The sequence below is a fragment of the Rhinopithecus roxellana genome, chromosome 5 (assembly GCF_007565055.1).
Source record: "Rhinopithecus roxellana isolate Shanxi Qingling chromosome 5, ASM756505v1, whole genome shotgun sequence".
NCBI lineage: Eukaryota > Metazoa > Chordata > Mammalia > Primates > Cercopithecidae > Rhinopithecus > Rhinopithecus roxellana.
The window spans coordinates 87,925,531-88,053,956 of record NC_044553.1 but is presented as its reverse complement, the minus strand read 5'-3'; the positions used below and the strand labels follow the sequence as shown (position 1 = coordinate 88,053,956).

Here is a 128,426-nt window from a genome sequence, read left to right as displayed (position 1 = left end):
TGATGGTAATTGATGTTGACACAAAATGACCCACAGTACCATTTGAGGTTGTAGTCAGTGTCCTGGCCACCACCTTCATGACTGCATCAGTTTCTAGGGATGCCATAACAAAGTACCAGAGACTGGGTGGCTTAAACAACAGGAATTTGGCCGGGTGTGGTGGCTCATGCCCATAATCCCAGCACTTTGGGAGGCCAAGGCGGGTGGATCATGAGGTCAGGAGTTCAAGACCAGCCTAGCCAATATGGTGAAACCCCATCTCTACTAAAAATACAAAAATTAGTTGGGCATGGTGGCTCATGCCTATAATCCCAGCTACTTGAGAGGATGAGACAGGAGAATTGTTTGAACCCGGAAGGCAGAGGTTGCAGTGAGCTGAAATCACACTATTGCACTCCAGCCTGGGCGATAGAGCAAGACTCCGTCTCAAAACACACACACACACACACAAAAACCCCAGGAATTTATTTCTCACAATTGTGGCAGTCAGAAGTCTGAGATGAAGGTGTCAACAGGGTTGGTTTCTTATAAGGTATCTCCTTGGTTGTAGATGGCTATCTTCATGTTCACATGGTCTTCCACTATGCTGATCAATGTCCTAATCTCTTCTTTTTCTTTTTGAGATGGAGTCTTGCTCTGTCACCCAGGCTGGAGTGCAGTGGCATGATCTCGGCTTACTACAACCTCCGCCTCCCGGTTTCACACCATTCTCCTGCCTCAGCCTCCCGAGTAACTGGGACTACAGGCGCCCGCAACCATGCCCAGCTAATTTTTTTTTTTGTATTTTTAGTAGAGACACAGTTTCTCCGTGTTAGCCAGGATGGTCTCGATCTCCTGACCTCGTGATCCTCCCATCTCAACCTCCCAAAGCCTTGGGATTACAGACGAGAGCCCCCGCACCCGGCCCTAATCTCTTTTTATAAGGACACCAGTCAAACTGGATTAGGGCCCAACATGACCGCATTTTTATCCTAATTACCCCTTTAAAGGCTCTATCTCCGAAAATATAGCCACATTCTGAGTTACTAAGGGTTAGGACTTCAACATATGAATTTCGGAGGGTGCTGGGGGAGATGCAACTCAGCCCATAGCAAGGACCAAACCAGGAGCCTCATCAGATCGGATTTCCTGTGCAAAGATAGTTTTTAGGAATTATCTCATTCTCTTAGAGTGGAAAATGAAAGTTGTGTCTTTTTGGAGACTCTCTGATAGGTGGTCTAGATGGTCAAAGCAGAAAATTTTGTGATGGGGAAGCCTCAGATTAGCAATCCTTCCCTTTATGAAACTAGAATTGAGAGACATGACTAGGAACCCCCAACTATTCGATATATGTCATATCAAACTTGTGTTGTCAAAGTTATGTTTTGGGGGACAAGATATCTACAGTTAGGAATCTATGCAGGAAAGAGTCATTGCATGTGTTAGTTAAGGCAATGCTAGTTGCTGTAACAGATGAATCCCTAAATCTCAGGGGTTCACACTATAAATATTTATTTCCCTCTCATGTAAAGTCTAATGAGCAGCAAGGAGTAGGGAGTAAGGGCAGCTTTGTTCCATAGTCATTTAGGCACCCAGGGTGGCAGAAACTCTGCTATTTTCAACAAGGGACTTCCATTGTAGGACTCCTTTTAAAAGCAAGATGTTGTTCTTTATAAGAACTGCCTTGCAGGAAGGATCAGAGAGAGTGCCTGCCAACCAAAGGCAAGGAGACGCCATACCCCAGGTCCCTCACATATCAGGATTTACAGGCTCTCCTTTTTTACCTAAGTATACACTTAAGACCCTCCTAAGACTGCCTTGTAGACAGCAGGGGAAGAAGGGCTCTGTTAACAGGAGAGGGGAGAGTTGACCCTGTAGTTCTAAGTTATCATACTTGAAAAAGATTATTTGAAAGTAGTAGTAATAATATACATTGAAAAGATGTCACCAAATCTGTCCAGAAAATTATTTTGAATCTACAAAGGGATACCATTTGTGCAGTGGAGTGAAACACTGAAAGAGACTTCTTTGTTAATTGAGGTTTTTAACTTCTAGAACATGTGGCATGATATTCTTTTGATTATGGAGGACTACCCCAGGCATTGACTTTCAGCTGGTGGAGAGGGGAAGCAAGGAAATAGAGGATCGCATGAAAGGTTTTAAAGGGTCAGGTCTAGATGTGGTAGATATCATGTCTTCCACTTTTTATTGGCCAGCACCCAGTCACAAGCCTCTACCTAAAAGCAAAGGAGACTGCTGAGCAGTCATTTCCCAGCTGCAACTCTCCCTGTGGAAGGGGAGCCAGTCTCTGGTGGACAGCTCATGTTCACCACATACAAAGACGCTTCAAGGTGGCTCCAACCCTAGCTGTGAGTCAGCATCACTTGTGGAGCTTTGACAAAATGCATGTGCCTGGACCCCAGCCCCACAGATTCTGATTTAGTTGGTTGGACTGGTGCCTGGGAGAATCTGGATTTTTGAAGGCTCCACCAGTTATCCCAGTGCACAGCCAGGCTTGAGAGTCACTGGTATGCCTTACAATGTACACCTCCGGCATTGCCTCTCAACAGTTTAAAAAACATTTTTCTTTCTTTGTTTTTTTTTTTTTTTTTTTTTTTTTTTTTGAGACGGAGTCTTGCCCTGTCGCCCAGGCTGGAGTGCAGTGGCCAGATCTCAGCTCACTGCAAGCTCCGCCTCCCGGGCTCACGCCATTCTCCTGCCTCAGCCTCCTGAGTAGCTGGGACTACAGGCGCCCGCCATCACACCCGGCTAGTTTTTTGTATTTTTTAGTAGAGACGGGGCTTTACCGTGTTAGCCAGGATGGTCTCGATCTCCTGACCTCGTGATCCGCCCGTCTCGGCCTCCCAAAGTGCTGGGATTACAGGTTTGAGCCACCGCGCCCGGCCTTTTTTTTTTTTTTTTTTGAGACAGAGTCTTGCTCTGTTACCAGGCTGGAGAGCAGTGGTGCGATTTCGACTCACTACAACCTCCACCTCCCAGGTTCAAGTGATTCTCCTGCCTCAGCCTCCAGAGTAGCTGGGACTACAGGTGCCTGCCACCATGCCCAGCTAATTTTTGTATTTTTAGTAGAGACGGGGTTTCACCATGTTAGCCAGGATGGTCTCGGTCTCTTGACCTCGTGATCCACCCGCCTCGGCCTCCCAAAGTGCTGGGATTACAGGCATGAGCCACCATGCCCGGCCAAATAAAAAATCATTTCTTAAGAGTTTTCAAGGTGAACAATGTTATTTAGTTGGCTTCCATTTTGTATCTGCTGGTGAAATATTCACCATGATAAACCCAAAACAGGACTGTGAATCAATATTTTTGCACAGGTTTTCAGTAATAGAGTATATGTAATGATTAATAATACATAATGTAATTTATTTCATATCAATATACAACACAATAAAATAATGCAGGCATGTAGCATTGATGATTTATTGACTTCTGAGAAGCTCACAGCTGTTCTTTGTGTCATAATATCATTGTACTGCATTTAGAAAGCTATTCTTTTTGTTTTTTATGATTGGAAGCTTTTTATATTTCCTTTTGTGTGATACAGAAAATTTTAAAAATACATTTCACAATTTCTAAATTTCAATATAATTATTAAAAATGATTACTTCAGACTAGTCTCTTACAAATGTTACTAAACACAAATATTATAAAGGCCATCTTCATTAAATAGATTAGAATGAATTATTTCTTCAGCTACATTCCCACTGTAAGAGAACACATTCTTGGGGAATATATTCTATGTATGTATTATGTCTTAGTTTATGTTTTTATCATTTATATATAGTTTTCATTTTAAATCTTATCTACTTAATAGATTTATTTATATTTACACATTTATTTTATACTCATTTATATTTACATGGTCTCTGTAGTTATTAGATAGTGAGCTCTTGAAGGATAAGGCTAGTATTATGTTCATTGTCATTATCATCTACAATTATGTTACACAAACAAGCACTCAAGTGTTCATTACAATGACTGGAAATCATTTGAACCATTTAACTTATTCAACGTCTATTATGTCAGGGAGTACAGCAATGAATAAAACAGACCAAAAAAAAAAAAAAATCCCTGCTCCATAAAGCTTATATTTTGGTGGAGGAAGACAGATAGTAAACAAATTAATACACAAAATATAAAGTCTCTGATCTGGCAATGAGAAAAATAAAGCAGTGGAGTGGGATTAAGCTATTACCAAAGGGGGTGGCACTTCCATTTTACATGGGGAGGTCAGGAAAGACCTCAAGAAAAGGGAAATTTGGGTTAGACTAAAGAATTTGGGCCAGGTGTTGTGGCTCATGCCTGTAATCCCAGCACTTTGGGAGGCTGATGTGGGAGGATTGCTTGATTCTAGGAATTTGAGACGAGCCTGGGGAACACAGGAAGAACCCATTGCTATACAAAGTTTTAGAAAAAAGAAATTATAGAAAAAGAAAAAGAAAAAAAGAATTTGAGCAAAAACTATAAGAAGCGAGGGCAAGCCATGTCTATGTCTGGGGCAGAACTCTGCAGGGGGAGGCAACACAAGCATCAGTGCTCCGAGGCTGCAGCAGGAGAGGTGTACACAGAACAGCAGGGAGGCCAGTGCTGAGGCAGGGAGCAAGCTGGAGAGTGCAAAGGGAAGGGGCAGGGAGGTGACTGGGGTCCTCCAGGCCACCCTGACTTTGAGATGAGAAGAGGGCTCTGAGTGAAGGGGTGGCTTTGCTTACATTTTTAAAAGTTCAGTCTGGCTTTTTCATTTTGTCTTAGACCTTTGAGGCTGCTAGAACAGAATCCCACACACTGGGTACCTTGTAAGCAACAGAAATAAAGTTCAACATCAAGGCACCTGCAGATTTGGTGTCTGGCGAGGGCCTGCTTTCTGGTTCATAGGTGATGCCTTCTCTATGTGTCCTTATATGGTAGAAGGAGTGAGGGAGCTCTTTGGGGTCTCTTTTATAAGGACATGAATCCCATTCATGACAACTTTGCCCTCATGACCCAAGCACCTACCAAAGGCTCCACCTTCAAACACCTTCACATTGGGGATTCGGTTTCAACATATGAATATTGGTAGCACCTACACATTCAGACTATAGCAAGTTTGCATTAGGGTACAGGGGGACAAGAGTGAAAACAGGGAGAACAGTTAAGAGATTAGTGTACGAATCCAAGTAACAGATGATGGTGGCTTGGACCAGCACACTGGCAGTGGCATTGGTAAGCAGTGATCAGATGCTAGATATATTTAGAACAGAACTTAAAAGTAGTAAGAAAAAGCGAGGCAGCAAGAATGATTCCAAGGTATTTGGAGTAACTGGAAGGATGGAGTTATAACAGAGGTGGGCAAGACTGAGTGCACTGGTTTGGAAGGGAAGACCAGCAGCTCTGTTGTGGGTATGTTAAGTTTGAGATGCCTATTGGAGATCTAAGCGGAAATGCAAATAGACATTAGACATGAACTCTGGAGTTCAGGAGAGATCCAGGTTGGAGATACAAATTAGGGAGTTTTCAACCTACGGGTGTTATTTAAAACACTGAGACTGCCTGAGCTGACAGGGAAGTGAGTGAAGACAGATAAGAGGTCTGAGGACTGAATCCTGGGGGTACCCCAAGCTAAGGTATCCAAGATATAAGCAATGCAAGGAAGGCGGAAAACTAGTGTGAGGCACCACAAGGACAATGGGTTTCAAGAAGGGAAATGATCAACTGTGCAAATATTGCTGGGAAGTCAAGAAGGAAGACTTGAGATCAGGACTGAGACCTGGCCCTTGGATTTGGCGATGTGGAGTTTACTGAAGAGTTAATACAAACCGATTGGAAAGGCAGATTAGAACGTGCTTGAGAGAGTTGGAAGAGAGGACCTGGAGACGTTAGTAGCAGCAGCTCTTTCAAGGGTCTCTGCCAATGAGTCATGGGAGGTAGCTGGAGAAGGAGTAGAATCAAGAGGGTTAGAAATGCACCCCCCGCCACCCTACCATGGCCAGGCGTGGTGGCTCACGCCTGTAATCCCAGCACTTTGGGAGGCCGAGGCGGGTGGATCACCAGGTCAGGAGATTGAGACCACCCTGGCTAACACAGTGAAACCCTGTCACTACTAAAAATACAAAAAAATTAGCCGGGCGTGGTGGTGGGCGCTTATAGTCCCAGCTACCCGGGAGGCTGAGGCAGGAGAATGGCATGAACCCGGGAGGCAGAGCTTGTCAGCGAGCCAAGATTGGGCCGCTGCACTCCAGCTTGGGCGACAAAGCCAGACTCCGTCTCAAAAAAAAAAAAAAAAATACCCCTATCCTCCACCCTGCCACGAATGAGAAAATGGCATGCTTGAGGGAGATCTGCATGACCAAGTAGAAGAAAAATTTGGTGTTTTAGGAAAGGCAAGGGAGAACTGCGATAGTCATGTCTTTGGGGGGTGGTGCGGGAAGGGAGGGAGATGACCTGGCCCTAGGTAGGATGCGGGGCGGTAATTCCATCCAGGGGAACAGAATGATGGTGCGCAGTAAACTTGGGGAGGAAGTTAATTACCTAGCGGGATAATAGATGAGTTCTTTCCATTTTCCAAATGTTCCAATATGTATGATTACACAGTTTCACAAGATATTAAAGGAAACAATTCATTCCGATATACGGCTTGTATGAGTGAAAACAGGCAGAAGAGTGAGAGCAGTTTTAAAACGTACTCCCTAAGGGCACTCTAGGGTCAGAAGCGACCTCTAGTGGTTCATTTAGACCATTACTTTTTTCTTTCTCTTGCTCTTAAAAGTATAAAATAGCACGGTCCACATTTACTATTATTTTTAAAGAAACGCGATCAGTTTAATTTAGAAAAGAGTATCAGGCATTTGAGTAAACCATCTGTAGTCCAAGCTGGAGTTGCTATTATCATGACTAAGAGTTTCCTCTCTAAATATATCATTCTCTATAGTACCATTAATATTTATGTTCATTCTACTTCTTGAATGAGTGGTTTTATTAAACCAAGAGGAGGGACAACTAGTGGGCTACTTGATCCAAGTCTTCTAGATGCCTACATGGAGTACAAACCCCACATATTTTTCATTACTGGTTTCACTTGATTTGGGGTTGTCACTGGGTTTCCTCTGCCTGGGATGTTCCCATCCTCTGGATTAATTAACTCACTTCCTCATGGGAGTCTTTTCAAGCCTTCCAGGCTACCTTAAGGTCCCCCTGTCATACAAGCTCACAACACTCCATACTTCTTTCTGCCTCATCCCATTTCTCCCAACTGTCATGAAAGAGTCAATTCTGTCATTATTGTTTAAAGTTTTTTCTGGTAAATCATAAGACCCATAATGGCAGAGACTGTGTCTGGCTTGCTCACTGCTGTCTCCTTAGCACTTAGCTCAGTGCCCAGCACTTACCCCAGTGCCCAGCACTTACCCTGTATTCAATAAACATTAATTGGATGAGAACACACTATCCTGCAGGAGACTCTTGCCCATGTTCCTATTCACATCTTTTGGATCCCACTGCAGAGGAGACTGAATTTCAGAAATGAATTTTTATTTCTAAAATACAATTTGCAATTGCTCTAGGTGCACCTGACAGATGCAACAATTTGTCACAAAACTGTCCCAGCTATTCTTTCAATAGCACAATCTTCAGGATTGAAGCGTTAAGTTTCCAGTTCTCCTGCAAAGAAACTCTTTGTGACAAAGGCTGAATCCTTAGATATGACTCTGACCTTATCAGACCATTTTTTTCCCAAAATATAACTAAGGGAAACACAATAAGATGCCAATAGACAGGGCAATGTAATGAGACCATTTCACATTGTGCAGCCATATCCATGGGTCCTAACCCATACAGTCCCCTTATTTCCAGATTTGGTAACATTCTGGTGCCTCTAGGTCTTAGTTCAGCAACAGTACCACTAAAATGGACACAGTGGTAGTGTTCATCTACCTGAGGTCTTTAAGCCAGCCCAGCTTCATCTTTGACATTTTTTCTGACTGCTTCTATTTACTACCAGAGACTGAGAACAGGGGAATGGATGGTTGTCAAATGTCACTCTGGTCTATAATCCCTGGATCCTAGACATGTGACATGGAATGGAGTGGGAACAGAGTGAAATGCTCTGAGCAGGAAGCTTGTCTCCAAGTGTACCCGGAATGTCTGTTATTAACATACCTCCTATAACCTCCTACATACAACTCCCCCAGTTTAATATCTTGGTATTATAATTTTTGGTGTAGTACTTTTGATGTATGCCCTAAAATAATACTCAGGAGGCTGAGGCAGGAGGGTCACTTGAGCCTATGGTTTTTGTTTTTGTTGTTTTGTTTTTTGAAACAGGGTCTCGCTCTGCCACTCAGGCTAGAGTGCAGTGGCACAATCATAGCTCACTGCAGCCTCGACTTCCTGGGCTCAAGGGATCCTCCCACCTTAGCCTGCTGAGTAGCTGGGACTACAGGCATGCGCCACCACCCCCAGCTAATTTTTTTGATATTTAATAGAGATGAGGTCTTGCTATATTGCCCAGGATGTTCTAACTCCTCAAGTGATCTTCCTGCCTCAGCCTCCCGAAGTGCTGGGATTACAGGCATGAGCCACCGTGCCCAGCACATGTCTTCTAAAAGTTGCTGTTTCTTCCTTTTCAGGAGTTCTTTCCCATACTGTTCTTCTGGATGACTCCTCCTTATCCTTCGGATCTCAAATGAAAGGTCACTTAGAGAGGCTTGGCCTGACCATACAATTCAATTAGTTTCCTACCCCTTTAGTCTCTTTCATAGACCCTGTTATTTTCCTTCATATCATTTATCACAAGTCTTCATACATTTATTGCGTTGGGATACATTCAATTCTGTCGATTTTCTTAGAATGTAAGGTTCCCAAGGGCAGGGACTTTGTTTTGTTCACTTTTGTATTCCTAGGACCTAGCACAATGCCTGACACATAGCAGGTGTTCCATAAATATCTGCGGAATGACTGACTGTTTCACTTATCCTTGTTCCTTCTACTGCATTTCAGTTCTTGCTACTGCAATGTAACCTCCAAGAGGTAGGAGAAAATCATAATGCCCCCTCCCTCCATCACTGAATTACTGAGACGGCGTCCTTGCACGTTTGAGCAGCTGCTGCCTTCTCCTGGGAGGCTGTCAAGTACCCCAAGGTGCACAATAATTCTATTAGTAATAGCGTGACTGAGGCAATCAGTAGAGCTGTCAGAAATGCTTTCAAACTTACATTCATTGGGTTCTTGGGCACCTGAAACTGCAAGCGACTGCATTACAATTAAGTGAGAATTAGCAGAATGTTAAAGTTCTTTTTAACAATTTGCATAACAAACCGAGGCGTCCCACGCCATCTCTCTGAAATGAAATTCGGATGTAGACACCCTTGCGCTTCAGGACTCTGCGCTCTTGCAGCAGCGCCTCTGCCCAACGGGGGGCGGCAGCATCTCAGTACTCACTGTAAAGACTTGTAGGTGGGAGGAGAGATTCGCGTTCAAAAAGCTTTTTGCCTCTATCCGCTCACCGTAGCGCTTAGCCCGCTCGAGTTTCAATGCGCGTTGTTGCTTAACGAAGCTGAGTCCTACACACTGTCCGCTGCTCTCCTTGATCATGGCTTCTCCGAGTTCTTTCACCTACTATTGCCCTCCATCTTCCTCCCCCGTCTGGTCAGAGCCGCTGTACAGTCTGAGGCCCGAGCACGCGCGAGAGCGGTTGCAGGACGACTCGGTGGAAACAGTCACGTCCATAGAACAGGTGAGGTGGCAGGACTGGGCGAGGCGCCCGCGCGGGGTGTTCTGGGAGCGGGAGTCCCGTTCGCAGGGCCGCCCGGGTGCGGAACTCACCGGGGAACTACGACTCCCACAGCGCACCGCGGCGCCTTCCCTCTGGGAAGCTCCGGGCGCCCCGGCTTGGGCTTCGTCGTGGAGCGTTTGCGCGGCCAGGTTGGGGAAGGGTCGTTTCAAGGTTGGGCTTGGAGGAGTGGGCGGTAGCCAGGTCCCTTCTGCCCTAAAGAACGAGGAGAATCGTGTTCTACGTCTGGAGAACAGAGGCAGCCCGGGCGGGTCGGATAGCCCACTCCGTTCTGCCAGTACTTCGGGAGGTTCTGGGGTGCACAGTGCGCTTTTCGCAACCTGCTCTCAGCTTCTGGAGGCGGAGAGGAGAGAAGGGCCAGGCTGCTGTCATGCCGTTTCACGATCTGTTTAATTTTTGACCTACAGTGCCAGGTTTGGGGGCCTGCCTCGTGGGTGGGCATTTTGGTAGTCATTCAGCCACTTGAGCACCAACTACGTGTCGGACACAATATTAAACGATGGAAGTACAAGGAAATGAAACAGCCTCTGTGGGGACAGGCAGGAAAACAGAGTTTGGAAAGTGCTCAACAGAAAGTATGGATTTTGGACTACTAATCATTCCCTAAGGCCTAGAAGTAGGATCGAACCTATCATTTTGAAAAGTGTTTGGGGAATGATTCATATGCCCAAAACCATAGTTTTGTTTTTCTGTTTATTCCCTGATTGGAATTGTTCCCAAGATTGTTATGTGGAACTGTTTATCCATCTGTCGGTATGGATAGGTGGTCAGGATGATTCTTAACACTAATAAATGAACATCCTGCTGCTTACTGAAATAAGATCTCTTAGTGAGGTCAGTCTCCAGGCTTCACCTTGGAGAGACCTGTTTTGTATTTCATACTTGAAGTTGGAAGCCTGTACTTTGGCAAAATTAGTAACAATAGTTGTTATATTGTACAGTTATGACTAGAATTATAAATTTATAACAGAAACAAGGGCTTGATACATGGTGATTCACAAAGTAGCAGGGAGAATATTTTAACTGGAGGTTTAAACTTATGGAATTTAGGGGAGTAAAGGAAATCCTCACCTCTTGAATCTAGCTAACTCTCCTGGTTGGTTTGCCTACCAGTGTGTCCCAGGGAAGGCTGACTGCAAAAGATTGTCAAGAAATTTCCCACTGATGAAAAACCTGGAGGATCTTTGCAGAATTCCTAAATGATGGATTGCTGAGTGATTCGGGTCAAGTGTTTTATTTAATATCTGACCATAGACTGTCAGATTGCCCTTTTTTTTTTTCGAGACGGGGTCTTGCCCTGTCACCAGGCTGGGATGTGGTGGCACGATCTCGGCTTACTGCAACCTCCGCCTCCCAGATTCAAGCGATTCCCCTGCCTCAGCCTCCAGAGTAGATGGGACTACAGGCGCCCACCAACACGCCCGGCTAATTTTTGTATTTTAGTAGAGACAGATTTCACTGTGTGGCCAGGCTGGTCTTGAACTCCTGACCTCAAGTGATCTGCCCTCCTTGGCCTCCCAGGGTGCTGGGATTACAGTCACCAGCCACTATGCGTGGTGTAAGCATCTTTCAAATCTAGACCGAACGGTATGGCAGACAGTAAAGAATCTTACATTTCTTTTTCGTGTTGTTATTCCAGCACACATTGTTAGTCTAGGATGAACAGTTTCAGGTAGTAGGAAGATAATGTTGTGTCTCATTTTTGTGGCAGCCTCACTGTTTTAATAATCATCTTAGTGACCATTTATTGAGTCTCAGCACAATGCTAAATGCTCTCCACACGTGGTATCATTCAATCCTTACACTTTTTATGGATGAGAAGACTGAAGTTTAGAGACCTACCACGTTGGTAGGTTAATGATGATACATTCATCAAAAGTAACAACCTTGTTAGGAGAAGTTATTTACAGAGGATATACTATTACTCTTTCAGTTTTGACTAAAGCTTCCATTTACTAATAGCTCAATTTTGTGCCATTGCCAGTAAAAACAAATTGATGACTGACACCTGTAATCCCAGCACGTTGGGAGTTCAAGGTGAGAAGATCACCTGAGCCCAGGAGACCAACTTGGGCAACATAACAAGACCCTGTCTCTACCAAAAAAGAAAATAATGTATATATAGCTGGGCGTGGTGGTATGCACCTGTAGTCCCAGCTACTTGGGAGGCTGAGGTGGGAGGATCATTTGAGCCCAGGAGTTCACAGATGAGCCATGATCGAGCCACTGTACTGGGCAGCACAGTAAAACCCTGTCTCTTGAAACAAAAAACAACTATACTGATTTTGGTACTGGCCTGGGCAACATAGCAAGACCCCGTGTCTATTTAAGACAAAAACTTCTTAAGTTAAAAAAAAAAAACAAGGCCGGGCGCGGTGGCTCAAGCCTGTAATCCCAGCACTTTGGGAGGCCGAGACGGGCGGATCACCAGGTCAGGAGATCGAGACCATCCTGGCTAACATGGTGAAACCCCGTCTCTACTAAAAAATACAAAAAACTAGCTGGGCGAGGTGGCGGGCGCCTGTAGTCCCAGCTTCTTGGGAGGCTGAGGCAGGAGAATGCCGTAAACACGGGAGGCGGAGCTTGCAGTGAGCTGAGATCCGGCCACTGCACTCCAGCCCGGGCGACAGAGCGAGACTCTGTCTCATAAAATAAAATAAATTAAAATAAAATAAGATAAGATAAAATAAAATAAAATAAAATAATGCTTGTTACCTGCTTCCTATCTGATTATCAGAAGACTCAGTTTATTTGTTAAGCAATAATTTGGTAATAGGAGTTAAACCTATAAATAGTGGAAGAAGTCCTTAGCTGTGAGTCCTCTGTTCCATTCGTTGATTTTCATTCATTCAGCAAATACTTGAGCGTCTTCTACAAGCCAGGTACTGTTCTAGACACTTGGCATAAGTCGTTGAACAAAAGAGGCCAAGTTGATGCCTTTATAAAACTGTTTCTAGGCCAATGAAGCAGTCAATTAAAAGAGATAATATCTATAGCTATCTCAATATAAAATGTTAATTAGAAGTGCTGTGGAGAGTAACACTTTGGGATAGAGGGGATGGGGTGTGTCAGGAATGGGTGGGGTGGGAGCAAGGGATGTCTTCATATAAGGTGGTAAGGGGAACCCTTTATGACAACACATGTGATCTGAGACCTGAAGTCTCAGATGAGGGAGGAAGCCATCATGGATCTGGTGCAAGAGTATTCTGGGCAGAGAAAGCAGCAAGCACAAAGGACCAAGGCAGCAGAATGCCTGGTGAGCACGGGGGCTTAGCAAACCAGAGAATAGGAGATGGGTCGGATCATGTAGGGCCTCACTGGCCTTTGGAAGTACTTTAAAATATCCTGACTGAGATGGGGAGCCACTTGGCTGTATACCTGCCATTTACTGCCCCAGATTCACTTGGCCTTTTTCCAGCCTGCTCTGTAGATGTGCCCCAGGAGGGGGCCCTGCACTGACAGGTTTCCTTGCTTTGTGACTGCAGGCCATGGGAAGTATTGCTGGGGGTGACTGAGAAGGAGAAGAATGAGACGGTTGTATTTCTTCCCTCCTGCAGGCTTGTGTGGGCTGGGGTTTCCTTAGTCTTAGGGTCACATTTCCTGTCACGTGCCTTCTCTGCAGAGCTCTTTGTCTCCTTCCCTCTCCATTCTTCACATCTTCAGGTCTATGAGGAGTTCAGGTACCCCTGATTTACCAGCTCCAGATACTGCATTTTCTCTTGTGGTTTCCCTACACCTGCCCACATCTTTGTAAATAGTTCCTTTATAAACTCTCCTCAAATCACCCACTTTGTGCCATCTGTTTCCTGCCAGGACTTAGACTGATCCATGATCAGAGGGTTTTCAGCAGGGGAGTGACACAATCTGACTAGCATTTTAACAGACTCATTTAGTACTGTCAAGAGTAGATGGTGGGGAGTGAGGGTGGATGCAGGGAAACCAGTTAGGAGGCTATTGCAATATCCTGGGAGACAGGTGACGGTGGCTTAGCTCACAGTGATGGTAGTGGAGGTAATGAGAAATGGTCAGCTCTGGATATTTTTATGAAGGTCTCTACCTTGCTAAGCTGTTTTGTTAATGCAGATGCTGGGAGGGCCTTTCGTGGCACTAGAGAACAAGACGTGGTTGTATTGTTAGTGCCTGCCTGCCTTATTGTGCCATCTGGAATCATCCCATTGCCAACACTCTGATTCAGGCCAGTAGGTTAATACTGATAGTCTCAGAGGTAGCAGCCTTGCCCAAAACAGGTGTTTACAAAAGATACTACTGTTTTTCTTTTAGTTTGTCTTTGAACAGAGGCAAAAGCATCCTCCACTTGAAATGGCATGGTGTCATTGAGCCTTTGGCATGGTTCATTGTCAGTCAAGTAACTTGAACTCTGAGGGGAATATTAGAGAATTATTAGTCCTGATCCCTGCCCTCAAAATTCTTTTATCTTAGATAAAAAAGAATATGCTGGAAGGCTGAGTGCGGTGGCTCACTCCTGTAATCCTAGCACTTTGGGAGGCTGAGGCGGGTGGATCACTGGAGGTCAGGAGTTTGAGACTAGGCTAGCCAACATGGTGAAACCCCATCTCTACTAAAAAAATACAAAAATTAGCTAGTTGTGGTGGTGCACACCTGTAATCCCAGCTACTCAGGACGCTGAGGCAGGTGAATCTCTTGAACCTGGGAGGCGGAAGTTGCAGTGAGCTGAGATTGCACCATTGCACTGAACCTGGGTGACAGAGCAAGACTCCATCTCAAACAAGAAAAAAAATAAGAAGAATATGCTATAGGTAGTCACAGAGTGCTAAATTATGACTGCTTTGCACGAGGATTTTAGGGAGTTGAAAAGCCATCTGTGTGGGCTGAGGTGGTCAGGATGACTTCATGGAGAACGTGGAACTGGGTAGGGCTGTAAAAATTAGAGTTTGGGGCAGCCATTCTAGGAGGGGGAGCTGTTTTGAGGGAAGGCTCAGGCTTGACTGGGGGCAGTAAGATGGCTTACCAGGAATGGTGGGTGCGGGTTGGATGTGGTAGGAAATGAGGTGAGATGGGCAGGTGGGCCCCCATCAGGGTGTTGAGAGGCAGGCGATGTCCTGGCTTCAGGTTTAGGCAGTGGGCCACCACATATCCTAAGGAGGGACCAGCAGAACAGAATCCTGACCTTCTGCTGTTGACTTGTTTCAGCTTATAGGATCCAAAATATTAGTAAACAGAGGTGGAACAAATCACTAAATATGATAAAACTTCCCCATTTTTTATGCCTCTGATAGAAGGAACCGGTCCTCTACTTGGTTAAGTGGTCAGTAGGCTAGCTTTCTGAATCCATTTTATTTTATTGAAATTCAGCATATACCATATTGCCCAAGTGTAAAGTAATCCTGCATATCAAAATTCCCCCATTAAAAAGTCCAAAAGGTTGTTTTTGGTTAAGTTTAAAATACATGTACCTTTAGGTATATAAGTGAAAAATACCTGCTTACATAATTTACATTTAAATGTGGGTCCATATACCTACTTAAAATCACCTACTTTGTAAAGTAACACTAATTTAGAAATGCTGGTTTTCCTCCTCCTTTTATTTATAAAATGTTTCTTTTCAGACTCTTCACATGCATCTTTGACTTCACTATTTTTAATCATCACTGGAGCCACTTTTTGAGTCAGCCAATATGGATTTCCGGACCACATGTTCAGTTCTTGAGATACATCCTTTTTGAATATGAATAAGGTGTTACCACTGAATAGTTTATTCCAAGTTACAAGTATCCACTTGCATAACATTAGACTTTTTTTTTTAAGACAGTGTCTCACTTTGTCGCCCAGACTGGAGTGCGGTGATGCAGTCACCATTCACTGCAGCCTTGACCTCACAGGCCTGCCTTGGCTTACCAAAGTGTTGGGATTACAGATGTGAGCCTAGAATTTTTTTTTTTTTTTTTTTACAGTATGTCCAGTTGGTATATATTTGTGGTCACTGCAACTTAACCACTTTATTACTTTTTCAAATGGTCTCCTTTTTTTAAAAGACAGGGTCTCACTCTTGCCCAGGCTGGAGTGCAGTGGCATGATCATAGCTCACTGCAGCAACTTTCCAGGCTCAAGTGATCCTCCCACCTCAGCCTCTTGAGTAGCTGGAACTACTGGCGCGCGCTACCACATTTGGCTACTTTTTGTATTGTTTTGTAGAGACAGGGTTTCGCTGTGTTGCCCAGGCTGGTCCTGAACTTAAGCTATCCGCCTGCCTTGGGCTCCCAAAGTGCTAGGATTACAGGCATGAGCCACCGCGCCGGCTAAAATGATCTTTAAAATGTTGGTTTACTGGCCAGGCATGGTGACTGATACCTGTAATCCTGGCACTTTGGAAGGCCAGGTGGGTGGTCAGCTTAAGCCTACAAATTCGAGACAGCCTGGGCAACAGTGTGAGACTCAGTGTCTCTAAAAAAAGTAAAAAATGAATAAACAAGATAAAAGGCTGGCCTTACAATGGCAGTTTGCACATGAAAGTGTGAGTTTATATCTCCAGGAATAATTACTAAATTTGTGTTTAATTTATCTCATTTCACTGATTACCATTAGCCAAAGCAGCCCAAACCGCACCTTAACTGAGGTTGTTTTAGGCTATTGTGTCATCCCCAGCTGGTACTTCGTATTCAAAATAAAGAAATTGAAAAACTTCCTACAGCAAGAAGTACTTTGTAAGTATTTGAATATAAAGTGACTTGTATTTTCTGAGGGATAGTTTTTTTTGAAAAGTCTTGCCTTATATTTCATATATTAATGATTCTTTTACTGCAGCTTCAATGACATGAATCGTAGGCAGCAAATCTACTTTCTGAAACAGTCTGTCTCTGGGAGAGGAGGGAGATTTAGGAAGCAGAGAAGTGATAGTGCCTGGTATGAAAGTTGGTACCTCCTGAGATTGGCTTTAGATAGAAGCTCTGAAAGAGAAAGTGCCAAATGCATTAGTTGTTGTTTACCACTTACTGAATGGAAACTATTCTCTGCTTTTATTGATTGAATTTCTTTCTTTTTTTTTTTTGAGACAGAGTTTCACTCTTGTTGCCCAGGCTGGAGTGCAGTGGCACGATCTCCACTCATCGTAACCTCTGCCCCCCGGGTTCAAGCGATTCTCCTGCCTCAGGCTCCCGAGTACCTGGGATTACAGGCATGTGCCACCACGCCCGGCTAATTTTTGTATTTTGGTAAAGATGGGGTTTCACCATGTTGGCCAGGCTGGTCTCAGACTCCTGACCTCAAATGATCCACCCGCTTCCACCTCTCAAAGTGCTGGGATTACAGGCGTTGAGCTACCATGCCTGGCCTATTGATTGAATTTCTGTTGATTAAATGAAAAACTCCATGAAATAGCTTTTTTTTTTTTTTTTGAGACAGAGTCTTGCTCTGTCGCCCGGGCTGGAGTGCAGTGGTGTGATCTCGGCTCACTGCAAGCTCCGTCTTCTGGGTTTACGCCATTCTTCTGCTTCAGCCTCCCGAGTAGCTGGGACTACAGGCACCTGCCACTACGCCCGACTAATTTTTTGTATTCTTTAGTAGAGACAGGGTTTCACTGTGTTAGCCAGGATGGTCTCGATCTCCTGACCTCGTAATCCTCCCGCCTCGGCCTCCTAAAGTGCTGGGATTATAGGCGTGAGCCACCGCACCTGTCCGTGAAATATCTTTTAAACAGATATTTTAAAAGATATCAAGAATGCAGCCTTTTGGTTAGCTCTTCATTTATTTGTTGCCATGGCACCTAAGTCTTGGGGACTCTAGTACAGTTACTTGATCCCTGGCCCCTAGAGTTTAACACAATCTCTCCATCATCAAACAATACAAACTAATATACATATAGTTATATATCACTTAATAACAGTAGAAATACATTGTCAGTAGGAAATTTCCTTGTCGTGTGAACATCATAGAGTGTACTTAACACATGTAGATGGCATAGCCTACTACACACCTAGGCTATAAGGTATAGCCTGTTGCTCCTGGGCTGCAAACCTATACAGCATGTTACTGTACTAAATACTGTAGGCAATTGGAACACAATGGTAAATATTTTTGTATCTAAACATATCTAAATATAGAAAAGGTAAACTAAAAATACGTTATAAAAGATAAAAATGGTAGACCTATCTAGGGAACTCAGCATGAATGGCGCTTGCGGGACTGGAAGTTGCTCTGGGTGAGAGAGTGAATGAGCGGTGAGTGGATATGAAGGCCCAGGATATGAGTGTACGCTACTGTAGACTTTATAAATACTGTACACTTACTGAACAGACATTATGAAAAATAAAAATAAACACGGTATGCTTCAGTTACACTAAATTTATTCATACACTTTTTTCTTGCAATAATAAACTTTGCGTACTGTAAGTTACTTTATAAACTTTAAATTTTTTTTTACAGCTTTTTGACTCTTTTGTGATAACAGTTTAAAACACAAGCACATTGTACTGCCGTACAAAAATATTTTCTGTATATTCTTATTCTGTAAGCTGTTTCCTCCTTTTAAATTTTTTCACTTTCTTTTTACCTTTTAAACTTTTTTGTTAAAAACTAAGACACAAACGCACACATTAGCCTGGACCTACACAGGGTCAGGATAGTCAGTGTCACTGCCTTCCATCTCCACATCTCATCCCACTGGAAGTCCTTCGGGGACAATAATAGGATGGAGCTGTCATCTCCTAGGATAACAGTGCCTTCTGCAGGAATTCCTCCTGAAGGACCTGCCTCAGGCTGTTTTATGGTTAATTTTTTTAATAAGTAGAGATACACTCTAAAATAATAAAGTATAGTATAGTAAATATACGAATTAGTAATGTAGTTTATTATCGTTATCAAGTGTTATGTACTGTACATAATTGTATGTGTTATACTTTTATAACACTGGCAGTGCAGTAGGTTTGTTTACACCAGCATTACCACAGGCATGTGAGTAGTGCTTTGTGCTACAATATTATGAAGGCTCTGTTACTAGGCCGTAGGGATTTTTCAGCTCCATCATAGTCTTACCGGACTACCATGGAATATTTGGTCCGCTGTTGACCAAAACATCCTTATGTGGCGTATGACTATATTAGTTTATGTCATATATATGTGTATAGTTTATAAATTGATACATACTTAGTTTATGTTATATATTTTAAAGATATATGTGTATATTATACATGTATATATTATATACATGTGTGCATATATGTGTATGTATGTATATGTATGTATGTATAAAGCCTGACCAACAAACTTGGAAACATTCTGTACATAGAAACACCTAGCCTGGGGCCATGTGCAGTGGCTCATATCTGTAATCCCTACACTTTGGGAGGCTGAGGCACGTGAATCACCTGAGGTCAGGAGTTCCGGTCCAACCTGGCCAACTTGGTGAAACCCTGTCTCTACTGAAAATACAAAAATTAGCCAGGCTTGGTGGCAGGTATCTGTAGTCCCAGATATTCAGGAGGCTGAGGCAGGAGAATCGCTTGAACCTGGGAGGTGGAGGTTGCAGTGAGCTGAGATGATGCCATTGCACTCCAGCTTGCGCAACAAAGCAAAAATCTGACTGAAAAAAAAGAAAAAAAGAAAAAAGAAAAGAAACAGCCAAGCCTAGGCTGGGCACATTGGCTCATGCCTGTAATCCCAGCACTTTGGGAGGCTTAGGCAGGAGAACTGCTTGAGGCCAGGAATTTGAGACCAGCCTGTGCAACAGGGTGAAGTCCATCTCTATTATAAGAAAGAAAGAGAGGAGAGAGAAAGTAAGAAAGAAAAGAAAAGAAACATCTAGCCTGTGCCCTATCAGAAGCAGGGGTAAACTCAATACTTGTGTTCCCTCTTTGCCGTATCCTGAGTGATCAGTTATCTCACGATTAGAGAAGGTGAGAGAGGTAATGGTAGGCTTAACATTTGTTAGGTTATACATGAAATACTGCGAGAGCTGGCCTTGGAACCTAACAGGTATAACGTGTTGATGGGAAGACGAATACAGTCTAAAAACCAATGAACTTTGAGAACACAGATTCTGCATGTGTTGTGACCTGCCTATCTATGTAGGTGTGGGGGATGAGGCATCACAAAACTAAGCACTCTGAAATCCTTTTCCTTTTTTTTTTCTTAAAGGAATTTATGGTTAACAAAAGTATAATAATGTAATTAACAGCCATTTTTCTGTAACTGAGAATTACCAGTTGCTAACATCTTTTTTGTTTAAAGGAAAGCAATTAGAAATATAGCCAAAGCCTCCTTTAACCCTGTCCCCAGTTCAGTGTGCCTCTTACCCTTTCCAGAAGCAGCCCTTATCGTGAGTTGTGTGTGCATCCTTCCACTTCACTTTTAATCCTTTTATGCATTCATAAACAACTGGATTTGTGCATGTTTTTAAAAATTCACATAAATTGTCACACTGTCATTTTGCCTTTTTTCATTTCACATTTAAAAAAAGTAGAAACGGAGTCTTGCTTGATTGGTTGGAGTCTTGTCAGATTTCTCTTACCGTCATAATTTTGCAAAGACAATCTCCCTTTAGGATTGTGAGAGGGTCCTGAATTCTGCTGAGATGTAGCTGTAAAGGATAACCAGCGATTATTCTGGAGGTCACAAGATTTAGAGCTTTCTCAATTACCCCTGTAGATAACATTCCAATTGCAGAACCTAAGATTGGCCGTTTGAGATGTCTTTTCAGATTTTTGCATTTCTGACTGGCTGACTCCACACAAACAGGTTCTGTGGCCCCACCCAGAGGCTGAGTCAGTGCAGGAGGACCATCTTCCTTCCACACCCCTATGATTTCATCCCCAACCAACCAACATTCCCATTCCCTAACTCCCTGCCCACCAAACTATCCTTGAAAAACCTCCAAACCTTCGGGAAAATTGATTTGAGTAATAACTCTGTCTTCAGCATGGTGTGGCCAGCTGCATGTCAGTTAAACTCTTTCTTTATTGCAAGGCTATGGTCTCAGTGAATTGGTTTTGTCTGTGCAGCAAGCAGGAAGAACCCATTGGGTGATTACAAAATGAGTAAATCTCAAAGAGGTGGCATAGACTTCAGGCTTAACTACCACGTTCAGCTGAAACAAAGAAGAATGTTGAGGAGGCCTGGAATGGGGAGGTGACCAGGAAAAGCACAATAAACAAGGATAAGATTTGTTATGCAGATTTAGGCAGGTGCCTTCTCCATTGGTAAGAGTTCCTAGTGGCTTAGAGTCATCCTTGTCTTCCTGGTACAGAAAGAGAGACAAATGGAGATTTCCTTTTATAGATGTAATTTTCCCTTACAAATGGGGGTAACCTGTACTCTGTTTTCAGAGCTTTTCCTTTGTCTGCTGTTTCTCAAAATAATCAGCTCAAAATAATCCTTATGCCAAAGAAGCCTATCATGGGAAGACATATTCTGGTCTCCTACAGTCATATTTTGAGGTGGCATATTCTGGTCTTCTGAACATTCAAAATGTTAGGTTATTTAGGTAAATTTTTGTTTGTTAAACATTTAAAAAGGTTTGTTATCTTTGTTTATCCTTTACTAGTTGAGAAGAAAAGTACGTTACTGTTTTTTTAATTAATTACGAATGAAGAAAGTACTATTTGAGGTAAAACTTTACGCATCAACCTCTGAGCTGAAATTTAGTGACCACTGCCACTGTTAAAAACCTTGTTTTGGCTGGGCGTGGTGGCTCAAGCCTGTAATCCCAGCACTTTGGGAGGCCGAGACGAGCGGATCACGAGGTCAGGAGATTGAGACCATCCTGGTTAACACGGTGAAACCCCGTCTCTACTAAAAAATACAAAAAACTAGCCGGGCGAGGTGGCAGGCGCCTGTAGTCCCAGCTATTCGGGAGGCTGAGGCAGGAGAATAGTGTAAACCCGGGAGGCGGAGCTTGCAGTGAGCTGAGATCCGGCCACTGCACTCCAGTCTGGGCCACAGAGCGAGATTCCTCAAAAAAAAAAAAAAAAAAAAATCCTTGTTTTATCAAACTTTCAACCTAAATTAACAGAGAGAGGCTCTCTAAAAGAACATGACACTTATTTGGGAATAGTGTATTGCAATGGGAATCTTTGTGCCACAGTAAACTATGTGCATATTCAAGGAGGTAAAGGAAGACAAAGGTTTTTCAAGGAATAAAGAGGATTATATAATTCTTTTAAGATGATTATTATTGGCTACAAGGATCAGTAACAAGTGTGACCAGTCTGAGATTGGACAGGCAATTAATTGCTGGACAGATGTCCTCGTGGAAATATTTTTTGTGTAAGGTTGTGATGACCTTTGTGCAGGGTTGTGGTTTTTGCAGAGCCATTTGGGATAGGTTTTGTTAATCAGGCGTTGATGCATGAGAACCCTCTCTTCATAGCTGTCCCCAGCTTTATTTGTCAGGATTTTAAAACACAAATGACTCCATTTTGATTCTGACAGTGTTCACAAACATTAGCTTTGCATCAGAATCCACTGGAGGACTTGTGAAAAGAAGTCCGGTGGACCCTGCCCGCTAAGTGAATCTATAGGTCTCTACTGAGAATACCTGAGAATTTACATTTCAAACAAGTTTAGCTTAGTTTCTGAAGAACCTGTTTCTTGAGTAAGAGGAATGGTTTCTGTGATTCATAGCAGCATTATTCCTAATAGCCAAAAAATGGAAACAGCCAAAATGTCCACCAACTGATAAACTGGTAAACGAAATGTGATATATCTACACAATGGAATATTATTTGGTGAAATAATGTGAATAAAAAGAAATGGAGTACTGGTACATGCTACAGCATAGATGAGCTTTGAAAACATGTTTGTGAAAGAAGCCAGCCACAAAGGACTACAGCTTTTATGATTCCATTTATATACAATTCCAGACAGGTAAATTTATAGAGATAGAAAGTAAACTAATGGGCCAGGCACGGTGGCTCATGCCTGTAATCCCAGTACTTTGGGAGGCAAAGGCGCACGGATCACTTGAGGTCAGGAGTTCAAGACCAACCTGGCCAATGTGGCGAAACCCTGTCTCTACTAAAAATACAAAAAATTGCGGGCATGGTCCTGGGTGCCTGTAATCCCAGCTACTTAGGAGGCTGAGGCAGGAGAATCATTTGAACCTGGGAGGCAGAGGTTGAAATGAGCCGAGATCACACCACTGCACTCCAGCCTGGGCAAGAGAGAGACTCCATCTCAAAAACAAAGAAAGTAAATTAGTGGTTAGCAGTGGGGAGGATGATAAATTGGATTTGATGCCTAAGAGGTGTGGGGTTACTTTTCGGGGAAGTGAAATGTTCTATAATTGATTGTGATGGATGCACAGATCTATGAATATGCTAGAAGTCATTGATTTGTGCAGTTTAAATGAGTGAGTTGAATGGTATATGAATTATATCTCAATAAAGCTGTTAAAAAATACACCAGTTCTTAGTTCTCCATGGGACCTGTTAAGAAAAAAAAGAGAAATATACTAGAATATTACCAGTTCTTAAGAGACAATTATTCATTGTTATGAACAGCTGACCTGTAATAAATACACAGATAGTCATCAGAATTCATAACTTGACTTTTCAGATATGAGTCAGTTACTAACTGCATTGGAAAATCACTTGTTCATTCTGAAGAAATGATTAGGAACTCCAAAGAAAAGGACACTATGTTGGGAAAATTTTAAGCATTTTCCACCTTGCGGTATGACATATTTCTGTTTTTGTCAGGTGTTTTAGCTTAGAAATAAACCTCCATTTTTCTTGCGTAGTACTTGGCTGCTTTCCCGCAAGAAAGCTGAAGATGGGACTTCTGATTAAGGAGTTCCTGGCTGGGAGCTTTCCTGCCTAGGCATCTAAGTGCCAGAATGCTAAGGGGAAGGTGGGTTCATGCATTAGCCTTTGAATATTATTAAGTCATATGGATTTTAATAGGCTTGTATTGGGATAAAGGAAGTGAATTTTCTTCCCACTTGATTTTGTGTCATTCAGAATTCATTAACTCACTTAGATGAAACAGTACAGTTGGTCCTCCATATCCGTGGGTTCTCCATCTGTGGATTCAGCCAACCACAGATCAAAAATATTTGGAAAAAAAATTGTGTCTGTACTGAATAAGTGCAGACTTATTTTCTCGTTATTATGTTAACCTAAAAGGAAGAAGCTGAGGCAAAGTTAATGTAAGTAGAGAGTTTATTTGGGCCAAGCTTGAAGATTGCAACCCAAGAGCATAGATTCAAGTTGCCCTGATTATATACTGTTAATTAGCAACAGTTACAAGTAGGTTTTTAAAGGACAAGAATAGCCAGGGCCAGGCCCTGTGGCTCATGCCTGTAATCCCAGCACTTTGGGAGGCGGAGACCAGTGGATCACGAGGTCAGGAGATCGAGACCATCCTGGCTAACATGGTGAAACCCCATCTCTACAAAAAATACAAAAAAAATTCGCCGGGCATGGCGGCATGCGCCTGTAGTCCCAGCTACTCTGGAGGCTGAGGCAGGAGAATCACTTGAACCCGAGAGGTGGAGGTTGCAGTGAGCTGAGATGGCACCACTGCACTCCAGCCTGGCAGAGCGAGACTCTGTCTCAAAAAAAAGAAAAAAAGAATAGTTACCCAAAAAGCTGACTGAAAGAAAAATAAAGGAAAAGAAGAGGCTATTCCTAAATTGTTTACCAAGACTTTACATTAAAATTACATAAGGTATACATTATTCTTTGTATCACAAATTCCAGGAACATGAAGATAATGGATGAGGCAGCTAGGGAGGAATGAAATGCCTTTAAACAACTGCCCCCGGACATGAGTGTTGGGAGCATAAATGAAGTCCTATACTCGGTCTCTCTGGGCCTGATAAATTTTGCATACCTCACATAACTCACACTGCTCTGAGCTATTCTTTTCTCAATTGCAGTTATGTTGTACTAGGAGGTATAAGTAATCTAGAGATGATTTAAAATACAGGCGTGTGCCATATAACAATCAACAGACTACATATACCACAGTGGTCTGGAAAGATGATAGTACTGTATTTTCACTCTACCTTTTTTGTTTAGATACTTTTAGATAGATGGATGCTTACTATTATGTTACATTTGCCTACAGTATTCAATGCAGTAATATGCTGTACAGGTCTGTGGCCCAGGAGCAGTAGGCCACACTATACAGCCTACGTGTGTGGTAGGCTGTACCACCCAGGTTGGTGTGAGTATACTCTGATGTTCACACCATGATGAAATCACCTAAGAAGGTGTCTCTCAGAATGTATCCCTGTAGTTAAACTACTCGTGATTATATGGGAGGGTTATATAGGTTTTGTGCAAATACTCCAGCATTTTACATCAAGGACTTGAGCATCCACAGATTTTGGTATCCTGGGAAATCCTGGAACCAATCCCCCATGGATATTGAGGGATGATGGTATATCACAGGCAAATCTTTATTTAATGATCTTAGCAATTTCTTGTATATTTGTCTATCCCATTCAGCTTATAGGCATGACTGAGAAATACAGTCTGTGTTTCATTTAGGCTGGTGCTTTATTTTAGCTGCGTGAGTGTCGGGAATGGAAAAAGAATTATGATGATTCTGGGACAACTTTCTTATTCCTCCCAAGTCAGATTCTCATGGTGACGTCAGTCTGTTTTTTTGAAGTATTGTAACCTTTTAAACAGATCATCCCTCCAATTCATGTTCAAAAGCAAATATCAAAGCATGTTCTAAAACCAGATGTAAATTAATTTTAGATTGGCTGCCATTTTAGATGATTCATATCACTGCTCCCCTCATCATCACAGATAATTCTTACATGCTTCTCAAAGGGACTAGGAGCTCTACCTCAATGGGTGTTTCAGAAACAAATGACTCATTTTTGAAGTTTCCCAGGGAGATTTTTATGTATCTTGAAATCTCAACAAAAACATGTCTCACTACAAAGATTAGGAATGCCAAGGAAGGTGAATCCCAATCCTGTTAACCAGACCCTCCCTCATTACTATACCTTGTATACAGGAGCTCTCCCATGAGACCACATTGTGACCACAACCGTTGCCTGAAGCACTCAGCAAGTCAGTACACCAAGGGGTTGACTGGGCGTGGTGGCTCATGCCTGTAATCCCAGCACTTTGGGAGGCCGAGGTGGGTGGATCACCTGAGGTCAGGAGTTCGAGAACAGCCTGGCCAACATGGTGAAAGCCTGCCTCTACTAAAAATACAAAAATTAGCTGGGCAGGGTGGTGGGCACCTGTTATTAGCTACTTGGGAGGCTGAGGCAGGACAATCTCTTGAAACCGAGAGGTGGAGGTTGCCGTGAGCCAAGATCGCGCCACTGTACTCCAGCCTGGGTGACAGAGACTCTGTCTCAAAAAAAAAAAAAAAAAAAGATGGGGGTTGCAGCAGAGGAGGAGGTTTAGTCCTAGGGTCACCTCATGAGGAGATGGGAAGAATCCTCAAACTCTCCTTTGAGTGATTTGGGGTTAGGGCTTTTAAGGGTTTTGGAGTGGGCTGAAGTGTGGAGTGTGGAGTTTGTTGATTGGTTGAAAAACGTAGGGTGAAGTCATTGGCAGGGAGATAAGGAAGCTGTATTCACAGGCAGATTCTGTTCCTCTGTGGGAGTTTTCAAACTGAAGTCTGAAAAACATCTTAGATGATCCTTAAACAAAAGTCTTATGATTCTAATGTCAGAGATCCTGGCTCTGTAGGAATGATGGGATACAAATGGTCAAACTTTTAGCAACCCGGAAGTGGGCTGAAGTGCAGCCTGATTCATGCTTAATTGTAACTGTATTTCTGTCCAGAACCCAGCCTGCAATTTTTGTCAACCATGTGGGTTGGTTTTAGCATTGTGGTGTGGTCTTCAGAAGAGAAAGATCTGATTTCTTTTGTGACCTGACTTTCTGAGATCCTTCATTTTATGGGACTGTGGAGTCCTGTGCATGACGTAGGACCAGAATTTGCTATTTGTTTTGGTGTTTCAACAATTGATGTTATAAATCTCCCAGATGATTTTAATATTTTAACTGTTCAGTTTTACAATAAGAAGCATGACTGTTGGCAGAAACTCATTATGTATTTGAGAGTGGCGAGTTAATGAACATCCAAACAACTTCGTAGAGCAGGAAGAATACATATTTGAAGTGGAAGGGAGAAAAAAAATCATTTTCCCTCTACCCTTCTAATTTCTGGGCTGGAACCTCTATAACAAAACAACAGGGTAACAAAAGAAAAACAAGCAGAAGTTTGTTAACATGTATACTTCATGTATACATAGGAGATACCCAGGGGAAAATGAGTAATTCTGAAAGAGGTGATCTAGAACTCCAGCTTATATAGCATTTTCAACTAAAAACAGAGAAGTTTGTGGGGGAAGCCAGTTACGGGGAGGTGAACAGGACAAGTATGGTAAGTAAGAGTAAGGTTTATTATGCAGATTTCAGTAGGTGCCTTCTCCATTGATAATAGTTTCCTCTGATTTAGTCATCCTTGTCTTTTGGTACAGAGAGGGAAACACTCTCACAAATGGAGATTTCCTTTATAGATGTCAATTTCCCTCATAGACTGGTATACTCTGTTTTCAGAGCTTCTCCTGTAGCTGCAGTTTCTCAAAATAATCCTTATGCCGTTTAGGCATATTTTGGGGTGGCATATGGTCTCTTACACAAGCAAGAGACATCTGTCTTCATCTGCTCCCAAAGTAACTAGTGCCAGGGAACCAAACACCAAAACTGCCATTAGTTTGGATATTGTGGATTCGGTTTCTGGAAAAGTCCATTGTGATGCCAACATGGTACAGGGGATTCCCTCTCGCCTTGTCCTAAGCCTGTCATCCTGCAGAACCCCTGTCTTAACAGTACTATGAAGTTCCAAACCATAACAACCAACCCTCACCAATAGGCATTTGTGGCAATAGGAAGAAAAAGCTGATGGAAGTCTCATCTGTATTTGTTTTCTCTCTCCTATCTCCTACATCCTTTCCAGGCAAAAGTAGAAGAAAAGATCCAAGAGGTCTTCAGTTCTTACAAGTTCAACCACCTTGTACCAAGGTAAGCTGTGGTTAGGAGTTTGAGGGGATCTGGGAAAGCACCATCCTGCGGAAGCCTTTCTTCTTTCCTCCTTAAGCGAATCTAACCACGGGGAGCATCTGCTGCACCAATGGTGTTTCTTGTCCTTGTGGCTACCTGGATATGCTATGACCCCCTCTCCTCCCTCTGGTAGAATACTGTTTAGAGCGATTCTCCACTCGAGCTGAGTTGCCAGGTGTTACATGGGGTCTGGATTCTGAGGTCTGAAGATGGAGAGAGGAATTCCAGATTTTTGTTTAGTGGTGGCCTGCTGCTCTGGTCTTCAGATGAGAACTCTCAGGTTTTTCTTTTTCTTTCTTTTTCTTTTTTTTTTTGAGACAGAGTTTCACTCTTGTTGCCCAGGCTGGGGTGCAGTGGCATGATCTCGGCTCCCTGGAACCTCCGCCTCCTAGATTCAAGAGATTCTCCTGCCTCAGCTTCTCAAGAAGCTGGGATTATAGGCGCCCACCACCACACTTGGCTAGTTTTTGTATTTTTAGTAGAGACAGGGTTTCACCGTGTTGGCCAGTCTGGTCTTAAACTCCTGACTTCAGGTGATATACCCGCCTCAGCCTCCCAAAGTGCTGAGATTACAGGCCACCATGCCTGGCCCAGATTTTTCTTTTTCATATTGCGCTTTGAAACACATTTAGAGTTCAGGGAGATGGCAAGAGATGGATTTCTTTGATGTAGATTATTATTTGACTGGAAAAACGTGGGAAGTTTGAGTTTCTCCATGTCTGCTCCCTGTTAGTAATTGTGTAGCATATCCCAAGGATGAAATTTGAAACAAGACATAGAATGTCTTTTGTTTTCCTTGGAGCTTAGCAAGTTGAAGTCTTCTGAGTCCTGTGAGGTCAGGTATTTTGAAAAGGGAATTATAGGAAGAAATTTATTATTTAATTTGAACCTTTATTTTCTCTTCCAGTGTTTTGTAATATGTCACACTAGAATTTCATAAGGTTATTTCATTCTCGTATTAGTACTTCTCATGCAGTCACAGATTCTTTCTTTAAAACCATTATTTGTTACATTTCCAGCCATCAGAATTGATCAGTAGACTAAAACTGTGTGGTCACCATTTTATCTTAATGATGGAACTTACTTCCTTTCTTCCTTCCTTCCTTTCTCTCTCTCTCTCTTTCTTTCTTTCTTTTCTTTCTTTCTTTTCTTTCTTTCTCTCTCTCTCTTCTCTTTCTTACTCTCTTTCTCTCTTTCTTTCTCACTTTCTTTCCTTTCTGTCTGTCTTGTCATGTCATGTCCTGTCCTGTTCTGTCCTGTGCTGTCCTGCCCTGCCTTGCCCTGTCTTGCTCTGTTGCCCAGGCTGGAGTGCAGTGCCCTGATCATAGCCCACAACAGCCTTGAACTCCTGCGAATCCTTTCAGTGCAGCCTCCCCAGTAGTTGGGACTATAGGACTGCATCACCATGCCTAGCTTATTTTTGTTTTTATTTTTTGTAGAGATGGGAGTCTCACTGTGTTGCTCAGGCTTGTCTTGAACTCCTGGCCTCAAGCAGCCCTTCCAAAGTACTGAGATTACAGCTGTGAGCCACAGCAACTGGCCAAGAGAACACTTTTCCTTGACGTCTCTGAACAAAGTGTGGTTAGGCCACTGGCTGATTCACACTGGTTGGGAAGTCAGTCGCAGGTCTGAAGTTCAGCCTTTCCTCCTTCCTCATGTCTCTTGACTTCTTTTTTTTTTTTTTTTTTGAGACGGAGTCTTGCTCTGTCACCCGGGCTGGAGTGCAGTGGCCGGATCTCAGCTCACTGCAAGCTCCGCCTCCCGGGTTTATGCCATTCTCCTGCCTCAGCCTCCGGAGTAGCTGGGACTACAGGCGCCCGCCACCTCGCCCGGCTAGGTTTTTGTATTTTTAGTAGAGACGAGGTTTCACCGTGTTAGCCAGGATGGTCTCGATCTCCTGACCTCGTGATCCGCCCATCTCGGCCTCCCAAAGTGCTGGGATTACAGGCTTGAGCCACCGCGCCCGGCCTTGACTTCTTGAGATCTCCTAACAGACTCAATCCTAGCAAGTCAGTGTCTAGGTACTTCCGCTTACTAGAACGTTATAAATGGGTCCAATTTTGTTACCTTTGTGTCTTTTTTTTTTTTTTTTTTTTGGCCACCGTTTCCTTAAGAAACTTTTTCTGATTAGCCATGGCAGAAAACAGTTGGAAAAGGCAAGTGTTCATAGGGAAAGGCAGGTGGGAGGGTTAACTTCATCTTCGTTCCCTGGGGAAGGAAAGGAGGACAAATAATCAGCTTAGTAGTATAGTCTTTCCCTTAACTGCTAAACCAAATCTCTGCATTAGCCCAATGCTCTGACCTCAATAAAATGAATTATTCCTCTTGTCATGAGACATAGTTAGAGATTAGCAAATAACACTGTTTACTTAAACAGCTTGGGAGAACGAGCTCTCTTAAATATAACGGTATCCTTGGTAGTTCGCTGCCCCTAGGCACAAGCTGGTTCAAGCTTAGCTTCCCCAGAGGGGACAAGACTTCATCATGGTGAGGGTGTGGGTGATTGCTTTCAGAGGGCTTTGTTGTTGTAGTTGAAGCGATGACTCACCCGATTGGACTGAATTACTGTCTACTGCCTGGGCTCTGGGAACCTGTTTCCCACGCGAACCTTTGATGATTTGACATTCCCTTTTCACTTACCATCAGGATAGAGCCCTTGGTCTCTTTCATTCGTTTTTGAAAATTTGTTTTTCCTTAGCTCATGAGCTGAAGAAAGACTTTTATTCACACTGAGATACGAGAGGAAATGCGAGGTTATAGTCCGGGAGAAAGCAGTTGTTTTTTGGGAGTGATGGTAGATGATATTAAAGGAGTGAAATCCCCTGATTTGTAGATAGTAGGTCAGGTATGGGTGGGGAAAAAAAATGTGTTCCTCCTGGGCTTGGATCCTTGTGGAAATAGAATATATCAGGGCTCCGGGTTAGTTTCAGGAATTTCACAATTACCCATTTTATCATTGTTGCCTATGAAATTGAGTGTTTTAAAGGATGCTAATTCATATTGGAGATACTATACATTTTGACTGAATGGCTGAGTATATAAATCAACATATCAATATAAGGCTGAAGCCAAACATCACCATCATAGAATGAGCGAGGATATAAGAATAAATTAGAAAATTTATCAGAATTTTAAATCATTATCACAGTCTCAATATTTAACATCTTAATAGTCAGAATTTTAAAGTCTGACACTGTAATGCAGGAGGTAACCTTCACTGTTAGCTAAAGTGCATGGTCAGCTGTTAGCAGTAAATCTAGATGGCAGGGCTTGTTTGTGTGTCTGAGGTCATGATGCTGATCAAGTGGGACAGACTCACACACACGCCCAGGACCACAGACCACACACAGGTCCAGGGATGCCTGTGATGATGCTGAAGTCGGCATTTGCCTTTTCAGCGTTCCAGGGCCAAAGTTGAATAGCAGACTGGGCTGAAAGTCAAGGCTGTAGCTGAATGTCAGTACATTCTACAATTAATCCCCTTCCCAGAAATTATTTTCTTCTCTAAAGTTGTGACTGTCTACCTGGAGTAAGGTAGTCAGTCCCAAGGAACTTTTTGACCATGCTTTTCATGGTTTTGTTTATTCATGTCCTGCTTTCCCATGAAAATTCATTTTTTCTTCCCTGTGGGTATTGTCATGGTTTCACACCCTTTTGAATGTACCCTTTTGCATGTATCACCTTGACTTTAATAAGAAACCTGAAATGCATAAACTACACAGATACCTCTCTCACATGTAATTTTAAATTTGTTTTCTCCTGGGCACAGGAGCCTGGTGCTCCTCAGAAGTGAGAAATATTGATAATGTCCCTGTGCTAATAGAGCCCTGGAGGTTAAGTGCTGACAATGGCTCTGAAGCCAGAATACTCTGAGTTAAAGTTCTCAAGGCAGGTCTCTCACAGGCACCTGCTTAGCTCCCGGGTTTTCTGCCATTCCTGTATGTGATAGAATTTTAGAATTTCCCAGATCCTGAGCAGGTAGAGGATGTATTCTCCTCTTACTATTGTTCTTTCCAAGGTCTTACAAATAAATTCACCTTTCCTCAGTTGCTTTATTACTTACATGCCAGGTGCTTATTTTTTGACTAGAGAGGCCCCTGGCTTTAGTGATTCTAGAAAGTCCCCAGGAACCAACAATGGACTGAATCTCCTGTCCTCTCATCTGTCACAATCAAATAATGCATGTTTCCCAGGATGGCCCAGGTTTGTGGGGAGGAAGTGGCTTTGCTGTCATTCCATTCTGCTGCCTTTATGTGATCCTTTCAGCATCAGTATCTAGAGAGTCTCCAAAGGACAGGACACTCTGCTGGGCTCAGGGAAGCCAGCATGAGCAAGGCCTGCCCCTGCTGGGCTCTTGGTCTAGTGGGGGAGGTGGATATTAAACAAATGAACACAAATACACAGTTACCAATGGGGTAGTTTGAGAGAGAGAATCACTGGGAGAATCTAATTTGGATTGGGAAGTTGGGGAAGGCTTCTTAGAGAAAGTGACATTTAAGCTGAATCTGTAGGTGGAATGGGGTGGCTAACTTAAAGGATGGGGAGAGTGTTCCAGGCAGAGGGAACAGCATGTGGTAAAGCCAGGAACGGAGCTCAAAGAAGGCAGCATGACCAGAGCTCAGGGGTGGAGATGAGGTTGGAGAGTAGTGTGGGTGGAGGCACATTGCGAAGAGTCTGGAAGCCTGGTGGGCTCACCCCTCATAAGAAGTACTATTTAAATCATTACCCAGTACACACAGATGTGCAAGTTCCTTTTCAGACAGTGGAAACCTGACTTCCTGTAGCCTTAATAGATTTACCCACTTGCTCTCCTGTCACCCTCTGCACAATGACACGGGGGCCCTCCTCATCTACTTGAGCTGACACCCTGCATCCAACCCTGCACCCCCTCAAGTCCTGCATGAAGCCTGTCTTATTCTGCTCCATGTAATTGAATGGTTTTGGGGCTGAATTGTTCAGGTAAAAATAGGAAGAGCTCTATTTTTTCTTAACTTCCTACACAGAAAAGATTTTTGGATAGAGGTGAGTTGAGAATTAAGGACCAGAGAGGGTATTAGCTTGAGCTGCCATAACACAGTATCACAGATGGGGCACAGTAAACCAGAGAGATTTATTTTCTCACAGTTCTGGAGGCCAGAAGTGTAAGACCAAGGTGTCAGCAGGCTTGGTTTCTCCTGAGGCTGCTGACTGGCTTCACCAACATGTTACACTTCTTAATTTCACTGGCCCTTCGCTAACTGCCTTATAATCCTTTTATTCGTCTCATGTAGATTCCCTAACATACCCACCACTGTGGCCATTCCACAGCTCTCCCACCATCTTGACTCCTAGTTCCTGAGAAAATCAAGGTTGACCCATCTGAATTTCCTGTTTCCTCCTTCCCACATCAGAGTCCTGTATTTCGCTAGCTTCGAACCCATCGTTTCTTGCTCCAAGAATGTAGAATCCTTCCTTCTTCCAGGCTCACCTCTCCTACTATACTCTCATCCCAGCCCTTCTCCGTCCTCTTTACAGACCTTCCCTGATGGATTTCCTCTGGGCTTTTGCATTTTTAGTGTGGAATTTCTCTGCTTACTGCCTTGTACTTTTGATCCAGCTGAACTAAACTAACTTAAATGTGTCATGATGTTTTCTTCATTTTGCCTGTTTAACTCATGTCTTTCCAGCCTTAGCCTCAATGCTGTTCCCTTTGGAAAGAGTTTTCTGACTCTCCATCTCTTCTCGTAGCTGATCACAGCGTTTATTGGACAGGGCTCTGCTCGTCATTTTCACATCTGTGTCCACCTCTGGACGGTCGCTCTAGGGGACAGAGCAGCCTCTACCCCAGTGCTGGACACCCTGCCCACACAGATGAGTGCTCCCTGCATCCTAAGTGGACTGTCCTGAAAGAGAAACTGAGTCTAGCCTTCTCTTGTTTACAATTTGCCTTCACCTCTGCTCCGAACGCTCTTGGAGGTCTCCAGCCCTTCTATGGTTTGTCTTTTCCCTCAGTCTGGCTGCAGCGTCTGCCACTGTTAAACACCTTCCTGAAATTCTGTCCTCCCTGATGGCCTGTGACATGACACTTCCTTTGCTCTTCCCCAGCATATGTAAACTCTGCTGTTTCTCTCCTTCACTGGCTCTTCATTCTCCTCTAAACCCTTAGAGATGGGTCTTCCCACAGTTTTGTTTTCAAACTTTTATCTCTGCCCTCTCATCTTCTGTGGCTTCACCTGTCACTTCCATGCAGATAAATGCTTCCCAGTGTGTGTGTGTAACCTGGATCCCTCTCCTGAGCCCCACGTGTGTGTCCAGCAGCCTGATTGACATCCTCACCTGAATGCACTTCCAGCATCCTAAAACCCACACATCCGAAAGTCAGCTGACCATGGGTCACACGCTAGTTTGGGCCCTAAGTAGCCCCAACTGTGTCAGCTCCTCAGCGCTTCTAACCCTGTCTCCCCACCCCATCTGTCTGCCCACTGCAGTGTTTTCAGTTACTTCAGTTTTTAAACACATACTCAGTACCTACTGTTTTTCTAAAGCGCAGTTCTGATCACTTCTTTTCTCATCTCAAATACCTTCAGGACTTCCCTTTGCCTAGTAAATTGAGTAGAAATGCCTCAGTCAGCATCCCAGATTCTTGTTTAAGAAAAAAGAAGGGTCCCAGCTGCTTTTCTCCCATTCCTCTTTCATCCCTGGATTGAGGCCAGAGTCTCCCACCTGTCACTCCTCTTGTGCGCTTTATACCTGTGCTGCATAATAGTCATTAGCTACCTGCAGCTATTTAAAGTTGAATTAAAATGTTCTCCTTCTGCCAGGGCCGCTCATCGCACATTCCTCCTTTTTCACACAAACTTTCCTGATCATTCCTTTCTTCATGAGATGTCCCCTCTCTTTTGAGCCTCAGTAGTATTTTATGTTGTTTCCATACAAAACCTACCCATTCTTTCCTTGTATCCATTGATATACTTACCTCGTTTCTGAATTGGAAGTTTTTGAGGTAAAGACTACATGAAGGGTCGGGTGCGGTGGCTCACGCCTGTAATCCCAGCACTTTGGGAGACCGAGACAGGTGGATCACCTGAGGTCAGGAATTCGAGACCAGCCTGGCCAACATGGCAAAATCCTGTCTCTACTAAAAATTCAAACATTAGCTGGGCATGGTGGCATATGCCTATAGTCCCAGCTACTCAGGAGGCTGGGGCAGGAGAATCGCTTGAACTTGGGAGGTGGAGGTTGCAGTGAGCTGAAATCACACCACTGCACTCCAGCCTGGGTGACAGAGCAAGACTCCGTCTCAGGAAAAAAAAAAAAAAAAGACTACATGAAGGCTCTTATTCTGAGCCAAGTACAGTGGGAGTTTGATAACAATTGTGGAATTGACTACCTAGCAAAGGGAATGGTTCTGTTTCCTTTGTTTCTGTAATCCGCAAGTGCAGGGAACATCTTGACAATCTGTGCTTTTTCCTTCCTTCTCTAGTCACACAGGCTCCTTCTGCCAGACCAAGAAAGAAGTGCAGCCTCCATGCTTTGCCTGGCCTGTGCAGGTGGCCATGGGCAGCACATTCCATCTTAAAGCCAGTATTGTTGACTTCAGAGCCAGGGACAGCGACTGGCTGCAGAACACTGTCCTCTGGCCAGGGCTGTGGGTCACAGGTGGGAGGTGGAATTTCAGGGAGGGAATAATAGATGGATAACTGAGAGGCAGGCAGGGTACAAACTATAGACCTTAAAGAAGTCATTCCAGAAGGGGTGACTGAAATGACAGCGGCTGAGGCAGGGAAGTGGCGAGACTCAGATTTAAATTGCTTACAGGATGGGGAGCCACAAAGATATCTGTTCTTAGATGCTGGAGGAAGTTTCTGGGTGGACTGTCAGCCATGCCTGGCTGCGTGTGCGCATTGTGGCTTTTCTGTTAGCCCAAAGTCACTGCCTTTAGGAGACCAAAATCTCACTCAAAATGTCAGCTGGCATGGTTTTCAGATGCTTTAGAGACATTCAGACAAGAGCTTCTTTTCTCTGGTTTAGGTGCTCTTTGGAACCAGAGAAGTTGCTGGTTATCTAATCAGTGACTGCAGAGGGACGTCCTGAAGCTGAGCGTGTACCTGTGTGTGTATGTGCATACACGTGCGTGTGGTGGAAGCATAAGCTATTAGAATGGGCTTATAAGCTGTTTGTCTTTCCAGGCTTATTTTGCAGAGGGAGAAGCACTTCCATTATCTGAAAAGAGGCCTTCGACAACTGACAGACGCCTATGAGGTAAACACATTACCCAGGAACTCTTGCTGTCAAATTGTCCGCCAAGTCTTCCTCCTTTTTCTATTTAAACATAAAAGACTGTTGGGGCTGACTTGTTGCAGAGTCACTCTTTGTTCTCTGTGGCTCTGGCAGGAGGTAGAGTGCTATCACAGAGCTGGGACTCCAGTCCTGAAAGGGCAGAACCCAGTTTCTTCCAGAGTGAGTGGAGCACCCTAGATAGGGTGGAGCTTTCTTCTGTTACTAGATGATGAGTGAGGGGTTTGCGTGCTTTATCTAGACCCCCTTGACAGCTGGCTAAAAGCCAGTTACCTGTTCACCCTTAACCCTTTGCCCTATAAGCTGATCTAATTTCTTGCTCATTTATTGAGGAGTATTGTCCAAACCTGTTAAGTCTGTATCATGATGGTTACAAATTTTCCAACTTCACCACTTCTTATAGTACATTACTTTTCATATCTTCATTAAAGAGACAAAAACCCTTTCTTATAATAAGATCTAATTTCTATACTGACTAGAGAACCAGTATAGAGAGTGGCCCTTGCAATTTAACACTTACTATTTAAGAGTAGATCTTAAACATTTCCCAGAGCAACCTCAGGGCTGGGTGGTGGTGGAGAGGGACAGATGTTGGATGGATTGAGTGGCAGGCAAAGGGTGAGTGTGAACAGGAAGGCTCCAGTCTTTCTGCCCTGCTTAACCCAGAGCAGCGTCTCTGTTTTTAATCTGCTTTTTATTTGGGTTCCACATTTGATTATTTGTGGCAATGATTTGCCAACTCAAATGCCTGTGGGGCCCAGGCAGGCAGCATAAATCAGTGAAGTGGGCTGCATGGAGACTGAGGCTAACTGGAGGCCCCGTGCCTTTACTCCATTCCTGCCCATTGCTGCCATCCAGGAATGCAGAACCAAGGTTGCCTGATCATCTTTTTTTCCCCCCTAAATGAAGCTGGAAATCCACGTTTTCGTGTGACTCTCCTGACAAATGTTGCAGCTACTTCCAATAAATTTGGCCTGTGGGCTATCAGTTTTCAATCCTTTTTTTTTTTTTGAGACGGAGTCTCACTCTGTCCCCCAGGCTGGAGTGCAGTGGCCGGATCTCAGCTCACTGCAAGCTCTGCCTCCCCGGGTTCACGCCATTCTCCTGCCTCAGCCTCCTGAGTAGCTGGGACTACAGGCACCCGCCACCGCGCCCGGCTAATTTTTGTATTTTTTTAGTAGAGACGGGGTTTCACCGTGTTAGCCAGGATGGTCTCGATCTCCTGACCTCGTGATCTGCCCGTCTCGGCCTCCCAAAGTGCTGGGATTACAGGCTTGAGCCACCGCGCCCGGCCCAGTTTTCAATCCTTAACTCAAGTCCTCAGTAGTTATGATACAGTTGGTTCCAATATCAGCTAACAATTTATTGAACAGTGTGCTGAAAGCTTACCATGCATTCTCTCATTATTTATTTATGAGATGGAATCTTGCTGTATTTCCCAGGCTGGAGTGCAGTGGCATGATCTTGGCCCACTGCAACCTCCGCCTCAGGTTCAAACACTTCTCCTGCCTCAGCCTCCTGAGTGACCAGGATTACAGGTGTGCACCATCACACCTAGCTAATTTTTGTATTTTTAGTAGAGATGGGGTTTCACCGTGTTGGCCAGGCTGGTCTCGAACTCCTGACTTCAAGTGATCCACCTGCCTCAGCCTCCCGAGGCTCTGAGGTTACAGGCGTGAGCTACTGCGCCCGGCTGCATTCTCTTATTTAAATCTTATGACTGTGTGAGGTAGATCAATCTTTTGTTTTTTGCAGATAATGAAATGGGCATAGCAAAATTAAGTCATTTGCTCAATGGCACATAGCTAGTAAGGTGAAGAGCTGGGATTCAAACTTAGGCTGCATCCCTGGCAGTGTCTTCAGTAGCCCAACAGCCTGCCTTCCAGGTGGCGGATTAGCCACAGCTTGGGATATCAGCACAGTTTTGAAGAGGGCAGCTTGGGCCAATGGAAAGAACACTAGATTGAGTCTAAAAACCTAGGTTCTTGTCTCAGCTCTGACATTTCCTATTTTTATAATCTGAAAAAGGTTAATCTCTGGACCTCATTTATATATTTTAATTTATAAAACTGGGGCAGTACTCCTGTCTACCCTGCCTAGCCTTGAATGCTCAATCATCATTTGTGGTTTAATTATGATTAAGAGCTGTCTGCATGTCACCTTTGGAAGCCTTTCCTAGCTCCCCAGGCAGAATTAGTCTCTTCCATGCGCTCCCTCAAAACTCTATTTTTGCCCATTGTAGCATTTCTCCAGGTATATGTACACGTGTTGGTTCCAGAAAGACATGAGGTCTGTCCGGTGCTCTCTTCCCCTACAGGTAACCACAGGCATTCTATATCCCAAGCATCTCAAGAACAGAAACCAGGTCGGGCATGGTGGCTCATGCCTGTAATCTCAGCACTTTGGGAGGCTCAGGCAGTTGAATTGCTTCAGCCCAGGAGTTCAAGACCAGCCTGGGCAACATAGTGGGACCCTGTCTCTGTAAAAACTTAAAAAATTAGCCAGGCATGGTGGTGTGCGCCCCTAGTCCCAGGTACTTAGGAGGCTGAGGCAGGAGGATTGCTTGAGCCCGGGAGGTTGAGGCTGCAGTGAGCTGAGATCATACCATTGCACTCTAGCCTGGGTGACAGAGCGAGACCCTGTCTCAAAAAAATAAAGAGTAGAAGCCAAATTTTATTATCATGCCCCCAGTGTCTAATACAGTGCTTGGCACAAGTAGGTACTATCAAATATTTGTTGAATCAGTGGTTGAATTAAGCCAGAAAATCTCTTCAGAGAGTCTATATCTCCTTGGTTCTACACTGAGAAAATAGCAGCCCCTAACCTGCTGGCCTGTAGGAAGTCCTCTGCTCAGCCTTCCTTAGATGCTTGCCAGGGAGGGATCCACTGGGTTTAGGGTCACCTTTTCTTTTTAATCCTGTTGTCTCTTTTTTCTTTTCTTTTCTTCCTTTTTTTTTTTTTTTGAGACGGAGTCTCACTCTGTCGCCCAGGCTGGAGTGCAGTGGTGCGATCTTGGCTCACTGCAACCTCTGCCTCCTGGGTTCAAGTGATTCTCTTGCCTCAGCCTCCCAAGTAGCTGGGATTACAGGTGCACATCACCATGCCCGGCTAATTTTTGTATTTTTAATAGAGACAGGGTTTTGCCATGTTGGCCAGGCTGGTCTTGAACTCCTGACCTTAAATGATCCACCCACCTTGGCCTCCCAAAGTGCTGGAATTGCAGGCATGAACCACCGCGCCTGGCCCTGTTGTCTTTTTTTTTTTTTTTTTTTTTTCAACAGATGGTCATTTCAGCTCCTGGCTAAGACCACAAAGCAAAGTGTCCTTTATTCATTGATTGTTGTTTGAGCAAGGGTGCCCTCCTCCCCCTTGCCAGGCTGCTGGGAGTGAGACAGATACGGCCTTGGCAGCAGTGTCTTGGAGTGATTGTGAATACGGGATGTTTTCTCTCCTGTCTCTCTCCCAGTGTCTGGATGCCAGCCGCCCATGGCTCTGCTATTGGATCCTGCACAGCTTGGAACTGCTAGATGAACCCATCCCCCAGATAGTGGCTACAGAGTGAGTCTGGCTTTGGGAAATCTGGGGTGTTCATTGAAATTGTATTTTGAGTTTGGGGTTTTGTTTTGTTTCTGTTTTATTTGTTTGGAATGGAAAAAAACAGAGTGCCACAAAGAAATCCTTGCCCTTCGCATGACCTCCGGCAACTTCCTGAAACTCCTCCACTTTAGAAACCTAATGTAAGCTGGTGGGTAGAACAAGACTTTGAACTTCCAAGAGAAGGATTCTGGTTTCTTCTGTGGTCTTTTCTTTTGACTCTTGACTCTGGTCTTTGAGAAAAGTCTTAATCATCAACTCTGAGAGACATGATTTTGCCAGAAAGTACAGTATGCATTTGAACAGTTTCTGTGGGGAAGCATGTGCCAGTCCAGTGAACAAAAATGCCTTTGCCTTTCCTACGCACCTCTGTAGAAGTACCTCCCTGCTCCCGGTACTTGGAGGGACTGTGCAGCTCTTGATAGGACTAGATGTGTTACTGGCGTTGCATACAAATGCCGTGACTCTCAGTTTTCCTACACCTGATTGATGATTAGAGATCCAAGCAACTGAGCTTCTTCCCAAGATCCTTGTACAGATGGCATTCTTGATCTGGCACCTTATTCCAGACACTCATCACCATTTATATATTAAAGAAGAAAAGACTGATCATGACTCCAGTGCTAGGGATACCTGGAATAAGAAAGGGCAGCCAGGAATTGGATCTAAGATCCGCTGAGAGGCAGCATGAGCTCTAGGCAGCATCTTGAATTTCTCAGCTTCCTCTGGTGCTCCTGAGGGCGAGGCATCTGGGATGAGAGACTTTGAGCCAGGTTCATTTCTCCACAGCACAAGGAGGCAGCTGTGCTGGGACACACAGAGGCTAGCCGGGGCCCCTCTCTGGTCACAGAGCCCCTGCCTTGGTCACATTGTCAGGTCAGAAGAACAGAACTGGACATTGTCTCATTCATTCTGTCTTAACAATAACCTCTCATTCTTGCCTTCCTGGGCAGGGTGTCTTGTGATGAATGTGGATGGGGAAGATAATAAAGAATTAGGCCATTAACCCTTGTGGTACGTAGGATGCTTTCTGAGGGAGAGGCAAGTGCATTGTTTTGATCATCAGGATGCCACTGCAAGCCTGGCTGCTTCCAGCACTGGAAGGAGAGTTGGACACAGTTTCTGCAGTAACAGGAATTTAATTGTCAAAGAAAGGCTTGTGTGGTGTTTTTTTTTTTTTTTTTTTTTTTTGAGACAGAGTTTCACTCTGTCACCCAGGCTGGGGTGCAGTGGCACAATCTCAGCTCACTGCAGCCTCCACTTCCCAGGTTCAAGTGATTCTCCTGCCTCAGCCTCCTGAGTAGCTGGGATTACAGGCACCCACCACCATGCCCGGCTAATTTTTGTATTTTTAGTAGAGGCAGGCTTTCACCATATTGACCAGGCTGGTCTTGAACTACTGACCTCAGGTGATCCACCCGCCTCGGCCTCCCAAAGTGCTGGGATAACAGGCGTGAACCACAACATCCAGCCCTGTGTATTTTAGAAATACCAGCTTGGGGGCCTGGGGATAGTTTGGGAAGTTTTCCCTTCACTCCTACACAATCAGGATATTTGGAAAGTTTTCCCTTCACTCCTACACAATGGGAAAGTCAGGGTGTGAGAGAAGAAAGAAAAAATGGATTTCTGTGAGCCATGGTCCGAGCACTAGATGGAGGAGGCCGCAGACCCATGAGAAACTGGAAGAGAGAGTCACAGGGGGTGCCTGAGGTGGAAGCACTCGAGCCAGAATTGACTGAGTTTTTTTCTAGGCTGTGTGCTTGATGTTTTGTAGTGAAGGCTTTTCTGAGGAAGTGTCAGCGCCGCTTTTGGGACAATGTCACATAGGATGAGAGGAGCCCTTAAAGGGCCTTTCATTGGAAGCAATCTAAATTTAAAAATCAACAGTAGAGAATGTTTAAAAAAAATTTTTTAAATGTAAAGCTGGGCGTGGTGGCTCAGGCCTGTAATCCCAAGCACTTTGGGAGGTTGAGGTGGGTGGCTCACTTGAGGTCAGGAGTTTGAGACCAGCCTGGCCAACATGGTGAAACTCTATCTCTACTAAAATACAAAAGTTAACCGGGCATGGTGGTACACCCAGCTACTTGGGAGGCCGAGGCAGGAGAATCGCTGGAACCCATGAGGTGGAGGTTGCAGTGAGCCGAGATTGCGTCACTGCACTCCAGTCTGGGTGACAGAGTGACACTTCATCTCAAAAAAATAAATAAATGAAATACATAAATTTAAAAAATAAAACGTAAGTCATTTATGGTGCCGTACATTCAGTGAAATATAAGCATTAAAAAATTTGTAAATGTGGCCAGGCATGATCACACCTGTAATCCCAGCACTTTGGGAGGCCAAGGTCAGAGGACCGCTGGAGCTCAGGAATTCAAGATCAGTCTGGGCGATATAGTGAGACTCCGTCTCAAAAATAAAAATAAAAATAGCTGGGTGTGGTGGTGCACACTTCTAGCTGCTCAGGAGGCCGAGGCAGGAGGGTCACTTGAGTTCAGGAGTTTGAGGCTACAGTGAGCCATGATGGCACCACTGCATTCCAGCCTGGGCAACAGAGCAAGACCCTGTCTCAATAAATATATGAATGTGTATATTTGTATGTTAAAATGTATGTATTTATATAGAGAGATGGGAAATGAAAATAGTTTAAAAGATTTAATTTACATATATTAAAATATAGATGATTATATGCATAGATAAAACCAGAAAGATACATGTAGTAGTTACTTCTGGACGATAGGGTTAAAAGTGATTTTATAAACTTTCTGGGCTGGGCGTGGTGTTTCACACCTGTAATCCCAGGGCTTTGGGAGGCCAAGGCGGGTGGATCACCTGAAGTCGAGTTTGAGACCAGCCTGGCCAACATGGGGAAATCCTGTCTCTACTAAAAATACAAAAATTAGCCTGGCTTGGTGGTGTATGCCTGTAATCCCAGGTACTCGGGAGACTAAGGCAAGAGAATTGCTTGAATCAGGGAGGTGGAGGTTGCGATGAGCCAAGATCATGTCACGCTCCTCCAGCCTGGAGGACAGAGAGAGACTGTCTTAAAAAAAAAAAAAAAAAGGCCAAGCGCAGTGGCTCACGCCTGTAATCCCAGCACTTTGGGAGGCCGAGGCGGGTGGATCACCTGAGGTTGGGAGTTTTAGACCAGCCTGGCCAACATGGAGAAACCCCATCTCTACTAAAAATACAAAATTAGCTGGTCATGGTGGCACATGCCTGTAATCCAAGCTACTCAGGAGGCTGAGGCGGGAGACTCGCTTGAACCCGGGAGGTGGAGGTTGCAGTGAGCCGAGATCACACCACTGCACTCCAGCCTGGGCAACAAGAGTGAAATTCTGTCTCAAAAAAAAAAAAAAAGAAAAAAAAAAAGAAAGAAAGAAAAACTTTCTGGCTGGATGTAATGGCTCACGGCTATAATCCCAGGACTTTGAGAGGCTGAGACAGGTGGATCACTTGAGGTCAGGAGTTCAAGACCAGTCTGACCAACATGGTGAAACCCTGTCTCTACTAAAAATACAAAAAACAGCTGGATGTGTTGGCTGGCACCTGTAATCCCAGCTACTTCGGAGACTGAAGCAGGAGAATTGCTTGAATCTGGGAGGCAGAGGTTGCAGTGAGCCGAAATCACACTACTGCACTCCATTCTGGGTAACAGAAGGAGACTCTTGTCTCAAAAGACAAACAAACAAAACATTTTTTTCTTTTTTTTTTTTTTTTTTGAGACAGAGTCTTGCTGTGTCCCCCAGGCTGGAGTGCAGTGGCGCGATCTCGGCTCACTGCAAGCTCCGCCTCCCGGGTTCCCGCCATTCTCCTGCCTCAGCCTCCGAGTAGCTGGGACTACAGGCGCCACCGCGCCCGGCTAGTTTTTCTTTTTTTGTATTTTTAGTAGAGACGGGGTTTCACCGTGTTAGCCAGGAGGGTCTCGATCTCCTGACCTCGTGATCCACCCGCCTCGGCTTCCCAAAGTGCTGGGATTACAGGCTTGAGCCACCGCGCCCGGCCCAAAACATTTTTTTCTAAGCTTATTTGCATTTTCTGAAATTTCACAACGATCTTTTATTATTTTGTAATTAAAGGAATGGTTTAAAAATAAGCTTGATTTGTTCTTATTTCAAAAACCACTTGACAGTTAATGAGAGTTTTTGCTTCACAGGTGCCTTAAAAGCTTTACCTGTGTTTCTTCTGAGCATTGAGTTAATGAACTTTTAAACATTTCTTAGACTTTCCAATAATGAATTTTGCTTTGTGCCTAGGAGGTAGTTACTTCTAGGTACAGATAACACTTGTTACAAACAAAGCCTACTGGCTCTGACCCATAAGGAAATAAACTATTTTTAGTAAGATACAAAGAAATCTTAAGGACTTCTATATAAATAGAAGATTTTTTTAGACTAGCTGAAATAGAATATTGCCTTTTTATTTATCTTGCATAGGGAAATGAAATGCTTTGAAATGCGTTCAGTTTTCTTTCTTCATACAAATATATTAAGGTGACCTAGAGGCAGAAAGTCTAGCTCTGCAGTTTTATTATTTTCTTGCCTTCTTTTCCCCTGCATACAACACACACACGCCCTACACTTACACAAAGGTTTCTCTTTCCTATTTTGTTCACTGCTGTGCTTCTGTTTGTTTAGGGAACAATGTGATAAGCTGGGTTCCCTCTAGTGGACAAAATACTTTTGTCAGCTGCTATGACCGCTGACCAAAGCCAGCAAGGCCAGGTTGTTACGGCTGGTATCAGAGGTTTCAAGAATAATGTATTCATAGCCTGGAATGTTTTCTTTATTTTTGGTAGAGACAGTGCCTTGCTGTGTTGCCTAGGCTGGTCATGACCTCCTGGGCTCAATTGATCCTCCCAGGCTCAATTGAGGCTACCTTAGCCTCCCAAAACACTGGGATTACAGGTGTGAGGCCACCATGTCCAGTCCATAGGTAGGACTTTAGCTTGCCTCTTTTTTTTCTTTTTTTTTTTGAGAAAGAGTCTTGCTCTCTTGCCCAGACTGGAGTGCAGTGTCACGATCTTGGCTCACTGCAGCCTCCGTCTCCTGCGTTCAAGCAATTCTTCTGCCTCAGCCTCCCGAGTAGCTAGGATTACAGGCATACAGGTGGGAGCCACCACACATTTTTCCTAGAGACAGAGTTTTACCATGTTGGCCAAGTTGGTCTCAAACTCCTGACCTTGGGTGATCCGCCTGCCTCACCCCCCCAAAGTGCTGGGATTACAGGCGTGAGCGACCCCTGCCCAGCCTTTTTCTTTTTTTTTTTTTGAGACGGTGTTTTGCTCTTGTTCCCAGGCTGGAGTGCAGTGGCATGATCTCAGCTCACTGCAACCTCCACCTCTCGGGTTCAAGTGATTCTCCTGCCTCAGCTTCCCGAGTAGCTAGGATTATAGGGGTGCGCCACCACGCCCAGCTAATTTTTGTATTTGGTAAAGCAGGGTTTCAACATGTTGGCCAGGCTGGTCTTGAACTCCTGACCTCAGGTGATCCACCTGCCTCAGCTTCCCAAAATGTTGGGATTATAGATGTGAGCCACTGCACCCGGCCTAGCTTGCCTCTTTTAAGAGGTTATGTGCACACATTTATATGTGTTTACCTAAAATGAATTAATATTTTGGAACTAGACTAAGTACATTTGCTTTGCTTGATAGTTTTGGCACTGAAGGAAGCATCTTCTAATGAGAATCCCATTCTTTGTTACCGAAAGCAGTGTCGGTGAAACAGAGCAAAATAAAAATCACAGGGAGACCATCGCACTGTTAATGTTTTTAGCTTCTGTAAGATTTAAAAATTGCTTTTAACTTAAAAACCATTTTAGGATATTTCAGCTTGTAAGATTTTTCCAAAGATAAATTCAAATTTTGCGATTTCAGTGTTTTATCCTTCCCGTTTCAAAGGTTATTAGTACCTTGTCCCTGGAGTAGCCCCTTAAATATTTTTCCTTTTAATTTTTAAGTGTAGTTTGTATGTTTCTGCACCTTTCAGTGAGGACACCATATCTAGGCCTTTGTCTCCTGGGCATTTTTCCTGACCAGGTGCTGTTGGCACCTGGTGAGTGCAGGTCGGGGTGCTGCTAAATATCCTCTACGGGACAGTCCCTGGACCAAAGAATTACTGAGCCCCAAATATCAACAGCTGAGAAACTCTAAAACAGCCAACTTTCTTTCTCTTTGAGTCAGAGTCTTGCTGTGTCCCCCAGGCTGGAGTGCACTGGTGGAATCTCAGCTCACTGCAACCTCCGCCTTCCAGGTTCAAGCGATTCTCGTGCTTCAGCCTCCCAGGCAGCTGGGACTACAAGCGCGTGCCACCATGCCGGGCTAATTTTGTATTTTTAGTAGAGATGGAGTTTCACCATGTTGGCCAGGCTGGTCTCAAACTCCTGGCCTTAAGTGATCTGCCCACGTCAGCCTCCCAAAGTGCTGGGATTATAGGCGTGAGCCATTGCACCCGGCCTACAGTAGCCAACTTTCAACCTGACCATTCTTCCAGAACAGCAGCCATCCAGAGACTTGCCAGTGCTTGACGAAGAGTCAAATAACATGTCTGACTCTGTGGACAGCACAGGCCACCCGGAATCAATAAGAGATGCTGCCTGTCTTCACCTGTCCGTCATACTCTACCTAGGGAAGGAGATTTCCTCTTCACTGTATCAAGCTGACGCTGTTTTACAGTTAGTACGAGAACAAGCTTGATGTGATGCCAGCTCATGCATCTTGCATTTACATCTCCTCCTAAGCCGTTCTGCCCATGGATGACTGTTTCTATTTCCAAAGCTGTAATCTTTTTTTCTGTTTTTTTTTTTTTTAAACCTTGCCAATTGTGCAGAACATAGCTATAATCTTCATAACTTATCCTAGGCCTTCAATCTGTCCATGATAGCCTATTCTAGTGCTGAAGTTTTTTATGTAACCTAAATACTTCTTGCTACAGATTAGTCTCAGTTTTTACCTACTAGAATGTTTATGTAATTATCCTTTGTATATTTGAGGTATTTTGCTGGGTAGCTCTCTCATTTTGATTGTCTGTAATATAAGCTTTTTATTTTATTTTATTTATTTTTATTTTTTCGAGACGGAGTCTCGCTCTGTGGCCCAGGCTGGAGTGCAGTGGCTGGATCTCAGCTCACTGCAAGCTCCACCTCCCGGGTTTACGCCATTCTCCTGACTCAGCCTCCCGAGTAGCTGGGACTACAGGCGCCCGCCACCTCGCCCGGCTAGTTTTTTGTATTTTTTAGTAGAGACGGGTTTCACAGTGTTATCCAGGATGGTCTTGATCTCCTGACCTCGTGATCCGCCCGTCTCGGCCTCCCAAAGTGCTGGGATTACAGGGTTGAGCCACCGCGCCCGGCCTTCTTTTATTTTAAAAATAGAGATAAGGTCTTGCTGTATTGCCTAAGCTGGTCTTAAACTCTTGGCCTTAAGTAATCCTCCTGCCTCGGCCTCCCAAAGTCATGGGATTACAGGCACGAGCCACCACACCCAGCCAAATACTTGAAAAAAAAATTTAGTCATTTTTACAACTCTAATGTGAATTCCCTATGAGGTGGAAAATGGAGGCTAGAGCCAGATACAGTTCTGACTAATACTGTGTTTATGATGCTTTCATTTTTTAATTTTATTTTTATTTTTAATTTTAATTTTAATTTTTTTTGAGATGGAGTCTCACTGTGTCCCCCAGGCTGGAGTGCAGTGGTGCGATCTTGGCTCACTGCAAGCTCCGCCTCCCAGGTTCACACCATTCTTCTGCCTCAGCCTCCTGAGTAGCTGGGGACTACAGGCGCCCACCACCACACTCAGCTAATTTTTTGTATTTTTAGTAGAGAAGGGGTTTCACCATGTTAGCTAGGATAGTCTCGATCTCCTGACCTCATGATCCGCCTGCCTCGGCCTCCCAAAGTGCTGGGGTTACAGGCGTGAGCCACCGTGCCTGGCCTATGATGCTTTTAACAAGCGTTTTTATTGTTCTTCACAACCCGTGGACCCTTATCACTGGTCTTTTCCTGCTATGTTCCTAGTCATTTCTCATCTTGTATTCATGTGCCTTACCCATCCCCCACCCCTGCCATCTCTAAGCATAATTTTTGCTATTTGTACCTGTTTCATTTGTTTTATTCTTATTGGTTTCTGTACATGCCTTTGAATCCTTCATCCACACTGATGACAATGTTTAGAATCAACATTGATTGTGATTGATTGATTGATTGATTGAGGCAGGGTCTCACTCTGTTGTCTGGGCTGGAGTTCTGTGGCACAGTCACAGCTCACTGCAACCTGGACCTCCACAAGCTCAAGTGATCCTCCCACCTCAGCCTTCTGAGTAGCTGGGGCTAGAGGTATATGCCAACATGCCTGGCTAATTTTTATATTTTTTGTAGAGATGGGGTTTTGCCGTATTGTCCAGGCTGGCCTTGAACTCCTGAGCTCAAGTGATCCCCTCGCCTCAGCCAAAGTGCTGGGATTACAGGCATGAGCCACCATGCCTGGCCAGAATCAACTACTTTATATCAGTCCTCAGCCATCACCTAAGAGTCCCAGTAAACTCCTTATAAGGCTGAGAGGCAATCGCTTATATCCCTGCTTTGAACTTGACCCTCTTACAAGATTTACATACTCTTTAATGATGGAATGATAGAGTGGTGGTATCCAATAGAATAGATAATGAAAATGTTCTATATTCTGTAAATGTCTATAGATGTCTATAAATGTCTACACATGTTCTATATTGGCCACTAGCCACAGGTAGCTGTTGCATACTTGAAATGTGGCTTATGTGACTGAAGAGCTGAATTTTCTATTTTAATTAATTGAAAATTTAAATTGCCTCATGTGACTAGTGGCGGCCCATTGGACAGCACAGGTGTATCTCATCGCTACTTAAAATGGGGTGCATTGCTGTCACCTGGGAACGTATTAGAACTGAGGACTCTCAGCCGGGCATGGTGGCTCACGCCTGTAATCCTAGCACTTTGGGAGGCCAACGCAGGCAGATCCTATGAGCTCAGGAGTTCGAGACCAGCCTGGGCAACACGGTGAAACCCTGACTACTAAAAAATACAAAAGCTAGCCAGGCGTGGCGGCATGTGCCTGTAGTCCCAGCTACTTGGGAGGCTGAGACAGGAGAATCATTTGAACTCAGGAGGCGGAGCTTGCAGTGAGCAGAGATCGCGCCACTGCACTCCAGCCTGGGCGACAGAGCGAGACTCCATCTCCTTGAAAAAAAAAAAAAGAGAACTGTCAGACCCATCTAGTTCTACTGAATTAGAGCTGCAGTTTAGCAAGATCCACAGGTAATTTCTATGCAACTCAAGTTTGAGAAGCACTGATACCTGGCTGAACATTGGAATCACATGGGGAGTTTTAAAAAAAATACTGCCACCTGGGTCCCACCCATAGTGATTCCGGTTTAATTGGAATTAGGTGTGGCTTGGGTGTTGCGCTTTTTAAAACGCCCCCCAAGTAATTTTGGTTGTGTAGCAAGGACTAGTGATGGCTCAAGCTTTGCATGTATCTGAATCACCTGGAAATTTGGTAAAAATACAGAGGCCCAAGATCTTTTCCACCTCAGCAAGGCTGGGTCTCTGTATTCTTTATTAGCTTTCTACAGATTCTGATGCACATATTTTGGGTTTGAAAATCTGTGATGTAGAAGATAGTTTCCCACTTTTTGGTAATTGGCATGTAAGCTAGAATGAAATGCCTTGCTAACGTTAAAGAAAATTGATGTATTACAGCTTTCAGTCGTATTCTGAATGAATGATTTTGTGAATACTTGTTTTTCACAAAACGTGCCACTTGGTGTTTGTACAGTGTTTTTTGCTTGTAATTTTTATTTGTTGGTGAACTTCTTGTCTCTATGATAAGTTTTTCTCCCCCTACCTTTGTGGGAAAATTTTTTTTTTTTTTTGTGGAGCTGGGGTCTCACTGTGTTGCCCAGGCCGGTCTTGAACTACTGGCTTCAAGCAATCCTCCTGCCTTGGCCTCCCGAAGTGCTGGAATTACAGGCGCGAGCCACTATGCCTGGCTCCTTTTTTGTTTTGTTTTGTTTTAATAGATAGAAGTATCATTAACGTTTTGGTCTTCAGAATTGCTAAGAAGTCTGTTAATGACAGCTGGTAGTTCATGGTCAACTTGCCAGTTCCTTAAGGTGCAAGTTGGAAAGCCTTGGGATCAGAATGTTCTGTAATACGGAAGTGTCTGAGATCAAGAAAAGCCCAACCTCCAGTTCTCTAGCACAGCCCCAGTCAGTCAGATGCAGCATGTCAGCTGAGGGAGGTTGGCATGGAGGGATGGTATCAAGGTGTCTAGTACATTCAGATCCTAACTAATTCGAGGCTTTAGGATCAGTAGTGTTGCGTTTGATTCTATCTTAGGAGCTGGGAAAGGGAGTGTATAACCAGGTGACTCTCTTTCTTTCTTTTAAAAAACATGCTGTTAAGTTTTGTATCAGCTGAAACCTTTTGTTTTTGTGGTGCAGAAACCTTTTGGTATGCTAGTGTGGCCAGCCTTTGTTAGGGCATGAGCTTATTAACTATTAGTTTCTGGGAAATGTCATAAGAATTGATGACGATTTGGAAAGTAGGAACAAATTAAAGTTCTCTACAGAAATTAATTGTCATTAAAAATGTGTCACATGCTGGGCACACTGGCTCAAGCCTGTGATCCCAGCATTTTGGGAGTCCGAGGTGGGAGGATTGCTTGAACCCAGGAGTTCAAGACTAGCTTGGGCAACATGGTGAAACCCCATCTTTATAAAAAATACAAAAATTAGCCAGGCGTGGTGGCGCATGCCTGTAATTTCAGCTACTTGGGAGGCTGAGGTGGGAGCATAGCTTGAGTCTGGGGAGGTCGAGGCTGCAGTGAGCCGTGATTATGCTGCTGTCCTGCAGCCTGGCCGACAGAGTAAGACCTTCTGTCAAAAAAAAAAAAAAAAAAAAAAAAGAAAACATAGCGCCACGTAATTGTCTTCAACTTCAGTTTCAATCCTTGTGTTTTCTACGTAAAATTTTAGGTGCAAAGAGAAGTATGCGTTGTTTTAACCTGTGATGTTTCAGAACTCACAGAGCAAGGCAGCAGCATTTGCTTTTGCTTTCCCTGCCTAGATAATGGAAAGTCTGAAATCGAAAGTAATTAAATGTGATGTTGGCAAACAGTCATAAACTTGTGTCTTCCTGGAGTGTAGGCTATGTAGTCTTTCTGGCAGCAGTAGCAAGGAAATAATGAGGTGAAAGCGCCCAGGAAAGAAGGCCCCGTGAACACTGCAAAGACAGTTTGCTTGTTCTAAATGGAGGTTTCTCCTGGCAGGAAGGCTGTGACCCTGCTGAGCTGTGGAGAAACAGCTTGATAACCAGGGCTTTCCTGGGGCACCCTTTCTGGTGCACTTCAGAAGACCCTGGGCTGATGATTGGGCTCCCTGAATTTCACCTAAAGCAAGACTAACTTCTCGGCAGCCTGATGCCAGGCCTGGAGGCAAACCCTCAGAAAACAGCTCCCCTCAGTGAGGGAGTGGGAGCCTGTTTGAATTAGTGTGGAGAATTCTCCAAGAACCCAGAAACTGGGAGGCATTCTCATGGCGAGTCAGTGCAGCTCCTCTTACGTTTACCACAATTAAGGTGAGCATAAGAGCAGCCTGCCTCTCTTCTGTTCTCCCAGCCATGGAGGCAGGCTCCATTAAAAATGTGTTTTTCGGCCGGATGCAGTGGCTCACACCTTTAATCCCAGCACTTTCAGAGGCTGCAGCAGGCAGATCACTTGAGGCCAGGTAGTTCAAGACCAACCTGGCCAACATGTTGAAACCTCATCTCTACTGAAAATACAAAAAATTGGCTGGGCGTGATGGTGCACGCCTGTAATCCCAGCTACTTGGAAGGGTGAGGCAAAAGAATCCCTTGAACCTGGGAGGCGGATGCTGCAATGAGCTGAGATTACGCCACTGCACTGCAGAAAAAAAAAAAAACAAAAAACAAAAAACTTGCTTCCTACTGGTGGAGTAGGAATCAGTGGCCCACAGAGGCTAAGGTGGCAGTGGGAGTGAGAAGACCTCTCTTTACGTGTTCATGATAGGCCGAGGTGATGCTAGGATGGTTAGTGTGGAAAGAAGCAGTTGAGTACCATGTTTTGGCAAAATTCAAAGGCTGGGAGGTTCCCAAAGGCAAGGAGGAGGAGGCTGGTACCACAGGTCCAGGGCAGTGAGTTGAGTGGAAAGTCTGGGAAAGGTTTATGTGGGAAGCACAGGAGACTTTTACCCTATAGCCACGAAAGTCAGTTTCTTCCCAGCCTTGTGTTCCCTGCTTCATGACCAGGCAAGCAGTTAAGTATGAAACTCAGAGGAGGGCAGACAGAAATGATGATAGCTGGGGAGAGAAGTAAGCCTTTTGGGGAGAGGTTATATTCGACAGGTGGCAGGAGAGGTTCCCCCCCACTTTTGAGGGAGGGGGATCATTGGAAAGGCATGGAATCTAGTAGGAATTTGATGTTTTGACATGAATGCTCTCTGACTTTGTTTTTGCCCTTTGGTTGTGTACCTAGTGTGTGTCAGTTCCTGGAGCTGTGTCAGAGCCCAGAAGGTGGCTTTGGAGGAGGCCCCGGTCAGTATCCACACCTTGCACCCACATATGCAGCAGTCAATGCATTGTGCATCATTGGCACTGAGGAGGCCTATGACGTCATTAACAGGTACAGCGAAAGCCAGCAGTGACAGAAACCCAGAGGAGTTCCCCACCTGCTGACACACACTGACTGTTGCCTCTCTTGCCTCTTTCCCTGTTTCTCAGAGAGAAGCTTCTTCAGTATTTGTACTCCCTGAAGCAACCTGACGGCTCCTTTCTCATGCATGTCGGAGGTGAGGTGGATGTGAGGTGAGTGGGGTTTTGCACAGGCTGCCACATCGGTTGACTCTAGAGCTCATCTGCCATTAGGGATGCCAAGCCTAAGGAACATCATGGGGAAGCTGCTGCTTTGTCCCAGAATGACACATAGGATGACATGTCAGTGACACATCAGAATCATTCAGATGTGATGCAGATGTCCTCAGGTGTCATGATCACTTGACTTATTTTATGTAAATGTGAAAATATAAGACAGAAACAAATGCTTTTGTTTTAGAAATTAAAAATACGTTTGTTTGGTATAAAATGATATACCACAATATAAATAACTGTATGGTGTAATGTATTCCTTCACCTCTCTGAGATAGGAAGGGAAGAGAAAGCCCAGCAGGTCCTTAGTAAATATATTCTGAGTGAGTTTGATGAAATCATGAGAATGTCTAACCCCTGAGGTCCTCCTGAGGCACATGAGAGTTTTTCTGGGAGGTGCAGAGAGCCTTGTGGACCAGGAGAGTGCAGTGCAATAAAATCACATTAACTGACTGGTGCCAGTTAGCTTGAAATTATTATTTTCCTCTATAAGTGTCTGATGTACCAAGCAAGTTGCTTCCTAACCTGGCAGATTACTTATGAGGCATACAGGGAATTCATTGAATAAGCCATTTCTCTAAGGCAGTGGCTCATTGAGATTTTATGCCATTTTCTTATTATTTAGTTGAGAAATACATTTTGTGAGGTTTCTATAGCAAAGCTGTCTTACTGCCTATGTGTAAATGGGTTTGCTTCTGCACAAGTTGATTAATACTCTGGCTTAAGCATCTGACTGAACCATTGGTTTGAAAGTATAGGGGAGGAAAAAAGCACGAACATTGTGGAGCATAAAATACATTACAGATAATAGCAGGTAATCGGGCTGCAAAGGCCTTTAGTTCAAGATGTTCTTCTGTCTCTAACTTGTCTAATCCAATCAAAAAAATTAGATTAGGATCTGTATATACCAGTGAAGCCAGTAGAACTACTGAGGTAAATCAGTATGTGTTGATTCTTCTTAAGGAAAATGTTAAAAGAGTTTTTTTCCCTTGTGGTCACTACATTTTCATTCCTGTTCTGTTGCTATTCCCCCAAAATATGCACAATCTTGAAACATAGCTTTTAAAAACGTAACTAAGATTATTAGGCAAAAGCGAACAAATCATAGCAAGATCCTTTTGGTATTTTATCATATACCTTTTGCAGCTATGATTATTTGCTGTCTTATTCATTCCAGCACCAGTTCCCCCCTCCATGTTCTTTATATGTTCTAGATAAATGCTAGGAAACTTCTCCAGTAAGACAGATTGGTTCCCCTGCCAAGCACTGTAGCCATATTCTTCCCTGACCTTTGCATTTTGGGTGATGCTCTGCCATTCGTGCCCATGCTTTCTATTTACATAAAGGATTAAAGATATAAATAATGGAGAAAAGCTTGTAGATTGCATCCGTTTTCCTTGGTTTGCCCGGTTTCATCATTTTTCACTTGGCGTTTCTTTAATTGTCCTTTGCCTAGAAGCATCAGCCAGTCCTCAGGAGTGCTTGTTTGGGTGGATTTGACTTTGAGAGAAGCAGCAGTGACAGGGGAGAGTTTGACATCTGGAGACTAGCTTGCTGCCCTTCTGGGATAGACAGCAGTCTCTGGATGATCTTTCTGCTCTGTTACACTGCTGATAGTTTCAGAGATGAGCCTACTCAAGGGTCTATAGCATCCAGTATATTGTAAAAAATCAAATCACAGTGAACTCATAGCAAGCACCATTTTTTCTCAGTTCTTAAGAAAGGCAGGAGTCATTATTCCTGACCTCCTAATCTAGGTTATATAATCTGGAGCATTCTGTGAGGATAAGGTGGAGGCAGAGATCTAGCATTTGCAGAAGTTTGCTGAGAGAGCATGTGTTGTTCAAGAAAGGACAAGTTCAGCGTTGAAGTGTAGATGGCCTGGTGGGCAGGGGAGCAGTGGAGCTGGAGGGACAGGTTGGGAACAGGCCACAGAGGCCCTGAAATCTCCTATGGAGTCTGGAGTTTAGTGATGTGATCTGATTTGTATTTTCTTAGAAGTTTCCTAATTGCAGTGATGGATTGTGGTATTCCAATAAAAGCCCTCTGGTTTCAGGGCTGGAGGGAGAGAGAGCAGGGAGACTGATCCAGGTCGAAGAAGGCTTGGATTTGGGTAATGGCAGCAAGGATGGAAAGTTAGTGGACAAATTCAAATTTGAGAGCTGCGATGACTGGATGGAGGGAAAGGGGGAGAAATACATGAAAAGGTTGTATTATGTTTCTTCCCTGTCTCAGTGTGAGACCTGGGATTCGTGTCTGCTGTCATCACGTCTTAGACCTCACTGGTGAGAGGCAAACTGTATTATAGGTTGCCTCCTACCTAACAAGTCACAATAGGATTCAAGAGCAAATGCATTTGAGCCTCCCTAAGAGGCCCACGACTGCAAGGAAATTAGATCAGATCTTCTAAATTAGCTGATGGTAGATGATCACATTTGGCATTGGCACTTGTGACTCTTGTGTACTCCCAATGCCTGCTGGTAGAACTAAACCTCCACTGTGCCTTTGGCTGCTAAAAATGCTAGTAGGATCATAATGCATGCAGCTTCTGCAGAGACTTCTTTGGAATACCTCAGTAAATTTGGCTTCATGTTATGTCTATAATGAGTAAGATGGAAACCAGGGCCGAGCGTGGTGGCTCATGTCTGTAATCTCAACATTTTGAGAGGCTGAGATGAGAGAATCACTTGAGGCCAGGAGTTCAAGACCAACCTGGGCAACATAGCAAGACCCTGTCTCTACAAAACATTTTTAAAAAATTAGCCAGGTGTGGTGGCATGCATCTGTAGCCCCAGCTGCTTAGGAGGCTGAGGCAAGATCAGCTGAGCCCAGGAGTTTGAGGTTGCAATGAGCCTTGATAGCGCCACTGCACTGCAGCCTAGGCAACAAAGCGAGATCCTATCTAAAAAAAAAAAAAAAAAAAAAAAGGATATGGAAACTAGGCCCTTCTTTTATGTTTCTTAGGAGCCCTTAGGAAAAGAATTTTTGTTTGTTTGTTTTGTTTTGAGATGGAGTTTCTTTCTGTTGCCCAGGCAGGAGTGCAGTGGTGGGATCTTGGCTCACTGCAACCTCTGTCTCGGGTTCAAACGATTCTCCTGCCTCAGTCTCCCAAGTAGCTGGGATTACAGGCATGTGCCACCGTGCCCAGCTAATTTTTGTATTTTTTGTAGAGACGAGGTCTCATCATGTTGGCCAGGCTGATCTCAAACTCTTGACCTCAAATAATCCACCTGCCTTAGTCCTCCCAAAGTGCTGATTACAGGTGTGAACTACCACACCTGGCCAGGAGTAGGATTTTTGAGCAGAATTCAAACCAGTGATTTTTGTCTTCCCCATGCTGGGTATTTGAAAAAACCATAGAGGGGAAGGAAAGGCAGTCTATGTGTGTATTCCATGACAGAGGGAGAAGCTGAAATAAAATGTGCCCCAAGAAGAATTAGGGCAGGGAAGATAGAATAGCAAGAATGATCCCAAATCAAGTATAATGATTTTTTTTGTTTGTTTTGGGTTTTGTTTTGTTTTGTTTTTGTTTTTTTTTTTTTAGACAGAGTCTTGCTCTGTTGCCCAGGCTGGTGTACAGTGGCGCGATCTTGGCTCACTGCAAGGTCCGCCTCTGTTTTGGGTTTTTTTTGAGACAGTCTCGCTTTGTCTCCCAGGCTGGAGTGCAGTGGCACTATCTTGGCTCACTGCAACCCCCGCCTCCCAGGTTCAAGTGATTCTCCTACGTCAGCCTCCCGAGTAGCTGGGACTACAGGCGTGCACCACCACATCCAGCTAATCTTTGCATTTTTAGTGGAGATGGGGTTTCGCAATATTGGTCAGGTTGGTCTTGAACTCCTGGCCTCATGATCCACCTGCCTCAGCCTCCCAAAGTACTGGAATTACAGGCGTAAGCCACCATGCCCAGCCTAATAATTTTTTTTTTTTTTTTTTTAAAGAATAGCCTGGGCGCAGTGGCTTATGCCTATAATCCCAGCACTTTGGGAGGCCGAGGCAGGTGGATTGCTTGAGGTCAGGAATTTGAAACCAGCCTAGCCAACATGGCGAAACACCATCTCCACTAAAAATACAAAAGTAAGCCATGCATGGTGGCATGCGCCTGTAATCCCAGCTACTTGGGAGGCTGATACAGGAGAATTGCTTGAACCCAGGAGGCAGAAGTTTCAGTGAGCTGAGATCATACCACTGCACTGCAGCCTGGGCGACAGAGTGAGACCCTGTCTCAATAAAAACCAAAACAAAAGCAAAACAAAAAATATAGACATGCGCCTTTTTCATTTAACGTGTGTGTCTGTGTGTGTACTGGTGAGAAGTTTGAAATCAAGCCTCTTTTCTCCCTCTAGAGGTTTAAGGACTGTATTGGAGTGGACTCACCTATTCCTATCCTTGTTTGGTATATTACAATTTGATGGCCTGTTTTGCAGTTTATCTGTTGCAGTAAAAGTATAGTTAATCTTTAACATGTCAAGGCTGTAAACAGAAATCCTGAATCTGAAACAGTACTAACATCCACATGAATGATATCAGAAGTACCTGAATGATCATAGATTTATGGCAACCATTATAGGTCTTTGAAAGAAGGGCTGAATCCACTTTTGACATGAATTGATACGGCTGTTATTTCCTCTGATGTAGATTGGACCATGTGGAGGTAGGGAGAATAGAATGTCATGTTCTTTCACTGAAGCCATGCCGTGAGCAACTGTATCCAAATAGAATGTCACACCTCTCAGTTGGAGACCCAGGAGGACTGACCGTGTGCCAAGAGTGAGGACAGGAGGTGATTACAGCTTACTAGGCAAGGCGAGCAGTCCACCCACAGAGTTCACTGAGCCGCATTAGCTCTTCCGTAGAGCTTAATGTGTTTCCTGTTTCTGTCTTTCCAGAAGTGCATACTGTGCCGCCTCCGTAGCCTCGCTGACCAACATCATCACTCCAGACCTCTTTGAGGGCACTGCTGAGTGGATAGCAAGGTGAGAGAAACCAGGCTTTCTCCTGGCCTCTTGGAGAGCAGGCGGTCACGACGCTACTTCAGAAAAATAAAGAAAATACAGAGGGACTTGGAAGGGAATACAAAATCACAGGAGATCCATTAGGGTTATCTAATGATTTTTTTAAGTACTTAAAATGTCTTCTTTTTTCCAAACTTTCTTTAATGTTATATTTTAGATTGGCAAGGATAAAACAAACCTTGGTAAACAATATTAGTGAGAGCCTGAACGGATTTAACCAGTTTTTAGAGCAATTTGACAATATATCAAAGGTGCCCTTGTGTAGGACCCAGTAATTCCACTCCCACAGAAACCCTCGCACGCACAAATGGGAGAGAGGAGCACAGGACTTGTTTATAAGAGCCAAAAGCTGGACACAGATTCAGTGCTCATAAGCACTAGATGGTAAGTGTGGTATAGTTGCATCAGAATATAATGAAACTGTCAAAATAAATGAACTAGAGTTACATGGATCAATACAGAAAAATCTGTATGTTGAACTGAAAGAATGAAAAGAAAAAAATACAAAAAACCATACAGATTAGCACATTTACTTAAAATTTGAAACATGCAAGAGAATTCTGTATTGTTTCTGAGAAGAATAATATAATAATATAAAAACATGCATATGAAAGATAAACACCAAATTTAGCATGGTGATTCCTGCTCCGGGGAGAGCAAAGGAAATGAGATAAGTCTGCATAGGAGACTTCAGCTGTAATCATTAACAACAACAAAGACCTGAAGGGTATATGGCTAATTCTAAGCTAGGTATTAGATACATGTATGTTCTGTATTTTATCTGCTGTACTTTCCTGGATGCTTCAAATATTTCATAATTTAAAAAAAACATGCCGGGTGCGGTGGCTCATGCCTGTAATCCCAGCACTTTGGGAGGCTGAGGTGGGCGGATCACGAGGTCAGGAGATCGAGACCATCCTGGCTAACACAGTGAAACCCCGTCTCTACTAAAAATATAAAACGTTAATTGGGCGAGGTGGCGGGCGCCTGTAGTTCCAGCTATTCGGAAGGCTGAGGCAGGAGAATGGTGTGAACCCGGGAGGTGGAGCTTGCAGTGAGCCGAGATTGCACCACTGCACTCCAGCCTGGGTGACAGAGCAAGACTCTGTCTCAAAAAAAAAAAAAAAAAAAGCAAAAGGTATAGTAGACACATATATACTATGATGGAATGATACCCAAGCTGAGATACTGTTTTAGTTAAAAAATTTTTGTTTTTATCAAAGTAGCATGTCTTACCATATAAATATAATTTACAGTGACACCAGATGATATGCTGAGATCATATTTCCTTTTTTGTATGAGTTTCATTTTCCTGGAGTTAATGGATATATCATGAATGTACTTATGAATTCCTTCCCAAATTGTCTGTCAGAGCTATAAAAAAATTAAACGTAGTCAAACCCTTCAGGTAACCTGCCTCTGTGCACGCATGCGTTTTGAGTCACCCCTCTTGGAGCCCTCTGCCCTCCTGCTTCAGTCTGGACAGATTGCTCTCAGCTTGCTGCACAGCAGGCATTCCGAAGCTTCCTTTCAGCATGAAATTCACTTCACTTATCTCCTTTGTTGAAGTCCCTGTCCTCCTTTTTCTTCGTTATTTTCATGAAGCATTGTACTCCAACAGATCCCAACAAAGGGGACCTGGGAGATAAATTTTAATATCTTGCATGTATCTGTGTTCTAATCTCACACTTAATTATTTGGTTAGAGATTTCTAAATTGGAAATGGTATAAACTGTATTCTTTCTGAATTTTGTAAGCATTGCTTTGTTTATCTTCTGGCTTCTAATGTCATTGTGAATAAGGCTGATAATAGTAACCAGAGTTCATTGAGGACTATGTCATGCTCAATGGTAAGGTAGCTATAGTTGAGAGCTGGAGAGTAGGCACTGCCTGTGTTTGGTTCTCTTTTATATTTTGTGTTTCTCCGTTGAGATTTCCCATCTTTTTATTCTTTATGAGTGTATTTTTGTTCACTTTGCTGTGGTAAGTATGTAATTATAATGTCTGCTTTAAATTGCTTGTCTGGGAATTTCCACATCTGTGTGTCCTAGAGTTGGCATGTCAGCTCCATGAGTCTTCCTGTGCCGCGTGATGTTGTGTTGTGTCCTGGACATTGTGATATGATGGTGGAGGTGTCATACAACAGAACGGTATGGATTCTGGTGGTTTGCCCTGAAGGGTGTTGATGTTTTCAGTTTAGCAGGCAGTCAACTTGGTCAGACTCAAGCTGCAAACTGTCACTCCTGCAGCAGCTCAGAGCTCAGTTCTTGCTTGGAAGTTGCTTTGTTTCCCCAGCACGTATGTGGAAACTTGAACTGAGTTTAAATGCAGAATTTGGGATTTTTCTTCTTTGACTTTCCTGTTTCTGGATTCATCCTCAGTTTCTGGCAGCCTGCATCTTCCTGCCAGAAGGATGGTTGGCTTCCCATTAGAGTGTTGGCTGCTTGCCGCTGACCCCTGACCCCTGGCCTGCTGCTGCCACCCTGGGCTACGGCTGCCATCCTGAGGGCAAACCAGAGAGAAAAAGTTGTGGGGGAAGGGAGGGACTAACTGCGTGCTGTTCTCTGTTCCAAGTTTCAAACTCCACCAAAATTTGCCTGCCTTGTTTCAGTCAGCTGAGCCCTCAGGAAGCTGTTTCTTTGTATTTTGTTCAGCGTACAGCTGTCGTTTGCAGGAGGGTTGATTGATTAGGCACAGCCTAGACACGGAACTCAGACAGCCTGGGTTTGATTTCCAGTTTTGCCCTTTCTTTCCTCTTCTCTTCCTTCTTTCTTCCTCTCTTTATCTCTCTTTCATCTCTCTCTCGCTTTCTTTCTTTCTTTCCTTCCTTCCTTCTTTTCTTTTCTTTTCTTTTCTTTTTTCTTTTCTTTTGTCTTGCTCTGTTGCACAAGCTGGAGTATAGTGGCGTGATCACAGCTTGCTGCAGCCACCACCTCCTGGGCTCAAGCAGTCCTTCCTTCTCAACCTCCCAAGTAGCTGGAACAACAGGCACGTGCCACCATAACCAGCTAATGTTTTTTTTAAAAATTGTAGAGAGGGGGTCTGTCTGTGTTACCCAGGTGGGGCTTGAACTTCTGGGCTCAGGCCATCCACACACCTTGACCTCCCAAAGTTCAAGGATTATAGGCATGAGCCACTGCACCTGGGTTTGTTTGTTTGTTTGTTTGTTTTTTCTTTGAAGACAGGGTCTTGCTTTGTTGCCCTGGCTGAATTGCAGTGATACAATCACAGCTCACTGCAGCCTTGACCTCCTGGGCTCAAGCAGTCTTCCTACCTCAGCCTCGTGAGTTGCAGAGACCACAGGTGTGCACCACAACGCCTAGCTAATTTTTAAAATGTCTTGTAAAGACAGTCTGTGTTGCCCAGGCTGGTCTTGAACTCCTGGTTTCAAGCAGTCTTACTGCCTCAGCCCCCCAAAGTGTTGGAATTACAGGTATGCCATTTCTGATTAGCTTGTGCTTGTACAAGTTATTCCACTGTTCTGTGTCATAGTTTCCTTATATGTCAAGTGGTGGGATACTGAATTTAATTAATTTAATTTAATTAATTTGTTCTTTGAAACAGGGTCTCACTTTGTCACCCAGGCTGGAGTGCAGTGGTGTGATCTTGGCTCACTGCAGCCTTGACCTCCTGGGTTCAAGTGATCCTCCTGCCTCAGCTTTCCAAGTAACCAGGACTGCAGGTGTGTGCCACCACACCTGCCTAATTTTTGTGTTTTTGGTAGAGATGGAGTTTTTCCATGTTGCCCAGGCTGGTCTTAAACCCCTGAGCTCAAGCAATCCACCTGCCTCAGCCTCCCAAAGTGCTGGGATTACAAGTGTGAGCCACCACACCCAGCCTTTCAATTTTGTATTAAGCTGAAATACAAAGAAGTCAAGTGGATTCCACTGTGCTGTACTACCTGGCAGTGCCATTGTGATTCTTAATTCTCTGTATTTTTTTTTTTCGTCTGTCTCTCTTTCTCTATCCCCATCCTGTCCTTCTTTAGAGGCTTGGAATCTTGATTCTTTTTTGTATGTGATGGAATCTTGCTCTGTCACCCAGGCTGGAGTGCAGTGGCATAATCTTAGCTCACTGCAACCTCAGATGCCTGCCACCATGCCCAGCTAATTTTCATATTTTTAGTAGAGATGGGGTTTTGCATATTGACCAGGCTGGTCTCAAATTCCTGACCTCAAATGATCCTCCTGCCTTGGTCTTCCAAAGTGCTGGGATTACAGACATGAGCCACTGTACCTGGCCAGCCTCTTTTTGAAATATGACATCCCATTAGTACATTTGATTGTCTGACTTTTAAAAATACTTTGAGGCTGGGCACGGTGACTCAGGCCTGTAATCACAACACTTTGGGAGGCTGAGGCGGGCAGATCACGAGGTCAGGAGTTCGAGACCAGCATGGCCAACATGGTGAAACCCAGCCTCTACAAAATATACAAAAAATTAGCCAGGCATGGTGGCGGGTGCCTGCAATCCCAGCCACTCGCGAGGCTGAGGCAGGAGAATTGCTTGAACCCAGGAGGCAGAGGTTGCAGTGAGCCAAGATTGCACCATTGCACTCCAGCCCGGGTGACAGTGTGAGACTCCATCTCAAAATCAATCAATGAATAAAAAAGAATAAAAATACTTCCAGGCGCAGTGGCTTACACCTATAATCCCAGCACTTTGGGAGGCCAAGGCAGGCAGAACACGAGGCCAGGAGTTCAAGACCAGCCTGACCAACATGGTGAAACCCTGTCTCTGCTAAAAATACAAAAATTAGCCGGGCGTGGTGCCGTGCACCTGTAATCCCAGCTACTCAGGAGGCTGAGGCAGGAGAATCACTTGAACCCAGGAGGCGGAGGTTGCAGTGAGCCAAGATTGTGCCACTGCACTCCAGCCTCAGCAACAGAGCGAGACTCTGTCTCAAAAATAAATAAATAAAAATAAAAATACTTCATTGCATGGTTTCCATCTCTAATCCTTCTTCTTATACTTTGAGAGATTCTCTTAGTATTTATCGTCTAATCCTCTTGTTTTTATTTTTGTAATCCTATTTTTAGTTTTCTTCCCTGACTACTTTTACTTCCTGAGTACTTTTTTATATACTCTCTTGTTTTCTGGGGATATTTTGTCCTCTCAGTAGTCTTACTTCATATAATATTTTATCTAAAGATACAACTTTAAAAAGTTTTCTTTTGCTCCGTGTCTTATTTCCGCCAGTTTATTTTTGTTTGTTTTGGTCTCCTTCTCTTTCATAGTAGAGACTGCAGTCAAATGTCTGGTACTCTATAGCTGTCTGTTCATTTTTAAGGGTCCAGCACTGAAAAGCTGCTGGAGAGCTCTGTGAGGGTGGGCAGGATCAAGCCATTCATTGGGGAATTCTCAAAGCAGTATCTGTAGGGTTTTTCCCTTGGGCTTATCAGTTCCCTCGGAGAGTAATCTTCTAAATCCTGCTTGGAGTATGAAACTGGCAGCCTTGTGTGAAATACACAAGGGAATGGGGCTGGGGGTATTGTGTTCAGATTGCTGACTCTCACGTAATCCCGTTGGGTGCAGTGTTCCCTCCTCCTCTTAGCTTGTTGGATATTCTGGAACTCAGCTCTGAAACTTCCCATCTTCTGCTGGATTTGAGTAGGGGACTTACATAAGTTTGCAACCAACAAACTTGGTTCAAACGCATTCCACTTTGTGGAGGTTCCCTGTATCTCTAATCCTGGAGCCTTTTATTGGAGCACATCACCTTGCTTTTTGTTGCCCCTCTCCCATCCCTACCATTTGGGTAGGGAAGGTTTCTCTATTCTACTAAGTCAGTTATTTCTTGTCCTTGTGTTAGTCCATTTTGTGTCACTATAAAGGAATACCTGAGGCTGGGTAACTTAGAAAGAAAAGAGGTTTATTTGGCTCATGGTTTTGCAGGCTGTTAAGAAGCCATCGCCACCTGACCTAATTATAATTTTTAAAAATAACGTTTATTTTTGAAGAGTATAAAGGTTCATTATAAAAACTTTTTGAACAAAGAGAAAAACATAAAGGAAAAATATTTCCAACAGACCTGTACTCAAAGATCACCAGAGGCCAAGTGCGGTGGCCCCTGCCTGTCATCCCAGCGCTTTGGGATGCTGGGGTGGGAGGATTCCTTGAGGCCAGAAATTTAAGACCGGCCTGGGTAACATGGCAAAGCCCCAACTCTACAAAAAATACAAAAAATTGGCCGGGTATGGTGGGGCATGCCCATAGTCCCAGCTACTCAGGAGGCTGAGATGGGAGGATTGCCTGAGTCCACGAGGTTGAGGCTACAGTGAGCCGTGATATGCAGTCAACCTAGGTAACAGAGTTAAGACCCTGTTGCAAAAATAAAAGATCACTAGAATCAACAATCACTTTTCAACTTTGTTTCAACTTGATGGTTATCACTATATGTATGTGTGTGTGTGTGTGTGCGTGTATATATATATGATTTTATAACTTTCTCCCAAAGAGTAATAATTTGAATTATTATGTTTCTTACTCAAGTAGGCTGTTTCTAAGTGTCTGGGTTTTTAACATTTTACAGTTTTTATTGTACTTATATTTTTAGAGACCTAGTCTCGCTCCTTCACCCAGGCTGGAGCACAATGGCGTGATCATAGCTCACTGGAGCCTTGAACTCCTGGTCTCAAGTGATCTTCTTGCCTTATTCTCCTGAGCAGCTAGGATTACACATGGGCACCACCAGGCCCAGCTTTTTTTTTTTTTTTGAAAAGACATTTCCAAAAGTTAATTAGTTGGCATCTTTTCATTCATAGTTGTGATGGCTCACACCTTAATCTAAGTGAACTTTTTCTCTGCCATCTAGGATGGTCCTGGACTTGTGTACGTCCACTCACTGGCCACTCAATCTGCTTTTCTCAATCTCTTCTTAGGTGTCAGAACTGGGAAGGTGGCATTGGCGGGGTACCAGGGATGGAAGCCCACGGCGGCTATACCTTCTGTGGCTTGGCCGCGCTGGTAATCCTCAAGAGGGAACGTTCCTTGAACTTGAAGAGCTTGTTAGTAAGTATCTTTTGAACCAGCCTCCTCTCAGACCCCAGGTCATGGTGAGGTGATTGTACTCAGACACGCAGGCTTCGGGAGAGTTTGGCTATGGGAAGGGCTAACAGTTAGCTCTGTTCCAACACAGAGGAAGGAGTGAGCAGCTGCTCTGTCTTGGCTCCCCCTTCTGCCTTTCTGTCTTCCTGCTTAGAGCTTTTTACATAGTGTGTAGACTGCATAGACTGTGTCCCGCAGACATCTGGTGTGAGCAGAGTACCTTCCTTATACTTCAGTTACGTAGAATTAGAGGTTTTCGTGTGTTATAGAAAGAACCTCCTAAAAGGAAAAGTTACAAGAAGAGTTTTGCAGCATTTTGAAACCAAACTTTTGTTACCTGCTGCACTGTGTAAACATTTAGTACCTACATTTAAATGAGTTATTTAGGCAGAGCTGGCTAATTGCATTGAGAAGGCAGCCCAACATTTATGTCTGGACCCCAGGCTCCTGGCCAGTATTCAGAAGAAACTCAGAAAGCAGTCAGCTTCAGGGAGTCACTAGATTGTAGTTAAATGATCAGTGGGTGCACAAACACACACACCTCCATGGCCACCAAGGAGAAGGCATTCCCCGTCATGTCATTTGAGCATGTGCCCCCTGACCATGACCTCAGAGCAAACCAGCTGCAACTGACATGCACCTCCTCTGCCTGAGTTCAGATGCCAGCCTCCCGTTGTACGGCCCATCGTGAGCTTCCTGGAGAGTTTCTGTAGTACCCTGTAGAGATGTAACCAGCAGCATCTTGCCTCCACCTTCAGAAAGCCTCCCCCGGCATAGTCTTTTTAAAGATTCCTGAAGGCTTGAAGGCTCATGCCGAAACAGCCAACTTTGTATGCTGAACTTAAGAGTTTCTCAGATGTTTTAGAATCTGAGCACCAATAAGGGATGAAACAAAAAAGTCCCATCTCCCAGGCAGAAATAAGGAATGTGATCAGGGAGTGCCTCAGTTATAATGGCAGTGTTCCAGATTTGAACCCTGTCCCTACTACATTTGAGACATGGGTCCTTAGGCAAATTGTCTAATCTCTTCTAGCTTGATATTTTTTCTTTTATAAGGTAGGGATAACTATCCTTACTTTTTTAAGGTTAAAGGAGAGAACATTTATAAACGGCCTGGCACATAGTAGGTACTTAATAAATGTTAGTGTCCCTCTAACACAGAGTAATAATCTTTTTGGCACAAGGGACCAGTTTTGTGGGAGATAATTTTTCCATGGACCTGGGGTGGGGGATGGGGCAGGGGGTAATGGTTTCAGGATGATTCAAGTACGTTACATTTATTGTGTACTTTATTTCTAATACTATTACATTGTAATATATAATGAAATAATTATACAACTCACAATAATGTAGAATCAATGGGAGCCCTGAGCTTGTTTTCCTTCAACTAGACAGTCCCATTTGGGGGCAATGGGAGACAGTGACAGATCATTAGGCATTAGACTCTCATATAGAGCATGCAATCTAGAAGCCTGGCACACACAGTTCACAGTAGGGTTTGTGCTCCTATGAGAATCTAATGCTGCTGCTGATCTGTCAGGAAGTGGAGCTCAGGCAGTAATGCGAGCAGTGAGGAGCAGCTGTAAATACAGATGAAGCTTTCGCTGGCTCACCCACCACTCATGTCCTGCTGTGCAGCCTGGCATGGCCCAGGGGTTAGGGACCGGTGCTCTAACCCAGACTACTCCCTTCCATTTGCTTTGGGAGAAGTAGGACACATATCTGAAGTATGAATTCCTGTAGCCCAAGGAAACAGAACAAATCCATGGGCTTAGGCACTGGAAAAAATAAATTAGTGTGCTTAAAAACACTTAAGCCCTACGGTAAGCAGAAATGAGGAACGGACTCCCACTGCAGCACCTGCTTTCCCTCTGCCTGAGTAATGCTTAGCCCACTTCCATTACATGCTGGAAGCCCTGGTTCATTTAAGACCAACTTGAACCTGCAGTGCAGTGTTTTCTGTCTCTTTTAAGAATTTGTGACTGTGACTCTCTATGGACAGGTGTTGCCTTGAAGAGGGATATAATCTAAACTACAGCTTTTAGGGGAGGGCTGGCCCCCACTTCCATCAAGGGTCCCAGTGGCTCCTTTCAGGAACTTTACCTAGTAAGGCTCTAGAAACGGGAAGTACCCTCCCCTGTACCCTTTCAGTTGAGTGAGGCAGCTCTGTAAGTCTGTGGCTGGAATGGCCTAGGTGGTCTAGGGAGGGAAATGGAAATGTCATATCTGCTCAGCCAGTTGGTTCTGCTCATTTCAAGGGACCAAACCCATGACTATCTTGATCTTTGTAGTAGAGTGTGTTTAGAAAACTTGTAGATAAGCAAGGAATGGTGGTATCGTGTGTGACCACTGAGTGACATTAAGACCTATTTTACCATCCTGGCTAACACGGTGAAACCCCGTCTCTACTAAAAAATACAAAAAACTAGCCAGGCGAGGTGGTGGGTGCCTGTAGTCCCAGCTACTCGGGAGGCTGAGGCAGGAGAATGGCGTGAACCTGGGAGGCGGAGCTTGCAGTGAGCTGAGATCTGGCCACTGCACTCCAGCCTGGGCAACAGAGCGAGACTCCATCTCAAAAAAAAAAAAAAAAAAAAGACCTATTTTACAGCTTCAAAGTAAAAGATTTTCTTATATCAGCCACAGGCTGGGCAGAATTGTCATTTGGTAATTAGAATGAATGGCTTCTGCTTTCAGGCCTGCTAGTGACTTGCTAAGAGACCTTGGGTAAATTTCCCCAGGTGCCAAGTAAAAGTCAGGAGCAGTCTGAGATCATCTGATGAAATATAGTACCAAATTCCATTTATCTGCTTTTAATAAACTCCCCTGAGCAGGGAAGTAATGAGAAATGAGCTACTGTTAGTCTTGCCTTCAATTTCCAACTTAAGCCATGTTTATTAAGAGACTTTGAAGGTCTCCTAACAAACCAGCTTGGCCTCTTTATCCTCTCAGCACTGGCACTGCTTTGGAACCCAGGAAAAGGTAGTTGTCTGCTAGGCGTTGAGCAGAGATCAGTGCTGGATGCCTCCACAGCGTTGGCTTAAATGCTTCACTCTGTGTCTGTGGCAGTGTGGGGAGGGAAGAAAGAAAACCGGAGCACCAGAACTGGAGTGCCGAGAAGCCACAAGATGGGAAACCCTTCATCCCACAGATTGACTCCTGGAGATCCTGTCGGGCTGGATTTTTGTCTCTTTTAGCCTACAACTGCCTTTCCCATCTGTGTCTCCTCAGCAATGGGTGACAAGCCGGCAGATGCGATTTGAAGGAGGATTTCAGGGCCGCTGCAACAAGCTGGTGGATGGCTGCTACTCCTTCTGGCAGGCAGGGCTCCTGCCCCTGCTCCACCGTGCACTGCACGCCCAAGGTGAGCCTGGGGAGCTGTTTGCTGAGGCTGGATGGTTTCCCTCCACTACTCACAAAGTCTGGAAGCCCAGTGTGCTTTTTTAGAGGGGTTGAAATGAGCTCTGTCTGTCCTGAATTTTGAGTGCCCAGTGTGGAACCTCATGCTGTGGGGCATGCGAATGCAGAGTAAGATTTAGTTTCATTGGTTTAGTGTCATTTCTTGCTTCTTCAAATTGGCTATGACAGAATGAGCTCCCTTAAAATTGCTACGGGGAGTGGGGAGGAAGTGGGTGCTGCTTCTGCGTTATCTGGAAGGAGCAGCCCACTCCTGTCCTGGGCTCTGCGGTGACTGCCACCTCCTCTGGGTACAGGGCAGAGCTGAAAACCCAGTGTTGCAACAGTCACTGTTGCAACAGCAACAGGAAAGGCAACTGCGTAAAGGGGTAGAGAACCAGAACCCGTGGAGAAAAGACTCGCTGTGTCTGACTGGCTGCAGAGTTGTCACCATTAGAAATGTTTTATTTTACATTCATTGAACAAGCCTAAATGGGAGTTTGTTCCACCTGCACCATTGGAGTAGAGAAATCCACATTCATTTCTGTGGGGTCTCAAATGGGAATGCAAAACCGAAGTAGTTAGCGAGCAAAAACTCTGGGAACATTCTCTCTTTACCTCTTGAAACCTCAGTCTGCCTCCTAACTCCTGGGAACATTCTCTCTTTACCTCTTGAAACCTCAGTCTGCCTGTTAATTCCTGCACCATCTTTCTGGTGTACTTGATGTGGGAGCAGGTGTCTCTGAGTAGACCTGTGGGAGAGGGGACGTCATGGGACCCTGCTGGCTGCTCATCTGTTTTTGGAGTGAGATCCCTGGGTCCAGAGAGAAGCTGTTCTTTGGACTTAGCTGGATAATGTAACTGTTCAAATGTGAAAGATGAGATTCCTTTCTGCCCCTCCCCACACTTTTTTCTCCTGTTTCTGAGGCCTGCCCCCACCCCACCCTTTTTTCCCCCCGCCGAGACGGAGTCTTGCTCTGTCTCCCAGGCTGAAGTACAGTGGCACAATATCGGCTCACTGCAACCTCCACCTCCAAGGTTCAAGCAATTCTTCTGCCTCAGCCTCCTGAGTAGCTGGGACTACAGGCATGCGCCACCACACCTGGCTAAGTTTTATATTTTTAGTAGAGACAGGGTTTCACCATATTGGTCAGGCTGGTCTTGAACTCCTGACCTCAGGTGATCCGCCCACTTCCACCTCCCAAAGTGCTGGGACTACAGACATGAGCCACAACGTCCAGCCCTGAGCCTCATTATTTAGTTTCTTAATTTCCTTTGAGTTGTTGAGTTGTGACCATTTCTGACACTGAATTAAAGTAAGCAGAGCCTCTGTCCCATTTTCCCGGCCTGGGCCCACTGGGCTTTAGGTGTCAGTATTAAGGCATATAAGGCACTTACCCTTTGAACACAGCAAGTGCACTGTCAGCAAGTGCACTGACTCTGGAGCCTGCACAGTGTCTGCCTTGACCACCAGTAAGGAAGTCAGGAATTCCCCAAGTCAAACATTTTTTATTTTATTTTATTTTATTTTTTTGAGATGGAGTTTCGCTCTTGTTGCCTGGGCGAACAAGGTGCAATGGATCACTGCAACCTCCACCTCCTGGGTTCAAGCGATTCTCCTGCCTCAGCCTCCCAAATAGCTGGGATTACAGGCCTGCACCACCACACCCAGCTAATTTTGTATGTTTAGTAGAGACGTGGTTTCTCCATGTTGGTTAGGCTGGTCTCAAACTCCTGACCTCAGGTGATCCACCCGCCTTGGCCTCCCAAAGTGCTGGGATTACGGGCGTGAGCCCTCGTGCCCGACCCGACGTTTCTAAGATAGAAAAAAACTTGGGGTCATGGTGATCTCTTTATTTGGAAGTGGTGAGGTCAAGCCCCTGGTAAAACTGTCAGTCTTTTACAAACCTGTCCCTGGCATTTATAAGACGCAGTAATTCTGCAATCCCAGGGAAATCTGGAGCAAGCTATAACAGGAGCATCACCTGTCAAAGTCTTCCAGGGGGACTGCTGGTTAATTGTTTATTGTAGCATACGTTCTAGAGGGCTTGGTAGCATTCAAGGCTTTGTCAATGGAAAAGGGTGCCTATGAATCTTGGTGCTTCCAGCTTTTTTCATTGGCTGGGAGAAGGAGGCCTGTGTTGTCTGAAGTTCTTCTCGGACACAGGGCATCTCTTGAACTTGGAACAGACAGGAGTCTGTGAAGAAGGGAAGTGTGTTGAGAGGAGGGCAAAATACTGACTTAGGGAATCAAAAGGGGCTGCAGTGTAGAAAGTTAGTCACAATATATTGTGATCATATCAAAGCAATATGTGTGGAATCCCATTTTTGGTGAAGAGTTGACTCAAAAAAATTCACAGAAAGTATCTAGGATGTGAAATTACAGGTGATGTTTGTTTCCTCTGTTTGTATTTTCTAATCTTTCTATAGTTAATACGTATTTCTTGCATAAAGAAAGATAACAAAAGTTATTTTGCAAAAACAGGGAAATTCTACAAACAAAACAAGCAGCAAGGTGGGAAAAATATTTATGACAAGTGATGAATGGCTCATTTCTTTAATTTGAAAAAAAAAATCATACAAACCAGTAAGAAATGGATAGACAACCCAACTGAAAAACAGGCAAAGGATCTGAAGAGAGAGGTCCCAAAGAAAGAGCTGTCCTTCTTTTTCTCCTACAACTGCTACTACTACTGGTAGCGGAGTCTTCGCAAGCCCTCACTGTATGCCAGGGGCTGTACTGAGCATTTCACATATATTTTCTCATTTAATTCTCCAAACAACCCTATGAAATAGGTACCATTGTTCACAGATGAGGAAACAGAGTACAGTGAGGCTAAGTGACTGCTTTATAATACCTGATTGGCACTCACAAGGGTTAGTATGTGGTTGTGTGAATCCAGACTAGCTGGCATCCTCACCCTGCCCTGCTCATAACCACAGTAGGTGGCCATTAATCCAACGAAAAGTTGTTTAGCTCACTTGTAGTTAAAGAAATGCTAATTAAAAGACTGGCACTATTTGTTTTTATTATTGGATTGGCAGAGATGAATAAACTTGATACCCTATGTTGGGGAGAGTGTGAGAAAACAGGTAATTTGATACTGTTAGTGGGGATGTAAATAGGTAAATCATTTTTTGGAGGGCAGTTTGGAGACATCCGTTTAAATTATAAGGGCACTTACCCTTTGAACACAGCAAGTGCACTGTAAGGAATTTACCTGCAGAGATATTAGCCAAGGATGTATATTGAAGTGGAGTTGTAATAGCAGCCTAAGTGCCCACCAAAAGGTTAAGGGTTACATAATAAAAATCTCTCCAAACAGTAGCTTTATCCCATGGGCTGATATAGAAAGCTCTCCAAGATACAACATCAAGTGTAAGGGGCAGGGCCTGGAGCAGTCCCTGGGCACACAGCCTGAGATGTACACAGCTTTTCCTGGAACCTCCACCAAACCCCTTTAACAATGGGTACCTTTGGGAGAAGAGAAGGACACAGAAGACAGAAGGAGGGAGACTTTTTAGATTTATTTATTTATTTATTTATTTATTTATTTTATTTTATTTTTTTTTTTTTTGAGACGGAGTCTGGCTCGGTCGCCCAGGCTGGAGTGCAGTGGCCGGATCTCAGCTCACTGCAAGCTCCGCCTCCCAGGTTTACGCCATTCTCCTGCCTCCGCCTCCCGAGTAGCTGGGACTACAGGCGCCCGCCTTGTCGCCCGGCTAGTTTTTTGTGTTCTTTAGTAGAGACGGGGTTTCACCGTGTTAGCCAGGATGGTCTCGATCTCCTGACCTTGTGATCCGCCCGTCTCGGCCTCCCAAAGTGCTGGGATTACAGGCTTGAGCCACCGCGCCCGGCCTATTTTTATTTTTTTTTGAGACAGAGTCTGACTCAGTTGGTGAGGCTGGAGTGCTGTGGTGCGATCTCGGCTCACTGCAACCTCCGCCTCCTGGGTTCAATCAATTTTCGTGCCTCAGCCTCCTGAGTAGCTGGGATTACAGGTGTGTGCCACCACACCTAGCTAATGTTTTCTATTTTTAGTAGAGACAGGGTATGACTCTGTTGGCCTGGCTGGTCTCAAACTCCTGGCCTCAAGTGATCCACCTTCCTCGGCCACACAAAGTGCTGAGATTACAGGAATGAGCCACTATACCCGGCCAACTTTTTAGATTTTATATTATACTGTGCCCTTTTATATTTTAAGTATAATATAAACAGATTTATATTATACTTCTATATTATACTGTGCCCTTTTAAAAAAAAAAGATGTGCATTACTAATTTTATTTTGGTAAATGTACAAATACATTTTTTAAAAGGCATTGATCATGTTGCTAACTAAAAAGCAAAAAGAATGCTCTGGTGCAGCACATGGGTCTAGGCCATGCCCTAACTCAGCAAGTGACAATCAGTGGCTCCATGCCAGTGACTACTTTCTATGTGTAAGTGACGGTATTTGAGTAGAAGAAGGAATTATCATTAATAGCTTAAAACGCTGGGCACAGTGGTTCATGGCTATAATCCCAGCACTTTGGGAGGCCAAGGCAGGCAGACCTCTTGAGCCCAGGAGTTCAAGACCAGCCTGGGCAATATAGTGAGAGCTTGTCTCTGCAAAAAATTGAAAACAGTTAACCAGACATAGTGGCATGTGCCTGTAGTCCTAGCTACTCAGGAGGCTGAGGTAGAAGGATCACTTGAGTCTAGGAGGCAGAGGTTGCAGGCAGAGAGTGCCACTGCAACTCCAGCCTGGGCGACACAGCAAGACTTGGGTCTCAAAAAGCAAAAGAAGCCTGTAATCCCAGCATTTTGGGAGGCCAAGGTGGGTGGATCATGAGTTCAGGAGTTCAAGACCAGCCTGGCCAACATGATGAAACCCTGTCTCTACTAAAGATACAAAAAGTAGCCGGGTGTGGTGGCATGCACCTGTAATCCCAGTTCCTCAGGAGACTGAGGCAGGAGAATCACTTTTAACCCCGGAGGCGGAGGTTGCAGTGAGCCGAGATCATGCCATTGCACTCCAGCCTGGGTGACAGGGCGGGACTCCATCTCAAAAAAAAAAGAAGAAAAAAAAGGCTTAAGAAATCTCAAGTGCTGACTGAATCAGTGAGTTATTTGGTTTTTTTGTTTTGTGGAACAGTAAGAAAGCAGCAGGCCTGTGAGTTTTTGCCTGGCTTGGTAGTTACTGGCTTCTTGTATGTTATTTGGGACATACCCTGGAATTTTCTTGCCCACCTGTGAAATTGAGCTACAGATGGCTGCACCTGTCAGTTATGGTGAGGAAAGACTTTTTATTTTTTTGGATGAAAAGAACCTTTGAAATGCAAAATGAGATGAGAATTGGGACCTATAATTTCAGGAAGAGGGAGAAAGGATTTAAAAGGCCGATTCCAGTGTGCAGTTATCACCCTATAATCATATCTGCTTTCATCTTGTGATTATGTGTGCTGGTGTCCAAATTCAGGATTTCTAGAAGCTCCTTGTAGAATTTTTGAACTTTGAGCTTCTAAGCTTCAATAATATAGGAAGTCACTGAAGCAGTCTATAATTTTTTATATGATAAACATAGCGTTTTCTTTTCAGATTCTAATTTTAGCCACAGGTTATCATTTACCTTATAAAAATAGTCTTTTATTCGTTATAGGATATGAAATATGTGTACATTTTGTACAGATATGTAATGCAGTTTCCTAAAGTTTAGTAAATATGCTTTTTCAAATAACAGCTTTGTTGAGATATAATTCCCATACCATACAACTTACCTATTCAGTTACGAATCATTATGACAATTCTAGAACATTTTCATTACTCATCCCCCCAAAAACCCCCATACACATTAAATATTTTCTTAAAAAGGAAATCACAAAGGAAAAATCAGTAGTATAAAACATGTATATGTTTTATATTAATTAAATTTTAAAATTAATTGTAAAAAGTTTTAAACTCACATAACCAAAACAGAGGAGCAAAAAGGAGAAAATAGATGCAGCATATGATGTAGACAAGGGCGAATATCAGAAAAAGCTCGGGTAATCAAATTGACTATTGGATCTCAGAATAGTCAATATATAGGCCAAACAGACACCATCATAAGGAAATGCAAATATTAAACACAAGTCATGGAAAAATTTCACCCTAATTAGTAATCAGAGGCAGGCAAATCAAAATAAACTGTCAGGTACTATTTCTTTTTACCATTTTAATTGCTGATTACTTTTAAAAAGTAACTAAAGCTGGCTGGGCATGGTCGTTCACACCTGTAATTCGAGCACTTTGGGAGGCTGAGTTGGGCAGATCACTTTAGGAGTTCGAGACCAGCTTGACAACATGGTGAAACCCCATCTCTACTAAAAATACAAAAACTAGCTGGCGTGGTGGCTTGTGCCTGTAATCCCAGGTACTCAGGAGACTGAGACAGGAGAATCACTTGAACCTGGGAGGCAGAGGTTGCAGTAAGCCGAGATCACACCACTGCACTCCAGCCTGGGTGGTCTCAACAACAACAAAAAGGTGCTAATGCTGGAGGTGGTAGAGCAAAATTTTAAATTTTGCTGGCAGCTACATAAAGTCTTTGTTTTTATTTTTAGTTTATTTATATATTTATTTTTGACTGCTCCTGCAGAGCAGGGCTATTCCACAGGGATTATGCTGAGAGTAGTCTATAAATTCTTAAAGCAGTTTATCAGTATCTATTAAAAGCCTTAAAAATGTTTATTCCCTTTAACCGAATAATTCCACTGTGGTCAGTCTATTTTAAAAAAATAATCCTAAGCATAGATAATATTGACAAAGATTTAGCACAGCATTCCTCATAATGGCAAGGAACTGGAAACAACCTTGGAAATAAGTAAAAGACGACAGGTCCCATCATATATGTATGTATCTTATATAACAAAGTCCACTGTGCTTACAGGTGAGGAAAAGAAAGGAAGGGAATTAAAATAGTGTGAGTGTATCAAAGCATGTGGCCTGCGGCCAGCCTGAGATGGGAGACTGGATACTTCTCCTTAGGTTGGACTCAGTGTCCTGTGTCTCTTTTTTTTTTTTTTTTTTTTTTGAGACGGAGTCTGGCTCTGTCACCCAGGCTGGAGTGCAGTGGCCGGATCTCAGCTCACTGCAAGCTCCGCCTCCCGGGTTCACGCCATTCTCCTGCCTCAGCCTCCCGAGTAGCTGGGACTACAGGCGCCCGCCACCTCACCCAGCTAGTTTTTTGTATTTTTTTTTAGTAGAGACGGGGTTTCACCGTGTTAGTCAGGATGGTCTCTATCTCCTGACCTCGTGATCCGCCCGTCTTGGCCTCCCAAAGTGCTGGGATTACAGGCTTGAGCCACCGCGCCCGGCCCTGTGTCTCTGAATGGGTGTTTCGGGGCTGAGTGCAACTCAGGGTTGAAGATGAGAGGCTTTTGTCCCTAGCCTCCAAATGTCAGCTGGCCACTGTCCCTCATCTAGTGCTCAACCTTGGAAACCCTTTTTCTCTGTGTCTCTTTTTTAAGAAATTTAATAAATTATTATTTTCTGTTTGAAATATTCAACAATTTAGGCTGGGTGCAGTGGCTCACACCTGTAATCCCAGCACTTTGGGCGGCCAAAAGAGGGTAGATCACCTGAGGTCAGGAGTTTGAGACCAGCCTGACCAACATAGTGAAACCACGTCTCTACTAAAAATACAAAACTTAGCCGGGCATGATGGTGCGTGCCTGTAATCCCAGCTACTCGGGAGGCTGTGGCAGGAGAATTGCTTGAACCCGGGAGGCGGAGGTTGCAGTGAGCCAAGATCATGCCATTGCACTCCAGCGTGGGCAACAGAGTGAAACTCTGTCTCAAAAAAAAAAAAAAAAAAAAAAAAAGGAAATATTCATCAGTTTAATATTTTGCTTAAATCTCTTTATAGACTGTATTGTAAACTTTTCGTTTTTATTTTTAAAAATCTTTTCCTCTTTTTTCTTTTTTGTTATTTTCTCCAAAATGTGAAAGATTATTGATACCATAAACTTTTATAATTTTCACCATAGAAATTTATATACTCATATATAAGATTTTTAGTTATTTTTCAGTTGTTTGTAGTTATTTTCGGTTCTTTTTATGATACAGTAACCTTATATGTCCACTTAATAAAATACTATATGGCTATTCACAGTGATAGCTATGCAGATTATGTAGCAGAATAAAAAAGTTTATGGCTATATTGGTAAGTGAAAAACATAAGATACATAGTTATAATAACAGGTAGAAAAATGCATAGAAACCAAAAGATTGGAAGAAAGAAAAATTAGCTTTCAGGTGCCATTTACCAATTGTTGGACATCTTTTCTTTTTTTTAATGTTTTATTGTTGGGCATCTTTTAGCCCAGGTATCAAAGTATTAAATTGACCAAGGACTTAATGTACATCCTATATATATATATATATATTTTTTTTTTTAATCGATTTCTACACAGATGCTTCTGCACACCTGTCCGTGATTTGTCCCTCCTTCCCACTTGATAACTGTGTGGCCCACAGAATTCTTTGACCATAGTGATTAAACTTCAGAGTGAAGAAGTCCAGTTGCTTGTCAGTACCTTAGTAGTATTACCAGAATACCCAGTTTTTGCTAGGGTATCGTATGATGCAGGAGGGCAGTTACTAGTAACGTTTCTTAGGTAAATTCTTTGAGCCGAGAGACAAGTTAGAGAATTCCCTTTGGAGACTGATTAAATTCAAGCTTAGAAAAGTAGAAGAAACAGACTTTATTACCCCTGTTAAGAGTTCTCTGAGCTAATCAGTCTGGTTAACAAGTTATAGAGATATGCTAGAGGGAAGGTCTCTTGAAGTCCAGGGTAGATTTGTGGACCAAGTTGGGAACAGCCACCGAGGTCAGTCTGGAAAGGTAAGTTCAACAGCTAGGCCGGTTCATTGCCTGCTAGAGATGTGGTTGAGGATCACCATCCACGTTAACAGGGTGCATTTCAAGAAAGTGGAAGTGCCACTTTGAACTGCTGCTCTTTGACACGTGTCAAAGTTCAGGAGAAGGGACATGCTGTGCGTAGGACATGGGGAAGATAGCAGTTGTACCAAGAATGAATGGAAGAGGAAGGGGAGAGGGAAACCTCGACTATTCCCCCAGGTGAGAAAGCGGAATTAGGTCATTGATACTTGGCTGGATCCGCCAGGCCCTTACTGACCCTTTGCCCTTCAACAGGTGACCCTGCCCTTAGCATGAGCCACTGGATGTTCCATCAGCAGGCCCTGCAGGAGTACATCCTGATGTGCTGCCAGTGCCCTGCAGGGGGACTTCTGGATAAACCTGGCAAGTGAGTGCTTTCTCTCTGGGGAGGGAAGCATGGGGAGGAGAGAGCAGAGGGGCATGCACCTCAGGCCTACTCAGAGCCAGACCTCAAGAGCAGAGATGTCACCCTTAGCACCTGCATAGTGCTAGGTTGTATGGGAAAAAGCACCCAGTTGGGAGCAGCCCTCGAGGCCATTGATCCTGGCACCTCCAGCTGCCCATCTTGTCCCCCAGCTTGCATGCAACCACCTCCCCCAGACAGGGAAACAGATTGCTGGGTAGATAACTCTTCTTCTTTAAAACAAACAAACAAACAAACAAAAAAACTGATCTAAATAGAATAGGAACAGGAGACAGGATTTTAAAACCCCTGAGTGTTGTAAACAGAGACTGTAATCATGACAACTATTATAGAGTGGATTAAATAATTAAGCTCAAATCTGAGGTGGCTTATGTGTTATAAGAGAAAAAGGGAAATAAAATAAGTCCTCTAACCTTTGTTCCCCACCCTCTGTCTCCCCCGACCCCAACACACGTCCTGCTGCTCTTGGTGTCCAGGGGAAGGCCTGGTCCAGGAATTTATCAGGAAGAATGTGGCCCATGTCTAGATATTTAGATATTTTCTGGAGAAGTGTATCAATTTATCACTAGTACTGCCCCTGGAGAGCCCTTTCCAGAAGACAGTTAGAGAGACTGACTGTAAAATTACAGTTTCCTTTAACCCTTAATAGTTTAAGGTAAACAAGAAAAAAAGAAAAGAAAAAAAAATTACAGTTCCTGCTGCTGGGCAGGGCTGGAGGATGGGGCTTTTATTTTATTGTATCTTACTTTTTTGAGACAGGGTCTCCCTCTGTCACCCAGGCTGGAGTGCATTGGCACAATGACGGCTAACTGCAGCCTTCACCTCTTGGGCTCAAGTAATCCTCCTGCTTCAGCCTCCCAAGTAACTGCAATTACAGGCATCTGCCACCACACCTAGCTAATTTTTAATCTTTTGTAGAGACGGGGTCTCCCTATGTTGCCCAAGCTGGTTTTGAACTTTTGGCCTCAGACTGTTCTCTTGCCTCAGCCTCCTACGTGCTGGGATTATGGGTGTGAGCCACTGTGCTCAGCCTGTGGGTCTTTAAATAACACTGCTGGGAAAACTGTGCCTCCTCTAGCCACGTAGAGGACGGGGGGACATGTGATAGCACCAGTGGTCTCTGAATTGGTGTGGCTGCATCCGTAGATGTGTGCGGAGCAGAGGAGCGCCTGCTCAGAGCTGCCTGTCCTTACAGGTCACGTGATTTCTACCACACCTGCTACTGCCTGAGCGGCCTGTCCATAGCCCAGCACTTCGGCAGTGGAGCCATGTTGCATGATGTGGTCCTGGGTGTGCCCGAAAACGCTCTGGTAAGGCGGGTGCAGGGCTTCACACCCCTTCTCCACAGGGACCTCGACAGAAGGCTTTCCAAGTGAGCAGAACTGGCTCTGTGTTTCCTGTGTGGACAGGCGGAAGCTTGTGGTCTCTCTGCCCTTCGAGGTGTGCGGCTTTTAATGAGGATGTGACCGCAGAGGAGACGCACCTCTGGGCAAGCTCAGGGTTCTGAATGGGAGGTCTGATCTGTCACAGAGCTGTTGTGCCTTTATCCCAGCGCTGAGGACCTAGCCCACCGCTGGTATTAGCTTCCCCTCAAGGAGGCCACAGTCACGTGTCAATCTGAGGCTGTGAGTCCCAGCAGGCTTATGATAGCACTGCAGCTGCGCAGTACTGCCTGCCGCAGTCTCCCCCAGAGGCTCAGCTTAGATGCCTTCTCTTCAGAGAATGAGATCCCCGGAACGCTCTGCCTCAGCACCTTGTTCATATTCTTTGTAGTACTTTACTCAGTTGGTGGTGTGTTGTTTAATGTGTGTTTGTCTGTTTTCCTCAAAAAATAATAGCCCTGTGAGGGCAGGATGCTCACTGCTGCAGCCAGCTGAGGACAACGTGGAGGTACTCTGAGCCTAGACATGAGCCTGAGACATGAATCCAATGGAGACTGTCCCCAGTGACCAAATCACAGGGCCCGACTCTTACTAAGCCCTACTTCCACCAGCGTAAACATGGCTGCTGCTACCATTTAGGTCACTGCCTTATTTTCTCATCTGTGTCGTTTTAACCTTCCCTTTTTGTTTCTTTCAAAAAAAATTTTTTTTTAATTTTTAATTTTTTTTGTGAGCCAAAGTCTCACTCTGTCACCTAGGCTGGAGTGCAGTGGTATGATCTTCACTCACTGCAACCTCCGCCTCCCGGGTTCAAGCAATTCTTGTGTCTCAGCCTCCTGAGTAGCTGGGATTACAGGTGTGTGCCACCACACCCAGCTAATTTTTGTATTTTTAGTAGAGATGGGGTTTCCCCATGTTGGGCAGGCTGGTCTCAAACTCCTGACCTCAAGTGATACGCCCGCCTCAGCCTCCCAAGGTGCCGGGATTACATGTGTGAGCCACCACGCCTGGCTCCATCTTTGTTTCTTTTAACTGGGAAACATTTCAAATGGAAGAAACACAAATGGCCAATAGATAGTTGAAAAGATGCTCAGCCTCATTCTTAATCAGAAAAACAGCCATCCAGCTTTTCCAGGCCCTAATTATTTTCCCCGTTTGCCTCTTACATAGTCCTCTTCCAGTTTTTTTTCCTCTCTCCTTCTCCAGAGGTAACCCTGTCCCAAATTTGACATGTATCATGCCTGTGGATATTTTTGTACTGTTGCTACATACATATGTATCTATAAGCGATATATAGTTGTTTATAAGCAATATAACAGTTGCTTGCATGTTTTCAAACTTTTTGTAATGGTACCTACTATACCAGTTATTCTGCATTACTTTTCCCACTGACCATTGTTATTTTTGAGGTTTATCTGTGTTCACATGTGTTGTTCCAGTTTATTTATTTTAACTATTATATGATACTCACTTGTATAAATGTACCCCAGTGTAGTTCTCTGTTCTCCTGCTAGTTATCCATTTTTTGCTATTACAGTGTTGTAGTGAATGTTCTGGTATCTGTCTCATTGGGTTCATGTGTTAGAATGTCTCCAGGAGGGGACCTGCTGGGTTGAAGGGGACACATATTGTCATCGTTGATAGATATCTCTCAACTGCTCCCCAGCATGGTTGTGTAAGATGAACCGATCCATAGTCAGACCTTTTCCTTTTTGCCATTTGATGGATGTGAAATGGTATTTGTTTGTGCATTTTCCTGATTACTAGAGAGGTTGAAAATCTTTTCAAATGTTCGTTGGCCATTTGTGTTGTCTTCTGTGCTCGTTTTCTTACTGATGGATAGCTTCAGTTGTTTTCCCTTAAGTATTTGTAGTTCTTTGTATCTTTTCGATACTAATCTTTTGTCAGTTACATGTGTGTAGTGAGTATCTTCCAGCTTGTGACTTCTCTTTTCATTTTGTGACTCTGATTTGTATTGCTGTAAAAGAATACCTGAGACTAGATAATATATAAAGAAGAGGTTTATTTAGCTCATGGTTCTATAGGCTGAAAAGTTCAAGAACATGGCTCTGGCTTCTGGCAAGGGTTGTGCTGCATTGTAATATGTGGAAGTCAAAGGGGAAGCCAACCCATGCAAAGAGAGGAGAGCCTGAGGACACCCTGGCTTTGTAACAGCCTACCCTTGCCGGAACTAATCCATTCCCTCCAGGACTAATCCAGACACCCCAGAGCAAGAGTGAGAGCTCAGTCACTACTGCAAGAACAGTACCAAGGCACTCCTGAGGGATCTACCCCTCGAACCCAAACACGTTCCATAAACCCCACCTCCCAACATCGCCACCTTGGGGATCAGATTTCAATATTAATTTTTGTGGGGACAAATAAACCACATCAAAACCATAGCATTTTGTTTTTAGTGTTTTTTGATGTTGTTGTTAAATAGAAGATTTTAGGCCAGATATGGTGGTTTTCACCTGTGAACCTAGCACTTTGGGAGGCTGAGGTGGGAGAATCGCTCGAGCCCAGGTAGTCAAGGCTACAGTGAGCTCTGTTTGCACCATTGCACTCCGGTCTGGGAGATGGAGTGAGACCCTGCCCCCAGCACCCTTTCCCCACAAAAATATTTTAATATTTTAATTTTGAAGTGGTCAAATCTGTTTGTCTTTTCTGTTGTTCAGGGGTTTGTTTTGGGGGGAGGGTAGGTGAGGATTTACTTAAGAAATCTACCATTTTTGAGGGAAGCAGACAAAAGGAGGCACACATTAAACAAATACATTACAAATTGTGACGCATGCTCTGAAGGGAATGAACAAGGCACTGCAGCAAGTCATTAAGTGTAACCTCTAAATAGTCTAAAGCTTGCCTTTTTAATCTAGATTTCTAATTCTCTTGGATTTGGTTTCTGTGTACAGCGAGGCTTGGCTATAATGTTGTCTTTTTTCCATATGGATAACCAGCACCATGTACTGAAGTCTACAGCCTTTCCTGCTGATGTGTATGTCATGTGTGCCACACCCTCAAGCTTCCACACATGAAGGGGCCCTGTTTCTGGACTCTCTATTCTGTTCCTTTGGTCTGTTTGCCTATCTGCACTCTTGTAAGCAAGTCTGAAAACAGGTAGGCAAGTCCTGTCTGCCTTGATGCTTCTCTTCAAAACTGCCTTGGCTATTCTTTGCCTTTTGCGTTTTCCTGTGAATTGTAGGATCAACTTGTCAAGTTCTAATGGGATTTTTATTGGAATTGCACTACATTTTAGATTAATAGGAGAAAAGCAACTTTTTCTTTTTTCTTCCTGTCTTCCCAGGAGTAGAAAGAGAACTGACTTCTTTTCAGTATTTAGGCTTCCATTTATGAACATAATTTTTCTTTTATTTAATGTCTTTCAATGGTTTTTTATAATTTTTTCCATAAAGGACTAGCATTTTTTTTTTTAGAGTTATGTCTAATTTACAGTTTTTATGTCTCTTGTGACTGGAATCTTTTTTATTTTCAATTTTGTAACTGTTTGTTACTAGTGTATAGAAATGCTAATAATATTTATAAATCTTGTATCCAGCTACCTTCTTGAACTCTCTTAATAGTTTTAAGTTTGTCTAAGTTTCCGTTTTATTTTTCTTGCCTTGTATTGTTGGCTAAGATTGCCACATAGTCCTGACTAAAGGTAATAGAGGGCATTCCTGTCTTGCTCCTGATTGTAATGGGAAGGCTTTTTATAATCTGACCATTAAGCATGATAGGGTTAACTGTAGGGTTGTGATAGTTACATTATATCATTAGTGATATTTGCTACTATTCCTGATTTGCTAGGTTGTTTTTGTTAGTTTCAGTCATAAGGTAGTGTTAAATTTTATTGAATGCTTTCTCCGCATCTGATTTTTCTTCTTTAATATGATATGTTTCATTAATGTTCTGATGTTAAGCCTTATATTCCCAGGATAAGCCCTTCTTGGTCATAGTAGAGACAGTGTGTCTGTGTCTGTGTGTTTTGTTCAGTATACTGCTGGATTCAGTTTGCCAGTATGTTTGCATAGTAGTTTTATTTAGGATTTTTTTGCATGTGTGTTCATAAGAAAGATTGATCTAAAATTGTATTGTATTGTCCTTTTCCAGTGTTTCAGGATAATATCATAGCCTCATAAAATTAGATGGGTAGCTTCCTGCTCCTCTTACCTTTTATCATTTTCTTTTCTTTTCTTTTTCAGAGACATGCTCTCACTCCGTCACTCATGCTGGAGTGCAGTGATGTGATCATAGCTCACTGCAGCCTGGAACTCCTGGGCTCAAGCTATCCTTCTGTCTTAGCCTCCCAAGTAGCAGGGACTACAGGTGCACACCACCAGAACCTGCTAGTTTTTAAATTTTTGTAGAGACAGGGTTTTGCTAGGTTGCCTAGTCTGGTCTTGAACTCTTGGCCTCAAGCTATCCTACCTCAGCCATACAAAGTGCTGGGATTATAGGTGTGAGCCATTGCACCTGGCCCCCCACTGGCCCCCTTTTTTTTTTCAGTCTCTTAAAAAGTGTGTATAGGTCAGAGACTATCTGTTTCTTTTTAGGTTTGATAATACTTGCCTGAGAAACCGTCTAGGTCTAGTATCTTTTAGGGGATGTGGGGGTGGCAGAATAAGCAATTGTTGTTCTTAATTTCTTCATGTAGGCCTTTAAAAATTCCTTAAGTCAATTTTGACAGTTTTTCTGGTTTTTAAAAATTACTGCTTATCTGAATTTTTGTATGTTTTAGCATGAGGTTGCTCATAGTATTCTCTCAAAAATTTTTAAATATCTCCTGCAGTTGTGTTCCCTTCTTCATTCTCCCACAGTGGGAGAATCCTGATTATTGGCCTAAGATTATGCCCCGTGTCAAATCTAAAGTTTTTTTTGGGTTTCTGTGATGTACTAGAATAACATCATGGAGTTTAAATATGACCTAACAGCCTTACTACATAATAGGGTTGTGGTCCTTTGTTCTTTTCTTTTATTATTTTTTTTGAGATGGAGTCTCGCTCTGTTGTCCAGGCTAGAGTGCAGTGATGCAATCTTGGCTCACTACAACCTCTGCCTCCCAGGTTCAAGCGATTCTCCTGCCTCAGCCTTCCAAGTAGCTGGGATTACAGGCACCCACCATCATGCCCGGCTAATTTTTGTATTTTTGTAGAGATGGGGTTTCACCATCTTGGCCAGGCTGGTCTTGGACTCCAGACCTCAGGTGATCCATCCACCTCAGCCTCCCAAAATGCTGGGATTACAGGCGTGAGCCACCACATCCAGCCCCTTTTTTCTTGATTATAAATGTAAATACATGTTTATTGTTTTAATAATTGGGATACATAAAGTACAAATAAGAAAATTAAAAAACAATCATATCACTATTAATATTTTGGTATGGGTACGATTTTTGCTATTTATATACATCTCAGGTACAAATACACTTTTTAAAAAGTTTGAGGCTGGGCATTGGCTCACACCTGTAACACCAGCACCTTGGGAGGCCGATGCTGGTGGATCACCTGAGGTCAGGAGTTTGAGACCAGCCTAGCCAATATGGTGAAACCCTGTCTCTACTAAAAATACAAAAATTACCCAGGCGTGGTGGCTCACACCTGTAATCCCAGTTACTCAGGAGGCTAAGGCAGGAGAATCTCTTGAACCCAGGAGGCAGAGGTTGCAGTAAACTGAGATCGCATCATTGCACTCCAGCCTGGGCAACAGAGCAAGACTCTGTCTCAAAAAAAAAAAAAAAAGTTTGAGATAGTATTGCACATACTGTTTTCTCACATATGTTGTAAGAATTTGCCTATATCATTAAACATTTAAATGCATGTTTATAATGGCTGTATATTACCCTGTGTCCCATGGACTAGATAGTTTTAGCAAATACACAGTTTTTGAACCTTTGGGCTTTGTGTGATAAATCTTTGTGTGTATCTCTGATTCCTTATACTAAATTCTTAGAAGTGCCTTTCATGGAGCAAAGGATGTGTTATGTTTTCAAGGACCACCGGGGTGATTAACTGGCACCTTTTCTTCTCTTTGCAGCAGCCCACTCACCCAGTGTACAACATTGGACCAGACAAGGTGATCCAGGCCACTACATACTTTCTGCAGAAGCCAGTCCCAGGTTTTGAGGAGCTTAAGGATGAGACATCGGCAGAGCCTGCAACTGACTAGAGGACCTGGGTCCCTGCAGCTCTGTGCTCACCCATCTCCCCAGACAAGGTTTATACGTTTCGATACATACTGCATTCTGTGCTACACAAGCCTTAGCCTCAGTGGAGCTGTGGTTCTCTTTGTCCTTTCTTGTCAAACAAAACCAGTGGCTCTGGGTTTGGAGAATACAGTGGCTGGTTTTAAAAATTCTTTCCACACCTGTCAAACCAAAAATCTATCAGCCCACCTGGTGTGGTTGGTGAACAGTGCACGCCAGGAGGAAGCAGCCCCTCCTCACCAGCTCTCCAGCCAGGACGATCACATAGAAATGAATGGCATCTGAGTATTACGGCATCCAGAGCCACTGCTGACTCCCACTTGCACGCCACCATTCAGTCACCAGACTGGGTGCCCTCCCATGGGTGGAATAAGTCTGCTCCATGCCAAGCCTGGGCTTTTGAGTCCCACCAAGATGAGTTCTCTGGGAGACTGTGGTGGGGTTGCACCAGGAGGTGCCTCTGCCTCTCGACTCACACCCTGGTCATTTGCAAGGGAAAGGAGCTGGAGGTGGGGGGAGAAAGATCTCCTTCAGTTGGGAGCCCCTCCGCTTCAACACTGGAGAACTGAGCCTTGCATCTCTCCAGGGTCCAAGGCCACGCTTGGTGCACAGGCAAGACTTGCTTCAGCCCCAGGTGTGGTGACTTAGATCTGGGAAACCAATTATGAGTGGAAAATGAACCTCTAGTTCAATTGTGCCAGAGGAAGCAGCCCTCCAGTGCCCACCCGCCTCACTCCTCCCCATCATGTACCATGAAACCCCCTCTGATGGCCTCAAGGCAGTGCCTGCAGGCCGAGGTCCTTCTGGGGGTTTCTATCTTTCTTCCACCAGACTCCAAGCCCACTCTCCTCCAAGACTGTGTTGTCTTTTCTCACCCAGAGTATTAACACTACTAAGTCTTTCACCTTAATTTATGACTCAGGATTTATTCACGTCCTGCCCACTCTAGGCTCACAGGAATAAAATCAAGTGCTAGACACGCTGGCTGCCACTAAGGCACTAGTTCCGGAGCTGGTGGTGGCAGCAGGGGGTGCCGCCCAGCGTGCTGGGTCCTGGCAGTGCCTCTGCTGTGCTGCACATTGAGCCCTTTCTCAGTCAGTGGAGTGTCGAGTTGGGCCATCTGTCCACTGACCTGGCCTTCATGTAAGCAGCTGTGGGCAGCGGGCAAACAGGAGCTCAGAGATGCAGCATGAGGCTCTTAGAAAAACCTGGCCATTTGCTGCCTCTAATTCCTTTTGCTTTGACATATTGGGCTATGTATTACCTCCTTGAAATAATAAAAGAATAACATTTTCTATGATGTCTCTTGTTTGTGATCTGTACCAAGAAAATGCCCAATGGTAGGAGCTATTAAAGGTTGCTCAGGGATCATCAGTCTCCTGTGCGCAGGATTCCAGACTGTTTGTATTGGTGGTGACAGAGGAGTGACTGAGTTCTGTCCTCACATGCTGTCTTCTCCAGTAGAGGAAGCCGTGGGCCTAACAGAGAGTGGGAAGAGTTGTTTTCCAAGCTCCCTGGGGTAATTCGGTGTGCTATGCCCCAACCCTCCACACACTGCACTTCATGGTCTGTCTCTGACAGATAGCAAGGACTGAGCCCTAGCCCCAGAGCAGGCTGACTCAGCAAGGGTGGGTGGATGTCTGGCCAGAGGCAGGGGCTGTCCCAGGGACAGGCTGGAACTCTGTGGCCACTTGGCTTTCCCTTCCTCTGGCGAGAGCCCCTCTCCCATGGGAGGCCAAGAACATGGATGTCCTGTGGCCTGACCCTCTTGGAGGGGAGAGAAGATGGTGTCCCTAGAGGACACCCAAATCCATGTAAATAAGCCAAATGCGCATCCAGGAATGTAATTCCTGCCCCCGTGCTACTTTTGCCCTGTTAACAAAGGTTTGCGCTGCAAGGCAACATATTGAAATGCATCCTTTCCATCACTATAACAAAAGGCAAAATCCTCTCAGCACCAGGAGCCTCAAGGTATTGTGAGATTAACTGCAGTAATAATTAGTGTGGTTAACAGAAGGGACTACTTCAGTCTGAACTGGCTTTTTACCAAGAGGGAGGGATCTGGAGGTAGGAGAGCATCATTACTTTACCCGAAGGGTAGGTCAAGTTAGTCTGGGTAGAAAAGAGAAAGGGTTATTTCAGGAGAGTTTACGCTGGCATATCCATGAGACATCCTTTTCCGGAGGGTTTCCTGACAGCTCTCAAGGTAGGTCCTAGAGATTTGTTTATTCATTAATTTGAGATAGGATCTTGCTCAAATGCACCCAAGTTGGAGTGAGCTAGATGCTCACTGCAGCCTCGACCTCCCGGGCTCAGAAGATCCTCCTGCCTTAGCCTCCCAAGTAGCTAGGACCACAGGTGTACACCACCACAGCTAGCTAATTTTGGTATTTTTTTATAGAAATGGGGTTTCACCATGTTGCCCAAGCTGGTCTCAAACTCCTGGGCTCAAGCGATCCTTCTGCCTCAGCCTCCCAAAGTGCTGAGATTACAGGTGTTTGAGCCACCACACCTTTGGAGAGATTTATTATGTGAATCCTTGAGTAGAAGACATTTATGTAGCATTCAAGGTGGATTACCCCAAATAAAGACTTTCTCCCATCAATAAACACAAAATTAATATAGATCTCTATATCCAGGTGGGCTCCAGTTTCACCCTTAGACCCACCTTGAACACCAGATAAGCTGGGAAGCCTGCCAGACCCTACAGGGAGCGGAGCACAAAGAGAACCTCATGGATAATCAGGGGAAACACCCCTGAGATGACAATACCAGTAAACAACAGTTCCAAACTGTTCTCCCTTCATGGTATTACTGAGCATTCTTCCGTATCTTTCATGACTGGGATGCTTTTCATGTAATATTAGTGTCAAGTGACAAATAGTAAGGATTGGACTAAGCATTCTAGTCGCCCACATGCACGGCTTGGTGGCATTTACTGCCCTTGAATAGGGAGGAGAGTATAATAAGACACCATTGCAACTGGTAGAAAACTTGACCCAAACTGGCTTTTAAAGCAAAGAGGCCATCTGTGGACTCTGAAACTGCAGAGTCCAGGAATTAGGCTGGCCCTATTAGGTTCCTCACCCTCCCTCCATCTCTCTACATTAGCCTCAATCTCAGGCTCTCCATGGGGTTGTAAAATGGCAGCACCAACAGCTCTAGACCCTACATCCTCTTGAGGTCAGGTTCAGCAGACAGGCACACCTGGTGCCGCCCCAGCCTTCCTTCCCAGTGAGTATCATTGTGTTTCACTGGCTTTAATCAAACCAAGTGCCTTTCCAAGAAGCAGTCCGGTGGCTTGGAGAATACAGTGCACCAATTGGCCATCTTGGTCACATGCCTCTCCCATGAGAGGGAAATGAGGCTTCATTAGAAGCACGTAGTTTTTGGGAAAGGAGAAGGAACAATGCTCCACATGCAAATTAGGATTGTTGCCAAAGGGGTAAATGGATGCTATAGAGGCAAATGGCCATTGTTCTCAAACAGTGGATTATTACTGGGATAGAAGCCTGTAAGGACACTGTTGGCATGCATGCCACTCCTCCCCGCCTGTAGCAGCCAAAAGGTTTGCCTGGGCTTCATGCCCTCCTACCTCCAGGCCCAGGCCCCGATTGGCTAACCCAATCATTATCATTTATCTCTCTTTGCCCCAGTAATTTGTTCAGGTTGGGAGTAACTCACGCCTAAGCCAGTTGGCATGACTTGCTTGTCCTTGCCCCAGTGATCAATTCAGAACACAAGCATGTGACCTAAAACAGTCTAAAGAGAGAGACATCATGGACACTGTATGACAGTGGGGAAAGCAGCTCTTTCCTCTTAGGGGATGGTAGAATGTGTGGCCTGGGCCTCCTATAAACATTTTTCTACCTAGAAGAAAATCAGCATGAGAAGCCAACACATGCACATGCTCTGAGACTGAGAAATATGGCCCTGATCACATGGCTCCTGAGGCCCATGTGGCCTCTGAATTTTCAGTTATATGAGCCAATGTGAGTTGGATTTAGTATTACCTGCAACTGAAAGCAACCTAATACAGTCATGTCACTTAATGACGAGGATACGCCCTGAGAAAAGCAGTCAGGTGATCTCGTTGTTGTGTGAACATCATGGAGTGCGCTTACACAGACCTAGATGGCCCAGCCTACCGCACACCTAGGCTAGATGGGGTAGCCTGTTCCTCCTAAGCTACAAACCTGTGCAGCTTGTCACCGTGCTGGATACTGTAGGCAATTGGAACACAGTGGTATTTGTGAATCTAAACATGGAAAAGGTACAGTAAAAATACAGTATTATGATCTCACGGGACCACTGTCATACATGCACTGTTGTTGACCAAAACATTATGTGGCATGACTATATACAAAACTCTACTACCAATTAGCCCCAAGACCAAGGCTTTACCTGCTGCTTTAAAAAGTGCTGACCACTCTTGCCTCATCTACCCAAACAATAACCCCTAAGACAGTCCCTCCTGGTCTACGGCCTCTCATTTGATCCTTGACTAACCTTGTAAGGTGGGTGAAGTAGGTGTATTATCTGCCTTTTACAACTGGAGAAACAGGTCGGAGAGCTTAAGTGAATCACCCAAGGTTTCCCAGCTGTCAAGTGGTGGCGCCTGAGCCTGAGCCCAGATCTGATGCCTCCAAAGCCCATGCCCTTCTACCACCTCAGGCCTCTGAAGGAAGGTGAGAGGTCTCAGGGAACAGGGGGCACTGATGAAACATGCTTGGTTTACCTCTAGGCTGGATGACTGAGGCCCTGAATGCCAGCTTCCATCTGTCACTAAGTCAGGGATGGTGACAGCAAATAGCAGGGCAGGCCCCTCACCCTTCTAATGAGGTCTCCATTTGCCGCCAAGTGTGTGGCATAGAGTGATGTTTGCTGCACTAGGTGCATGCCACACCAGTGCAGAATGTGATGCGATGTGGCTCAGTGAGGCCGTGGAGTCCGTCTTCCCGGGAGCTGACCACAGCCTAACAGCAGCCAGCTTTCTCCAACCTGGCCCAGGTGCCTCTAACAGGTTCCTGCACATCCTGTCACTTTCCTGCAGTAACCCTCCTTGCCTCTGCTTTCCACCAGCTGGGGAACTGGGGCCAGATGGCCTCTCGTTCCTCCCTCCCGCTTCTCTGGCACATCCAAGAACAAAACCAGGCAGGGCAGGGACAGGGCGCTCGTCATTGGTCCAGCTTAATGGAAACTTTCCCTTGCCCCCTGCTCCCCCTGAAGAAATACAGTGCTTGCAAATTAACAGTAAGAATAATGCATGGCCGGGCGTGGTGGCTCACGTCTGTAATCCCAACACTTTGGGAGGCTGAGGTGGGCAGATCACCTAAGGTCAGGAGTTCACAACCAGCCTGACCAACAAGGAGAAACCCCATCTCTACTAAAAATACAAAATTAGCCGGGCGTGGTGGCGCATGCCTATAATCCCAGCTACTCAGGAGGCTTAGAGGCTTAGGCAGGACAATCACTTGAACCTGGGAGGTGGAGGTTGCGGTGAGCTGAGATTGCACCCTTGCACTCCAGGCTGGGCAACAAGAGCGAAATTCCATCTCCAAAAAAAAAAAAAAGAATAATGTATTTTTTAGGTCAGTTGTGGTGGCTCATGCCTATAATCCCAACACTTTGGGAGGCTGAGGCTGGAAAATCACTTGAACTCAGGAGTTTGAGACCAGCCTGAGCAACATAGCCAGACTCTGTATCTACAAAAAAAAAAAAAAAAAAAAATTAGTCGGATGTGGTGGCACACACCTGTGCTCACAGCTACTTGGGAAGCTAAAATGGGGGGTCACGTGAGCTTGAGAAGTTAAGGCTGCCGTGAGCCATGATTATGCCACTGTACTTCCAGGCTGGGTGACAAAGCAAGACCCTGTCTTTGAAAAAAAAAAAAAAGCATTTTAAAAAATAAACATTTTAGAATAGTTTGAGATTGACAGAAAAATTGCAGATAGTACACAGAGCTCCCACAGACCCATTAGTCAGTTTTCCCTGTTGTTAACATCTTCCACTAACAGGTGGCATTTATCATAATGGATGAATCAATTTTGATACATTACTAACAAAAGTCCATACCTTATTTGAATTCCCCTAGTTTTTACCTAATGGCCTTTTTCTGTCCCAAGATCCCATCCAGAACACTACATTTCACTGAGTTGTCATGTCTCATGTCTCCTTAGACTCCTCTTGGTTTTGACAGTTTCTCATTCTTTCCTTGTTTTTGACGACTTTGACAGTTTTGAAAAGTATGGCCAGGTATTCTGTAGAACATCCCTCAGGTGGGATTTGTTTGATGTTATCCTTATGACTAGATGGGGTTATGTTTTTTTGTTATTGTTTTTTCAAGAGACAGTGTCTTGCTCTGTTGCCCAGGCTAGAGTACAGTGGATCATGGCTCACTTCAGCCTCAACCTCCTGGGCTCAAGCAATCCTCCTGGTCAGCTTCCTGAGTAGCAGGGACCACAGGCACACACCACCATGTACAGCTATTTTTTTTTTTTTTTTTTTTTTTTTTTTCAGTAGAGGCAGGCTCTTGCTACATTGCCCAGGCTGGTCTTGAACTGCTAGACTTAAGCGATCCTCCTCCCTTAGCCACCCAAAGTGCTATGATTACAGGCATAAGCCACCGTGCCAGGGCCATGCATAAGTTTTTTTGGAGGAAGGCCACAGAGGTAAAGTACCACTCTCATCACATATCAAGGGTACATACTATCAACCTGCTTCATCATGCTTATGCTGGTGTTACCCTTCATTGCCTGGCTGAGGTAATGAGGTAGTGTTTGTCAGGTTCCTCCATAAGGTTACTTTTTCTCCCTTTCCTGAATGTATCCTTTAGAAGGTAGTTACTATATGCAGTCCATGCTTAAGAAGTGGGGAGGTGGCTCATGCCTGTAATCCCAGCATGAGGCAGGTGCATCACTTGAGGTCAGGAGCTCGAGACCAGCCTGGCCAACATGATGAAACCCCATAGCTACTAAAAATACAAAAATTAGCCAGGCATGGTGGCACACAACTGTAATCTCAGCTACACAAGAAGCTGAGGCAGGAGAATCACTTGAACCTGGGAGGCGGAGGTTGCAGTGAGCTGAGATCATGCCACTGCACTCCAGCCTGGGCGACAGCATGAGACTCTGTCTCAAAAACACAAAAGAAGTGGGGAGTTATGCTCCACATCCTTGAAGGCAGAGCAAATACATAAACTACCTGGAATTCTACATGGGAATACATGGGAGATGTTTATTCTCAATTTATTCAATCATTTCTTTATATCACTATGGACTCATAAATATTTATACTTCATATTATGTTCCAATGCTACATTTATGTTGTTGCTCAAATTGTTGCAGTTTTGCCTTTGGGAGCTTTCTCAGTTGGCTCCTTTGTCTCTCTAACATACCCCATACTTTCTTACTTTCAGTAATAGTGCATTTTTATTATCCCTTTGCTTTCAATGAGTACTGCATGTTGATAATTGTTCACACTATGTAATGGGTACATTTAGGTTCAGTAGACTATTCTCTCAACCCTTGATCACATTACAGTCTTTCCATGAGTACTGCATGTTGGTTACCCCGAGTGTGAGACTTCATTGCCACCTTCTGTACCCATGATGGCCTGGGCTGATGAGACAAAGGAGGCAAGGGGAGCCTGGGCCCTCAGCTGCTGGACCAGGGCAGGGCTCAATGTCACAGCTCTGTCAAGGGGAAAGGGCTGCAAGGGCACTGCTCCCAGGTGTGCTGAATGGAGAGGTAGCCAGGTAAGGCAGATGCAGATGGTGATGGTGATGACAGAAGTGCTGGGTGTCCGTGATCCTTGCTAGGCTCCACCCCCAGCCCCTCCCCTCACTCTCCGGGGCAGTGGCTGCCATGTGCCTGGATACCAAGGGATCAGTGAAAGTGGAATAGGAACGGTGACCCAACCTGTGCAGAGCAGGCAGCTCTGGCCCACCCTCCCTTCACCAACAGCCTCCCCCAGCCTCTCTGGACAGCTAGATGGGGAGCCCAAGGCTGGGCTCTTGTGGGCAGGACAGAAGGAGAGCCCATCAAGAGCTTGAGAAGCAATCACCTGGCGGTCCTGCCCCACCCATAGTGCCAAACCACTCTCACTGAGGGCCCATCTCCTGAACTCCTCTGGCACTCGGAGCCCAGACATGCCCATTTGTGTTAAATGCCTAAGTCTCATCTCTAACTAAGCTTCAAGGCAAGGCCCAGCCTTTATAAGCTGCCCAGATTGCCCCAGTAGCCAGCACAGTGCTGGGCTGAGGCTATGTGCTGTTTAAATACCTGAGGGTTGAACTTATGCAGAGGCAACCCTGGAACCGCCCTATCAAGGGCACAGAGATGAAGGTACATCGCAAGGCTGGAGTCCACTGGCACACACACATCTGCATGTGCCAGGCACAGTGCTAGGGGTCCAGTAGCAAGTGCAGAGACCAGCCACTGACCCTGTGGGGGCTCCCAGTTGGAAATACCTGCACACCACCACTGTGCACAAAGGGCCCTGGATGGGAAACATGGTCAAGTTGTTGGAAACAGGGTCCCTCCTTCCTCCCCAAAGTCTCCTACAGCCTTGCTGCAGTAGGTATTTGCTGTGGACCTGACATTCCTCCTCTTAGTTGGCTGGTTTTGCTGTGGCCTCTGGCCCAAAGCCGTTGGCCACTGTCCTTTAGCCCAAGATCTGCCCCTGCCACCCCAGAGCTGTTGATGGCACCGGCAGATAGGAAATAATGAAGCTCTCAAGCACTGTGCACGGGAGCCATGGGCTGCCAGGCTGCCAGCTGGACACTGGATGAGTGACCAGGGGTGCATGCCCACTGGGTTATTTTTTGAACCAGACTTTGCACGGCTCATTCCATACTCTTGGGTTCCTGCAGAAGTAGGCTTCTGGAGAGAAGGCGCACCTCCCTCTATAGGCCTACAGGCTGTCAGGCTTGTTTTTCTTGACAGGAGGCTTAATCCTTCACCATGTTCAGCACTGGAGTCAAGGTTTGGGCTCAGATTTCTTCATATTGGATCCTTGATTCTTTTTCTTCTTCTTCTCTAGCCTTTAATTTACTGGAAAAAATTAATAGCAGAGACTGTGCTACATAATTTTGCCCAGAGCAGGCTGTGGGTATACAAGAGCCCCACCCTGCAAAGGACATCAGAGGAAAACAATCCTAAATAGGGCCTGGCAGTCACAACAGGCCTGCCGGGGCAGCTGGCATCTAGTAGAGGGCACAGGAGGGGACCTGCTCGGCTGGTTGTGAATTGTCCAAGGCCACCTGCTCGGCATTCTTCTAGACACACCCATCCTGCTGGGTGTGCTGTGTGTGCATGTGTGCACGTGTGCACGTGGGACCCAGAGTGAGCTAGAGCATGAGGGCCCCTCGGCCCAGTCATGAGGCTCATCTGCCCCACCTCACCCACCAGGCAGATTCTGCTCAAGGGGTGCCTGAAGGGGAAGGCTGAAAAGCGATGGCTTGCCCACTGTCATAACCAGCCCTGGGCAAGAAACACAGGGCAGGCACAGGACGCGCTTGCAGTATCTGCACCTGGCACAGCGCCTGCCACCCGGCACTGCAGAAACACAAACTGAAACTGGAATGAAGAACAGCACAAAGTCACCAGTATGTTAATGGTTAATGGCTCTGAGCCAGCCCGCAAGGGTGTATTTCATTCCCCAACTCCATTTTTTTTCTCCAAAAGGTAACAGATTTGTGGTCTTGCCCAAGTTCCTTCAGAAAACATGCAAATTTTTACTGCCTTTGAGCATTCAACATACATTTGCCTCCCCTTTCAAGGATTTTAATACACTAAACTCTTATTACATCAGAGAAAAGGAGAGTTTATTCACGCCACAATTTTTTTTTTTTGAGAGGGAGTCTTGCTGTGTCAGCCAGGCTGGAGTGTAGTGGCGTGATCTTGGCTCACTGCAACCTCCGCCTTCTGGGTTCAATGGATTCTCCTGCCTCAGCCTCCTGAGTAGCTGGGACCACAGGCGTGCGCCACCAGGCTCAGCTAATTTTTTTGTATTTTTAGTAGAGACGGGGTTTCACCACATTGACCAGGCTCATCCCAAACTCCTGACCTCAAGTGATCCACCCGCCTTGGCCTCCCAAAGTGCTGGTATTACAGGCGTGAGCCACCACGCCCAGCCTCACTCCACATTTTAACAAAACTCAAAAATGGCTGCACTGTCCAGGACATCTGAGGGCAGACCGACCTCAGATTTGACAGTATTGATTGAGTATTAAATGCCAGGAACAATGCATGGGCTTTTCACACTCCTTTAAGCCTCACAATGGCCCTTGGTGCTATTATTCTCCTTACATTATGGCTCAGGAAGCCAGAGCAATGTCACCCCAAAGTTAAGAGTTGTAGCTGGCATGGCAGTCCAGACAGGCGGCTCGGAGCCCCTAGCCCTATCCGCTCTGGCAGTCATTCTGAAGCTCCCTGGGCTCCTTCCCCACACCGACCCCAGTAAAACACCAAGAAATGACAACACTTACCAGCAGGGTGATGAGGGTTTGCCAGGAGAGCCTCCAAAACCCATGCACAGGCCTGCCTGGTGCAGTCACCCAGTCCTACCTATAGTTAGGCCTGGCTTAGCCAAATTGGTTTTCTACCTGAGGAAGTTAACTAGAAAATACGTTATTCCCTTCCCAAGAAACTCTGGGGATGTATGAGTTAGCTGCTGCCTGAGTAGACCCCAGGCACTGAAGGAAATTCTCTGACTATTCGCTATCTAGCAGTGTAGACATTGGCAAACTCTTTTTTCCTACCTGGGTTTCCTCTTCAGGCTAGAAAAACAGTTTTGAAGAAAGGAATGCTCTAGTTTCATGTTCCCAGAGGCTTTTGAGAACGCAGCCTGGTGACCAGGCCTGAGAGAGAGCCTTGCTCTGGATGGATTATAAAACCTGCCTGGGGACCAGAGGCCAGCCAAGGCATGCTACAGAAATGAGTGCTGCCCCATGTCATTACCCCTGCTTGGGGCTTCTAAAGGGGGTGGTGGAGGCAGCCCTCAGCTTTCTTCCTTCTTAAGTTTAATAACTTGGTAGCTCAGCCAGCCCCCTAGAGCATCGGAGCCCCACTGGGAGCACGCAGACTCATGAAGGCAGCGCTAAGGGTTGAATTATAACAAGCCTACCTCCCCCACTTTCATCCTGACCTCAGAGCCACTTCGCTAATTCAGCTCAGCTGTGCCTAACTTCCCCAACAGCGTCCTTTTGGTTCCCCGGGTTATATTACTTTTGGGAGTCAAACCTGAGTGACTTAAGCACCACCTGAAAGAGCTTGTTAAACTGACTGGTGGGCCAATGCACACTTTAGATCAGAGGAGTTAGAGCCCAGGAATCCTTTTAACAAGCAGCCCTGGGCATGATCCAAGGATCCCACTTTGAGTAACACCACATGGGGCTTCTGAGCAGTTCTGCCTGGGCCTCCAACAGTGTCCAAAGCTGAGTGACGCCACTGAATCGTGGTGGGAGGGAACGGGCAGAGCCTCGCTCGTGTTGACACCAGATCTGATTATTGTACCCACAGGGGCCGCTTCAGTCTTGAAGAGTTTGTCAGTCCAGTCCTGGTGTCACCTTGCTCTCTTTAGTAACTGTGCCTGCTAAGGATGGGGCACATCTCTGAGGAGTGGGAAGCATTTGTGACACACCAAGAAGTCAACCCTTACTCACTTTAGGGAAGGTGTCCGGGTGCTGGCTTTTTCCACCTTGCTAAGTCAGCCCTGCTCACATGTTTTGTGTAGATAATGGCAGCAGAGGCACCTCAGTGCTTGCTTGGTCCTGAGGTCAAGCACATTATAAGCATTATCTCATTTAATCCTCATAACCATCTCATGAGGCTAGTGCTATTATTATCCTCATTTTATAGATAAAGATGCTGAGGCTGGGAGAAGTAACACAGCCGCCGAGTGGCAGAGACAGGACTGTGAACCCAGCCGGTCTGCTTTCAGAGGCCAAGCATAAAACACACATGATATTATCAGAAACAGAATTCTGCTTACTTTAGTCCCAGTTCAGGGCTCTGGCTCCCGTCGTCTACTCAGTCTTGTTTTTTAAACGTCTCAGCTAAGATGACAGCTCTGTGAGCTTAGGTTCTTTACCTAAGAAGCTGTCAATGTTTTACAATGGGGTTAGCATGTCAAGAACTTTAAAAACTGGGCCATTTTAAATACCCTTGCACTTGGGGCAACAGTAAAGGTAGGGAAATAACAAGCTTAACAGACCCCTCAGTGAAGCCACCTGCCACAGTGACCAAGCAAATCTACAGCTTATCTGGCTTTGTGCAAGTGACTGTCCCGAGTAATGTAAAAAAATAAACCAGAGATTACCATTACTGTGAGAGAGTAAGCTATGGTCAGACTTGGGTATCCCGAGGGAATACTCACACTCACTTCCTAGACACACATTCCAGAAGGAGCTTTGGCTGTGACTTTGACTTGTCCCTTTCAGCTGAGCAGTCTCCAGGCGGAGGTCCCCTGCCCTGTGTTCCTGTCCAGGAAGCTGCTTCCAGTGGTACCTCCACCCCATGCCAAAGTCCGCTCACCATGCCAATCAGGTGGTTCGGATTTTCCAGCCACCTAGCCACTGTGCCCCTTGTCTTCTAACTGGTTTACTGAAATCTAGAGAAGCCTAAGCTCAATCCTTTGTCTAGGCAATATACTGGACCAGGGACTGGCTCTCAGGGACACCACCTGTCCCCATGCTGGCTTGACTGCCCCTTCCTGTTTGCTATCTCCCTACTGGGTGCCAGCTTCACATGACTTCCATCTCTGCATCAACATGGCTTCACCCACAGCTCACTTCTAACACCAATACTAAGCAAATCAACGTATACTTAAGCCCAGATATACAAGGAGATACAGTTAAGGGCAAAGAAAGAGGAAAGCATGTTAACCTTGAGGGCTTTAGGCAATAACCTGATTCTCATTTCCATTTCTTCCTTATTACAGTCTCTTTCCTCTTCCTTGAAAAGAAGTACCTTTAATAAATGGGATCTTGCTTTCCCAACATTTTTCTTTTCCTTAATGTAATCATGGCCTTTGGAGGCTTGATCATGTTTCAAATTGCCTCTTATAGAGACATGACCCATCCGCCCCAGCTCCCATTAAACAAAAAAAGATATTATGGATTTGACATACAATTGATAAGAGCCACAGTGCTCTCCACCATTCTAAAGATAGTGACAAATCCAAGAACTGATTTGACTTGACTTCCTCTCTGGGTCTAGGAATAGCAGTATTTCCTGTCAGCCAGACAGGAAAACCAAGGCTGAGCTGTGTTCTGGCCATAATTCCTTTTTCTTCCAAGGTCAAACCAGTTCAGTCTGGTGTTGGGTCCCAGTCTGAATAGAGCTAACTCGGTGCAGTTGGAGCCTTCTTGACTTCCAGTCCTTGGCAGCTCTGCTGCCTCCTCTTAATAAACTGGAACTGTCTAGAAACTGAAAGGTCCTGGAGAACAGCCACCTCTGAACTGGGCACTCATTACCAGGAGAACCTGAACCACAGCTCTGAGCCACCAACTCCCCCAAAGGTCACTTGCTTAGCAGAAACTAGATCTAGAAATGTTGCCACAGCTAAGGCTACATCCCTGTTGAACCTCAAAAACCTCATCCAATGAACAAAGCCATCACCACCCATTTACTCTCAGGCTGGGTTGAGAAAGGGGGAGAAAGGCGGAAGCAACTTTGACTTATGGCTGCTCCTGGTTCTGCAAGACCAGGTAAGCCACCTCCACTTCTCACTCAGGCTTTCACTGAGACCCTAACAGCTTCCAGAGGGGTCTCTCACCAACCTTGGCCTTAACAAGGGCAAGAAGACACCACCACCAAGAAGGATAAAATAAGTTTTTATTTATAGTCTTATAGTAAAGGGGGAAGCCTTAACTTGCAAGACAATTCTTCGGCAGTATGTACAACATACTTTTTATTTCCATGGAATGGAATCAAACACGAATAGAGACTACAGAGTATACACTAGAAATCAGCAAATGCCAGGAACGGAGTAGGAAAAAGACAAAGAAATGAGGCCTAAACACACAAAACCCTTCACTGGGATCTGTTGACCACAGCCAGAACCAGGGCTGGATCACGCAATGGAGACAGGTTCCAGGACAGTAGGAAAGGAATTGGGGTGAGGGCTGGGAAGGGTCCGCACTGGGGTGCGGGTTTAGTACCAGGTAAATTGCTCTTGGTATTTACATACAAAATCAGTTGGCTCTATTTCTTAGAAATACACACAGGAAGAAAGAAAGATTTCATCATTACTTTATGAATCTGTCGCTTTGCAAGACCGACATCATCAGAAATAGGTACAATTCACTCAGATTCAAATTTAAGTAGCAGGAAATAAATATCAAAACATCATCACTGGCCCTCAATACAAAACCTCTATGCCACCCAAAACACCCCCCCGTCCCAACCCTTAAATGGCCATTCCCTGGTGGCTGCTGCTTCACTGCTGCCATCTCCCATACATACCACAAGAGTGTCACACGGCCCTCCATGAGGCTGGCACCGCAGGCTTAAACAGCTGGCTGAGAGAAGCAGGAGTGAAACATGCCAGGGACTCTGTGCTGCGAGTCTGTCCCCACTTTCTTTTTATACCACAAACTTCTTTAAGAATCTGGTCTTTCAATAGGAGCGATACATAGCTTTTTAGAAAAAGGAAAAAAAAAAAAACCCTTAAAAAGGAGGAGGGTTCATTCTGATTACTCCAAACCGGTTATCTTCTCAAAGTAGAGCAGTTCAGATTCACAAAGTCTATCAGAGGTGAGGGCAGACCAGGAGGCCGCCTAGGTAGGGCAGGCGTCCTCCAGGCATGTGCCCGGCAGGACTGGAGGAGATGGTAGGGTGGGCAGGACACTATGTGCTCAGAGGTCTGGCCGGCCGTCTGTCCTCCACAGAAAAAGCTGCCAAGTTGGGGTGTTTTGGTTTAAAAATTCCTGGTGGGGACAGGGAATCCCTGAAGGGAATACGTTAAAAAAAATATACAGTGGAAATGGGGAAGGAGAACAAGAGCTGTTGTCCAAGAGCTTCTACGTAAAAATAAAAATTTAAAAAAGAAAAAGGGAGAAAGAGAAAAACAGAGTCTTTTAGATGCTTCTGAGGGTTCTACCGATGAACTGAAAGGAGGATGAGACGATGGAGACAGACAGTTTTTATTGCTGGCCTGCCCCGAGTGGCTTAGCTGGCCTCCATCCGGAGCTTCTTCCTGCTTTGGGGCTCTTCAGGCTCAGACTCCGAGCTGGAGTCTGAGCCCCCATCGAAGGCAGAGATGGTGCTGCCCTTGGCGTTGGTGTAGAGGCTGTTGTCTGAGGAGGGGTAGTTGGTCTGCAGTTGGGCACTTGACCTCGCCTTCTCCAGTGCACGGACTAGAAGGCAACCAAGGGAGTGTGTTACTGCCTTCTGGAGACTTGGGGAGTAACCGAGTCTCAGACTCAGGGTCCAGCCTGTTCTTCCTAAGGGCTTGCTTGTTGGCCCCTGAGGCTCAAGATGCTCAGAAGTACTCCCTTCGGGTGGCTGTTCACTCACACACTTCATTTCCCTCCCGCCTTTCCCAGCTGAACCAGGGAGCCAGCGGATACTCTGCAATCCCACCCAACCCCGAAGAGAAGGCTTGTGATGTCACCGTCCTGCCGTGGAAGCCCCTGCGGAGAGACTGGAGCGTGAGCTCCCTGTGGGATGTAGAAGTGCAATAACAGAGGAGAGGCTGGCCCAGGAGCATGAGGCTCCACAAGGTGTGAGGCCACACAACAGTAGAAAAGGATGACATAAGACATATCAGCCAAAGAACAGTTTTGGCTTAGCTCTCGTGTACAAGATCCACTTGAAATGACAAGCTGGACACTTGGAAGCAAGTCACCAATACACATAAAATACCTGGGCTTTTCCAATAGCCCCTACATGCAGGCTGCTTGGCCTAGTAACCAACCCACTGACACCACCCACTGCCCATCTCTTGGTTCAGCTCAGCTTGAGCCTGGAATGTCAACCTATTTATTTTATTTTATTTTATTTGAGGTTTTCTAACCCAGGTGGTTACTTGCATTTCCTTTTACTTGCATCTTCCATGAGGGAGGAAGAGAAGTGAATTCCCCAGGAACAAACAACTTGATCAGCTCTCGCTTTCCCCTGTGGTTGTAGGAAAAGGCGGGTGTGAGCATTGAGAACAGCATGGGCCTAGCCCACAGGCTGCCCTGATTGGACTACAATTGACAATGGGGAGGGCTCACTGTCCTTGAACACCTGGACTCTGGTACTTACATAGCACATTCCACTCTAAGGACCTCAAAGCTCTTTTCAGACACCTGATGCCAGGTGTGATCCCTACTGCAGGCAGAGCACCTGAGCCCCAAGAAGGGGAGAGGTCAGGCCAGAAAAAATACAAGTCTCCAGAGGTCCAACTTCCTAGCTTCCACTGTCTCCTCACTGGCACCTCAGGTCCTTCCTCAGGATGGCTCTAACACTCAGCTACTCAGGTCCCAAGAAGCAGGACCAAGCCTGCTTCTGAGCACATACTCCATGACTGGCTCTGACTCTGCAGGCCCAGGTGCCAAAGCCTGACCCAGCCAGAGCACAGCAGGGCCAGCTGCCCCACGAGCTTGGGTGCTCACCTTGCTGCTCCAGAAGAGCATTCTGCCGCTTGAGGTCGTCAATATCTTGCTGGTGTGTGTGGTTTTTCCTTCGCATATACTGGATATACTCTGTGGCTTTGTCTAGGATTTGGGCCCGGGATGCCTGTGGCAATATGAGAAAAAGCACAGGGGACAAAATAAAAACCGAATCCAGGCAGTGAGGGAACCCGGCCTGCAGCAACTGCTTGGGTAGCTGGAATCAAGAGGATAAGGTGGGAAAAGGTTGAAGAAATACAGTAATGGCTACTGTAGGCCTTCTTTTTTTGTTGTATTTTTTTTTTTTGAGACAGAGTTTCTCTCTTGTTGCCCAGGCTGGAGTGCAATGGCGTGATCTTGGCTCACTGCAACCTCCGTCTCCCAGGTTCAAGTGATTCTCCTGCCTCAGCCTCCTGAGTAGCTAGGATTACAGGCATACGCCACCACCCCCGGCTAATTTTTTTGTATTTTTAGTAGAAATGGGGTTTCACCATGTTAGCCAGGCTGCTTGAACTCCTGGCCTCAGGTGATCTGCCCACCTTGGCCTCCCAAAGTGCTGGGATTACAGGTTACCCCGTGCCCAGCCTGTTTTTTTTTTTTTTTTGGAGATGTAGTCTTGCTCTGTTGCCGAGGCTAGAGTGGTGTGATCTCAGCTCACTGCAACCTCCACCTCCCGGGTTCAAGTGATTCTTCTGCCTCAGCCTCCAGAGTAGCTGGGTACAGATGCATGCCACGTTGCCTGGCTAATTTTTATATTTTTAGTAAAGATGGGGTTTCACCATGTTGGCCAGACTGGTCTCAAACTCCTGACCTCAGGTGATCCACCCACCTCGGCCTCCCAAACTGCTGGGATTACAGGTGTGAGCCACTGCATCTGTGAAGGCCTTCTTTGTGATATACAAGGTCCCAAGTGCTTTACAGAGCTTACCTCACAAGCATAGTCTCAGAAGTAGCTCTACTAGGAACCCAAGGATCAGAGAAGTATACCAGTTTATTCAAAATCACCAGCTAGACAGTGGCATAGCCTGGATTTAAAATCAGAGCCATCTGATTCCTGAATTGTACTCCTCTCATCCCCTCTGGTTCTTTAGGTTGCTTTAAAGTCTTTAGCTTGGCTATGTCTGGAAACATTAAAATACTACTTAAATGAAAGCTTTAGGTCACTCATTCTGCTAGGGCCTGGCTTGAGATGGGAATGGGTACAATGTGTTTCATCAAGACCCAAGATTCCAGCCAAACTCTGAAACCATTGTTAACTATTCCCAACTGAACGATGCTGTGTCACTATTTCAGCTTTCCTGGCTAAAGAGACTTTCATAAAAGCTGTCGGTGCTTGATGTCAACACAGGAAGAGCATGAAATTGGGCCATTTCAGGAAACAACCACACCTCTACAATGGCTGTGGGTTGCCTGGGTACTAGTAACATGGATGTCATGTTACTGTGCCCCTAGACATCAAACTTGTCTGGGAGATTCTCTCCAGGCTATAAACATAGCCAGAGTTACTTATGGCCAGGCAGCCAGCCAAACTGGTAGAATAGTACAAAGCCAAGAGAAGCCCAAGGCAGGGTAGCCTAGTAGCTTAAGTATGGCCTTCCAGCCAGAGGCTCCTGAGCAGCCGAAAAGCTTCTTACCCAGGGTAGGGAGTGCTTGGCAATTCTATATTACAAGCGCAATGGGTCCTAAAGAACCAGAACACAACAGCAGGAGAAAGACAAAGAAAACATGTACACCATGGCTAGCAAAACCAGATCTACTCATATTAAATCCTAACAATCTCAATTTATAGACCTCAGTTTGGGCTGCGTTTCAGAAAGGTTTGTAAGGCCTGTGTTTATTCAAAAGTCCTCACAAGTACTAGAATTTCCAGGCTTTCCTCTTATAGCACCTTAAGGTAATTTCCTCAAGGAAACTGTTCATAACCAACCATTTTTATCAGGTGCAAATTACGTACAAGGTACTGGGCAGATACTGTGGGGAAACAAAATGTATTAGTCATGGCTTCTTTGCCCCAAAGCTTACTTACTATCTAGTTGAGGAGATAAATATGTCTATACACAGACAAATCACAGGGCAGTGCTGACAAGCGTAACCTGACTAGCAGAGATTAGAGATACCACGGGAAAGATGGCTTCTGGCTGGGGTGAATACCTACTGTGTGCCAGGCACTGGCCTTGGTGCTGCATGTGTGCATGCAATGCGCTCCTATCTAAAACGGTGAGCCCTGTGTTAGACCAAGGTGGCGTTTGTGGGAAAAGGTCACTCTGAATAGGGAGAATAGCACAGGCAAGGTGGGATGGGGAAAAAGTGAGATGCGTTTCTTTAGTTGAGTCAGTCAGCTTATATAGAAGGAATGAGAATTCCTAGCCTAGCAATGGATACTTCAGACACTGTTTCCCATTTCTGCAAAGGGGCCTTATTAGGGTTTGATTATTACGTGACAAAATGGGGTGGAAAAAAGAAGGACATAATTAGAAGTGACTAATTAAAATGCCTTCCTCTCTGGATACTGGAGATGGAATGAAAAATGATTAGTATTGATGAGAGGTGGTAGAGTGGTGAGGAAGAATTTGGGAATTTGGGGACAGAGGAGTGCTCTACATGCTTCTCATTAATGGGTTCTGTGGCTGCAGACACATTTCTCACCTTGCCTATTCCTCATCTGATTAGAAATTCTCTAAGACCCCATCTAGCCCTCCAAATTCTACCCTTTCCATCACTGATGTAATTGCTATGCATATTTACATCCCTCTTTTTAAATTTGCCTATGTAAAAGCTGTTTTTTCAACTAACAGTTTCCAGAAGGCAACATTAGCTCCTAACTACCCATGTGCATCTGGGACAAGGGAAAAAATGCACAATCTCTGAAACCAGAGAGCACTTGCAAATGTTCAGTGATAACTTTTAATGAATGACCAGACTGAGTAACAGCCTTTGTGTTACCAGTTTCTCCTTCAAATATTTATACATGAAACCAGGGAATTAGGATCAAGAAGTGAAAAGTGAGCAATAAGCACAGCAAAACAAGCCAGAAGAGAGAAAAAGATCTGTGGGGGATGGCAGTTTCCATTTCAGGGCTAGTTTTTGGATGAAGATAAAATTCACGGATGTTCAGAACATAGTGTCTTTGGAACAAGAGGAGGCCAAAGAAGGCTGGATTGGTTCAAACCCAGAATGAGGCCTTCAGAATGCTAAGCACAGCCCTTCCTCCATCCTCTGCTGAAAGCAGAATTGCCCCAGGTCACTTAGGGTGCCCTGATCCCTCAGCAAGTCCAAAAGAATGGTTCAGAGTTAACTTTATTTTACTCTTCCCAAGGAACACAACAAGAATTAAGATCCAACAAGAAAAAAATTTAAAGCACAAAATATAGAAATACCCCAAATTTGCATGTGCATATAGTCCAGGGAAGAAAAAGCAAAAGGCTGAAGCTAAAAATGCTAGACTCACCTGCAATCCTCCACTCCCATCTTTCCACTACATACGAGATCATGTTGCCAATCACAGCATGAAGGTGGGGGCAAGGCCATTCCTTGTCTTTATGAGCTTATAATATGTGACTAGTAAACACGAAGCCAGCAAGAAACCCTGGGATTTATGGCATGGACTATGGAATAACCCTGGGCTTTCAGTTTCTGTTTTCTGAAAATTGCTCTAAGTCAGCTGAGTCAACTGCCTATCTTCATGTGAGTATGACTGATCAGATAGAACTTGGTAAGTCAACATGTCCACAGAACAAGTGCTGCCTTGGGTACTCAGTAAAAACCTGAAATTATTTCTCCTGCTAGTTTTTATAATTAGCAGAATTATCATTTTGATTCTGTCTTTGTGAACACAAATGGCTCTTTAAATGGTTTGGATGGAGCCCTGAGACAGGGTGGATGGTGGCTGAAGGGACTGAAGAGGTAGCCAGGCCTCTCATGCAGCCATGTGAGTAAACGCAAAGGGCTCAGCAGTCCTCTCTCTCACCTCTGGGAGCCACACAAAAGGATGCTGGGTAGCCTTGCCAGAACTTGCTCCAAAGCCATGGCTGCACACAGCAACACAAATGACAATGATGATGATGGGGGTGGTAACAATGGCAGCAGCTAACACTTACTGAGTACTTACTAAGTGTCAGGCATCCTCACACAACCTTCTGATGTTTTCCCTATTTTATAAATGAGGAAACTGAGACACAGAGCTGTAATTTACCCAATGTTTTGTAAACTAGTAGGAAGTTGAGTCAGGATTTGAATCCAAGCCTCCAGAACACTGATATTTTGGGAACACAGGGGAAGCTATGGAACTAATTTAAAAAGATCAATAGAATTGCAGGGACAGTGTTGTCATGGAGGGGAAAGTTGGAGGAAAAGGACCACGAAAGAGTCACCTGATTTGCCTACAAGGACGTCAATGGAAGACCCTAGTGAACGTGGTTTTCTTGGAGGGGTGACAGCCAAAGCCCAATGGTAAATTGTCTCTGCACGGGTAACAGGTGTAGGAATTGAGTTGCAAGTAAGCCAATGATGAAGACTAGTCTTCAAAATTTGGTTGAAAGGTAAGAAGTAGGCCAGGTGCGGTGGCTCATGCCTGTAATCCCAGCACCCTGGGAGGCTGAGGTGGGAGGACCACTTGGGCTCAGGTGTTGGGGACCAGCCTAGAAAACACAGCAAGACACACAGGCTCTATAAAAAAAATCAAAAAATTAGCTGGGCATGGTGGTACACAAATGTGGTCCCAGCTACTTGAGAGGCGGAGGTGGGAGGATCTCTTGAGCCCATGGGGCTGAATCTGCAGTGAGACATGCTTGTGCCAACACACTCCAGCCTGAACAACAGAGTGAGACCCTCCATCAAAAAAAAAGTGAAAACCAGTAGTTTGTAATAGCAGGATAGCAGCACTGAAGGAAGGTTATTTTTCTTTCTTTTTTTATTTTAAAGACAGGTGAGAATTAAACAGGCTTCTAGCAGAAACACATTGAGAAGAAAAGCCTTAAGATGCAAGCTAGCTTGGGAGAAATGACCTAACCATCTGGTCTGGAGGGTGGAAGTGGAAGGTTAGGTGGGGGATGTCAGCTTCCCACAGTACTGCTGGCTTCATTACCTTTTGGCAGCCCAGAAGGATAAAAGCAAAATGAAGAATGTAGAAGACCCAGGGTGTGGCAGAGGGTCTGGCAGGTTCCTGTCCCTCCTACTGTTTATGCTGCAGCTGCATGTCCATTTGCATTCCCTCCCAAGGCAGTAAGCAGACAGAGGGGAGGGCAACCCTCTCAAGCAGAAGCGCCCACTGTCAGACCTCTGCTTTTGAACAGCATCCACCCACTCCACACATCACACCAAGAATCGACTACGTATGTCACAAAAGGCCCCAAACCCAAAAGATGTGGATTCTAAATAGAACCATTTAAGGCCCCAAATGACTCCTGAAGTTGTTAGCACTGATGCTTCAGATGAAGTCTAAGGTTATTAAATCTCATTTAAGGTAATGGTTCTCAAAAATGTTCAATGTAAGGCAAGAGTTCCAAACATTTCTGGAGTTATAAATCTTATCACAGTAACTTGGATTTCTGTAAAAATTCAAGTTGTTTTAGAAAGTGGGTGGGGAGAGGTGAGGAAAAGAACAGTAGTGCTAGATTGTTAACATTAGGAACACCACTGCCCTTCCGTAGGGTCCCAGTGCTGACGTGAGAAACAATAATCTTAACTCTACTGAACACTCTTGCTCTTCAGTGCCAAAAACAGATGCCAGTGGGCTGATGTTACAGCTGTCTTGTTTCCCTAAGAACCAACATGCCGTATCTGGAGGGATGAAAAAAGAGGTACTGCTGGACTCAACAACTGACATCTGTTTTATTTTTCACTAGTTATTTTAGAGAAAATGAAACAATTTATTTTCTGAAAACAGTGTAAGCTTTTATACATATGAAGGTAAAGGGAGGGCCCAGGGCTAAACTGGTGTACATTTCCATGTGAATAAGCCATCTTTTGAAAACCAAAACGAAAGAATATGCACAATAAATCTGGATCCACATTAAACTAGTTCATTCAAAAATGGAACCCCATCAATGCCAGCAAGGGAGCCTGGAAGGTTGTAAGGTCAGAGTCAGCACAGACCCATGGCTCCTTGAAGGCTTCCTGCTGCCAGGGCCTCCCCAGCCACAGGACCATTTTGTTGATCACCAGGGAAAGCAGAGCTATCAGCCCTGCAAGCAGCTTAATTAAAGCCAGGAGTAAGACATTTGTTTAAGGGGTCAAAACAATTATTTTTTAAATCTTTCATTATTTTTTCTTGTGCCCTTGGTAGCTTGAAATGAAGGCGTGGCATTTCTGCATCGAACTTTGACGATGAAGGACAGGAGTACACAATTTCCAAAAGAGGAAATAGAGCTAGTTAGTAAACATGTGGAAAAGCAATTAATTTCAGAAGTAATAAATAGAATACAAAATTACTAACCTTTGTTTACTGAATTAGTCACCCTCTTCCAAAAAAAAATTCCAGTGATAATGAAACTGGTACTCTCAAAACACTACCAAAAGACTACTCTAGAATTTGCTTAAAAAAAGAAGTGGAAGAAAGAGGATATAAAAACAATCTTCTTGGAAAGCATTTTGGCAATACACAGAAAAAGGTCAGATGCTCATACCCCTCAACCCAAAAATCCAACTTCTTGGAATCTACGGAAATGGCTACATATACAGAGATGTCCATCACCATATTAATTATAAATTTTAAAAACTGAATGCAGCCCCAATTGCCCAAAAGAAACATGCCTAATGACTAAACATGAGCACACTGTATGACCTGGGGGAAAAATATATTATGTAAAAGCAGCAAGCTATAAATAGCACTTTCCCTGTGGGAAGCATGTAGATGAAGAGACCAGGAAGGAATACACAAATTGATAACACTGTATTTCCTTGCTTCTTAGACTCCATCAATAAATCCATGGATTGAACAATAGCAGCTTTTGGGGAGAAAAAAAGGAGGCAGGTTTCTTTTCACATCCACTCTAAGATGATGACAAATTCAGTCACATTAAATGGGGCAGCGGGGTACGGAGAGTCTATTTTTGGATTATACTATCTGATCTGATAGTCACTAGCCACATATGGCTAATAAACATTTGAAATATGAGTACTCGGAATTGAGATGTACTGTTAAGTTGAATTTAAAGACTTGGTGAATGAATAATTTTAAATATATTGATTACATGTTGAGATCATATTTATTTTTGAATATTAGGCTAAATGAATTATATTATTCAAATTTTCACCTGTTTAACTTTTTAATTGGTTCTACTCGAAAATTTTATTTAAGTTACATTTAAAATGCATTTGTGACTCACACTAAATTTCTGTTGGGCAGCATTTGTCACAGGATCAAAGAGAAGGCTGTAGTTGTGTTACAGGAAGGAAGGACTCATGTTTTTTCTTCTTACCATTTTTCTAAAGTTTTTGCAACTTTGTTGGAGAAAAAAAAAATGCTAAAGTCAAAGCCTGGTAATCAATCCCTATCCTTCTGAATCTCAAGATACAAAAAATGTTAGGTGAAGAGCTCTCTAGTACTCCTGGGGGAGTGCGACCTCTCCCACTCTGTATGACAGTCTCCCAGAAGGAATAATTAGATTCCTGCCCTACAGGAGCATACCATTTAGTTAGGTGATAAGATAATCACAGAAATTAGGGAGACAGAGGAGAGGAGAGGTCTCACAAAAGGCCACAGAGGTTCATGGGAGGGTTCTAAGGGTGGGGCAGTATTTGATATGGGTCTCTAAGGCAAGGAGCTGGAGACTGAGGGAAAGGAGGAACTCAGGCAGGAAATAGAGGACAGACTGCACATAGATCTTGTGAGCAGGGCTCATCAATATGGAACCCCCAAGTCACCTGGGCAGTGTGGCTGGGGTTGGGCCTTGAGAAAAGCAAAGAACTCAGATTAGCTGAGAATGAAATTCCTGAGCAAACAGAAGAGGGGTTGATATGGTTTGGCTGTGTCCCTACCCAAATCTCATCTTGAATTTAACTCCCACAATTTCCATGTGTTGTGGGAGGAACCTGGTGAGAGGTAACTGAATCATGGGGGCTGGTCTTTCCCATGTTGTTCTGGTGATAGTAAATAAATTTCATGGGATCTGATGGTTTTAAAAATGGGAGTTTCCCTACACAAGCTCTCTTTGCCTGCTGCCATGCATGTAAAATGTGACTTGCTTCTCCTTGCCTTCCACCATGATTGTGAGGCCTCCTCAGCCGTATGAAACTGTAAGTCATTAAATCTTTCTTTTGTAAATTGCCCAGTCTCAGGTATGTCTTTAACAGCAGCATGAAAATAGACTAAATACAGTACATTGGTACCAGTAGAGTAGGGCACTGCTGAAAAGATAACTGAAAATGTGGAAGCAACTTTGGAACTGGGTAACAGCCAGAGGTTGGAACAATTTGAAGGGTTCAGAAGACAGAAAAATGTGGGAAAGTTTTGAACTTCCTACGGACTTGTTGAATGGCTTTGCCCAAAATGCTTATAATGATATGGACAATAAAGTCCAGGCTGAGGTGGTTGATGGAGATGAGGAAGTTGTTGAGAACTAGAGCAAAGGTCACTCCTGTTATGTTTTAGCAAAGAGACTGGCAGCATTTTGCCCCTACCCTAGAGATACGTGGAACTTTGAACTTCAGAGGGATGAGTTAGGGTACCTGGAGGAAGAAATTTCTAAGCAGCAAAGCATTCAAGAGGTGACTTGGGTGCTGTAAAAGGCATTCAGTTTTTTACGGGAAGCAGAGCATAAAAGTTCGGAAAATTTGTAGCCTGACAATGTGATAGAAAAGAAAATCCCATTTTCTGAGAAGAAATGCAAGCCGACTGCAGAGATTTGCATAAGTAATGAGGAGCCGAATGTTAATCCCCAAGACAATGGGGAAAATGTCTCCAGGCCATGTCAGAGATCTTCACAGCACCTGCTCCCATCACAGGCCCAGAGGCCTAGGAGGAAAAACTGGTCTTGTGGGCTGGGCCCAGGGTCCACATATTGTGTGCAGCCCAGGGACTTGGTGCCCTGCATCCCGGCCACTCCAGTCGTGGCTGAAAGGGCCCAATTTAGAGCTCAGGTTGTGGCTTCAGAGGGTGCAAGCCCTAAGCCTTGGCAGCTTCCACATGGTACTGAGCCTGGGAGTGCACAGAAGGCAAGAATTGGGGTTTGGGAACCTCTGCCTAGATTTCAGAGGATGGAGTATGGAAACACCTGTATGTCCAGGAATAAGTTTGCTGCAGGGACAGGGCCCTCATGGAGAGCCTCTGCTAGGGCATTGCAGACAGGAAATGTGGGGTCAGAGCCCCCACATAGAGTCTCTACTGGGGCACTCTCTAGTGGAGCTGTGAGAAGAGTGCCACCATCCTGCAGACCCCAAAATGGTAGATACACTGACAGCTTGCACTGTGCACCTGGAAAAGCTACAGACACTCAATGCCAGCCTGTGAAAGCAGCCAAGAAGGGGGCTGTACCTTGCAAAGCCACAGGGGTAGAGCTACGCAAGACCAAGGAAACCCACTTCTTGTATCAGCATGACCTCTATGTGAGACATGGAGTCAAAGATCATTACACAGCTTTTAGATTTGACAGCCCTGCTAGATTTCGGACTTGCATGAGTCCTGTAGCCCCTTTTTTGACCAATTTCTCCCATTTGGAATGGCTGTATTTATCCAATGCCTATACCCCCATTCTATCTACGAAGTAACTAACTTGCTTTTGATTTTACAGGCTCATAGGCAGAAAGGATTTGTCTTGTCCCAGAAGAGACATTGCACTGTGGACTTCTTAGTTAATGCCGAAATGAGTTAAGACCTTGGGGGACTGTTGGCAAGGCACGACTGGTTTTGAAATGTGAGGACATGAGATTTGGGAGGGGCCAGGGGCGGAATAATATAGTTTGGCTGTGTCTCCACCCAAATCTCATCTTGAATTGTAACTCCCACAATTCCCATGTGTCGTGGAAGGAACTCGGTGGGAGATAATGGAATCATGGGGGCAGGTCTTTCCCACGCTGTTCTCATGATAGTGAATAAGTCTTGCAAGATCTGATGGTTTTAAAAACAGGAGTTTCCCTGCACAAGTTCTCTCTCTTTGCCTGCTGCCATCCATGTAAGACATAACTTGCCCCTCCTTGCCTTCCGCCACAATTGTGAGGCTTCCTTCCAGCCACTTGGAACTATAAGTCCGTTAAACCTCCTTCTTTTGTAAATTGCCCAGTCTATGTCTTTATCAGCAGCATGAAAACGGACTAATACAAGGGTGTACAGTAACTGGAGGGTTAATGGCAGGAAGGTGGTGAAAAAGCCGGTGGGCAAGCTGGGTACCTTATTTACAGAACATGGAATACCAGTCCTTACCTAAATGGGCAATGAAAAGCCCTTGGAGGTTTTCAGCAGCACGCAAATAATTTATAAGAAATTAAATGCATTTACAATTGCTGAGCCTGGAGCCTAAGGGAGACGTGGGCAACTATGGGCAACAATTTAAGATGTAGAAACTTTAAAAAGATAATTGCCCAAGTTGGAGTCTGGCCAGCTAATATAACCTTAATGAGTAATGAGAAGTGGATAGGACTGTGGTTAACATTTCATGTAAAAGATAATCCCTCCAGCAGCTCAGATATGCTATAGACACAGGTTACCAAATGAACTGTCAGCCTTAAAACCATCAACAGGAATGAGCCATCTCTCAAAATAATGTGGCCAGGGTGATGGGGGATTCCTCCCCTCAGTTAATAAACATTCACTATGCTCCCTACTATGTGCAGGCACTGAGGGAAGGAATATAACCAAAAGGAGACATTTTCCCTGCCTTCATGGTACTTATTATAGTGTAGTGGCAGCAGACAGTCATTAAATAATCACACAAATATATGTAAAACCACATATATTAAGTATAATATATAAATGTGTGCACATAAAAGTATAAATGCTATGACAGCCTTTATCCTTAAGAACCATGTTCCCTGCCATAAACAAACTACTAATATTTGGTTTCAACATCTACCTGTTAAGAAAACCAGACTTTAATGGAAATGAAACTGAGATTAACTCAATGTAAAGCTCTTATCTGATGCTCAGCATGTTATCTCATTATTGTTAATTGTTAGGTGTAATCCTCTTTCCCAACAAGAGAGCAAGACCCTCAAGGGTAGACACCATCTATTATGTCTTTGAACCTCCATAGCACTCACAGAGTCTCACTTATACAGTTAAGCATATAATGTTGACTGTTGCTGTTTTCTTTAACGGCTGAGCAGCGTGCTCTTTCCTCTGGCTCTCTTCACCACCACAATTTACTGAGAACCTACTATGAGCCAGAATCTCTGATGGGAACTGAAAAAGGCAGTGGCCTCAAATTCTCATCTTGAAATCAAGAAATTCTGTTTCTGTTTATTTTCATTTGAAGTTATATTCTCTCTCTTCAACACAGCTCTCCCCATAAGGGAGAAATGCAGAGCTCAACTGCCTGAGAGAGCAATGAGTTTGATAACAACAGGCACTGAGGGAGGGACTTAAAAAATGAGAAATTTCTATAAACCACTGTAGAGCTACAAATGGCAATGATGAAAATAACCTACTGCTAAAGCCATCCATGATAAAGAGACAGTGTGATTGGTTATAATCATTCTGGCTCAGGTACTGGGGCTTACGAGATGGAGGACAGAATTATACTCCCATGTAAAGGCAAAATGATGGGCTGGCTATCAGGTCTTGCTCCCCAACATAAATACGGTGAGCTCAGTGCCAGTGAACCATTGTGTAACACTCCCTAGTACCCAAGCAATACTTTCTGTAAAAGTAACATCTCTGTAAAAGAAAAAAAAAAAAAAAATGGGGCCACAGTTGACAGCTGATCTTGCCCTCACTCCATTACTCTGGTTGGCTGGCTGATGGTTCTAATTCCATCCTATTGTTCCCAGTGGGCTCCATGTACAGTGGAGAAACTGCAAGGAACACAAAAGACTCCAACAATAGAGTTCGAGGGTCTACTTGTTAACGCTGGGACCTATGGCAAAACCCAAATGAACCACCAACTGTAATGGTCTATTTTCTTGGGCTCAGAGCAACTATGTGAACTCAGAAAGAAATTACAGACTTTAAATGATCCTTAATACCCTGCACTTCAGTGTTACCTACATATGCCACCTCAGAGGAGAGTATTTTTATAGTAGCTGTGGTATGACACACTGCCAAGATTAACAGGCCTATCCAGGGGAAGCTCCCAGGACAATGACAAGATATAAGTAAGCAAGATTTCTTTAAAATATCCTTAAACTGTTTACCCATATGGTACAGGAAAAAGATGGAACTTGGCAATTAATTGGCAATCCTGAGTTCTAGCCCCTGTCCTGCTACAGATGGGATAATGATCTTGAGCCTGTTAATAACACTGACAGGAGCAATAGCAGTAATAACTGTCTAATAACAGTACCATACCTTATACAACTGCTGTGTGGATTTAATTTTACATTGCAATACAGTGTCAATTATTACTGATTTTTTTCCTCAAGAAAAAGGTAATTCTTTATTTATTTTTATTTTTTTGAGACAGGGTCTCACTCTGTCGCCCAGGCTGGAGTGGTGCCATCACGGCTCACTGTAGCCTGGACCTCCCAGACTCAAGTGATCCTCCCACCACAGCCTCCCAGGTAGCCAGGACTACAGGTAAGCACCACCACGCCCGACTAATTTTTGTATTTTTTGTAGAGACATGGTTGTGCCATGTTGCCCAGGTTGGTCTCAAACTCCTGGGTTCAAGCGATCCACCTGCCTCAGTCTCCCAAAGTGCTGGTATTACAGGCATCAGCCACCACGCCTGGCCAACCATTTTTTAAAATGTTTAATTTATAGTAGAAATACAGAAAACAAAGGGTAAATAGAGTTTGGGTCCCACATTTAAAGCCTTCTTTCTTTTTTAAACAAGTATTCCCTCTTCTTGGTTAGGATCCAATTCAATTAATATATTGCTTTCTCTTTAAAAAACAAAAAGCTTACACATATGACAGATAATCCAAATGCTAAGGAAGAAGTCAGCTGGAACATAAACATGCTTAAGTCAAAGGAGACTGGAACACAGAGAGACCTAAATTTCCCTTTAAGAATCTAAGGTTCCCAAACTTCACATGGTAAAATAATCATCTCATGATTATTTACATAATGTCATAACCTTAATTACCACAATCTAAGAATGAGCCCATTTCCTTTGGTTCAAATATCACATTTTAAAAAACGCCACGTTTAGTGAGAACTCATAAGTCTGAGGGACCAAAGTATTCTGTTAGACTCACGACACCTATGAAACAGTGCTGGCAGCTTGCTTTTTAAAGAGGAAGAGGTTGAGAGCTTATAGACATTTCCTTCATTCACTGTCAGTAGGACATATTTGGATTGTAACAAAGCATAGGAGGATTCGGAAATTAGAATGGTATCTAGTAAATTCTCAAACTGGGGTTGTGCTGACTGGCTCTTGAATCTGGTTCCCCTGGACCACTCCTCTCTCCTAGTGCTGCTACTTTTCTGCCAGCATCTCCTGCCACCATCCCTTCACTCATTCCACTCTAGCTACTCTGGCCTCTTTGTTTTCCCTGCCTGGCCCAGGAATGCTTACAGGTTCCTATCTCAGTGCTACCACACTTGCCTTTCCTCTGCCTGGAATGCTCATTACCAGACAAATGCACTATTCTTTGCTTCACTTTGTTCAAAGGTTTGCCAGCAACACTCTTCTTCTCTGCCATAATTAAAATTGCAACTCTTCTTCCCTATTTTTCTCCATGATACTTACCTGACATAATACATATATTTTTAATTCTTCTTTTTTTTATCATTTCCTCATCAGAGCAAGAACTCCTGTTATTGTCTGTTTTGTTTACTGCTGTATTCCCAGTATCTAGAATAGTACCTGGCAGGTAGTAGACCCTCAGTAAATATGTGTTGAATGGCATGAATGAGTAAATAAATGAGCCACAACAAAGGACAAATTATTCCCTCTGTAAGACTACCAAATTCAAACCTTCAACTTCCTTGAAGAAAGAAAGGAGAAAATATGATTTAGAATAATGTAATTATAAGGAGTTAAGGAAGAATGTTATGGCATTGTAAAACAGGCTGGATAAGGAAAAGGTATAGTTGTGATCCTATGACCCACCTCTCCCAATGTATTCAAACTTAAGAATGCCTAAGAATCATCTGACTGCTTGTTATAAATACAGATTCCCAGGCTTCCCTCCAGAAAGGCTGATTCAGTAGTGAATCTGATGTGGGTGGTCCACAATTCACCCCGAGAAACATTGCCCCAGTGCCACTCCTGGTTAGATGTGAGACTTAGGAGAAGGCAGCGCTTGTCCATATAGTTTACCAAAGCAATTTTAATGGATACTATGGTACAGGAATAAGCACCAACTGTCAACAGGTCAATGAAGCCTAAGAGATAATCTTTGGCATGTGTTTACTTTGACTAAAGGGGTGAGTCTGTCTCTAGTCATAAAGATTTCTGTGGTACTTAGTGTTGTACTCAGGAAGGTTGTTATTCCAGGTAAGTACTTTGGTTTAAGGTCATTAAATCAAGTCCACACTTAGCACGCTTAACCCATGACAAATTCTGGTTTTGCAATACCAGGTATGCACATGGCTTGTTTTGTTCTTTATAAAGTTCACATCTTCTCCATGTTTCCGCCACATGGAAAGCCACACCTTAGATAAAGGATAGAGCATATAACTTACCAGAGTGACAATATAAAAAATGAAAGCATAAGGGTTCCAAATTTGATCTTGGATAGCCAAACAAATCCAGGACCTCCACCACAGAACTAAATCAAAGTGCACTCAAAAGCAAAAATTGTTCTTAACAGAATAGTTGCTTCTTTATAAAACACTGAATCACTAAAGCAAAAACATAGGTCCTCTTCCCAGCTTGCCAGTTATTCCACTGAATTGCTGCAGACAACTATACTCTCTGTCAAGGATGGAACTAGCTGTGCAGATGTTTTCTCCAAATTCCAGGGAGTGACCCTAACCCATAGGCTTTTACTCAAAGCTTCTAATTTTGTTTTTAAAATGTAGAAACAGCTGGTGCCTAGCCCTCCAGGGAAAACGCTAGGTTTCAGAAGGGAGTGGGGAAGAATGGTTATTTTTTTCTATTTCACATGAACACGTCTCTTCACTCAAGTCTTTTGTCCCACAGCTTAAAATGCTCTTTATACGCCTTGGAAATAACAATTATTGGGGCTAGAAAATCAATGGTGCCCAGGCTGCTTTTAACATACATTACATGCATTTCTGCAAGTGCTCATTTACAATAAGTATTAACCTTGAACCACAGGAAAGAAATTCTCATGGAGGTCTAGGGTATTAACCACCTCTGGAATCTTTACTGTTATCCCAAATGAACTCTGGGCCACCCTTTACACTACAGTATATAGTTATAATTTCTTGAATTTATTACAAATAATACAAATTTATAAAGATGACTCCTACCGATATCTTACAAATAGCTCCATTATATCTGACATATTTTGTTAAGGATAAACTGGAGTAGGTAAGGCGTGTGGTGATCCTCCAAACAGTCAAAAAATAAGGCAACCATGCTACCTGAATATCTCTGACTACATTTCCTTCCCAATAGGTGAGTGCTCTCCTAAGCTCTGCAACAAGTTAAAAGCTAGTAGTGGCCAGCTACTCAGCTTTCTCAAGAGACTCACCTTCTCTCCTTGGAGTGATGGGACTGAGTCCCGCAAACTGTGAAAGCTGTCTTTGATGTGGTCCCTACGTTTTCGTTCCAGTGCATTATGATGAGCCCGTTTGTCAGCCTAGAAGAATGGGAGAAAGAACACATTAGGAATGTCACTCCTTTTGCTTGGTACAAGGTGGGTGGGGTATAGCCTGGAAGTACACGCTGTCAGCACTGTCCCTGGCGAGTGGACTGGGAAGGATTTCTCGAGGTGGGCAGTTAGGAGTCTCCAGAATTAGGCTCTGCTAAAGGGGGAGAAAGGGGTGAGCAAGGCTTGCGACAGGAACATCCAAAGTAGCTCGATGCATCCAGCTCATGCATAAGTAAAATAAAAGTTATTCAGGGGAACAAAGTGTGACTCTCCTGTAACATCAGTGGTCCCCCCCTCAACTTGCTTATGTGACAGAAGAGCCACCAGTCTGTGGTTAGGAAGTGACTAGAGAAAGCTCCAGTGGCCCCTTCTTAAGATGTGATCACCTCCACTGTAAGAGATTCCCCAGATGGGTGTCCAGGGGAAAAAAGAGTTAAGTCACTGGTGCTTCTTTCATGTGAAACCATCACCATGAGCCCCAAGCCCACTAAAAGGCACTAGTTTAAGACTTTCTCATCAAATCATATAATAGAAACTAAAATCTCTATAAAACCTAGATGCATGAATCTGAGATCATTATGACAGAGCTGATAAGATGACAACTGAATTCTGAGTTCCTGTTTTTTAAAAGTAGATCCAAGGTGCTATCCTGCCAAGGGCTTTCTCGCACACAGGCAGTGCCAGACAGGCAGTTCTTAGAGGGCACACTTTCTGACACCACATACTCAGAATAAATTCCCTCAGGCACCTGTGGCAGGTCAGGCTACTTTGGCACTATCTAAATATCCAAGTCAAAGTCTTAGCCTACTTGTAATCACAAAGAACAGTCAGCTGGAGATGGACGAAAACTGCCAACACCAAATCAGGAATCGCAAAATGCTCTGGCTTCAGGCAGAAGAGACAGTGCTGAAGAGCACGGTAAGCACACTTCAGCAGGCCCCCATCAGAGGGGTATCCCCTCCAAAAGGAACACAAACCCAAAGCAAGAGGAACTTCATCACACCTACACTGAGAATTATGGAAATTATACACTGAACATTCACCTTCAATGCACATGGTTGCATTGAGCTAACCTAGAGAGCAAGTTTGTATATGGGAAGTTCAGGTAGCTTAAATCTACACACACGGGGCCAGAAATTCAAAAAATGGAACAAGAGTAAATAACTTGGCTTAGCACAAGAATAATGCTGCCTCACATGAATCCTTGTACTAGAGAAGATGTACAGACAAAAATCTATCAAGAGTTGTGAGAATCAAAGGACTTGAAATTCTCCTGTTGTTTAATCCTAAAAGTCCTATTCATTACAGAGGAAGAGGAGGCTGGGAGCACCTGTGGTCATCTGAGTACTTCCTGGTCTCTTAAGCATAGCACCTCTTCTACAGCTCTATTGAACTGGACATAAGGTTCCCATGACAACCATGGTTCTCCACAGCATCTCTCTCTTTTGGGGGCAGATGCCTGGAGCACTTCTAAAGTTGTCCTAATCTTGTTAAGTCTGGTTTCACTGTAAAATGAATGTTTACTGAACTATAGTCACATATGAAATATTACGGAGAAGCTGAGGACAGTCAAGCTTGGAACACCAGGTAATCTGAGGCTAGAGGCAGGTACTCTGTATCATACAACTTTAGAGCAAAATTATAGATGCCTTCTAACAGTAGCATGAAATAGCTCAACAGAATTAAACCTATTTATCTAGTCCTTTTGAACTTCCTGTTGTTCCCTCTGATCATCTACATAAAGATAAGTTGGGCTGGGACTATACCTAAGGAGCTTAAAGGCCAAGAGACAACATTTGGCATGTGTCTGCAGCTCCTGTTGCTATATACTACCTAAGGTGGTTTATTTACATGCAAATTAATCGCCCATCTTTAGTCTCCAGAGCAGCCCAAGATACTCCTGTCTACTAAATCACCCTGATTCTTGGCCCTCCTCCCAGGTAAGAGCTGTGCACCAGAATTACCCACAATCCCTCCTGTTGATACAAATAAAATTCTAATTGTCTGTTTTCTTTCTGGGAGAGCCCTGCAAATCTCAAACGGCTAGAATGCAGTTGCACTTGGTTTCACGTGGACCTGCACTAAAGGGGTGGAGCTAAGTATAATCTAACATCAAAATCATCCCCACAGTGCACTACCCCCTCCCATTCACTGAGCTCTGAAAGGACTCAAATGGACAAGTCTCTCGGTTAGAGGATCGTAAGTGAACTTGGCTGTAGATCATGAGCAGAAATCTTGGCTTCTCATCTGGGGAGCCGGCCAAGTTTGAGAAGTTGGCTCAACAAGGAAAGGCAGCAGTCCACTGCCTGGTAGAAAGCCTGGGCTGGGGACTGTTGTTCTCAAAGTAGTGGATGGAATTTCTGTAGTGGTTCCAGGCCCAATTTAACTAGCAGAAGAGTGGAATCTTAGACCAATCCTTGCTGCCATGTCCATCCCTGAGCTACTACTGGAGTCAATTTTAAATCTCTCAGAGATAATGGCAAGGATGTATTTTTCTCTTCCCCAAGCTTGATTTGAAAGAACAAGTTAAAAACATACACAACTAACAAGCCTAATTCCAGGCAACTCTGAATTAAATGTTATCACTAATGTTTTGAAAGAGCACATGAAAAACATAAAAACCTTTACAGGAGGCTGAGAATTCTGTGGGAAATATTTCCAAACCACAGATCCACCCAGCCCGATAACACTGCCCGCGCCTCACCCCCACCCCCATTGGAGGACCAGTTTGCAGGCTTTATCACTGCCTTGTTAACTGTCTTTGCTTGCTGGCAACCCTTTCCGAGAGGGCCAAGATTTCAGAGTTGAAGAAGAAAAACTGGGTGAAGACTCCCACTGTAAGGCATCTAATAACCTCCCACAAATGCAAAACTGGTTTTAAAAAACAGGGCCAAACAATTGTCTTGAACAAATAAAACTCTACTCAGATAAGCCTGTACTGAGAATGATGTTCAATAATGAAAACGAATGGTACGGAAAGCCTCCTTGTGGAGTTAATTAGGCCCTATTCTAGGAGACAACAGAGGTATTCTTGGACTGTACAGCAGGCTCCCAAACATCTCCCCTATACATCCTATGGGAACAGTGGCTGGACACTGCCCACTCTTCTAGTACACTGAATTTGTACATCTGGATTTCTGCCAGAAAACCCTTCCTCCAGGGCATCCCTAACAGAAATACTAAGGGGCTATGCAGTGGTCCACAGATGCTCAACAGAAACTCCTGCACCAAATCACTTCCAGCTTTGACATCTCTGCCAAGGTTTTTATTCAGCCTTTCAGTTATATTTCTACCCAACTTTCCACACTGGTAGCCAGAATAAAAATCTTCACCTACAATTTGTCCATTTTTGACACTACCAAGCACGTGTATCTTGTGTTGTTAGATGTTGAAAGCAAACATTATTTTGTTAGCCAAGAAGTTGCTACATTGGCAGGAAGTCATCTAGGCTAAGGAGGTCTGTTGAAAATTGAGGGAAATCTCTTAAAATTATCTCCTTCCAACTTACTGCACAGAGACTGCATCTTTGTTCAAGGCATCACATCAGTCAGTAAGCTTATTTTCTCCAAGTTCTAGACAAATAGCATGTGGAAATAAACGCTTCATTATTCCAGGATGCACAAGGTTTTCCAGAACAATGCCATGTCTTGCAGGCTACCTGACAGATAACCCCACCTATAAGGGGAATCATCTCAATTCTAATATAGAAAATTCTCAGCACATAGGCAATTAGTTGCCCACTAAATATTTACTACCTTTACAAAATGTGAAGGTTGTATTTTAGAGGGAAGCTTGTGTTGCTTATGATTCTTATCAAGCTATTCTTGTTAGAGACTAAGGACACTTGAGAATACACAGACCCAAAAATCTCATCCGAAAAGATCTATTTTTTACTTCTGATAGATAAGAACAAGATAAGATTAAGTTCAATTTCTAAACAACTTAAAATACTCATTTTAATCAACCCCAAAATTATAACATAAAATAATAGGCAGGTAGGATGAGATAAACTCACCAAGCTCCCTAAAAGAAAGACATCGATTTCAATTTTCCAATATCTGTCCTGCTTGTAGCTGATTGCCTGGTATACATTTCCAACACTATCTAATGTATGTATTTGTTTTCAAACTTTTTTCATTTGGTGCCTAAAACAACTGGCGAATGTTATTCAAACAGGGCCTCATACCATAACCATTTCAGAGAAGGATGCCTTAGTCAGGAAATTTTAATTAAAAACCAACCTGAATTCTTTGACCAACGATTTCACCACTACTGGCATCTTGGAAAAATTCTTTTAGACATAAGAACAACTTTTACTCTAACACAGGCACATTTAGGAACTCACTCTGGCATTTCTGTTATCACTGTCAACACTCTAAGCAGAGAAAAAGTACATGCATTGTGCAGCACTTCTGTCATGCAACTGACTGCAGGTAAAACAGAGAGCAGTTTCCTGAGTGAATTCCAATCTCATGCTACCAAGCTTGTTCTCTTCTGAATATTCCTAAAGAAGCAAAGAGCTCTGAGAAGTTAAAAATATTTCATACCAGAAAGGTCCAGAAGCAGAATTGCACAAATCTGTTTTCAAACCCCTCATAGGCATACTGCAACTGCAACTCACTCAGGTGCCATCAAGCATGGTCACTGGAAAAAAACTTGCATTTCCTGACCAACACACTAACCCATACATTTCTTGTATACTTTCAGTCTTTCCTAAAGAAATTTCCCAAACAGAAAGAAAGCAAAAGGAAGCCCTTGCAATATAATATACCTGTCCCAGAAATTTATCTTTAAAATGCAACCTCTTCCCTCCAAAATATAATAAAAATAAGATAACATCAGTGGGATTTTGCGATGTACTGAATTTAGTAATAAGAATACTCTTTGGGGTTACTTCCTTTAACAAAGCTTACTGGTCATTGGAGAAGCTGTTTTCCATTTGTACTGAAGCAATAGAAAAAAATATTTGCCAAATCAGTTTCACTTTCTGTTAGAGTTAGCCTAACTTCCTAACTCTGTTCTCAGTATCTTACATTTCTCATGTAGTAAGGCCTAGATAATTAGGTGACATTATAAAACATACATGAATGTTTTTATATTAGGATCCACAGAACATTTTTCAAATAACTTTTTCAACTTCTTCTGTAGTCCTAAATACCTAAGTATTTGGTTGTTCATAGTCCATATCTTTTTCTAAACCTTTTTTTAAGGCAAAACTTAAGAATAGCTCCCTCTTAAATTTTAACAAATATATTTATTATCTAAAATATTAAGAAGTAAGCAGATGCATTCACAGAGGTGAAAAAATGGAATCCTTTTTACCCTACACATTCACGATAGTTGTTTGATACACTATAAAATTTGTCTAAAACACATCTGCTTTTTCTCTCCTTGCTGTTGTAATTATATTGTGCAGAGTAATACTTAGAAATCTCAACAAATAGATGTGTTAAACTAAAAACAAAGAGTCAAACCAACTTCCCTTGCCTACTCCGAAAATCAAAAGGAAAAACCCTAGCACCTTAATAGCAAACTAAAAACATCTAGACAAAACAGTGAGATTAGCATTCCAGGAAAGCAGAAACATTATAAAAATTTAATAAACAAATTTACATCAACAATCATGTGGATATTTTGAAAAGCAGAAAGCTTTCAAGAACTGTGAGCCAAAATTTCACCAAAAAAAAAAAAAAAACAAAAAAAAAACTTTCTCTTACTACGATTCAGTATAATTCCAATTCAAAGGATAATTCTGCAAAGGAAGCCTAACGATCCTTACCCTCTGTCTCTGATCAAGCCCTGGCACAGATTTTACAACTGGAGACTTGCAGGAAAAAAAAAAAGTTTTCAACAGACTAGGCCCCAAACATGAAGGATAAAAGTAAATGAAAAAAAGGAATTCAATTTTCAAATATATACGTAAGTATATGAGAATACTTCAAGGATAAATAAAACAAAACAAATTATCTTTAATGACTATTACCCAGGGATAATTTTTAAGATTTCTGGAACAACTACATCCCCGGATTTTAAGAAAATACCAGCTCTCAATAAATAAGTTTTCTTAATGCCTATTTGCTTAGACAATCTGCATAATCTTTGCTTGCTCTAATGAAGAGCAGGTACAACTGAGATGGCTTGCCTTTATCCTGTGGTTATTAAGTTCTTATACAAGAGGTATCAAAGTGACATCCTGCAAATTCTAACAAGCCCAAACAGTTGTTCCACACATCATTTTAAAAATCAGAAAAATAACATAACGCTTTGGATTTCTAATCTTTCTTAAACAATAGGAAGATCAGCCGGGCGCGGTGGTTCACGCCTGTAATTCCAGCACTTTGGGAGGCCGAGGTGGGCGGATCACGAGGTCAAGAGATCGAGACCAGCCTGGCCAACATGGTGAAACCCCGTCTCTACTAAAAATACAAAAATTAGCTGGGTGTGGGGGCATGCGCCTGTAGTCCCAGCTACTCAGGAGGCTGAGACAGGAGAATCGCTTGAACCCAGGAGGTGGAGGTTGCAGTGAGCCGAGACAGCACCATTGCACTCCAGCCTGGTGACAGAGCGAGACTCTATCTCAAAAATAAATAAATAAAATAAAATAAATAAAAAATAGGAAGATCTGGCAATACTGACTCTTCACTCCTACATAACAAACCACTGGAATTCAGTAGTGGCTGACTTTTTAGAAGAGGCATTGCTCTCCAGTACCCAAGTCCTCACCTCTTCTTTCTTTATTCTTTATGGCCCTCATGGGCATTCAAATTTTTTACCCCCATTCTACACACTTCCTACTGTTCCCAATTTCAAATATTAGAACTCTGATATACTTATTTCTCTTCCCCTCTGATTCTGATTTATTCTATATGTTTTCTTTTTTTCTCCTCTAATCTATTCATGAAAAACCCATATCACTGTCTCAGACTCGAAAGACATGAAATTAGTGCATATCTAAATCCACAGAACCATCTACTGGGAACATTAATACCAAAGCCCTAAGAAATTATTGATAACATTATATGGTCTCATCCATCACCTTTCAGCAAAGCTGTCTCTGCAATGCCACTTTTCTTCAGCTATTTTTAAATTTTCTTTACCTCTTCTTCAAATACAGAGAATCAGACCATAATAACTTTATGTGACACTTTGATGATGCAACGTTTGGCTCCTCTACATTTCCAGTTTTTGCGTTAGAATACCACGTTGTGCTAGATTCTAGGGGTCTATAGCAGTCACATGACTTGCTTAAAGGCGATTATTGCATGTGGCTTCAGGTTCACACAATTATACAGATATGGTTTAAAACCTACTTGTTCCTAAATAAATCTTCTGACCACTTTGCCCTGAAATAATACTACCACTGACTTCAGAATGCTGCATTTCTCATTTCCACTTACACAGTGGCAGCTGGATCCCCTATTTGAAAACTACAGAACAATTCAATTCTTTGCATACAGCTCCTCTTACTCACTGAACTTATCACCTGAGAATCTAGAATGATAGGATTTGCAACCCCCCCACCCTCCAGAACCAGGCCCCACTTCACCTTAGTGGTTAACATTAGTGATTTACTACAATATTAAAAGTAACAGTACGATCTCTTTTTCTCTCTGACCCCAAAAAGGAATAGAACTGAACGGAAATAAAAATGAAATGGAGAGTAGGAGACGTACCGCAGATTGAAACCTCGGTTGCTCTTCCTGGAATAGGAGAGAAAAAAAAATAGAAAATATAGAAGTTATTTTTACACTTAACATTCAATAATAAGAAAGAAAATGCCGGCGGCAGAGGAAGCGGAGGGTGGGGAGTCAGCCCGACACCCCTTCCTCCCTCCCCACCCCTTGCCCCCACCCTTCCACCCTCGGCGGGATCCGGTAGCGGGGTAGAGGGGTCCCGAGCGCCGCCCCTCCTTCCGGGATCCGACCGGGGCCAGAGGGGTCCCGGGCACTGTCTCCTCCCTGCAGAACCAGCTCGGGCATCTAGGCACCCCCAACCCCTCTCCGCCCTTCCTCGCCCCCCAGGATCCGCGGGTCACGGGAAGAGAGGATAGCGTTCCGAAGGGGCAGGTCCTGAACGCCGTCCCCTTCCCCTGGATCCGGACAATGGGATCCCGGGCGCCCCCCATCCTTGTCCCCCGGATCCTGAGCCCGGGAAGGTGGGAGCGGGAGGCCGCAGCACCCTCCCCCACGGGAGAAGGTGGGGGTCCCAGAAGCCGCGTGTCTTCCCCCCACCTCCAGTCCCAGGAGGCCGCTCCGGCCAGGAGCCGGAGGGGAGCGAGCCGGGAACGCGACGGAGGCAGTCCTGGCCCCGAGGGGAAGGGGAAGAAGGAGGCGGCGGCGGCCCGGCCCCCTCCCGCCGTCGCCCCGCTGAGAGCCCCGGCCGCTGTCCCCGCCTGACAACCCGCACGGGAAGGAAGAAGCCCCAGGACTCACGTCGCTCTCCACCTCGATGTCATCGTTATCGCTCATTTCCTACAGCCCAGGGAGCGGCCACTGCAGCGGCGGCGGGGAGGGGAAGGGGTGAAGGGGAGGGGGAAGTCACCGACAACAACAAGCCGAGTCCCCCCCCACACACACACTCACTCACTCACTCACTCGCTCTCTCACTCACACACACACACACAACACGGGCAAGAACCACCTCCTCACTGCAGCACCGGATCAACGGCGGCACGCACGCCCGGTCGGCCCCCGCCACGTGACCAGGCTCGCAGCGCTGGGGCAGCCGAGACTTGTAGTTCTTGTCCCTTTGACAGACGGCCCGGGTAGCTCCAGAAAAACTACAAATCCCGGAAGAAACCGCATCCAGGCGACGCCAGCCAGGCTGGTAGATGGAGCCCAGGACGCCTGCGCGTCCCGGGAAGGGGGCGGGGAGAGCCGCGGCGCGGCGCCTCCTGGGAGTCGTAGTCCGCAGACCGCGAGTTGTCAGGAGATTTTCCTCCAGAGGCGGCAGAGGAGGCTGCTGGGAAGACAGGACACGTGGAGGGAGCTGGAGCTCCTGGAGCCGGGCACCGTCTGCGCGCTGAACGCCGGGCCCAGGGGACTGGGTGGAGTCTCTGGGGGAGTAGCCGGCTGTCTCAATAATGCTGCCTCTTTTTGGTGTGACTGGTTATACTTTGTCTTCTTGATGCGAAGTGGTTCCGTTTTGCGCCTAGGGGCGTAACCCGCCCGGGAGGGAATCCGGCTACGGGGGAATAGGGGGTGCGGCTCGGGATGCCCGCGCGAACCCTCGGGAGCTGGTGGGGAGGTATCAGTGGCAGGTGTTTCGTGGTGTTACCGGACAGGCAGGATGACCGACCTCGCCGGGCGACCGCTCCCAGCCGCGAGAATCCTGTATTCATTTATCTGGGAGTGACTATCCTCGCTACTCAGCTACTCGCGTGAGGTTCCAGCATTCACAGAACGCGAACCCTCAACCACTGTGGACGTGAAAGTAAAAGCCCTTTAGAGTTTGTTGTAGCCCAGGCAGTTTAGGCAGTATCCCAGCTCAGAGTACCATAATTAAGATCGCAAAAAGGATCAATATGGGAAACTTGTGCAGTTCCCTGTCCAGTCAAAATCATATTTATATACTGTGGCATGAAGTGTAATCACATCCATTCCACCAATATTTATTGAACACCTAACATGTGCCACAAGGGGATGCCATAACGGATAAGACCAAAACCACCCCTGCCTTAGGCCAAAACCATGCCTGCTTTTATGCATGCAGCTCACAGCTGTGCAAGCAAACGTGCCTGCCCTGCCGCCATTTTAAGAGTGTGCAACAAGTCCCATGGGAAGGAAAAAAACAAGAAAGACACTTTCCACTTTGAAACGAAGTACCCATACTACTCCTTTACATCTGGTCTCCAAAATGAATGACATCTTGAGCTTTTCCCATGAGTTACTGATTCCCGGATGAAAACCGTATTATCCCTGACTTTTGAATGTGGAAATTTGGGGATATGTCACACACAATTCTTGTGACATGCATTCCTCAACGTGAGAGTGTCATCCATGCTGAAAAGACAAATGTAAATGTGGTAAATTTTCCTTTACATTTTTTTCCTTTAATATCTGTTGTCTTTCTTTTCCTTCCTTCCTTCCCTCCCTCCCTCCCTCCCTCCCTCCCTCCCTCCCTCCCTCCCTCCTTCCTTCCTTCCTTCCTTCCTTCCTTCCTTCCTTCCTTCCTTCCTTCCTTCCTTCCTTCCTTCCTTCCTTACTTTCCTTCTCTCTTTCTCTCTTTCTCTCTTTCTCTCTTTCTCTCTTTCTTTCTGACGGAGTCTTGCTTTGTCGCCCAGGCTAGAGTGCAGGGGCGCGACCTTGGCTCACTGCGACCTCCGCCTCCCGAGTTCAAGCGATTCTCCTGCCTCAGCCTCCCGAGTAGCTGGGATTACAGGCGCCCGCCACCGCGCCCGACTAATTTTTTAGTAGAGACAGGGTTTCACCATATTGGCCAGGCTGGTCTCAAAACTTCTGACCTCGTGATCCACCGGCCTCGGCCTCTCAAAGTGCTGGGATTATAGGCGTGAGCCACCACGCACGGTCTAATATCTGTTGTATTTCTTACTCCGTGATCGAGTCTTAATGAAGTCTGCAGATCTTTGCAAGTGAACTTACCTTTTCTACATGCTTTTGTCTCATAGTGTTACTTTCCTGCTGCGTTGGGTAGACAGATATAAGCTGACCATTCTGTGATAAGAGCTGTTGGGCTATTGGGGAGACAGATGGCCACTCTTGAGTGGGTTAATTAACTGGATACTAGAAGTTAAAGCTAATTGATGATTACAACAAACAGTTGTTGGGTGCCTGCTATGAACAGCACTCTAGGGCAACCCCGGCTACAAGTTAAAATCATCCTAGGGGCTTTAAAAATTCCCGTCCCCCCAGGCCACACCCCAAACCAGTTAAGCCAGAACCTCTGGAGGTGAGATCCAGACTGAAGGATTTTTTTTTTTTTCCAGACTGAAGGTTATTTTTTAAAGCTCTTCCGGTAATTCCAGTGTGCACCCAAGACTGGGAACCACAGCTATAGACGATGCCAGAATAAATAAGATAGTCTTCCACTGAATTGTTTGCT

At 44.4% G+C, this 128,426-nt stretch overlaps 2 protein-coding genes across 11 annotated transcripts; one reads left to right on the top strand and one right to left on the bottom strand.

Annotated features, from left to right (window-relative positions):
• The first annotated feature begins 9,118 nt into the window (after positions 1-9,118).
• Positions 9,119-86,243, top strand: FNTB (farnesyltransferase, CAAX box, beta). 2 transcript variants are annotated; one of them, XM_030930553.1, is made up of 12 exons: positions 9,119-9,706; positions 27,677-27,741; positions 35,949-36,021; positions 39,524-39,615; positions 52,175-52,321; positions 52,420-52,503; positions 57,450-57,536; positions 64,457-64,586; positions 67,851-67,983; positions 77,194-77,305; positions 78,558-78,672; positions 84,778-86,243. In XM_030930553.1, the coding sequence occupies exons 1-12, from the start codon at positions 9,563-9,565 to the stop codon at positions 84,907-84,909; spliced, it is 1,314 nt and encodes a 437-aa protein (XP_030786413.1). In that variant the 5' UTR covers positions 9,119-9,562; the 3' UTR covers positions 84,910-86,243. The 2 variants fall into 2 exon arrangements, with proteins under 2 accessions (XP_030786413.1, XP_030786414.1); XM_030930554.1 differs by lacking the exon at positions 9,119-9,706 and adding an exon at positions 16,421-16,446.
• A 12,524-nt stretch (positions 86,244-98,767) lies between these two features.
• MAX (MYC associated factor X) lies at positions 98,768-126,041 on the bottom strand. 9 transcript variants are annotated; one of them, XR_750183.2, is made up of 6 exons: positions 125,798-126,041; positions 125,039-125,065; positions 117,246-117,353; positions 101,550-101,673; positions 100,983-101,067; positions 98,768-100,307 (listed from the first exon to the last, which is right to left on the bottom strand). XR_750183.2 is itself a non-coding variant. In XM_010383712.2 (5 exons), exons 1-5 carry the CDS (start codon positions 125,831-125,833, stop codon positions 100,120-100,122), a joined length of 483 nt encoding a protein of 160 aa, XP_010382014.1. In that variant the 5' UTR covers positions 125,834-126,041; the 3' UTR covers positions 98,768-100,119. The 9 variants fall into 9 exon arrangements, 7 of the variants coding, with proteins under 7 accessions (XP_010382014.1, XP_030786418.1, XP_030786419.1 ...); XR_750182.2 differs by having other exon boundaries at positions 99,905-100,307; positions 100,967-101,067; XM_010383712.2 differs by lacking the exon at positions 100,983-101,067.
• Positions 126,042-128,426: the final 2,385 nt, after the last annotated feature.

Coding starts and splice junctions, on each gene's coding strand:
- FNTB (XM_030930553.1), top strand. CDS start 9,563: ATGGCTTCTCCGAGTTCTTTCACCTACTATTGCCCTCCATCTTCCTCC. Junction 9,707..27,676: donor CAGTCACGTCCATAGAACAG/GTGAGGTGGCAG, acceptor CATCCTTTCCAG/GCAAAAGTAGAAGAAAAGAT. Junction 67,984..77,193: donor CCGTGCACTGCACGCCCAAG/GTGAGCCTGGGG, acceptor GCCCTTCAACAG/GTGACCCTGCCCTTAGCATG.
- MAX (XM_010383711.2), bottom strand. CDS start 125,122: ATGTTAAGTGTAAAAATAACTTCTATATTTTCTATTTTTTTTTCTCTC. Junction 117,354..125,038: donor AACCGAGGTTTCAATCTGCG/GTACGTCTCCTA, acceptor CCATTCTTCTAG/GCTGACAAACGGGCTCATCA. Junction 100,308..101,549: donor TGCTCTTCTGGAGCAGCAAG/GTGAGCACCCAA, acceptor GTTGCCTTCTAG/TCCGTGCACTGGAGAAGGCG.